At 44.9% G+C, this 144179-nt stretch overlaps 1 protein-coding gene across 2 annotated transcripts; it reads left to right on the top strand.

The window, feature by feature from the left end:
- Nucleotides 1–48292: 48292 nt before the first annotated feature.
- On the top strand, nt 48293–109512 carry SIAH1 (siah E3 ubiquitin protein ligase 1). Of its 2 annotated transcripts, none has more exons than XM_069217844.1 (2): nt 48293–48573; nt 107705–109512. In XM_069217844.1, exon 2 carries the CDS (start codon nt 107707–107709, stop codon nt 108553–108555), a length of 849 nt encoding a protein of 282 aa, XP_069073945.1. In that variant the 5' UTR covers nt 48293–48573; nt 107705–107706; the 3' UTR covers nt 108556–109512. The 2 variants fall into 2 exon arrangements, with proteins under 2 accessions (XP_069073945.1, XP_069073944.1); XM_069217843.1 differs by lacking the exon at nt 48293–48573 and adding an exon at nt 62988–63580.
- The last annotated feature ends 34667 nt before the right edge of the window (nt 109513–144179 follow it).

The raw sequence follows: 144179 nt of genomic DNA, 5'->3' as shown, positions 1-144179 counted from the left end.
ATGGGCAGGCAACTGCATGCCTGTACGAGTAGGAAGTTTAAGGTTTATTAACAAATTAAATTATTTACAGGTTTAATAGTTGTAGTTAAACTGTATGGGAGGTTGAAAGTCTCAAGGGAGGAATTCTAACACAGAAAGCGGGTAGAGCTTTGCAGGTTAGATTGTGGTGGGAGGGACATTTGTAGGGGTAAGGGGTAGGTTAATGTAGGTAATTTGCTTGTATAGTGAGGTTTAGTTTAGTAAGGCTTAAGACCAGGGCTATTCTATGTGATGTGCACCTGTTTCAATAAAGCGGCATTTTTCACACAAATAAGGTGTCAGTGGTCTGTGCTGCTCCCCTATTCCCCAATATTGCTTTAGCTTAGAGAATTATTAACAGCCGGATCCGCGACCATGCTAACAGGGTTGAAGGAAAAGCAGAACACATTTGGTTCCCAGCACAAACTGTAAACAATGTAAATACATGAAAGTAAAATAAGCGAAAATATGAATTATTAACGACTAATATCTGAAGTTCTCAAGAAATAGAGGCAATGCTTAACTTGACTGCAAGCAGCAATTAAAATAACCACTTGCAAACAAGTATGGTATTGATTGCCCCTTTCTCATTAATAGACTGCATTTGGTTCAGTATTGGCCAGTTATTCTCCCTGTAGTTTTGTATTTTCTCTTGACTGTTGCTAATTAATAAAGCATGAAAATAAATCATAATATGAACATCCAGTCTTGGCATAAAAGTTATCTTGTAAACTTCTTGCTCCAACAGTGTCAACTCTAGCAAGTGGTACAGTGGTAGTCAGATATAGTGTGGCACAGTAATCACACCCCAAAAACCCAATATCTCGCCAAGTCCTAACTTTTAAAAGGCCCTTATCTGGAGGAATGATTTATCAAGCAAAGCCCCTAAAAAGTACTCCATGTCTCATCATCGTCTTTACTCATCCAACAATCATCTTCTGATTTGTCCAAACCTATAAACTGTCACTCATGTACTTCGCAGAGACACTTTGCACCCGTGTCCTGCTAAGTAGTACTGAAATGTTGGCCACTCTATGGCGGTCATTCCAACCTCAGCGGTAAAAGGCACTTACAGCCGTGCAGAAGACCGCCATAACACCGCCGCGGCTGCGGTAAACCGCCACGGTCATTCTGACCCACAACAGGCAAACCGCCAAAATACAGACATCCACAAAAGTCCGCCACACCAAAGGGCAGCGAGAAACTGGCGATGACCAGACCTCCACCGTCACGCCAACAGAAATACGCCCACACTATCACGACACACGAATCCACGCGGCGGTCTTTCAACCGCGGTATTCCATTGGCGGTACACACCGCCGCGCTCAAAATACACACACTCTTACTAAACACAGCCACATTGGACAATTCAAATTACACACACCTGATACACATACAAACAACACTCCCACACACCCAACACAATATAAAACACACACCCACATCACCCACAAACCCCCACTCCTAGAGATTCGTGAACACGCACAGAGAAAAGAGACCCGAGCACCCAGACGCGCAATTCACTGTCACCCAGCAATATTACCACGCACTTCAAACGACACACCAATACACATCACCACACTTAGCACCACACAATCCACCCCACACATCAACCACACCACCCCATGACACCGCAAAGACACCCCAGGTTTTCTGAGGCTGAACTCAGGGTCATGGTGGAGGAAATTGAAGGGGTAGAGCCACAGCTCTTCGGGACACAGGTGCAGCACACCACCATTGCCAGGAAGATGGAGCAGAATAGTGGACAGGGTCAACGCTGTGGGACAGCACCCAAGAAATCGGGATGACATCAGGAAGCGGTGGAACGACCTACGGGGGAAGGTGCGTTCCATGGTATCCAGGCACAACATCCCGGTGCAGCGGACTGGCGGCGGACCCCCACCTCCTCCCCCAGAATTTACAACATGGGAGGAGCAGGTCTTGGCGATCCTGCATCCTGAGGGCCTCGCAGGAGTAGGCGGAGGAATGGACTCTGGTAAGTCAAATCTTAACTACTTCATCCCCCCCACCCCACCAGCATGCCAACTCATACCCCCACCCCCATCACACCTACTCCTTGCAAATGTCTCACCCTCACAACCCACCCATCCCAACACCAAGCCCTGCATGCGACCACAAAGCATGGACACCCATCACCTAAGCATGCCCACTGTACATACCCATCCCCCCCCCAAACCACCGTCACAAAAGCCCCCACACAGGAATGCAAGCACAGGGGTACACGGGCACCCACCCATTGCACGCTATGGCACACACAGAAGCAACAATCATACCTTTATACCCCTGCAGGACCCGAATGCCACGTCACAGCGCAGGAGGGGCCACAAATGTCCACCCCACCCCCAGAAGAGGCCCACGGTGATGACAGCAGCTCTGTCTCCCTGGATCTAGATGACCAGCCCGGCCCATCGGGGACCTCTGGAAAGTCGGTTCCCCTCAGACAGCCACAGGCCACAGCAGACCTTCCCCCCTCTGGAAACACCAGCACAGCACCCACACAGCGGGCCCATCCCTCTGTCCCCAGGACACGTCAATCAGCGGTGTGTCCACCACTACAGGGAACCCAGGATAACCCACCACCCCAACAACAACAGGGACCTGGGGGCAGTGGTAGTGGGCACACGGTCCAGGGGACAGAGACCCAGGGAAACAGGGGAACTGGGAGGGCTGTTGTGCGACAGGGGGGGGACAGGCCCAGGGAACCCACTCTCCACGAGGCCCTCTCCTCCATCATGGGAGCATGCCACCACTCCCAGGAGACGATGGCCACGGTCCTGGCCAGGTTTCAGGAGATCCAGCTTCTGCAGGAGCAACAGTATATGGGGTTCAGGGAAGAACTAAGAAACATCAGTTCCGCCATGGGCACCATCGTAGTGGCTCTGAATCAGGTAGTCACCACATTGCGGGACACTGTTGCACCACAAAGGGCCCCTGACACTAGCATGGACCAAGAACTGCCTACCACCTCCGCCGGCGCTAGTGGACAGGAGGCCCCGACACAAGACCAACAGGCCACCAGAACCCCACCCCCTGCAGAAGGAGAACCACCCCACAAGCGGGCCCTGAGATCCAGGAAGAAGACAGAGTAAGATGCCAAGACCCCAGCCAGGAAAGGATACCTCCCTGATTGTCATCCCACTGTCCCACATTGACACCCTGTCCAACCTTACACTGCCCCTGCTCCACTTTCCACAGGCATCTGGACAATGCACCTGTGATACTGATAGTCTGGACTCTGCCATGGACAATCCTCCACCATCACACCTCAACGATTTGCAACCACCCACCAATTTAGAGCACTGTAATAAACACACTTATTGCATAAAACAATCTGGAGTCTGGCTGTGATTTTGTACAAATGTATTAGACATTACCGTGCCAAATGGCTTATTCACATTGTGATGCCAACATACCACTGTCACACAGCTGTAGTCCATGGGGAAATAAAGCAGATGTCACGCAGTGGGGCCCACATCTCTGAAATCGGAAGGGAAAGTCACAACTCAGTTACCATACACTGGGGGAAAAGGTCAGACAGTAGAGAGGTAGTAGGGGTTAAGTATATGTAATATGCCAGTGTGGATTCTTACCTGTGTGTCATTGGAAATACTGCTGTATTACTGTGTTCCTGTTCTCTATGTCGTCCTCTTCGCCTTCCTCCTCTTCACTCTCCACAGGCTCCACAGCTGCTACAACACCACCATCTGGACCATCCTCCTTCAGAAAAGGCACCTGCCGTCGCAAAGCCAGTTTGTGAAGCATACAGCAGGCCACGATGATCTGGCACACCTTCTTTGGTGAGTACATTAGGGATCCACCAGTCATATGCAGGCACCTAAACCTGGCCTTCAGGAGGCCGAAGGTCCGCTCGATCACCCTCCTAGTACGGCCATGGGCCTCATTGTACCGTTCCTCTGCTCTTGTCCTGGGATTCCTCACTGGGGTCAGTAGCCATGACAGGTTGGGGTAACCAGAGTCACCAATTAGCAACACACGGTGCCTCTGGAGTTGACCCATCACGTAAGGGATGCTGCTATTCCGCATGATGTACGCGTCATGCACTGAGCCAGGGAACTTGGCATTAACATGGGAGATGTACTGGCCAGCCAAACAGACCATCTGGACATTCATGGAATGATAACTCTTCCTGTTCCTGTACACCTGTTCACTCCTGCTGGGGGGGACCAAAGCAACATGTGTCCCATCAATGGCACCAATGATGTTGGGTATATGTCCAAGGGCATAGAAATCACCCTTCACTGTAGCCAAATCCCCCACCTCAGGGAAGACGATGTAGCCCTGCATGTGTTTGAGCAGGGCAGACAACACTCTGGACAACACCTTGGAAAACATGGGCTGGGACATCCCTGATGATATGGCCACTGTTGTTTGAAATGACCCACTTGCTAGGAAATGGAGTACTGACAGCACCTGCACTAGAGGGGGGATCCCTGTGGGTTGGCGGATTGGTGACATCAGCTGGGCACACAGTTCCTGTATAGTTGCTCGGTCAAGCCTGTATGTCAGTATGACATGTCTTTCCTCCATTGTCGACAGGTCCACCAGCGGTCTGTACACGGGAAGATTCCTCCATCTCCTCGCATGTCCCAGCAGACGGTGCCTATGAAGGACAACAGCGAGCACAGAGTCAATCAACCCACAGGTACGTAACCACAGCTTGCACATAACACGATTCCCAATGCATTGAATGGCTTGTATGAGTGTCGATGCAAGGCCTAGGTATGTGTGACGCAGTAGAAATTAAGGCATGTGGGCCCTTGAAATGGCGGCTGCCTGACCTGTGAAGTGCGACAATGGGATGTGAGGTCAATGCGCTGGCGTGGCACACTGTGGCGGTAGGCGGTCGAAGACCGCGGCGCAAATCAGCATTGGTTAACATTGAACCCTATGGGTCTCAGGAGCCAGTGACGATGTGCGCCGGCGGTCGCGGTACACACCACCACGGTACGCACCGCCTCGGGCGTGACCGCCATTTTCTATCTGCTTAATCACTCGATACCTGATCTTCGACAGGAGAGGACCTACACTGCAAGTGCTGCTGTGACCACGGTCTGGAAGAGACAATGGCTCATGCGACTGGGGAAAGGGCCCCTGCCTTCACTGCTCAGGAGTTGGAGAAACTCGTGGATGGGGTCCTTCCCCAGTATGCGCTACTCTACGGTCCTCCAGACCAACAGGTAAGTACACTGGGACCATGCTTTGTGGCCAATGCCTGTGTTGAGTGGGGTGGATGAAAGATGGTGGGGAGGGGAGCGATTGAGGCATGCATCAAATGACAGATGAGAGCATGTGCCACATGGCAAGGGTGGGGATGGGGGGGCCACTCACATTGAGCATGCAGAAGGTGATGATTATTCTTCTCTCCCTGTACATGTCACATAGGTCAGCGCCCACCAGAAAATCGATATTTGGCGTGCCATCGCCAAGGACGTCCGGACCCTGGGGGTCCACCAGAGACGGGGCACCCACTGCCGGAAGAGATGGGAGGACATCCGACGCTGGAGCAGGAAGACGGCGGAGGCTCAGCTGGGGATGGCCTCCCAACGTGGGAGGAGTCCCAGTCGTACTTTGACCCCCCTGATGTCCCAGATCCTGGCGGTGGCCTACCCCGATTTGGATGGGCGCGTGAGGACATCACAGCAGGCACAAGGGGGTGAGTACACTCAAATCCTGGTGACTTTGCGCTCAATGGAGGTGACTGGGTGGGGGAGGAGGGCTGTGGGTATCCCTAGGCCAGGGCGATATCTGTAGGCTAGGCCCCTCCGTAAGGCATGGCCCTGTGCCCCCACCCCCCACCTCTGTAGGGTGCCAAGTAGAGCTATTCATTGCCCTGTGTCATGTATGTGAGAGAGGTCGCCCATAGGCTTGTAGGCCATGTCCCACGAATTGCGTAGTCGACCCCAAGTGCGCGGCGTAGTGCAGGGGGCTTCTGTGTCTGTCCTGTCCGCCAACGGTGTCGCCAATGCATGCACTCAACATTTCTTTATTTGTCCCCACCCCCTTTTTTTTTGTCTTCCTGTTCATTTGTGCATTAGCATCATCAGGCGGAGGAGAAGTGGCATCGGAGCACGAGGGAGCTGCATCTCACATGGCCATGGCGGGCCATGCAACTGAATCGGAATTCACCAGTGAGACGGAGGGCGAGGGGAGCTCCACAGCGGGGACTCGTGCGGATGTCAGTGACAGCGACTCGTCCTCTGAAGGGAGCTCCCTTGTGGTGGCGGCAACATCTGTGCCCCCCGCAACAACAGGTACAGCCGCCACCCAGCGCACCAGCACCGCCCTCCCAGCAGCCCCTCAGCGTTTGCCCCGTGCCCGCTCACCCAGGAAGGTGGGCATCTCCTTTGCCCCAGGCACCTCAGGCCCTGCCTCTGTCACCCCTGCTGCCCTCAGTGAGGAGGTCATTGACATCCTGAGGACGCTCATTGTTGGGCAGTCTACCCTTTTGAATGCCATCCAGGGTGTAGAAAGGGAGGTGCACCAGAGTAATGCATACCTAGAGGGCATTCATTCGGGTCAGGCTGCCCATCAGCGATCGTTCAACACTCTGGCCTCAGCACTGATGGCAGCAATTGTCCCTGTCTCTAGCCTCCCCCCTCCAACTTCCTCCACCCATACCCTATCCCCTGTACCTCTGCCTATCCCAGACACACCATCAGACCAGCCTGCGCACACCTCAACACCCAAGGGAAGCTCATCCAGACATAAGCACCACACATCACACAAGCATTCACACAAGCAACATCCACATACAGACATACCAACACCCACTGCCTCCACTGTGTCCCCTCCTCTTCATCTCCCTCCTCCCTCCCTGTCATGTCTCCACTCACACCTGCATGCACAACATCTTCAGCCACTATGTCCATCACCAGCACACCCACCAGCACCCTCGCACACGTGCAGTCACCACCCCCACGACCATTTACACGCCCCCTGTGTCCTCTCCCACTGTGTCTGTGACCCCCTCTTCCAAGCTACACAAACGCAGGCAGCCACCCACCCAACAGCCATCCACCTCACGACAGCCTCCAGCCCAAGCACCTGCACCCAAAGACACCAGACTGAAGACTCCTACAACCACAACCTCTTCCTCCACTCCCATACCCACTACACCTACCCGTCCCTCTGTTCCTAAATTGCTTTTCCTTTCCAAACTTGACCACTTTCCCCCACCCCGTCCATCTCATAGGACTCCAGTCAGCACCTCAGCCACCACAAAAGCGGGACCTGGAATGACAGTGTGCCATGGACTGTGGAGTCCCCCACCCTCAAGGGCAGCCAGTTCAGAAAGGAGCCAAGGCACGGCCAGCCCACCCCCGGTAAAACATCCGAAGATTGTCAGTGGCCGGCGCGAGAGGCCAAAGACACCAGGGACCAAAATCCCGACCATGGCTCCGGCAGGAAGTGCGGTGCCACCTGGCACACCGCCGAAGGTGGGGAAGGGCCACAGGTGAACAGGGAAGGCTGGGAAGGGCAGCACGCCCAACAAGTCCGCCAGCAGCCCAGCTGAACAGGAGGGCCCCGCCTGCCCCATCCCAGGTGGGCAGGAGGACACCCACAGGCCCGGTACTGCAGCCCAGGAGGGCCCCGCCAGCCACACGACAGATGGGCAGGAAGGCACCGCCAGCCACAGGTCAGGTGGCGAATGACCTCCGTGCCATGGCCGGATCCGGATCAAGCACCGCTGAACAGGGCCCTTCATCTCAAGCACCGCTGAACAGGGCACCGCCGTCTCATGCACCGCTGAACAGGGCACCGCCGTCTCAAGCACCGCTGAACAGGGCACCGCCGTCTCAAGCACCGCTGAACAGGGCCCTTCATCTCAAGCACCGCTGAACAGGGCACCGCTGTCTCAAGCACCGCTGAACAGGGCCCTTCATCTCAAGCACCGCTGAACAGGGCACCGCCGTCTCAAGCACCGCTGAACAGGGCCCTTCATCTCAAGCACCACTGAACAGGGCACCGCCGTCTCATGCACCGCTGAACAGGGCACTGCCGTCTCATGCACCGTTGAACAGGGCACCGCCGTCTCAAGCACCGCTGGCCCATTGGCAGAAGGGGCAGGCCCGCAACTGTGTCGGGCAGGGCTGCACGAAGCACTCTGGGCACTAGTCCCCCTCCAGTACCAGTGGAGACTGTTATTGACTTGAGAGTGTGGCTTTGCACTCCCCAGGATGTAACAGTGGGCAACCCACCCACTGTAGAGACTTGAGAGACTGTGGCTTTGCACTCCCCAGGATGGAACAGTGGGCAAGCCACCCACTGTAGAGACTTGAGAGACTGTGGCGTTGCACTCCCCAGGATGGAACAGTGGCCATGGAGGCCCCTCGTGGATCTGGCGTCGTGGACTCATCTGGCTGAGGTGCCCCCCTTTCCCTTCCCCCTGAGGTGCCTGTAGTTTTGCTATCTGATGCCCCTGCAGTGTTCTCTCCATTGGAGTCAGGTATCCTGTGTGGGCTTTGCCCATGTGATTTGGGCCCAGTGGTCCACGGACAATGCCTGATACAAATATCGGACTGGACAATTTATGTATATAAAAGTTTTTGATGTGTGATATATTTTAAAGCCAGTCATACAGTATATTCCAATGTTTATAGTCATTTCCTTTTGTCTTTGCATTCTTCCGGTGGGTTTCGGGGGGTAACTGTGATGTGTTGCTATGCATTGATGAGTGTGTTGTAGTGGGTGAGGGTGGGTGTGTCGCATATGTGTGTCCCCGTGATTTTTTGCCTCCCCCCTCCCCTGTGTCGTAGGTGCAGTACTCACCGTTGTCTTCTGCGCCAGCGTTCGTGCTCCTGGTAGAGGAGCAGGAAGACAATCGCTGGGAGGATGTGGAGTTTGGGTTCCATGCTGTCCAGATTCCTCGTGGGGTGTATGGAGGTGAGCGTTTTCCGTTTGAAATGGCTGTTTCCGCCGTGTTTTTATCGGCGGGGCTACCGCCCCGGAAAAGGTGGCGGATTGGTGGGTTGTGATAGGGTGGGAGGTACATTGTCTCCCGCCTGTCTGTTGGCGGTGACCGCTGCGCTGTTTGTTTGTCCCGCCGTGGCGGGCAGTGTGTTGAAGTGGCGGTCTCTGTTGGCGGTTTCCGCCAGGGTCGGAATTCCATTTTTTTTACCGCCAGCCTGTTAGCGGTTTTGCCGCCGCTTTAACACCGACCGCCAGGGTTGGAATGACCCCCTATATTTTTCAAACATATCATTATCACCAGCCTTTTCCTCCAAAAACCTTTACAGTGCACTATTTCCTTCAGGAGAGCTTCACCCACTTGTCTGTTCTCACTCGACATTTCTCCGTAAAATGCTGATTGTATTTGTAGCACTGCGTCATCATCACCTTCATCTTCATCTTAAAATGTTGACAGCTATGTCTTCTGTGTCTAGGAAACACTTTGCTATACGTCAGGCTATACATCTGGTAAAATCCACAGTATAGGAAAAAAACTAAAATAAAATAAAAATGCAGACAAAAGGTAACATTAAAATCAGTATTTAAAAATACAATGCCTTCAATACCCTTGCAAGTAATCTTCAAGGTGTCCCTTAGCACTTTCCCCAGATTCTCCTCCCCTACCATCGGCCCCATCGGCCACTACTTGATCAGCTTGTTACGTTCTTTACCTATGTCACAACTTCAGTGCACTGTAATGTGAAATGTAAAATGTTAATAATGCTTTAATGGCACAGAAGTCAGCACTAAGAAACTATATATTGACATTTAAAAGCTCAACTAATATAGGTACACTAACATGTATTATAAAAGTGTACACATTTTAATTGAGGTGGACATTGTTACCTGATAAAATGCTAACCTGATCTCATAATATTTAAATATATTAACCAGTAGAATTAATTATTATGAGTAGAAATTAATATGATTTATGTTGATTTATGATTTATTAGTTTAACGTTATGTGTGCAAAAAAATAAATGCATGTCTCTGTCATATATAATGTAATGCATTAACAAAGTTTGCAAATAATATTGAAATATCTTTGCTTATTTTATGAGATATTATTAATTATCAATTAATAAGTTTGCATATTGTATGTGTTTTATTAATAACAATATTAATGCATTTAATTTCTTGTGTTAGTATAACTAGGCCTGAAGTTTTCATTTTGCAGTAACATTAAATATCTTTTCCCCCGCTGACATGAATTGTTCCACTAGGTTGTTTCATCTGAATAGTAAAGAGTCCTATTGTATTATGTGTAAGTTTTTCCCCCATTGATCTTGAACATGGTACATTGAGAGCTGGAGAATTAGAATTAAAACAGATCCTATTGGTTAATCATCCGGTCTGATGAGAACTATTGGAACTGTTGTGAGCCATGGGAAGATGTTTGAATGCATCAATTAATGTACAGATTTGCTAGTTATTGTTGGTGTCACACAGAAGAAGTGGTGACTTAACCCAGACCTGGAATCTTTATCGTTGTTGCAAATTCATCTTGTAATTTAATTTTCATTGGCTATTGCACTTTTTGTGCAAAGTGGACTCACCAACCAAACTGTTCAAAGTAATTTTAAGTAGGGAATGGACTTTTAAGTTAGAGAGCAGAGCCCCTTTTTATCCTGAACCGTTAACTTGCCCCCTTGGACTTTCTCTTTTTTCCTATGTGCAGCCCGTGTTCTGCACTTCCGCCATTTGTGCATCTAATGGACTTTGCAGAAGATTCACTGTTTTGTTGATGAACCTGAATTGTATGCTGATCCCAGTAAAGGTAAATTCAATTGTAATATTGATTGTCCCCCTTGCCCCTTTATTGAGTTAGTATGTTAATACCTGCCTATTTATTTAATTATATTAATCTAGTTCAAGATAGATAATTGTTCTAAAAATATTTTTTTCTTTTTCTTTTTGCCCGCATGTGGTAGTCCATCCCCACACATGCTTATTCTAATTCATTGTAGTTGGAGGTTGCCCTACATTTAGTCCCTCTTATTTGATATATTTATGTGTAAAATGTATTTGACTAATGTCCTCAACAAATGATTTTAAATCTGTTTCTGCTGCACAAATTGTTTATTTGTTAGTATGTGTAATTGTTCTGGAATGCCTAATAGTGTTGATGTTGAGCATATTAAATTTATTTCGGAAATTTGGTCAGCCTAGGGTTTTCATTTATTTGTATAACCTGATCTTGCACACACTTTACATTACTTTGGCTCTGTGTGTTGTAATAAAGCTTTGGAACTTTTCACCGATTGGAGTTTTGTTTCCGTGGCCACATTGGTCATGGTATTTAAATCGGTTGTGGTAGTGGTTGAGATTGGAATGATTGTGTATGGTTGACCACACTCTTCACTGGGTCTAAAGATCCCCTCGACCTCGGAGTGAAGTGTTTTCAAATCCTGATCAAGAGGAGAAAACGCATTAGCAAAAAGTGGTAGCAGGGGACGGTTATGTTCCTTGGGAGGCATAACCATGATTTGCTCCATTTTACAAATGATAATTGTGTTGTTGGATTGATGATTTGTTATGTTTCAAAATTCTGCCCACATTGTGGGTTGTTTTATGGTCAGTTGAGAGGTTAATGAAGTTCCAGTGTTGTGTTACAAATGTTACTGTATATGTATAAGTAGGGTTTTGTGCTGCGGTGCTTTTGCTAGAATTGCGGTGAAGTGTGATGTTGTGAGGTGGTTGTGGAGTCATCATACTCAAAGTGATTGTGGTGCTTTGTGCTAAAAAAATGTCTGCGGTTGTTGATGACAGGTCTGTTGCAGCCTAAGACCTTGGGTTAACACCCAAGTGTATGAAGACACTTGGTTAATTTATTGTCTGCAGTGAGGTATTGGTCATCAGGTACCATTGACGATACCAGTAGTTTTCCTTGAGTGAGTGTGAGTTGTTGGTTGGTTTTAGGTGAATCCTGAGTGCGTGTGGAGGATCCGTACCAACCACTGTGATATTTGCTTGTTCAGTTTCACTTGTGTAAGTGCTAAATCCACAGTTGGATATGCAAGCTGTACAGCTTTTGCACTGTTTCAGTCCGACCCGTTGTGAGCAGACAGTTTTTTTTTTTTTAGTGCTCGCCATGTTTTGCAATTAGTGTACACATGAGTTGTGTTACAGCCAGTTGCTAAACAATTTGCAGCTGCTGAGTGGAGAGAGAGCGGCGTCATTTGGTCCGCGCTGGGATTGGTCAGTTATTGAGAAAGCTGCGCGCGTATTGGTGGAGAGTATTGCGTTGTCTTTGGTTGAGGACAGCTTGAGAAAAGGATTGTGGGATTGAAATGATGTCCTAGTTTCTTTAGAATTTGTATTTGTGGATTTAAATTGTGTAAAAATGAAAATTTTCAAAGGTTTAAGAAGTGCGCTGAGAGAAGATGTGTTTATTCCAGTTAGGGAGGGTAAGCCAACACTGCCCAAGGAAACACCAACATACGAGCTGATAGAAGCAAGGGGAGTTTTGGAATGCATTTGGATTAAACAGTGGTATAAAATTACAGAGAAGGAGGGTTCATTAGCTTTCCTATGTAATAGAACTTCTAATTTGAGGAGAATATTGTGCAAACTAAAGCCTCCTCTGACACCCGTCCAATTTGAAGCACTTGCCATTTGGGAACTAGTTGCAAGCCAAAAAGAAACACTGAAGATGAGTTTAGAAATCACATTTTAATGAATCAAAACCTCATATGATAGAACCTATGCAGAATTTTAATCAGAGACAGACAATGCCCATGTATTCTCCAGTATCGACAACCTCAAATATTGCCCCTAATCAATTGGGACAGAGTTACAGTACGGTACTAACAGGTCAAAGTGCAGGGATGATGATTCTGCAAAATCAGACAAATCTTACAGGACCAGAAGCATTGACAGACCCCGTAACCATAGGTCCAGTTGTCCCACTGTACGCTCAAGCCTTCAGACCCCAAATCCCGTCTGCAGCAGTTTCACTAGATTCAACTAATTCAGAGATGGAAAGGTTAGCTACATCCGTTCCAGCTATGACATGCATGCGAATTGCTGATCCCAATCAGATATTAGATCAAACAGGTCCAATAATAGATGTGAGATGTCCTCTATGAACTCCAGTTACACACATGTCCTCGCCATAACAGATTATGAGGGTCCCATCTAATACCCTGCAGAAGAAAACACAAGGAAACATTTGTTTGTAGGGATTTTCAGCACAGCAATTGACTGAGTGGTTAGACATTCTGAGTGGAGCACCAGGTACGATAAACAATAGTGGCAGAACAGACACCAGAGAGAAATAGTACAGTAAATGTGCTCAGATTAAAATTTGAATTAAATTAATTAATTGAGGGAACACTTGAGCTAGAAAGATTGAATACATACAATGAAGAAGAATTGCACTTCATGTGCCAGGATGTCAGAAATCGTGCAGGATTGACTTATGAAAAACCAGAAGAATTGGCTGAGAAATATGAAGTGGAATTAGACAAATCAAAACCCTTAAGGAAAAATTACACACTAGAATTCAGTTCCATAGACATTGCAGACATGAAGTCACCCATCATGAGAATGAATGTTAAAGAATTAATTTTGAGCATTCAAACATGAGGAGTATTAGACAAATGGGAAGTTAGATGGGCAAAGAGAAGACATCAGAAGTCAGCAAAGCAGAATTTGCCTCTGGTTGGTGAAAATCAAGCTGATAAGAGTGTAAAAATGGTCCTGATGAGAGCGATACCAGGTGCATATTATGTCCATGTCCCTTGGAGCAGAAGTGACATACTGTCATTCACAAATGATTACCGGAGATTGAGAGAGAAAACAGTAAAGTTGTACAAGCAGACAGAAAGGTTCAGGATACTTTTAAAATGCATGTATGAAGATTTTAACACCTTATTTGACATTGTGGTCCCAGTCGATCTGTGGGTTGAGTGCAAGCGGAGTGTTGATTGGCCAGCTTGTGAACCACTGAGAGATCCCGTCAGAGGTGCACCATCTGAAGAGGGGATGAAAGGGTACTATAAAGTAATTGAGTTGCTGAAAAACAGTGTTTCCCCAAATTATGTTGATTCGCAAAGGATTGACAGGACAGCACAGGAAACAAAGGAGTCTATACATGCTTATTATGACAGACTGTTGCCAGCATTCAAACAGCATAGCGGTTCTGAGGTGAATGAGCAGCAAGACATGAGTCATTTTGTGTTCAGACTCCTGCAAGGATTGAAGCCTAAAATAGGCAGCATGATCCAGAGGCATTTGATTTGTTGGCAGAATAAACCAATTGATGATTTGCTGCAGTATGCTAGGTATTGTAGTGATCAAATTGAATTGAAGCAGAAAAAAGTTGAAGGAGAAAGTGATGCAAATTAAGTCTGACCAGGCGAGAACACAGATAAGCAAGGGATGGTGAACACTATTGGGATGCAAGGTATACAACAGCAGGGTAACAACGTGTCTCAGTTTAGAGGGAGAGAACACGATGTTCGGATAGATCAGACTGGTTATTCAGTTGGTGTACAGTCAATGAAGAAGCTGAGCCCATGTCATGCTTGTAGTAGTTTTGGGCATTGGAAATGGGAGTGTCTGTACAGTAATGTGAACTATTTGGTGCAGAATGGTGGTGTTGCTCAAACTGTGGACAACAGTTAAGTTCCTACTGGATTACAAAATGCCATTGCAAAGAACGATTACGTGTGGCCGTTACTACTAAATTTGACTATGAACTGTTACCTTTTTGGACTTGATTGAATGGAAACACAAAATTACATCAAGGATGACTCTCTTCTTATACAATTACATTTCAAAATTGAGTAAACTCTTTTTGGTTGAATTAATACTCAGAGATATAACCTTATTGAACATTATATCCATGACAACATACGTTTACTGTACATATACATGTGTTTGAGTGCTGTGGTCTTCGAATATATTTTCATATGTTGTGTATGTGTTGTTACGCATACACGGTTGTCTTTAGGCAGTAGGACATCAACGACCACTTAGCATCACTATACTTGTCTTTGGATAATTATCAGACACAAATGGGAAGTGCTTTTAGGTTTCCATTACTGCCTTTATCTTGGATTACAACAGATGCAGGTCCTGCAACAAATGCAGGTTCCCCAACAAGTTCAAGTTCCTCAGCAAAAGCAGATTCCTTAAGCCCCGATGCAACATCAACAAGTGATGGTTCCTCAGCAAAACATGAATCAGAGAGCAAATGCAAATGTGAATCAGTTAATCACACAATACCCATTAAATGATATCAGCGATGAAGATGTTTCAGTAATATACAACAGTGACAGTCCAGATGAGGAAGAATGTATACTGGCTACATCCGTAGAGGCAGATCAGTGTGGTCCCTATGTAAATGCCAGCATTATGGGACATAGGGGGGCATTATGACCCGGGCGGTCACTAGACCGCAAGGGTCACGGTGGCAGTCGGACCGCCGCGGTCATGTCGGTCTGACTGCCACATTATGACCGTGGCAGAGCAGTCACGGTTAGACCGCCAACATCGCCATGCTGCCGCCAGTCTGCAGCCTGGAGTTCCCAGTGGTTGTAATCTGCCAGGGCAGCATTGGCCTGGGAATTACAAGTCCCCATCCACCAGCCTGTTTACACAGCCATTGAAAGGCTGGCGGAATGGGGGACTCGGGGGGCCCCATGTACAACCCCATTGGGCATTCCACTACCTGAATTATGGGCAGTGGAATGCGCGAAGGGTGCTGCTGCACCCGCTGCACTGCCACATTGCAGTCAGCTCCATTAGGAGCCGGCTGAAATGTTAAGGCCCTGTTCCCCGCTGGGCCGGAGGGGAAGTCAAAATAGGGCCCAAAATATGGCCTGTTGGCGGGAAGACATTGGTGGGCAGCCTCTGCCTCCCGCCAATGTCATAATACGGGCCATAATGTTTCATTCCTGGTTAACACTGGAGCAGCGCGCTCCGCTGTCAGAACCACAGAAGTGCCACACGTGCCTTTGTCAGGAAGGAAAGTACAGGTGGTAGGAGTTGAAAACCAGCATTTAACAAACCCAGTTACAGAGCATATTCCTGTTAAAAGTGGGTCATTTGAGGTTTTGCACCAATATGTGGTTTGTGATTCAAGTCCTGTGAGTTTGTTAGGACTTGACCTATTGTGCAAATTAAATTGTTCCATTAGTTGTAGTCACAATGAAATAGCATTTCAGACAAATAGTGATGATGAGATGTCCAGCAAAATTGATGAAATGTATCCTCTCATTTCATTATTCCCAGTGATGACGGTTAGTGATTTGCCCTAAGAGTTGCATAGAACAGTAATGGTGAAGGTTTGAGATTTTTCAGGAAGATATTGGACTCATTAGAGGAGTTGAGCCAGTTACAATGAAGCCCAATTCAGTGTTTCCCAAGATCTCCCAGTACAACATGGCCCCAGGAGTAGTTAAAGGAATTACTCCTGTGATTGAAAATTTGGTTGAGCAATGAGGCCTGAAGGAAGTCATGAGAAGCCCATGTAAGTCTCCTATTATGGAACTGTGGAAGCGCAATAGAAGAATTGTTGTTCTCTGTTGTCCTGTGGTACCGAATCCTGCTGTGATTTTGTTTCAGATCCCTTGTGAAGCAGAATGGTTCTCTATTATTGACTTGTGTCAAACATTCTTTTCAGCTCCGCTCCATGGAGAGAGCCAGTTCTTATTTTCACTTAAATTCGGAAGCTGTGTATGTTCCTAGTGTCCTATTCCTCAAGAGTATACAGAGTTACCATCCATTTTCAATCTGATCTTAAAAAAGAATTTGGAGTCCCTGCACATGCCCTTTCATGCAGTCGTAGTCCAGTACATTACTGAGTTGATGGTCGCATCAAACACACATGAAGCCTGTAGGTGAGATACTATTGCCCTGTTGAACCACTTAGGTGAGCATGGGCATACAGTTTCCCCTGCAAAACTACAGCGTTGTTAGAGAGAAGTGAAATATTTGGGTCATCACATAGAGAAGGGAGCAAGGACGGTCTCCCAAGAGAGAACTACAGAAGTCATGCAAATGAATCCACCTGTAACACAGAGAGATGTTAGAATGTTCCTGGGAATGGTCGGCTCCTGCCGCCAGTGGATCCTGAGTTTTTCAATGGTTTCCAAGCCATTGCAAAGATTGATACACAAGGAGGTGTCTGATCCGGTACCATTTGATGACACATGCCTGAAAGCCTTCTCTGAGCTGAGAGAAAGCTTGTGCTGAACCCCAGCTCTGGGAATGCCTGATGACAATAAATGTTTTTTGTTGTTTTGTCATGAACATGATGGTTGAGCACTTTTTGTTTTGATGCAGTTACATAGAGGTGTCAACATAACAGTGACTTATTTTTCTGCCACTGGATCCAGTTGCTGCTGCTTTGCCTGGCTGTTTAAAAGCTATGGCTGCCACGGGTGTCAGCATTGGACAGTGCAAAAGCCTTGTCATGGGCCACCCCCTGAACATCTACGTGCCTCACTCTGTTGAGGTCCCTTTGACCCAAACTAAAACCCAATATTTATCCAATGTTCATTTGACCCGTTATGAGTTAGCTATTCTTGGCTCACCAAATGTCAATATCAAAAGATGTACCACCCCAAGGGCCAGATGTAGAAAGATTCCAAATTGCGATTTGCAATTTGCGAGTCCCTGCGACTCGCAAATTGCAAGTCGCAATTTGGAATGCCGAAAGGTGTCTCAGACACCTTCTGCAACTCGCTATGGGGTCGCAAAGACCCACCTCATAAATATTTATGAGGTGGGTCGCAGTTTGCGACCCCATAGCGAGTCTAGGCACTCACGGGGATGGTGGCCTGCTGGAGACAGCAGACCACCATCTCCGTGACTGCTTTTAAATAAAGCAGTTTTTTTTTTTCTCTTTGCAGCCCGTTTTCCTTAAAGGAAAACGAGCTGCAAATAGAAAAAAATACCGAAACCTTTTGTTTCGGTTTTTTTCAGAGTAGACAGTGGTCCATAGGACCACTGCCTGCTCTGAAAAAATAATTTTGTGAGCATTCACAAAGGGACATTCATGGGGACCCCTTCCCCTTTGCGAATGAGTTACCATCCACTTCAAGTGGATGGTAACTGCGAGTTGATTTGCGACCGCTTTCGCGGTCACAAATCAACTTAAATCTCCGTGCGAGTCGCAAATAGGAAGGGAACACCCCTTCCTATTTGTGAGTCGGAAACACATTTTGCGAGTCGGTTCCGACTCGCAAAATGTGTTTCTGCATCGCTTGAGGGCTTTTGCACCTCGCAAACGGCGTTTTTCGCCGTTTGCGAGGTGCAAAAGCCTACCTACATCTGGCCCTAAATCCTGCAACGCTTTTTCCTGTGCATGTTGACAATGTTAATGATGAAGATGAAGTGGAACATGATTGTCTCGATTTGACTGAACTATGCACCAAACCTAGACCTGATATTCAAGATACCCCATTACACGAAAATGACTATGGTATGTTCGTTGATGGCTCCTGTTTGAGAGATAATGAAGGAACTCTGAGAGCTGGTTATGCAGTTTGCACCATCTCAGGAGTGATAGAAGTTTAATGGCTTAAAGGAGTAATTTCAGCCCAAGTAGCCACATTAGTGGCTCTTACTAGATCATGCTTTGTTTCTGAACAGCTCAAAGTGACCATTTTCACTGATAGTCGGTACGGGTTTGGTGCAGTTCACGACTTCGGGCAGTTGTGGTACCAGAGAGGCTTTATGACCTCTTCAGGATCACCAATCAGAAATGGTAAAATAATCTATCAGTTATTGAAAGCATCACAGTAACCAGTAAAAACTGCAGTTGTGAAATGTGCAGCACATCAAAAATCGAATGATTATATCTTGTTGGACAATTCCTATGCTGATCAAGTGGCCAATACTGTGCTCTCCATTGCACGTCCTTTAATGAGAAATGGAGTGATGGACTTAGCACCAATTAAACAAACCAAAGTTTCTTGACGACACCAATTTACCCCGGTGAAGAGGTTAAGAGATTACAGGAAGAAGTTATTGAGGAAGACTGCAGAGGTTGGAGTAGAGCAGGTTGTGTTCAGAGAGATGAGGATAATGTTTGGGTTTCAAATGAAGAAAAAAGCAGTGTTGCCAAACAGTTTCTTGCCTTCAATGGTGAGGTATTGCTAGCGAAGGTGTTTTAATAAAAATTAATAGGTGTTTATGTATTATGAATAATGGATTTGTGTAGAAAACATAATAATAACGTAGAAAAATAATGCACGCATTGGAAAACGTGATCACGATGAGTGGCCGCCAATGTTCGCGAAGTGTACTTACTAATAGTTTATTAATATGAAATGTTGAGCACGTTTGACAAATGTAGTAATATGTCACATTAAGGGTTATGCATTACGTATTAGCTTTATTGATTGTAGGCCTTAAGTTAGCGAAGGTCTTGGCCTAGTAGCCCGGCCTCATGTCAAGCTGTATTTCTTAACGTTTAATAAATGGCTGTCCTAGGGAGTTAAATTGTGATTTTCCATTGTAGTTTAAATGTGCTCGTAGCTGGAAAGTATTCTCATGAGAACCGACTGCTAGAAGATGCTGTTCTTGCTAAATGTATCATTGGCCCAAATTACAACCCTGGCGGTCAGTGTTAAAGTGGCGGTAATACCGCCAACAGGCCGGCGGTTAAAAAAATGGGATCATGACCATGGCGGAAACCACCAACACAGACAGCCACTTTAACACTCCGACCGCCACAGCGGTAGCAACAAACACCATGGTGGTAACCGCAACAGACAGGCGGAAGACAATGTACCGCCCACACTATTACAAGGCACCAATCCACCAGCTTTTCTGGGGCAGTACCAATGCCATCAAAAGCACGGCGGAAACTGAACAACGAAGGGGAACCACTCACCTCTCGACATTCCACAAAGAACCAGGACGCCATGGAGCCCGAACTGCAGATCTTACCCATGTTGGTGTATCTACTAATACACCACGAAGTAGAAAGAAGACGGCGGCGACAATGGTGAGTACTGCACCTAGCACACAGGGGAAGGGGGGAAGAGAGTGACACACACGCAGCACGCAACACCCCCACCCTCACCCACAACAACATACACACACACATATCTAACAACATCACAGATACACCCCGTCACCCCCTGGAAGAATGCAAGGACAAAACAAAATGAGTTTAACTAGTGTTATATTGGAACAATCAGATAGATCAAGGGAAAAGCAAAATATCTGTATACACAAATATTTACATCAAGTACACAACTCCGTACACTGTCCCTTGTAAATGTCCGTGGACCAGTGGTCCCAAAAAGCATGGGCGGACCCCACACATGACGCCTGCCTCAAAACGGAGAGAACACTGCAGGGGCATCAGGTCAGAAAAAAAACAGGCACCTCAGGGGGAAGGGGGGGCACCTTAGGCGGATAATGGTACGACGCCACTGCTCCTTGGGGGGGGTTCCATGCCCACTGCTTGGTCCTAGGGAGTGAAAAGCCACAGTCTCTCAAGTGGGTGGTTTGCCCACTGCTTGGTCCAGGGGAGTGCAAAGCCACAGTCTCTCAAGTGGGTGGTTTGCCCACTGCTTGGTCCTGGGGAGTGCAAAGCCACAGTCTCTCAATTGGGTAGGTTGCCCACGTGCTCTGGAGGGGGCTTTGTGCCCAGTGGGCTTCATCCTGCCAAGGATTGCATGAGTGAATGCATTTCTTCACTGGTTCTGGAGGGGGCTTTGTGCCCAGTGTGCTTCATCCTGCCAAAGATTGGGGGGGTGGATGCATTTCTCCACTGGTTCTGGAGGGGCTTTGTGCCCAGTGTGCTTCATCCTGCCAAGGATTGGGGGAGTGGATGCATTTCTCCACTAGTTCTGGAGGGTGCTTTGTGCCCAGTGATTCTTCACCTGGGGTGTTGCAGTTGACATCCTCTCACCTGGGTGTCTTAGCCACGCGATGTACCTGGAACAGGTAGCATGATACTCTATGGAGGCAGAGCCACACTCCATCCTGCGGCGACTTAGGCTGGCAATTGCTGGTTCGTGTCAGTGCTGGAGGTGGTGCCTCAAGTGGCGTGTCCAGGGTCCAGGACGACACCTGCAGACTCTGATGGCTGCCCACTGGGGATGGGGGTGACGTCCGACAGAGTGGTATCGGCTGTGCACGTGGCGGTGCTGATGGTGGTGCAGGTGGCTGCAGCGGAGATGCTGCCAGTACTGGCCGTGGTGCAAGTGTCTGTTGTGGTGGAGAGAGACGCCATACCGTCTCCGGAAGCCTCAGATGGCTGATCCTTGGGGAGGATGCTGCAGCCTGACATTGTGGCAGCGGCAGTGCAGGTGGCGGTGCAGGTGGCAGTCGGGGCGGCGGTGGTGACTGTGGTGCAGGTGGCTACCATCCTTGAGGATATGGTGGTCATCAGCCCCTCACCAGGAGACATTGTGCCTGAGCCCTTTGGCTTGTGGCCCTTCCCCACCTTGGCAGTCGCTGCAGGGACCTTGGCACTGTCCTCTATGTGTTTGGGCGAGTCCTTGCTGGGTGGGTGGTGTGACTCTCTCCTGCTGGAAGCCGGCCCGTTTTTGCCCTTTGCAGGTGGCGGAATAGGGTGGTCCTTCATATCGGTCGGTGGCACACTGGCAGCTCTGACAGGTGCCCCCTTCGTATCGGACTTGCAGGGACCATAGCGGATGCAGATTTGATGGCTGAGGTGCTGGGCTGGGATCTAGACATCCCGACCCTGGGGGAAGGACGGCGGGGAGGTGTAGGGAAGAGGTTAATGTTAGCTAGGAAACCTTTTTTAGACACACTGGGACGGGAAGATGGAGGGAATGTGGGAGTGGAGGAAGAGGTAGTGATTGTAGGAGGTGTACGTCTGCTGAGTTTGGGTGAAGGTGCATGGGCTGGAGGCTGTTCTGAGGTGGATGGCTGTTGAGTGGGTGTGTGCCTGCGTTGCTGTAGTTTGGGAGGAGGGCTCACAGACACACTGGGAGAGGACACAGGGGACGTGTGAATGGTAGTGGGGGTGGTGATTGCACGTGAGCGGTGTGTTGTGATGGGCATGCTGGTGATAGAGGCAGTGGCTGATGATGTAGTGCATGCAGGTGTGAGTGGAGACGAGACTGGGAGGGAGGTGGAGGATGGGGAGGAGGGGGACAGAGTGGAGGAAGTGGATGTTGGTATGTGTGCATAGGTATGGTGCTTGTGTGAGTGACTGTGGGATGTGTGGTGCTTATGTTTTCCTGAGCCACTTTTGTGTGTTGATGTGTGTGCATGCTGGTCTGATGGTGTGCTTGGGATAGGCTGAGGTAGAGGGGATTGGGTCTGGGTAGTGGAAGTTGGAGGGGGGAGGCTGGACACAGGGGCAATGGCTGTCATCAGTCCTGAGGCCAGAGCCTGAAATGCTCTCTGTTGGGCCGCCACACCAGAAGGAACGCCCTCCAGGTATGCATTTGTTTGTTGCAAATGCCTCTCGACACCCTGGATGGCATTCAGAATGGTTGACTGCCCAACAGTGAGGGATCTCAGGAGGTCAATAGGCTGACTGGGGCAGGGCCTGAGGTGCTTGGGGCGAAGGAGATGCCCACCCTCCTGGGTGAGCGGGCATGGGAAACTCGCTGAGGGGCTGCTGGGAGGGCGGTGCTGGTAGGGGGGTGGCTGCTGTACCTGTTGTTGGGGTGGGCACAGAGGTGTCCACCACCGCCAGGGAGCTTCCATCAGAGGAGGAGTTGCTGTCACTGGTATCCCCTCCTGTCCCAGTCGTGGAGCTCCCCTTGCCCTCGGTTCCAGTGGTGCCTTCACCCTCTGTGGATTCACCCTCCTGGGCCATGTGGGATGCAGCGCCCTCCGTCGCCGGTGCCTCTGCTCCTCCGCCAGATTATGCTAATGCACACAAGGACTGGGTGACAAAACAAGAAGGGGGGGGGGAGACAGACAACACACATGGTCAATGCCAGCAACACCACAACCGTTGGCGGACACAACACACAGGGAGCAGCCCTATTCACTAGGCCATGCACTACCAGTTAGTAGGAAAGTCACCAGCCCATGGGGTACAATGCCTAACACAATTTTCTGCACACCTGAAACCCACAGGAGCCTGCCCAGTAGTAGATGCCCACTAACACTATTGGGGTTGGAGTGCTTCAGAGCCTGCCCAACAAGGGACCTACACTGCCATGTTCGCCCTGGCCTAGAGGCACCCACAGCCCACATCCCCCACCCAAATACTTCCTAAACTGCGCAGAGTCAGCTTTATGACACTGTACTCACCCCCTTGTGGCTGCTGTGATGCCCTCAAGCGCCCATCCAACTCCGGATAGGCCACTGCCAGGATGCGGAACATCAGGGGGGTCATGGTGCGACGGGCACACCTTCCACGTTGGGAGGCCAGCCCCAGCTGGGCCTCCACCGTCTTCTTGCTCCAGCGGCGCAGGTCCTCCCATCTCTTGCGGCAGTGGGTGCTCCGTCTATTATAGACCCCCAGGGTCCGCACTTCCTTGGCGATGGCACGCCAAATACCCTTCTTCTGGTGGGCGCTGACCTAGAGGAAGGGTACAGGAGGAAAGGAAATTACTCACCCATCAGGACCGCCAGACTCATTGCCCACCAGTTCCCAACCATGCCCTGGCGCAAATACACTGACCATCTTCACATGCAGCCCTCAGCCCCCCAACATGTATCTCCCATCCACACTACTCCAAACCGGCATTGCCCATGCATCATGCTCACAGTGAACTCACCTGTTTGTCTGGAGGACCGTAGAGTAGCATGTACTGGGGGAGGACCCTGTAGCAGGGCAATCCCGGCTACAGACACGGGAAATGACGTATCGGCCGAAGCCGATGCGTCAGTTCCGCGTCTTCCCGTTGCCGGGGAGACGCGGCCGGAGCACGACCGGCAGGACGGCGTTGCCCGGGAAACGACGTGTGTTTCCCGGGTTAAGGAGGCTCCAAAAAGAGACGCGGGGAAGAGGAAGGGAGAGAGAGACGCGGTGAAGGAAAGGCGAGCGGAGGAAAAAGGCAACACAGAGAGACCAAGGGAAGAGCAGCGCGAGGAGGAGAAGAACACCAGGAAAGAAGCAGACGAGGAACTGGCTGACAGAGAGAGAAGAGAAGAGCTCCTGAACCTGGAAACAGGACACCAGCAGGAGGAACACTACCAAGCCAGCCACGACCCTGGAGGGTCGTGGCTTAACAAGGTACGGTCCTTTTGGGACAGGAAGAAGGGAAATTGAGGAGAAGGGACTGGGGAGGGGTCATAAAGGAGGGTTGGAAAGGGAGGTAGAAGGAAGGGCACTATAAGTAACTCACCGGGGTCACTTATACCTACACTAATAATAGAAGTGTGCACACTAGACCCTTCACCACTCCCCTCTGGCACCAACCCCCTCCTTTTGTGTGTACAACCCCCCCCCAGTCCAAAAGTAAGAATATAGAAAAAAGACTATTACTGAAACCAATACTTACCTTGGCGTTCTCCCTTCTATTTCCGGCACCATCCTGGACTCCGACGAGCGAGTAAGGCCGCTGAGTTATCTGTAAAATAAGAAGCAAGAATATACCATCACGAACCTGGGAAACGATACAAAGGAAGAGCAAGTGACTGAGGAAGACGATAAAACTTGTGACTTTGTGCATACTACTCCAACCCGCCCCCCTATCATAAGAAAAATAAACCACTTACCATCACCTAAAATACGCCTCAGTGGTCTTCATACTGTTCGACCTGCGACAGTGGTGTCAGAAGTGGGATTTAAACCTGTATAGCCCCCTCGCAGTAATCGAACAGTATAACCATGAGTGACCAACCCTCATTGGAGGATATGATAAAGCAACTGGCCGAGGGCCAACGTCATCTCCAACTGGTGTGGGAGGCCCACCAGCGAGAGGCCAAGGAGGACAGGGAAGCATTGCAGTCGGCTTTGAAAAGTCAGGCAACCATCCTCGCGAATAATCAACTAGTACATGAGACAGCCATGAAAAAATTGACTGAGACCATTGCTAGTAGTAAAGTACATCCCAATGTCCCAAGTTCCGTGTTACAGAAATATCAAGACGGAGAAGACCCCGAAGCTTTTTTCACTAATTTTGAGAGAGTGGCGTCCTCCGCCCAATGGCCTGAGGATAGATGGGGTCAGTATGTCGCCCCCTTACTTACAGGGATCTTACAAGCAGCATACCAAGCAGCAAACCCGGGTGGAACCACGCCATATCAAGAGATAAAGACTAGTATTTTGGAACGCGTGGGACATGACACGGAATACTATCGGGTTAAGTTTAGAAAAATCAAATGGGGACCGAATGAAGACCCCCGAACCTTTTATTATCGGGTAAAGGACTTGGCCTTAAAATGGTTGGGGTCTTCCGGAAATAGTAGGGAGGAAGTGATCCAAACAATCGTCCTTGAACAATATTTAGAATCCCTGCCTACCTCCACTAAACACTGGATCCGTCAACATCCAAAGGTGACGACTGACATGGCAATTGATTTAGCGTGTGCTTATCATCGCTCCACTGATGTAAGAAATATGTCCACCCGACCCAGCCTAAAACCAGGACCTCCCACTCCTAAACTTGCATTAAAAACCTTTCCGGAGGAACCAGTACCTCACCGAGTTCCTAACCCTCCCTCGGTAGCAGGACCCCAATGTTACAGCTGTGGGGAATGGGGCCACATTGCCCGAATGTGCCCCAGAAAGCAGGATAGTAGTGAGCCAATGGAAATTGGAGTGACTAGGCGACGGGTACTGTGTACCGGAAAAGGTAACCAAAAATTTAAACAGCTTCTGACAGTCAACGGGAAACCCATATGGGCCCTTGTTGACTCAGGGTGTAGTCAGTCGGTGGTGAGAAAAGATATAGTCCCCATAGAAGATGAAAGAAAAGAACAATGGGTGAATATATGTTGCATACATGGAGATAAAGAACAATACCCTTTATGTAACGTCACAGTCGAATGGGGAAAACACCGGGATATCTTGGCGATGGGTATAATGCCCAATCTGATTGAGGAGTGTATCATTGGAACTGATTATGAACATTTCCAAGAAATACTAGATTATGTTCGACAACCCAAACTAACACAGGATTGGTGGAGAGAAGCTCCTTTCTCCAATAGCAGTATAGAAAGCCCCACAATCCGGAGGAAATTATCACGCAAAGAGAAACGAATAGAAAAATTGACTTACTTGGGGAAGGAGAGGGCAGGATCAGACACAGGCATTATTGCAGAAACACATGAAGGCCCTGTCAGTTTTCCCCATCAGCAAAGAATAGATCCTTCTCTCGCTCACGCTTGGAAGTCGGCCAGAGAAGAAGAAACCGAAGAGGTAGGTCCCTACTTCCTCATTAAGAAAAACCTCTTATATCGGATAACCACTACCAGTACCGGAGAACATAAACAGCAATTAGTGGTACCCGATCATTATCGAAATCAGGTCCTAACGATGGCACATTGTCAACCCGGGGGAGGCCATTATGGGAGGGAAAAAACAGAAGAATACCTTCTTAGACGGTTCTATTGGCCGGGAGTATTTGCTCACATACGTAAATTTTGTTCCCAATGTCCCAGATGCCAACTCACTGAACCCGGCAGACCTAAGAAAGCTCCTCTGATACCCCTACCCATTATCGCCATTCCCTTCAGCAGGATAGGAATGGATCTAATTGGGCCTGTAATACCATCCACAAAAGGTTATACGTATATCCTAGTCCTGGTTGACTATGCCACCCGATACCCCGAGGCCGTTCCCTTAAAAAGTATGACGACCAAGACAGTGGCCCAGGCCATGATTAACGTTTTTTCCCGAGTAGGGTTCCCGCATGAGATACTCACTGACCAGGGGACTCCTTTTATGTCCACTCTTATGAAGCAAATATGTAAAACCCTAGGTATTTCCCAAATCCGTACCTCGGTATATCATCCTCAGACGGATGGATTAGTGGAAAGATATAACCAAACAATAAAAACTTTACTAAAAAAAGTGATGGAAGAGTCAGGGAGAGACTGGGATCAAAAACTGCCCTTAGTGTTATATGCTATTCGAACACATGAACAGTCCTCTACAGGACACAGCCCCTTTGAGTTGGTGCTTGGAAGACAGCCAAGATTTCTTCTTGACATGGCCATCGAAACATGGGAGGAAGAGGCCGAAGAAGGGGGAAGACCCCTTCTAGAGTATGCCCACAATTTAAGGTCGCAGCTACAAAATCTATGGGACACGGTCAAAGTAAATATGGAACAAGCTCAAACCACCCAAAAACGATATTATGACCGCGGAAGCAAGTTACGGGTATTACAACCAGGGGATCAGGTCTTAATTATGCGTCCGACCTCAGAACAAAAACTAATTGCCAAATGGCAGGGCCCATATAAGATAATAAGAGCCGTATCTCCAGTTACCTACCTGGTTGAGTTATCAAGCACTCCCCAGAAATCACAGATTTATAATATAAATCGTCTAAAAAAATGGGAAGACCCAGACCCCTCGAACACTGCCAGCGTGTTGGCAGGAGTTCTATGTCCCAATAATAAGTCAAGTATTGAGTTCTGTCCAACCGAACACAGTAACGGGGACGATCTACCCCCAGTAAATGAAATCTTAACAAAAGCAGAAAAAGAACAGGTATACAGAGTACTAGAACATTTCCGGGATTTCTTTTCAGCGTTACCAGGTAGAACCACCTTGATAACTCATAAAATAAGAACCATACCAGGGAAAATTGTGAGGTTACGGCCATATCGTATTCCTGAAGCAAGGAAACAGATTATGGAGGCTGAAATACAGAAAATGTTAAGCCAAGGGGTGATTGAACCTTCAAATAGTCCCTGGTGTTCCCCGGTGGTTTTAGTACCAAAACCCGATGGTACTATTAGATTCTGTATTGATTTCAGGAAGCTTAACGAGAACTCCCTGTTTGACACATATCCTATGCCCAGAGTTGACGACGTATTAGAGAAACTAGGAAAAGTCAAATATATGACTACCTTAGATTTAACAAAAGGGTATTGGCAGATTCCCTTAGACATAGAAGATAAAGAAAAAACAGCATTCGCCACCCAGTCCGGTCTGTATCAGTTCACGGTACTACCCTTTGGTTTACATGGAGCACCAGCTACATTCCAGAGGTTAATGGATAAACTCTTAAATCCCTTCCAGTCTTTTGCAGCGGCCTACCTAGACGATGTAGTAATTTTCAGTGAAACCTGGGGTGATCATCTAAAACATTTACAGCAAGTTTTCCACACCCTTGTCACCGCAGGGTTAACTGCCAATCCAAAGAAATGCGTCATAGGAACTCCCGACATATCATACTTGGGATACAAAATTAGTCAAGGGAACCTGAAACCCCAAACAAAAAAAGTAGAGGCCATACTAAATGCCCCTAAACCAACAACCAAGAAAGAGTTACGATCCTTCTTAGGGTTAGTAGGGTATTATAGAAGATTTATACCTGAGTATTCTACCATAGCTGCCCCTCTCACGGACCTTCTGTCTAAATCCCATCCTAATAGACTAGCACCCTTTTCGGCCCAACAGACGTCCAGCTTTGAACAACTAAAATCCTTCCTAACCAAAGATCCGATACTCCGTTGCCCAGATTTCTCGAAACCTTTCCATCTCTATACTGATGCCTCAGATGTGGGTTTAGGGGGAGTATTGGCCCAACCCGACGGGGACGGTAGAGACCACCCGGTAGTATACGTCAGCAGGAAGCTGTTTCCCCGGGGGCAACACTATCCGACCATTGAAAAAGAATGTCTGGCCATAAAATGGGCCGTGGATACGTTACAATATTACCTTCTAGGCCGCCCCTTCATACTTTTTACAGATCATGCTCCCCTCACATGGTTATCTGCCCACAAGGATACCAATTCTCAGATATTGCGATGGTTCCTTGAACTGCAACCATTTTCCTTTCAGGTCCGTCACATCCCGGGTCGCCAACAGGCCCCAGCTGACTATTTATCTTGCTTCCCTGACGCTGCTACGGTCCTAGAACAGGACCTTTCCTGGGGAGGGGAGTGTAGCCGGGCAATCCCGGCTACAGACACGGGAAATGACGTATCGGCCGAAGCCGATGCGTCAGTTCCGCGTCTTCCCGTTGCCGGGGAGACGCGGCCGGAGCACGACCGGCAGGACGGCGTTGCCCGGGAAACGACGTGTGTTTCCCGGGTTAAGGAGGCTCCAAAAAGAGACGCGGGGAAGAGGAAGGGAGAGAGAGACGCGGTGAAGGAAAGGCGAGCGGAGGAAAAAGGCAACACAGAGAGACCAAGGGAAGAGCAGCGCGAGGAGGAGAAGAACACCAGGAAAGAAGCAGACGAGGAACTGGCTGACAGAGAGAGAAGAGAAGAGCTCCTGAACCTGGAAACAGGACACCAGCAGGAGGAACACTACCAAGCCAGCCACGACCCTGGAGGGTCGTGGCTTAACAAGGTACGGTCCTTTTGGGACAGGAAGAAGGGAAATTGGGGAGAAGGGACTGGGGAGGGGTCATAAAGGAGGGTTGGAAAGGGAGGTAGAAGGAAGGGCACTATAAGTAACTCACCGGGGTCACTTATACCTACACTAGTAAAAGAAGTGTGCACACTAGACCCTTCACCACTCCCCTCTGGCACCAACCCCCTCCTTTTGTGTGTACAACCCCCCCCCCAGTCCAAAAGTAAGAGTATAGGAAAAAGACTATTACTGAAACCAATACTTACCTTGGCGTTCTCCCTTCTATTTCCGGCACCATCCTGGACTCCGACGAGCGAGTAAGGCCGCTGGGTTATCTGTAAAATAAGAAGCAAGAATATACCATCACGAACCTGGGAAACGATACAAAGGAAGAGCAAGTGACTGAGGAAGACGATAAAACTTGTGACTTTGTGCATACTACTCCAACCCGCCCCCCTATCATAAGAAAAATAAACCACTTACCATCACCTAAAATACGCCTCAGTGGTCTTCATACTGTTCGACCTGCGACAGACCCCATCCACCAGTTTGTCCAACTCCTCTGCGGTGGGGGCAGGGGCCCTTCCCCAGAGACTCGAGCCAATGTCGCTTCCAGACACAGGTCACAGCAGCACTTGCAGTGTGGGTCCTCTCCTGTTGAAGGTCAGGTATCAAGTGAGTGAACAGATAGAAAATGGCGGTCACATCCGCAGCAGTGCGTACCCTCACCGCCGGCGTACATCTCCATTGGCTCCTAGAACCCATAGGGCCCAATAATAACCAATGCTTAATTACACGGTGGTCTTCGACCACCTGCCGCGACGCAGCACAACGCCAGCGCAGTTACCTAATTTCCCCTTGTCCCTCCTCACAAATCAGGTAGCGGCCATTGTAGGGGGGAACATGCCATGACACCTAACTGCATCACAGCACATTTTGGCACATATACGGACTAACTACGTCACACATGGATTTACTAACATTACTGCAGACACACGTGTGCAACATATGTGGTAAATGACCCTCTGCTCACCGTTCTCCATAGGCCACAACCGCTGGGGCAGATGATGAGATGGCGGCATCCTCCGGTGTACAGACCCCTGGTGGACCTGTCGACAATAGAAGACAGACACATCATAATCACCTACAGACTTGATTGTGCCACAATCCAAGACCTGTGTGCCCAATTGGAGCCAGACCTGATGTCATCTAACCGCCATCCCACAGGAATACCCCTTCTAGTGCAGGTCATGTCAGTGCTCCATTTCCTGGCAAGTGGCTCCTTTCAAACAACAGTGGCCATGGCATCAGGTATGTCTCAGCCAATGTTTTCTAACATGTAGACCAGAGTGTTGTCTGCCCTGCTGAAACACATGCGCAGCTACATCGTGTTTCCCCAGGTGGAGGATTTGCTCAAAGTGAAGGCTGACTTTTCTTCCCTGGGACATATCCCCAACATCATTGGTGCCATTGATGGTACACATGTGGCATTTGTCCCCCCCTCGCAGAAATGAACAAGTGTACAGAAATGGAAAAAGCTACCATTCGATGAATGTGCAGATGGTGTGTTTGGTGGACCAGTAAATCTCTCATGTGAATGTCAAATATCCTGGCTCTGTGCATGACACCTACATTTTGAGGAATAGCAGTATCCCTTATGTGATGGGCCAACTCCAGAGGCACCGGGTGTGGCTAATAGGTGAGGCCAACGTCCCCACACAGTATGAGTAGGTGTCTGGGTATGGGGTTGTCCCTAAGGGTTAGTGTGTGTCTAGCAGGTATCCCTTGACATTTGCAGGTGACTCTGGTTACCCCAACCTCTCATGGCTACTGACCCAAGTGAGGAATGCCAGGACAAGGGCAGAGGACCACTACAATGAGGCACATGGGTGAACTAGGCATATTATTGAGAGGACGTTCGGCCTCCTGAAGGCCAGATTCCGGTGCCTCCATCTAACAGGTGGCTCCCTATACTACTCACCGAAGAAGGTGTGCCAGATAAATGTGGCATGCTGCATGTTGCACAACCTGGCATTGCGACGCCAGGTGCCTTTTCTGCAGGAGGATGAGCCTGGTGATGGTCTTGTGGCAGCGGTGGTGCCTAGGGACAGTGAGGAAGAGGAGGCAGAGGAAGAAGATATTGACAACCGAACGAACACCATCATGCAGTACTTCCAGTGACACACAGGTAAGATATTGTAACTCCTCCTCACATTTCAGAATACTATTGGACAATGTATATGTCAGCCTCTCAACCTCTGTCTATGGACACTGACTGTTCACTTTGGATTTCCATTTTACAGATCTGGGTACCCCATTCTGCCTTCTGCTAAATGTACTGCTGCCCAACAACTGTCATACATTGGTATGAGTAAATTAACATTTACATTGCTATTTGTTACTGGTGTTGTCATTATACATTTGTGAAAGATCAGACTGACTCTAGATTGGTGTGTGCTTAATGGGTGTTTATTTAGGGGCTAATAAGTATTGGGGTATGTGCAAGGGGCTGGGGTGATGGTGGAGGAAGGTCCATAGTAGAGTCCAGTCTCTTGGTATCACAGGTGCATTCTCCAATGGGGTATATGAAGGGGAGTAATGGCAGTCCAATTTAGACAGGACATAATGGGACAGAAGGGTGACAATCAGGAGAGTCTTATTTCCTGGCGGGGTCTTGGCTAAGTTCTCTGTCTTCTGCCTGGATCGCAGGGACCGTTTGCGGGGTAGTTCTCCTTCTACACTACAGCGGGTGGGGTGCTGGTGGCCTGTTGGTCCTGTGGCGGGGCCTCCTGTCCACTAGCGCCGGCGGAGGTAAACGGCTGTTCCTCGATTTGGCTAGTGTCAGGGGCCCTTTGTTGTGCCACTGCCTCCCTCATGGTCTTGCCTATGTCAGCCAGCACCCCTGCTATGGTGACCAGGATGGTGTATATGTTGGTGAGGTCCTCCCTGATCCCCATGTATTGTCCCTCCTGCAGCCGCTGGGTCTCCTGAAACTTGGCCAGTACCGTGCCCATGGTCTCCTGGAATGGTGGTATGCTCCCATGATGTTGGTCAATGCCTTGTGGAGGGTCGGTTCCCTGGGCCTGTCCTATCCCTGTCGCACAGCAGTCCTCCCAGCTTCCCTGTTGTCCTGTGCCTTTGTCCCCTGAATCGTGTACCCACTGCCACTGACCCCAGGTCCCTGATCATCCTGGGTTAGTGGGGTTGCCTGGGGTCCCTGTAGTGATGGACACACTGCTGATTGACATGTCCTGGGGACAGAGGGATGGGCCCGCTGGGTGGGTGCTGTGGTGGTGTTTATTGAGGGGGGAGGTTCTGTGGTGGTTTGGGACTGTAGCAGGGGAACCGACTGTCCAGAGGTCCCTGATGGGCCAGGCTGGTCATCGTGATCCAGGCGTGCAGAGCTGCTGTCATCACTGTGGGCCTCTTCTGTGGGGGGACTGGATATGGCTGGCACCTCCTGTCCGGTGACGTTGGGTAGGGGTCCTGTTGGGATGTAAATGCATTGTTATTGTATCTGTGTGTGCCATCTTGTGCAATGGGTGTGTTTCCCTGTATTAATGTGCTTGCACTATCGCCTTGGCCCATGTGTGAGTAGGGATTTTGTGACCTGGGTGAGCCTCTCTATTGGACATGCTTGGGTGATGGGTGTCCATGCATGTCTGTGATGGTTGTCCATGCATTGTTGTTGCATGGAGGGCTTGGTTGTAGGAGTGGTGGGTTGTGATTGTGGGGTGTGTGGAAGGTGGTGGAGTCATGGTAGTGAGGGTGAGGGTGGGAGTATGTGATGGCATGCAGGTAGGGTGGGGGGATTTAGTAGTAAAGATTTGACTTACCAGAGTCCAGTCCCCCTGCTACTCCTGCGAGGCCCTCAGGATGCATGATCACCAAGACTTGCTCCTCCCAAGTTGTTAGTTGTGGGGGAGGAAGCGGGGGTCCACCGCCAGTCCTCTGTACGGCTACCTGGTGTCTTGATACCACGGAACGTACCTTCCCCCGTAGGTCATTCCACCTCTTCCTGATGTCATCCCTTGTTCTTGGATGCTGTCCCACTGCGTTGACCCTGTCCACAATTCTCCGCCATAGCTCCATATTCCTGGAAATGGAGGTCTGCTGCACCTGTGATCCGAATAGCTCTGGCTCTACCCGAATGATTTCCTCCACCATGACCCTGAGCTCCTCCTCAGAAAACCTGGGGTGTCTTTGAGGTGCCATGATGTGGTGTGAGTGATGTGTGAAGTGATGTGTGGGGTGATGTGTTGGGGTGTGTGGTGTGAGGTGCGTGGATGGTGTATGTGTGATGGTGTTCTGTGCCTCTGGATGATGGTGTGGTCTTTGCTTTTCTCTCTCTCTGCTTCTTCAAAATTGTTGCACGTAAGGGGTTGTGGGTAATGTGGGTATGTGTTTTATAGTGGTGTGAGTGTGTGGGTGTGGTGTGTGTATGTGTGTCAGGTGTGTGTATTTTGAATTGTCCAATGTGGTTGTGTTTTGTAAGTGTGTGTGTATTTTGAGCGCAGCGGTGTGTACCGCCAATGGTTTACCGCAGTTGAAAGACCGCCACGTTGATTCATGGGTCATGATACTGTGGGCGTATTCCTGTTGGCATGACGGTGTGGGTTTTGCTATCGCCAGTTTATCACTGACCTTTGGTGTGGCGGGCCTGTGTGTGTGTCTGTATAGTGGCGGATTTCTCAGTGTGGCTCATAATACCCGTAGCAGATTTCTGCCGCGGTCACGGTATGTTGGTGGCCATTGGCACAGCGGTAAGCGGGATTTACCACCGTGGTTGTAATGAGGGCCATTATGTGTGTAATGTGTGTAAGACTGACTTTCTCAGGAGGAGAACAATGGAGACACTGACTGGAGTAGAAGCTGCAATAATATTGTTACCTGATGAGCCGGATGATGAGGACATTGCAGGAGAAACAAATCAGCAAGATGTGAACGGAGTAATGGTAGAATTCATAGATTTAAAGTTTTTGTTTTATTGGACAAAGTGTGAACATGCGATCCCTTGACCAATAGGGACTTGGGAAGTACTTTTAGGGAACTTAACTTAACAAGACTGCACTGAGAAGAAAAAGAGCATTCCTTACAGTCATTGCGCTTTTGCCTTACGCCATTTCTCTCTATTCTTCTTGAGGGTTTACCTCTATTCTTTCGAGTTGCTTAATGACTTTGCGTTTTCTGAACTTTGATGCTCAATCCTGATGCCTTGCTGATTGACTGATGTTCTGATGACAAAGACTATCTTATGTTGCCGACCCAATTGAGGAGAGGTATTATTGTACCCATGTGAATGTCATGCATATTTGCTTTTTCTTTCTAGGTACCAACCGCACTGTTTTGATAGAGCCATAGTTAGATGTTTTCCAAATTTGTGTTACTAAATTGTTCTGCATGAAGCCCAACATACAGATGCTAAACTGGTGTTAGTTAAGGTTTCCTTACTCTGCTAATAGGGAATAATGTTTGATGAATTTCTCTGCTGAATCTAAATGTATGTGATATCGGTTGCGCAGTTGTTCTTGTTATTAATTTGCACTGTAACCTTAGAATGTGTAATAGTTCAAACTTTGATTAGAGTGCGGTTCTTCCGCAAACATTCAGTGTTGTTTCTGTACGTGTATCATTTGATTTGAAGATAAATTTACATGACGTTAGCATTGTTATTATAGGGAAATAAATATTCAAACTTTACTAAAAGGTGTGGTTATTCATGACTGAAACGTCATGGTGTGTGACAATTACTGACTCCAATTGATTACTAATGTCATTGATTATTATTGATTATTGATGTTAGTGATTAATTATTGATCTGCATGTACCAGAGTAATGGTGGGATCATTCTAATTGCGAGTCCAAAGGTTCATCGACCTATTTGCGTCCCCTTGCAAGTTTAGTTATTAAGGGCAGACTCGCTAGCAGTATAACCATGGTCAGGTACACCTTGGCAGGGACGCTATGATCAGGACATTCAAAAAGACATGGAACAACCGCAGATTCAGACTAGTTGCAGAAGCAGTGTGTCACAGATGTAAAACATGTCAGCAGATGAATGTTGGGAAATGCACTGAGGTTAACCTGAGCCACAAACAAAGATCAAGAGGCCCCTTCAATAGAATGCAATTAGATTTCATTGAGATGCCTGCATGCAATGGACTGAAGTATGTATTAGTGATAGTGCGTGTCTTTTCACATTGGATAGATACAAAACAAGATCAATTGTATGAGGATAAGCGATTGCATCATCTTGATGACTCAAAGTGAGATTTGTCATCTAATGTATACTACAGATTACTGTATGAATACGTTTAAAATATGGATGTGCATGATTGTTATGTGTGTACACAGATTCCTTTATCTGTATGGAAAGAAATTACATACCATAGTCTGCCTTTGACTTATGGCATTAGTTGTAGTTTGTTATTAACACATTTATATAATCAAGAGGATATTCAGTATTTTTATTCTAATTTGGATCTTGCCTTTTTGATTGTGTTTATTAACCGCAATTTGTGTAGCATTGCTAAAGCTAAGAATATTGTGTGGATGGTTCTTGGAACCAACATTAACCGTTGGCACTGCTGATGCACACAAGAATAACTTAACCTGCATCCTCATACAAGTGAAGAAAGATTTCATTAATCAAGTAGATGATAGGAGAAAGGCAATTAAAACCAAAATAGAAAAGGTAACAGTTTTACAGGATTGACAGAAAGATGCTACACATCTTGTATTTGGTGATACATAAGGACGCTTAGTTTTAGACTGGCAACATGTAGGGAAGCTGTGTATATATAGGCTTCAATCAAAGATTGATAATAAGTTTGTAGGAACTACTGAATGCAGGCATATATTTTTATTTAACTGTGTCTGGACCTTTATGTTAAATGGACAGGATCCTACAGTACCAGGTGTTTATTTCATTTGTTTGAAAAATGCCTATTATGCCTATTGAAAAATGCCTATTACAAACTGCTGAAATGCCTATATTGAATAGGCCGATCTGCCCCCGGGGGGCAGAAGCCATTAGACACCAGGGATTGTTTTTTTTTGTTTGTTTTTTTTCATTTGTTTTATAAGGGTGGCAATAATTTTATTAGGCCTTTTCTGCCCTCCCCCCGGGGGCAGATCAGCCTATATTAATTAGGCCGATCTGCCCCTAGGAGGGGCAGACGCCGCTAGACACCAGGGATGTATTTTTTAGGTCAGTTTCACACAAGGGGAGAGACCCCCCTAGACAAGGGTCGCTGCCCTGGGGGGCAACTTTATTTTAGGCCATTTCTGCCCTCCTTGGGGGCTGATCGGATTATTTAAATTGGGCCTATCTGCCTCCCAAGGGGGACAGAAACCACTAGGCACCAAGGATTTTTTGTTGTTGTTGTTCTTTTACAGATGGGAGCGACCCCTTAGGCAAGGGTCGTTCCCCTGGGGGGCAAATTTATTTTATGCCATTACTGCCCACCTTAGGGGCAGATCGGCCTATTTTAATTAGGCCAATCTGCCCCCAAGGGGGGCAGAAACCACTATACACCAGGGATTTTTTCTTTTGCACCAATTTCATGCAAGGTTGAGCGACCCCTTAGGCAAGGGTCACTCCCCTGGGGGGCAAATTTATTTTAGGGCATTTCTGTCCCCCTTGGGGGCAGATCAGCCTATTTTTGTAAGGCTCATCTGCCCCCCAGGGGGGCAATAACCCACCAGACACCAGGGAAGATTTTGTTTTAAAACAGAGGGTGGGGATATGGCCATAACCCCCCCCCCCAATAAATGGGGACAAAGTTGTTCTGCCCTCTTGAGGAGCGGGAGCAAGCTACGCGCACTGCGTGTAGTCTTTCTTTTGTTTTTTTATCCTTGTGGCTTTGTGCGCTGTTCCACAAGCCGATCTCTTCAGTTTTATTCTTCTGAGAGATCGGCTCATGTTTCTGTTCGCGCTACACAAGAGGCCCGTTTTGTGTCTACTCCCTTTGCTCCCTGATGCCCAGTTGGTAATCTAAACAACTTGGATTGTAACATATAAGAGGTTTTGCCTAGAGTGCTAGACAGGCTGCTCCCTCCACTCTTTATTGGGCTTTTTTCTGCCTGTAAGGGGATTTTTTTGCACTACCACTTTTCATATTATTATGTAATAATATTATTATATACAATTTTTCTTGAATCACTTCAACACTGTGGGTCAATGGAGTGAACATGAATCAGGGTACTACCCTGAAGAGATTGGTAACCAGCTTGAGGTTAACCTCGTGGAAGCCCTTGATACTAGGGTTCAACAATCTGTTAATGATGCTCTAGTGAGAGCTTTGGGGCCTTTTTCGGGGCAACATTTTGATTATGCCTGCTCCCAGGGCTGGCTTTAAGGGCAGAACCACAATCTGAAGAGGCTAAATCAAAGTCCAAGTCAAAATCAAAACATTTAGAGGGAGCTGATGCGGCTTTTGGAGACGTACATGCTGACGTTTTTGAAAAACTGTGTAAAAAACGGGCTATTGAACATAACTATAGTTCAAAAAAGGATTATGCCTTTTCACCATCATCTTCGGATAAAGACTCCTCTTCTGATGATTGCGATGACTCGGATGCTCCAGGTCCCAGTAAGAAGCCTAAGAAACAGGCGTCTCCCCTTCGGGTTCAGGATTTCGATTCTACTGAGATTGTGCACCCCAGAGCTTCCAATTGGGGCCCGTCCCCAGAAGTTGCACAATATGTCCTATCCAATATTAGATGGACTTTTGATAAGAAGGTACGGTCACGCCTTCGTGGGAAATGCCCTAGACCGGATTTAGACGGTGAAGTATCCGACACTACTGAAATTGACCCTACCATGGTCACCTTCAAGAAAACATTTGCGAAGGATTCAAAGAAGGGTTTGGATAGGTCTTGGCGTCTCTGTCAAGATAAACTTCTTGACTTGTCTGGCCCATTGACTAAGATTCTTGATATGGCCTTCCTCGCCAAAGAGTCAGAAACTCCAGTGGATACTGATGTGCTGATTGGTTGGGCCCAGAGAACCAATTGTCAACTGGGCAATACTAATTGTGCAATTTCTTCAGAATGCAGGAAATCTATTCTCATGCTAATTGATCCTAAACTAACTGATTTAGCCTTTTCTGAGACAGGTCCTTCAGCAGATGGTCTTCTTTTTGGATCCTCTTTTATTAAAGAGCTGGCCAAGTTTTGTTCTACCTTTTCCTCACTTGACAAGGCGCAAGTGTCCCTTAAAAAGGTGTTTAAACAAGGCCTTTTTGTCAGGGCCGGTCGTTATGGAGGACGTATGCCTAGCCGAGGAGCTTTTGCAAGTCCTCAGAACTACTATCCGAGAGGGAGAGGAGGTTGGTATGGAGATCAATCTGACTCTACCTTCAACCCCAGGTTTTTACGTTGACCTCGTAAGGGAGAACAAGGAGCAATCCAAGAAGCTGGTTACTCAGGTGAGCATTATACCTTGCTCTCATGTGCTTCTTGGGGGCAGAGTGGGATTGTTTCTAGAAAATTGGAAAAAGATTTCTGGGGATCCTTGGATTCTTCAGACAGTTTTGGGTTTTCATCTAGAGTTTTTCGGTACTCCGAAGCAACTAACCCTGCTGCTGCAAATGTCTTGTTCCCTCGCAGATCAGACCTTTATAGACTTAGAAGTTCAAGCCTTGTTAGACAAAGGGGCAGTAGGTTGTTTATCTCCTCACCCATCCGGGTTTCTCAGTCCCATTTTTGTGGTAGACAAAAAAGGCAGGGGTCAACTCTTGGATCTTGTACAGACATGTCAAAATGGAAGGGATTCACATGTTAAGGGATATTCTATTGGAAGGAGACTGGATGGTCCGCCTGGACCTAAAAGATTCTGGCCTTTCAATTCCCATCTTTCCCCCACACAGGAGATTTCTACAATTCCTTTGGAAAGACCACTGCCTAGAATTCAATCCACTTCTGTTTGGCCTTTCGTCAGCCCCCTGGTGCTTCACGAAACTGTTAAGACAGTGATGGAATGGCTGAGGACCAAGGGAGTTCGGTTGATCATATACCTGGATGACATCTTACTGATGGCTTAGGATCTTCAATCCCTTCTGACTCATTTAGACTGGACCATCTGCCTTTTACAGGATTTGGGTTTCCTTATCAATGTGTAGAAGTCGTTATTGAAACCGTCTCAGGTGATAGAATTTCTGGGGTTCAAGATAGACTCAGTCCGCTCTCAACTAATTCTTCCTTCTCAAAAGATTTGCAATATCAAGAGGGAACTGAGGTCTGCATTAACCAGTCCGACTGTATCTTTGGGGAACATTGCCAGAATAGTGGGTCTTCTGGCCTCATCTATTCAGGCAATCTTTCCAACCCCCCCTTCACTATTGTGCTCTGCAGAGACTCAAAATCAGACATCTGCAACAGGGTCTGAGTTATTCAGAACTGATTCCTTTAACCGACGAAGTGAAGTCGGAGATTCATTGGTGGCTCCAGCACATAGAAGCATGGAACGGCAGAGCCATTTTCGGTTCTTACCCAGAGGTGGTGATCGAATCAGATGCCAGTCGTTGGGGATGGGGAGCCCGTTGCGGCTCCTTAGTGACTGGAGGACGGTGGTCGAATTTGGAACAGACTCTTCATATCAATTGTCTGGAGCTTCTAGCGGGCTCTTTTGCCATAAAGAGTCTTTCTCCTCAGAAGACGGACAGCTGCATATAGTTGAGGAGGAACAATAGTGCAGCAGTGAGGTATGTCAACAAGTTGGGGGGGACGAAATCCAGGATCCTGGCAGAGATTGCCAAGGATTTCTGGCATTACTGTCTAAATCATCATCTGATTGTCCTCTCATAATATCTCCCGGGAGCTCAGAACACAATAGCGGATCGGAATTCCAGGTTTCTGACGGATTCCAGTGACTGGAGACTGGATCCAATGATTTTCTTTCAGATAATCAGAGAGTGGGGCCCTTGCGGAGTGGATATTTTTGCATCTTGCCTCAACTCTCAGAAAACAAAATTATTTCGCTGGTGTCCGGATCCTCGGCCCTGGCGACAGATGCCTTTCTTCAGGATTGGACTCCGTTTCACGGGTATGCTTTTCCTCCTTTACGGATGATTTCCGGGGTCCTGTCTCAGGTCCGGAGACAGAAAGCAGAGATTATATTGGTGACTCCATTTTGGAGAGCTCAACCTTGGTTTCCAATTGCTCTGCAGTTAGTTTGTGCTCCCCTGCTTCTCATTCCTCCTCGTCAGGACCTTCTATTGTGTCCGGAGGGCCTTCAACATCCACTGATCATATCACAGAAACTGACATTGATGGTTTCAGGTTGAGATGGAATTCCCAGGCCTTTCGCAACAAGCTGCAGATTTCATCAAGCAGGCTTGGGCCTCAGGCACTCATAAAAGATATTCATCAGCATGGCGCAGATGGAATAGTTGGTGTGATGGAAGGGGTATTAATCACGTGGGGTCAGACGATGAGCTGATTGTAAATTTTCTAGAAGAACTGTCAGGTTCAGGTTTGGCTTATAGAACTATTAATAATTTCAGATCAGGCATCTCAGCTGGCCATGTTCATATTGAAGGTAAGCCTGTAGGTGAACACCCTCTGAACTGTAAATTATTGAAGGGTATCCGTTTATCAAATCCTACTCAAACTAGATATTCTTTTTTGTGGGATGTGGACATTATATTGAGGTTTTTAGACTCTTGGCCTGCCAATAGGTATCGTTCTCGTAAACAGATGTCAGCAAAATTGGCTATGTTTTTATGTCTGATTTCCTGTAAGAGGGTATTGGATGTCAAGGCTTTGGATTTGGCTGGTAGGGTGTATTTCCCTGAAGGTGTTACTTTTACTATTACCAGAAGGACAAAAACGAATTGCAGGTCACTAACTTATCCAATGTATCTACAGATGAATTTAGGCAGGATGCTAATGGTCAGTTACTAATTTCCTTACAAAAACCTTTTAAACCAGTTACATCAGCCACTTTATCAAGATGGATGAGATGGTTAATAAATGAAGCAGGTATAGATACCAATCAATATGGAGCTCATTCTGCTACAGGGGATATGGCTTACAAGACGTATGCATTAGGTTCTCGTTTGGAGGACCATTATGAAGGCAGCTGACTGGTCTTCTGAATCTACTTTTCGTAAATGTTATCATAAACCCATGGTAGATGTTGCTACTGTGGTATTTGAACAGCTTTAAATGAGCATAATCGAAGCCTCAGGTCCTGAAATAAAATTAAAAAAATTCTAGCTTACGTGTCAAGAGTTTTCAGTTATATTAAGGACATGGAGGAGAGGATTATCTCTCCCTTAAAAATGTTTATGTCATTTATTCAAATATATTTATATTACATTAATCGCATATTTGTATTATATTTTTGCCCTCCCTTGTTATCTATTAGATGGTTCACAGCAATACTGATTATTTTTTAAATATATTACCTTCCATTGTTTTATATTTCCAGGGTCTGATCAGAAGACTACCTGAATTTCTTTGTTTTCCGTGTTGATGAAGACATCATTATGCGGATTATTTTCCTTGGAAGTTTCTGCAAGATATGGCTCCTGTTGAGCTCAGTTGGTGTTTCCAGATCTGGTTTTGAGGTTCGATGGAACAATGCTTATGTAAGAAGTTTCGGAAGTTTGAGGATTCTATTTCAGGACCGGAGGCTTCGTATTATGCTTCTCTTTCTATGCTTTATTTCTACAGCAGCCAATCAAAAGAGAGTATCAAAACAAAAACATATCCCAACATTCAAGATAATACGTCATAATCATAGAAACTGTCCATATATATAACCCAACGAGGATAATGAACTTCCTCTTTCTTTGTTGCTGCCGCAGCCAGTTAAGTGCTTTTCCCGTATATATATTTAATTAGCGATATTTACTTAACGCATATAACGCGCGTTCGGCGGTCATTGGCACCTGCGTGTGGAGTGGGAGCGGGAGCTTTTCTATGAGGCATTGTCCGAAGATTAAATCGGTCCTTGGGACCCGAGTACCGGACGCATTTCACCCGCGCGCGCACTCGTTCCGACTCATTTCCTCCCATTACTTTTCATTTCAAGGTTTTGGCGGTTTGCCAAGCGGTGCTCCCTGATGCCCTGGGACCATCTGGACAGCCCAGGGTTGAAATAATTTGCATAGGCTCTGCCTAGAGTGCTGCAGGCTGCTCCCTCCACGTTTTATATTTATATTGGTGCCTTATAGCCTGCTGGGGTTTCGCACTCCCCCTGATTGTAGTCTTGGACTACCCCTGATTACAGTTACCCATACTGTCTATTAATATGGCTCACTCATTTTCATATGAGGAGGAGGAATATTTTGGCGACGACGCCCCTTCTTTGGAAGAAAATTTGGTGGGTGCCCTAGACAATAGCGTTCAGCTATCTGTGAATAAGGCTCTGGCTAAAGCCTTGGGACCCCTTAAGCAGCACTTTGAGAGCTTTGCTCGCCAGAAGGGATGGTTTCCTCCCATCCCCCCGCCAAAGATCTTCCCTCTACCTCCAAGGGCAAATATAAACCAAAGAAATGGGCTCATTCAGAACTTTTTGATAAAGTAACCGCCTCCATCCAGAACGAACATGGTTATAGCTCTGCCAATCTACAGGAAGCCCAGGATTCAGACCAGTCTTCTTATCAATCCTCTTCAGACTCAGAATCTGACTCTGCTTGGAGCGGGTTCCCGGGCCCTAGTAAGCGCAAGAGGTCTGACAAGGCTAAGAACCCTGCCTCCAAGACTCCTCGAGTTCTCAACTTTAATCCTCAAGACATTGTCCACCCTCGATCCTCCAGCTGGACCCCTCCCCCTGAGGTAGCGCTTTACATGCAAGAGCTCATTAGAGCTAGCTTCGACAAGGAAGTAAGGGCACGACTACGAGCGGAATGCCCTAGACCGGATCTGGAGGATAAGGTCACTGACACACCTGACATTGACCCCACGATGGTTACGTTCATGAAAAAGTGGTCAAAGGACCCCAAGAATGGCCTAGACCGAGCATGGAGATCGTGTCAAGACAAACTTCTTGACCTCGCGAGCCCGCTGGCAAAGATTTTGGAACTAGCATGCATTTCTAAAGAATCGAACACCCCCTTTGACCCTGATATTCTCGTGGGTTGGGCCCAACGATCCATTTGCCTCCTGGGTAATGCTAACGTTGCGATCTCGGCGGAAAGAAGACGCTCTATCTTGATGCGCATTGATCCCCAGCTCAATGAACTGGCATCCTCTGAAGCAGTTCAGGTAGCCCAAGGTCTCCTCTTTGGTGCTCCTTTCATTAAGGATTTATCTAAATTTGCAGCTACCTTTAAATCCATGGACAAGGCTCAGGTATCTCTCAAAAAAGGTTTTTAGAGAGACTCTTTTTCGGAGGGCCGGACGCATGCGGGTCGCTCGTCAGGCCGCTCCTACTATCAAGGCCCCAGATGCGATTCCTTCGCCCATGGCTGGGGGTACTACAGAGACCAACAAGCGGACACCACCTTCTACCCCTCACGCCCCGTGAAGGGAGAACCCGCTTCCGCAAGAACTTCTATAAGGGACAGCAAGGATCCTCCCAAGATACCTTCACTTCAGGTGAGACTCATTCCTTTCTCAGATGTAATTCTGGGTCGCAGGGTCCAAACATGTCTGTTGGAATGGAAGAAAATAACCAAGGACCCTTGGGTGTTAGAGACCATCCAGGGTCTCAAGCTGGAGTTTTATCATTCCCCTGTTCAACGTTTTTTCCACCCTCCTCCCCATTTTTCCCGTCTCGACCAAGAGGTAATAAATTCAGAGATTCTTTCCCTTCTCAAAAAAGGAGCTATTTGCCTTTCAGATCCCGACCCAAGAGGGTTCATCAGCCCCATCTTTCTGGGCGGCAGTTCAAGACTGGTTCTAAATCTCAAGGACTTCAATGCCTGGATAATTTACAGGCATTTCAAAATGGAGGGAATCCACCTCCTAAGAGACATCCTGCAAGAAGGAGATTGGATGGTTCGTCTGGATTTAAAAGGCGCATACCTAAGCATTCCAATTTTTCCTCCCCATTGACGTTTCCTTCAGTTTTTCTGGATGAACCAATGCTTCGAGTTTTAGGTTCTCCCCTTTGGCCTTTCATCCGCTCCTTGGTGCTTTACCAAGGTGATGAGACCAGTAGTGGAATCCCTGCGCGGCAGGGGAGTTCGCCTAATTGTCTATCTCGACGATTTGATAATTATGGCCCAGGATCTGATTGTCCTGCAAGATCACTTGTCTTGGACAATCAACCTTCTTCAGAATCTGGGTTTCCTGATCAACCAACCCAAATCTTGCCTCATTCCCTCCCAACAGATGGAGTTCTTGGGATTTCAAATAGACTCTGTAAAAACCCTTTTGATTCTTCCGCCCCAGAAGATTTGCAATATAAAGAAAGAGTTGAGGCTTCTTCTATCCAAACAGAGTGTGTCCTTGAGGAGCTTAGCCAGGATGGTAGGTCTTTTATCCTCCTCGATTCAGGCCATTTTCCCGGCTCCCCTTCACTACAGGGCCCTGCAGCGTCTCAAGATTTCTCACCTTCAGAAGGGCCTTTCTTATTCAGACAAGGTTCCTCTGTCAGCAGAAGCTCAATCAGAGATATTGTGGTGGCTGAACCACATGGAAGCCTGGAATGGCCGGGCAATATTCGGCTCCTCGCCGGATGTGATTCTGGAGTCGGACACCAGCAGATGGGGCTGGGGAGCTCGTTGCGGTTCTCTGACCACTGGAGGTCATTGGTCGCAGGAGGAACTTCACCTCCACAACAACTGCCTGGAACTACTTGCCGGTTCCTTTGCAATACGAAGTCAGTCACCCCAGAAGTCAGATTGTTGCATTCTTTTGAGAATGGACAACATATCTGCGGTCAGGTATGTGAACAAACTGGGTGGTACGAGATCTCAGATTCTTGCTCAGATTGCCAAAGAGTTTTGGCAATTCTGTCTTCAGCACCGCATCTCAGGGATTGCGGGAAACCTTCCGGGAGTGAACAACACTGTGGCAGACTGGAACTCCAGATTCCTGCGGGACGGCAGCGAATGGAGACTCCTCCCAGAGGTGTTTCTTCATCTCCACCAGTTGTGGGGTCCGTTTTCCATCGACCTCAGTCCTCGAGACTGAACCGTCATCTTCCGTTATTTTTTAGTTGGAGACCAGATCTGGAAGCAGCGGCCACGGATGCCTTCCTCCAGGACTGGTCTCTCCATCAGGGATATGCGTTTCCTCCCTTCAGCATGATCCCTCGAATCTTGTCTCAGGTTCGCCGACAGAGAGTGGTAATGTCCCTTGTGACTCCCCTTTGGAGAGCTCAGGCCTGGTTTCCTCTAGCTCTGGAGTTGTTGTGTGATTTTCCCCTTCTGATTCCTCTTCAGTACAATCTGTTGCTGGACCCTCTCTGGAATCCTCACTCTCTGATTATGTCGGGCCAGTTACAGCTGGTAGCGTGGAAAATTTCAGGAGACAATGGGTTATGTCAGGCATTTCTGAACAAGCTTCAATCTTCATCCATCAGGTATGGTCATCTAACACACATAAACGTTATGCCTCCGCCTGGAAGCGATGGGTTAATTGGTGTGTGGAACGAGATTCCGATCCCTTTAAGGCGGATGTCAATCTTGTAGTTAATTTTCTAGCTTCCCTGGCAGCTTCAGGTTTAGCTTACAGATCTGTTAATAATTATAGATCTTCCATTTCGGCTGGCTATATTCCAGTGTCAGGTAAACTGATTGGTGAACACTTTGTAGTTGGCAAATTGATGAGAGGCATTTGTCTTGCTAAACCTCCTCTGCCTCGTTACTCGTCTCTTTGGGATGTTAACATTGTTCTGTTGTTTGTTTCTTCTTGGCCTGACAATAGATGTTTGTAATGTAAACAACTTTTGGCCAAGCTTGCATTACTTCTGTGTCTACTTTTGTGTAAAAGAGTTTCTGATGTTAGAGCTCTGAATCTAGCTGGAAGGATGTTCACTCCGTCTGGAGTCTCCTTTGCTATTTTCAGACATACTAAGACCGGTACCTCCTCAGTTTCCTATCCTGCGCTCCCTCATAATCCCAAACTTTGAGTAGTTCAGTGCTTGAAAGCTTATGAGGCGTCTACAGAAGAGCTCAGGAGAGACCCTGAGGCCAACTTTTGATTGCTCTTCAAAAGCCTTTTAACCCTGTCTCGTCGACTACTTTAGCGAGATGGATTAGATGGATTCTGGCGGAAGCTGGTATTGACGTTTCCATCTTTGGAGCTCATTCTGTTCGCTGGGCTATGGCTTCGAAATCTTTCTCCTTGGGAGTTAGGTTAGAAGACATTATGAGAGCAGCAGACTGGTCTGCTGAGTCAACTTTTAAGACCTTCTATTACAAACCCATTGTAGATATAGCATCAGTGGTGGTAAGTCAGCTTTGAACTAGCATAGTACGAAGCCTCTGGTTCTGAAAGAGAATAAAACAAATTCTAGCTAACGCGTCAAGAATTTTCAATTCTATTAAGGACACAGAGGCGAGGATTATCCCACCCGGATTACAGGAATAACTGTAATTTAAGAGTTGAGTATTTTAATATTTATATTTATATTCCTGTTTTTCTTGCATTCCTTCCCATTGCATATGTTGACTATGATATTGATGGCTATGATATTTCCGTAGTCTATGACTGGTTATGTTTCTTTTTTCCAGGTTTTGACCAGAAACAATGAGATGTTGGACACTCGCTGGATTAACGAGTCGTTTTCTCCTGGATTCTTGGTTTTGTTAACAGCATGGTCTGTGGATTTCATTTGGGATCCTTCCTTTATTGCCTTTTCCTATTGACTTTTGGTTCAGCATTTGCAAAGAAAGAGGAAGTTCATTATTCTCGTTGGGTTATATTTATGGACATTGTCTATGGTTATGATGTATTATCTTGAATGTTGGGATATGTTTTTGTTTTGATACTCTCTTTTGATTGGCTGCTGGAGAAATAAAGCATAGAAAGAGAAGCATAACCCTCGCCTCCGTGTCCTTAATAGAATTGAAAATTCTTGACGCGTTAGCTAGAAATAAATGTATTATCTGACTTTGACAAAGAAAGAGGAAGTGACATCTGGGATCATAATATTTATAGACAGAGATCGTGGTTGGTGATTGGGGCATGTGATAAATTTCTAAAACATCATGGGATGTGTAGTTTTTTGTTTAACTGTTATTTGATTGGCTGCTATTTTTGGACAGTAAAGAGATAGCATATTCCTCACCTCCGCCTCCCTAGCCTTAATAGAATTGAAAATTCTTGAAGCATAAGCTAGAAAATGTTTTAGTTGTTTTCTTCTTTCAGAATTCTTAGACTTGAAGTTCTGATTTTATGCTGTTAAATAAGACTACAAATCCCAGAATTCTAAGAAAAACCAGGGCTCGTCTAAACACAGTTATGTGGTTTGATGGACCTTACCTGGGGGCGGAATAACCAATTGATTGTAGTCCGGAACTAATATTTCCCAAGCCTAAAATGGCCGACACTTTATATATGATCGTCCGCTGCCACGGCTGGATGGCGGAGTCACGAGTTACATTGACAGGCGGGCGGGCGGGACAGGTGGTCTGTGCGGAAAGGTGCTGAATACCTAGTACTTTGTGATACTGGAGAGCACCCAAAAGCCAGGCTGCAGTGAAATGTCTGATGTTGCCCGGTGTAATAAGATGTCCTTCCCTATTGATGTATGTACATAGCTCACGAACATGAAATCAAAATAAACCTTCATAAATGTAATGGTGTACTGCTTGCGGCCATGTTAGCATCAGGCAAAAGACTTACAGACGATTATCATAGATGTTTACTTTAGACCCTAGGCGAGAAGTCAGGATCGTCTGACTCCGCCCTTACTGGCCGGAACCTATCAAACTCCAGTGACGTTAGAGGTTTCCCAAGGATCCTTGTCCGCACGCGGCATCGCCTATAATACGTACACTGACGTACGTGTGATGTTCTACGTTTTATGCGTCCAAGCGGTCATCGCGTTATCTGTTTCCTCCCCCGTTCTTGAGAGGCGCGCTCTCTCCCTCACAACAGCCGTTGCGCGACCCCGCGTCCCCTGAACAGCAACGTGCGCGCGCGCGGCCTGTGCGGATGAGAAAACAAGAGCAGCCCTGATACCGGCGGGGGGAGGAGGAGGCGGGGTGCAGTCTTCTGAGACCCCGTTAGACCGAGAGAACGCTACCGACAGGCCTAGTCGGGGGACTAATACTGGACAGGTGAGAGGGCAGTGGGTGTGGTGTTCGCAGACTGAAGTGCAGACAGAGAGCGTATTCTTTTCTTTCTTTGTTCTGATCTCAGTCCTTTCAATGGACCCTTTTTATATTGGAGTACAAAATGCTCTGTTTTGGCCATAGCTCTCTTTCTCACTATCTTCAGACCTCTTTGTTGTACCGATCCACGCGACATTAAGGGCTGGGTTTGGAAGGTGTAAAAGGGAGGCTACATATACACAGCCTTTCCGGAAAGCGGATCAGTAGTATTCGCGAGAGTGATGTACCTTCCCAGACCTTTTTGCACAAGGGGCGCTGTAAGGGCGACTCCTGTCTAAGAGGAGCAAAAATGGCTTTAGGCCTGGCTTAGGTAGGGGAGACAACAAGTTGAGCTCAGGCCTCTGCGTCATCCTGCAGGCCGGGAACTACACAACAGATAGCGAATTTGAAACCCCATGTGGGTGCTAGCGTGTTTTGCGGAGGACACTGCAGAACCCGGGATATGCTTCCTGCGGTAGCCAGTCTCTGATCCAGGGTGGGGGAGGGGAGCACACAAAACAGATGCCAGTGGGGGATGGAAGCACATCAGGCAGGAGGTACACACCAAGTCACACCATTTTCCCAGAGTGTTCCTGAAGACGTGGATATACAGTGCACCTTGGAGACCTCACCCCTAGATGGCCCTGGCAGTGGAATTATATACAGGAGAATCAAGGCTTTTTTACAGTGGATATTACATACTAACGTTGAACCCATTAACCTGAAAATGGTGCATTGTGGCGATGCCGCCCGCTCTCCTTGCTCGTTGACCTCTGTTTTAACAGCTTGAGATTGACGTGTTAGCATCTCTCCAACGCATTATTTTACGGTAGTCGTTTTATTTTTTAGGGTATTTAAGCAGACTGCACAGTTGTGTGCAAGGAGTATGCCTCGTGCACTAAGAGTTACTGCGCGGGAGTCAACTACATGAACTACCATGCGCCAAGCATTATACCTTTTACGTTTGACAGCTTTGACCCCCTATCGAAAAATTACATTGCGCTGTTTAAGTATAAAGTGTTAAGCTGTCCACATTAATGTACACAACATTACTGTTTTGTCCACTCTCACATGGCACGATTTCAATAACACATTATCGTTTCAGTTCGTATTTTTGTCTTGAACGAAATTATTGTTGTGCACTGTCGCACAGTAACCTACTTATTTTCTATATGCTTTTTAGTGATATGCTTATTTTGTCTATGCTGGAATGAGATGCTTTTGCCCGTCTGTGATGGCTACTAATGCTTTCCCAATGATCACCATTGGCCATGCTTACGTGGGGAGGACTTGCTGGTGTTTGCATATTGAATGGCAAATGGGTGCACTGTTTAATATTATCTATAACTTTTGCCGTCTTGCCTCTTTAGTAAGATTGTCAGGTTGCTTTCTGAAACAAAGAATCGTCTGCTGTGTGGTCACTCAGAACCCCGAGACAATTATTCGGCCTAAAATTACTTCAACTTTATCCCTTATGACCTTGTGTTAAGAGTTGGCTCAAGCAAGTGCAGTAAGTTTTCATTCACCAAAGTTGCTAATCTACAAGTAGCACTTAATTCCCCCTCCCCAAAAAATACCTGTCATTAGAAACAAAATTAGTGTAAGCCACTTCCCAGATTATCCTTTCCAGTACAGTGTCACTTGCGAGTTTGAGTGCGGGTGAGTGGTGCTTATCAATGGGAATATTTTCCTCTGCTAAGGAGATACCTAGTGAAGATGGCGAAGCAAGATGAATTGTATTGTAATAGTACTTATATAGCGCTTACTTGCCCTGACGAGGCGTCAACGTTTTTTTTTTTTTGATGAGTACCACGCTACTACAGAACCCTACCAGAATTAGTGATGGATTAGTATAGGGAAATATGAGTACAGTTTTAGTATTATTAGGAGTTAATTTGAGCCACAGATATAAGAGTTTGTTAGTTAGATTGACTGTAGGGGTGGAGGAGGTAAGAATCCAGAAGTGTTAATTGGGAGAATATGGTAATTGGATTTAGGCTTTAGGATGGAGGAGGGAAGAGTCTGTGGAAGGGGTTAAGGGAGATCATAGTAGCAGGGTGAGATACATGAGGGAGAATGTAATAGGGTTGTTTGGGAGATCATGGTGGTAAAGTGAAGTTTGGTGAGTTAGATGTGGAAGCAGGGGGAAGAGCTTAGGCAGAGTTATTTTGGAGATGAAAGTAGTAGAATGTTTTTGGGATGAGTCCGAGTGGGAATGGCGGATAGAGTGATAGAGACATAACATGGTGATGGGTACATAAGTGTGATTATAAGATGATATCAGGTATTCATAAGTATCTAGTATAACAACTTTTCTAGGAGTTATGCAATGACCTATGAGCATGTTAAGCATAGAATAACATCTATATATATATATTTAAACCATGAGTAAATATACTTAAACAGGTTTAAAGAGTGTGTGTAGTGTATTGTTTTTACATAGTAACGATACATATTTTCTAAAGAACTATATATAACTAGAATATACACATAATCAGAAAAAATTGTCAACATAGGCATGTGCAGTCCATAGTTGTTTGAATATGGTGGTTATGAACGAAAGAGCCAACTCTTGAGTAGTTTTCTGATGACAGTTATCTGTGGCTCTTATAATTGGGGGTGGGGTGATGAATTCCATAGTTTGGCTGCTTGAACGGAGAAGAATGTACCACCTATAGTCTTTTTCTTGTATGGTGGTGTTCTAAGGCGGAGTGCCAGTCTTGAGCGGAGGTTTCTTTGAATGTATTTGGTTATTTTGTTTCTGATAAAAAGCGGTCCTGTTCCATGTATAGTTTTGTGGATGATACAAAGCAGCTTGAAAGTGCATCTTCTGGCAACGGTTAACCAGTGAAGTGCGCTCAGGGCAGGGCAGATGTAGGCTTGTGGCTTTACATGTAATAGTAGCCTGGCTGCGGAGTCCCTGAATACGTTGTAGTTCTTTCATAATAGATGGAGATGATCCATGGTAGAGGCCATTGGCATAATCCAGTTTGGATAGTACAAGCAAGATAGTAGCTTGCACCTTCTGTTGAAATCCGAGGTGGGGGAAGATGCGTCGTAGTCTCTTCAAGGTGATGAAGCTTGTTTGTGCTAATTTGTCCAGTTGGGCATTCATAGCTAACTTGGAGTCCATGGTGATTCCAAGGTTTTTTACTTCCTTGGATAATTGAGGAGGTGGTCCGAGATCGTGGGGGCAGGCCAGGTGCACAGTGGGTCATAACTTTCCCAGTCCCCACATATGAGTTTCTGTTCTGGAGGCATTTAGTTTGAGATGGCTCCAGGTCATCCACTGATCAATGGCTCTGAGGCAACTGAAGATTTGAGTTTTCAATGTTTTGGAGCATTCTAATTAAAGTAGTATTTGTGTGTCATCTGCATAGTTGTAGCATGTGAGATGAAACTAATTGATCAGTTCTGGTGAAGATATCATGTAGATGTTGAAAAGCAAAGGTGAGATGATTGATCCTTGGGGGACCCCTGCTTTTGTGAGGTAGGGTTTGGACGAGAAGGGGGGAGAATATATGATATTACATCTTTTGAAGATAGGATGTAATCCAGTCGAGCAGTCCCTTCTATGCCGGCTTCGTGGACTCTTTGAATTAGGGTGTCATGGTCAACCGTATCAAAGGCAGCCGAGAGGTCCAAGAGAAGTAGTGCAGCAACTCCTTTGCAGTCGACTGTGTTTTTAAGATCATCTCAGATTGCTACGAGTGCTGATTCAGTGCCTCTTCCTGGGTGGAATCCAGTTTGGAAGTCTGAAAGTATAGAATTGTCGTCAATGAAATGTGACGTCTGGGCGAATGCTGCCCTTTCTATCAGTTTGCCCAGGAAAGGTCCATTTGTGATTGGTCTGTAGTTGTTGGGGTCCTGCGGGTCTAGGTTTGTTTTCTTTAATAACAGTCGTACGTATGCCCTTTTCAGGTCCACAGGAAAAGTTCCTGTAGTTAGAGTTGTTGATGATTCTTCTTACAGGTGTGGCAGCAGAAGTAGATAAAAGAATGTTCTTGAAGATTTGTGGTGGACAAGGGTCAGAAGGGCAATCGGAAGGCCTGCTTGTTTTGACCAAATACATAAATTCACCTTGGCATATTTGTTTGAAGTACTGTAGAGGCTGGGTTGGTTTATTCTTAGAGGGTATTTTAGGGAAGGGGTTGGTGCTGATGGTTTTCTTCTGTTTTAAATAGGAGTCCAATGTGTCTGCCCTGGTTGTGTAATGAGTTGCCAGTTTGTTTGTGAAATCTTGAGTGGTGGGATGACTTCCTTCTATGCATGTAGGTTTTCGAAATTCATTGAGGATTTTATAAAATTCCTTGGTGTATTTAGCATTTTGAATTCTGTCTGAGTAGTACCTTTTAGCTTTTTTGATTGATTTTGTATATTCTGTTAAGTTTGTGTAGCTGCAGTTTGTCTTGACTGTTTGTCTTGAGCCAGGTCCACTGCAACTTTCTGATTTGTTGCTTAATCTTTTTAAGTTCTGTGTTTCTCCAAGGTGTTGGTTTTCTTTTGTTGATTGTGTACAATCTGATGTAGGTTCAATGTGACTAGGCCAGTGGTGATAGCTTTTGGATGGGGCGTATTGGGTTTGTCAAACCGAATGCGTAGGTTGGAGTATAGTCTAATCAGGGTTGAGACTGTATCTAGAAAAGCATCTGGGAATGTTGAGTTGTTAGGTGGAGGTCTGTAAAGGAGAAGAAAATTACAGGAGGAAGTTGGAGTAGGGTGGCATCTGGTGAGGAGGGCTTCCCAACCTTGTATGGGAATGTCAGTTTTACTGAGATTTATTGGCTGTTTGAATATAATAGCTAGTCCACCTCCTCTCTTGACTATATGGTTTTGTGTGATGGTTTGATAGCCCAGAGGAAGGGCTTTGTGCAACACTGGGGCCATGTCATCTCCCAACCATGATTCTGTCATGAATAGAAAGTCAGGTTGTGTCTGTGAGCAGGTCGTAGATGTGGTGCTTGTTTTTTGAGTGATCGAGCATTTATGAGCTGCCAGTTTAGAAAAAGTGTGTTAGTGGCAGTGTTGTTTTGTTTAGGAGAAGGGTAAGCGGTATAATTTGAGCTTGAAGCAGGTGTATTGTTAGTTGTGATAACTATGTGAGGCTCACAATAGTCTTGTTTGTCAATATAGTATTCCTCTTCCACCAGGTTTAGGAGGCATTTTGTTGGGTCTGTGTGTGTGGGTGGTGGACTTGGTGGCTGAGTGAGACATGAAAAGTACTGTTTTTTTGTAGGGTAGCCTTATTGTGTAATATACAAAGGGATGCAAGGCTGTTAGGAGTGGCATGTTGTTTATTTTGTTTGCGTCTGTTTAGTGTGGATGGAGTATGGGTTAGGGGTGGTGGAGGAGCATGTGGATCACGATGTAAGGCTGTAACTTGTGCAATGGAGGAGAGACGAGTGGAAAAAGTCGCTGGGTTGGGGTGCTTGTGGTAGGTGTGTGAGAAGAGTGAGAATGTAGGGGTAAAGATAGGACGGGACTTGTATTCTTTGTGTAGTCACGAGGGTGGGAGTGGGTGTGACGATAAGTATAATGAAAGATGGTGTTGATTTGATGTGTGTGTGGTCTATTGTTTTTGTGGAAAAGTGAGAGGGGATATTGATGTAGTTTTCAGTGAGGGATTTGAATGTGAGTTAGTGCTGGTGATTGGAATCAGTATTACAGGGGGTGTTGTGTTTTGGAGATTAATGTATGAGGTGTGTAAGAGGGGATGGATGTGCGTCAGGGGGGTTTAGTTGTGATGACTGGAAGAGGTAATATGTGGTGGAGTGTGAGGATTGTATAGTTGTGTGTAATTGGTGAAGAGAGGGGAATGGTGTTTGTAGATGGTGTGTTAGATGGCTGGGTTCGGACATTGTTATGAGGAAAGGTGGTCTGTGTGGAGCAAACAGAGGATAGTGTTGTTGGTTTGTATGGCCAGGGAGTATGTATCTGGATGGCTGAAAGTAATGCATAGTGTTGTGTGGGTGATTTCAGGTTGTGTTAGTGGGAGTGGACAGAGTAATGTTTGCTGTGAGAAAGCAGGTGTTTGACTGTTGTGGAGGATGTGTGTATGTGTTGTATAATGAGTATTGTGTCGGATGATGGGACTTTGCAATCTGTCTGCGGTCAGTTTGTGATGCATGAGTTGGATGTCTGCAGATAATGTGTTTGCATGTTGATGGATGTGTAGGGAGTAAAATAATTTCTGGTCAATTGAGAATTGGGCAGCATTTCTGGCCCTAGGCCCTCGGCCCTACCAGTCCCTAGCAGGCCCAAACAGGCAACTGCCCTTGTCCTCTCAGCCCGGGCTGAGATGCCCTGAGTCCTAGCCTTAAATAGCCCTATTGGCCAATAAAAACCTAGTCCTAACCAATCAGATTTGTAACCCTATTTCAAACAACCAATGGGAGACCCAGCCCTAATCATCATTCATACCCCTAATCCTGGCAACCAATCACAACCCCAGCCCTAGAACCAGGAACCAATCCGAATCTCAGCCCTGTCCACCAATCACAACCCCAGCCCTGGTCCCTATACCAAGAGAAAGACCAGCCCCCAACAACTTATTACAACAACATATGCAACAACCAATAGGAACTTTTATATAAGGGGCAAGTACACTGAAGTCCAGTCCCTGTGGGCCGGGAGAAGGCAGCTGCTACTCTAGTCAGAATCTCCTTGGATCCAGACAGGCTGAATCCACACTTCCAAGCTAGCAGTCTACTTTCCAGGTAAAGGAGAGATTGTTTAAAAACAAACACTGGAATACATCTTGTCACGCACTCTGAAATGTTGCTTTTTAAAGCAACAAAACAGGGGAAGCAGACAGTTTCTAAACACAACTTAAATCACACAAACCGATTGAGCAGACTCCTAAACACACTCTGCAAGATGTATGTAGCCTTTTTACTTAGAAAAGGGAGGGGGTGGTTTATGCAGTCTTGTTAACTGTGGCTGAAATCTTTTGACATTCAGTGCTTCTTCTGAGGCAGAATGGCCCCACAGTCTGTTATTCTACTAGTACCTCCCACAAGTTTTGGTGTAAGGCCAGTTTAAGTTTACAGCATTAAAGGGTGCCATACAGATCTTTTGTGTCCGAGACAGAATATTTACCAGGGTGTGGTGGATGTAAGATGATAGCTGGTTTGAGGTCTGTACTTTCCTCTCGAGTGTGTGGTTCAAGTACTGGTCGTTGGCTCTTTGACACGATAGGTAGCCAATTTGATGAGTCTGACTGTACAGTATTTGACCTTGAACAAAGCACCACTTGTTGTTCAGTGGCCATGTTGCCTATAATGAGGTTTTGATAATGAACCACACCACTGCTATGATCAAGCAACAGGTATTGTAGAGGTGGCCTCCTTAATATTGTACTCAGTAGTGATGCTGTGGCATTGTTGACAGAAGGCGGCATTCAGTTTGGTAACTCACTTGGCTTGATCTTTTCCGACATGTGGAACATTTATCTAGATATGGGCTACAGGGTTAAGATTTTGGAAGTCAAAATCGGACATTTTGAAGCCATGGAAGGGTGTCTACATTTTGACATCAACCAAAAGGCACAGAATGACAGCTCGTCAAGGGGAAACGAGGCACAAAGGGAATAAATTCAATGTAATTATTTGTTTTTAAGCCCCTACCATGTGTGTTCATTAAATGGCATTCTGATTTAAGAGCTGCTAACTAGTCTTGTCTTGAAACGCATAAATCTTGCCTCCTTCTGTTTTCTGTCCACCCATTCAGAAAATTGGGATGTGGCCTAAATCTGATGAAATCTGCTATAGCCACTTGTAAAAAAAATTGGTACTGCCCAGGTAAATGTGACGCCCCGTCCCCATTTTATGGTCCCAAAACATTTTAAGCATGTTGCAGTACAGAGAAACGGATCTCTTTGCAGCTCACTTGGTGTTTCAGATCAATACACTGCCTGTTGAGTCTTTGTATATTTGGAATTTTAAGTACCGAGCACTGAATAATGTTTGTTCTTCTGTCTGCGGTTACACCATAAGGTAGTGAATCAAAACTTTTTTCTAGCTTACGCATCAAGAATTTTCAATTCTATTAAGGACGTGGAGGCGAGTATTATGCTTTCTCTTTCTCTGTCAACACACAGCAGCCAATAAAAAAACAGAACTACATTTCCCAATATCATACAGCCTCGTTTTGACCCCCAGTCAGGGCCCACCATCTGGTATATATATCTTTCACACTATAATCCTTCCTCTTCCTTTGCTGCTTCACGCAGAGCTAAATACTTTCATTTTCAACTGTAATTTGCATGGTGTATTTTGTGTACTTTACACTTGTGGCGCGGCTTGTCTGCCTTCAGGCACTTTGTTTTTTGTGACCTGCTGCTTGTAATCGCGGGGATCCTGATGTTTTTATCAGTGTTAATCTTGCTGTTTACGAGTGTGTTGGTGAGGTGTGCCTGGGGCAGCCGCGCTGAATGGAGTTTTGTCCTCTCTCCGTTTTTGTTCTCGCACGTGAACTCGTTTTCAGGTACAGTGCGAGCGTGTTGTCAACAACGAAGAAGCAGGTCATTTAGAGCTTGTGCGCCCCTGTGTTACGCTTGCACAGTACCATGGCACAGCTAGGGAGGGGGGCTGAAGCTTGAGTAGCGGTTCAAACTTGGGATGAAGCTTAAGTAGCATGTAATGTGGTACTTGCAAGCTAACCCCTGCTCTGCACAGTCGAAGGTCATTCACAGAAGGAGGGGGCTTGGCAGTCCTGGCACAGTTGGGGACAGGGACAAGCCCTGTGACCAGTTCCCCACCCGCCCACCTTTAGCCGTGCGCTGCAGGGGAGTTGACAGAATATGACCTAAGAACTTATTACAGTGTGTCACTTTAGCCTCCCCCTTTTTTTTTCATTTTTTTTTTCATTGAGTGTCTATTATGTTTGTATAGGTTCTGTTTTCTAGTCTGTTCCAGAGATGCTATGACTTCTAGCTATTTACATTCACGTAGTCCCTCTTGCCCATCTGAAAATGAGTAGTGCAACTTTCTGTCCAGATATTGGGATCTGCTTTAGAAGACCCAGAACATTATTTCAGAGCAATTATTTACATTTTTTCTTAGCTCAGAAGAGGTTTAAAACCTCAACCTTTATAACCACTAGCTCCTCTGTTAAGTCTGCCAACCTACTCCTCATTACAGCTCTGTGCCAGGATCTCCTCAGCCAGCCTATCAAGACAAACTATCCATAGGAAATGTTTGGGCTTGGGTGCTATCTTTCAGAGCCTAAAATCTAACATTTGGGCAATGGATGATCATCCCTGACTACACAACAATGTTTGGTAATACAGCAAAGGGTATTACTGTCAATAAACTTCATCTAAACAGATATCACAGAAAATTGGAGGCCATTCTATAGACAAAGCCAAAATGACTAATGCCAACATAACTCATACAGCCAAACAATATCCCAGACTGCTACATTGTAGTATCCAGCAGTGTAAAGAGGTTCTTCTAGCATAATGTAACTCTTAAGATGTCTAGACCACGCAGCATGTGACCCTTGATGGTTCTCTTACTCACTATGGCTTGAATAATCCCTACATAAGCCTATAGAAGCAATTGAGTTCTGTAGTGCAACCCAGAAAGTCATCTGGCCATGACTCCTGATCTGAAAGAAAGCACACGCATGCAGAGCGAAGTAGATAGTACAATTCTATTCGTGAGTTGTGGCAGCACTTTGTTAAAAAAGAGGGCTTTCCCTGGATTGTTTTAACTGCTTCACAGGAAAACGATCAATGTGTGGTCCAGTCCAGTACTTGGGTAACCACACACAGGCTTTGTTTCTACACCTACAGTTAATGCGTAGTATTTTAATTACCCGCTCCATGTCATCAGCTCTCCTGAAGGATGGACTATTTGTGTTGGGTTCACTTACGTGAAGACAGTGATGGCTTGGTGGAGTATGATAAAGTTACATTTACTGTACCCACTGTAGAGGCTTCCATTTCCGAATTTTTCACAGCTATTCTATTAATTAATATGACAATATTTAAATGTCTACACTTCAGCATTGCAGTTAACTTCTTTCACTGTTTTAAAAATGCATTCAAATACATGATGCCAAACCTACTATTCTGGTCAGGCCTTACTGAGTGTAAAGTATACTCAATGTGAGTATTACAAGCGAGGGTGGGGGTTTTTGAAGAGTATTTGGAGTACCTTTCCTTTTGATGCATACTCCCAGCTTAGATATAAATGACTAAACATGTTGGTGATGGGTGGCCCGTTACTGAGCGGCTTACAGCTGCTCATTTTTTTTTTTTTTTTTTTAAGCGTGAAACAAAGCCCAGTTATTAGCATAATGCTTATTTTGGCAAGAGCCTACTCAAACTACCCCCCACAAGATCACTTGACCAGACTAACTCGCACAAAAAGCAATATGCAACAAACGGGGCCAGTCCAACTTTGCAAAAGGCCTTCAACTACACAGCAACACAACACCTGTTGTCGCATTTTTAGTAACTTTGAACTATTTGAGCTACATGCACATTTTTTTTTTTTTTTGTTAAAGTGTGCAGATTATGCAGCAGAAGATGGATTATCTGGCAAATGCAGCAAATCTAAAATTATGAAAATAACCAGTGGTCCTGTTATCACTAGAAAACGGTCGGTTGGATCATAGTTAAACTCGTAAATTACCCTGGTTAACCTATCTAATGAGCAGGTGGCAGTATCTTCTCCCTCTGATCTGCTGGGCATGCTTTAGATGGTATTCATTCTTGCATGCAATAGGAGTCTCATTCTCTCAAAACACCCTACCTCTTGCCAAGTTTGAATGAGGTTACCCTGCTGGAAAAGGTGCAAAGGTTCAGCCCTGAGCCTTGTCGTTTCCGGCACTAGAGCCATGAGAATTAGCGAGCATATCCAGTGCCACGGGAATCTTCAAAATTGCTATAAAAATGACATTCATATCTGATTAAAATTGATAAATACTGAGTTATTCATGTGTATACTAACACTGTATTATATAGGAGTAGTTGAACGTGAAACGGGCAATATTTGTTTTCTTAAACAGAAAGTGGACATTGTACTCAGTAGCTAATTGCTTCATGTTTGTCACCTCCACCCTCCAGACCCAGCCATTTAATGAGCTGACCAAGCGGGCTCACAAGTGAGATAGCTGGCCAGACACATGGAGGGTCCCTTCTAAAGTTGCAGGCTGTAGTCTTTGGCAGCAGGAGAGGTTGCATCAGAAGATCTGAACAGCTGGGTAGCTGCAAAAGGACTTCTGTACATACTATCAGGAGCATGGTAAGCTGTTGAGGCCTTTGTGGTATTAGCAGCAGATGTAGAATCTGTGAGGCTGTTGGGAACAGATGCAGGTGTAGTTTGGTTGGCATGCCCAGTCTCCTTTGGTTCAGTAGTTCCCTTCCAGTGTACATGCCAGTTATTTTTTCTCACAGTGCCATCGAACCTTTCCACTCTCCTGGAGAATTCAGTGTGGTAAGCACAATTGAAGTGCAGTTTCATTCCTAAAGCCTTGTATAGTGACTGAACTACAGATTACACAGCTAACTTCACTTCTTACAAGAATGTAAACATCTTCAGCTCTCTTGGGAGCCAAGATGTGGGAGAGAATTGACATAATAGGCCCTTCTTTAAGCACAGTTAGGATGTGCAAAAAAACATTGTTGCAGCAGTTAACTTATTATAATGTATTCACATAATTGTTTTGAGGTCTTGAAGTTGAAAAACATTGCAATGTTGACTTTTGAGTGCTCAGTCGGCCTTTAAGTTGTTTAGTTACTGGTGTGATTTGGACAATGGTCCTATTGCCGGTTATACCTTCAGCTAAGCATTAGCTGTTGGATAGAATGTCTCTTGGTGTTTTTTTTTCTCTTCTGATTCTGTTATATGCTTATTCAGAGAGGGGCTTTTGATGGACTTGTATTACTGTGGGACTTCTAACTCCTGCATCAGCAAAACATAACAAATTGTTATCCCTCCACAACCACTCCCAATTGCAAAGAGGTTCTTGTGGTGAAGTAGTGATACAGTGTGCATGGTATTGTGTGTTTTTTTTTTTTTTTTTGTCAAACATGTTGATGCACACTACAGCCAAGACTCCATCTTTTTTCTGTTCACTGAACTTGTTAATGAATTCTTTCATTAGGGTACTATAGTGAATCAGGTTATGTATACATAAAGAATCCAAGTTACTTATTTTTTACCCAATTTCTTCATCGTTAGTGTTCCCTTTTGTATACATGTGGGCCAGGATAATTTGTCTTTGTGTCCTATCCTTTCACACTCTGACCTTCAAAAGATAAAATGCCTCAGTCCCTGCTGGTCATGATGGACAAGGGCAGCTTCCATAGCTCTTGAATAGAACTGCTTTAAGGAATGTGTAAAATGGGCAACAGCCCTCACCTCCCACGGGCCCCCAGTAAAGTGATAACTGTGACAATAAGAGCCTCACTTGGCTGCCTGGCTTGCACGGCCTTCCCAACGTTACTCTTGTGCTTGTGTAGTTGATGGCAATTAAGTTGAATAAAAATCTCTTCACTTCAAATCTACCTCGCCCCTCTTGCTTTGTCTGTGTTCCGGTCACAGCATCTCTCTGTACATATCCTGTCCTATCTACCTACTTTTTCGATGTCTACCTGGCTCCCTTCAGTCCACCTCTCTCAAGGCTTAATCTCTTTCACTGTGCCTATTTTTATATCTTGTTTTTACTTTTAACTTGTGCATGCCTCACTACTTTCTGCTTCTCACTGCGGATTAATCTCCTCTTAACTCCATTTACTCTCTCTCTCAAACTGCTCTTTACCTAACCTCGCATCTCTGCCAGACCACTCACTCTATAACTCGCCTTTCTGTCTGATTCTCTCGACTTCACCCCTCTAAGCAAATAGATTGTGACCTCATGTCTCAGCGTCTCCTTTATTCCCGTTTTCTGTACCTCATCTGTTACTATCCTACTCATTTCACCTTTCTCATTATCTTTTTCTTTACCTTCTTTTAAAAAAAAAAATTATAATAATAATGTACACTTATTTCAATGTACCATCTCTACCTCACAACTGCTCTCTGTATGGCCTTCCCTTTCTTTTACCTCTTTTCTCTCTGCCCCTTGTATTTCTACCATTCACCTGTCTTTATAATTATCTCTGCCTCACTAATCTTGAAATGACCTGTCAGCTTTTGCCTCTTGTTTTGCCTGTTTTTTAGGGCGCTGCTTTTCCGACCTGTTGGGATGTATCTGGCCTTTTAGCAACGCCCACCTCACGCCCATCACTAACACTCGTTCGCGGGCTTGTCCTTTTTAAAAATAAAAAAAATCCTTTCACATTGGTAAATGGTTTACGTTTGTCCCTCCATGGGGAGGCTTTGTTGCTGCCTTGACCATCGCCCCTCTTGCATGGCTAATTGCACTTTTGCTGATAAGTTTGACTGCAAGCAAACTTATTTTTCTGTCTCTTCGCGCTGATGCTCATGGCGGCCGTGGCGCTGTTAATAGGCTTGCTTATGTGAAACTGTTCTACTTTTCATTTTCAATTTATGTGGCAAGAAAAGTTTGGTTAGGAGTTTACAATGCTTATTACATTTTTTTTTTTTGTTTTTATTTTTTTTGTTTTTTCCCAAACTGTTTTCCTTTCTTTTCAAAATACTTCTCACAAGTATACCATTTCCCCTCACTCTTCTCTACCTTATTTATAACACTCTTCTCCTTCTCTACATTTCCTTCTCCCTACTTAGGTAGGATTTTATTGGAATGGTAAATAACTACCTGTGCACCTTTCTCTATCGAGCTCGTCTACTTTCCATCTGTCTTCCCTCATGGCTCGATCCCCTTTTCCTCTTTATCTTTCTTCCTACTGTTTCCGTCCTCTGCACCTCCCTTGTTCTTCTACTTTTATATTATTCTGTTTACCACTCTGTTGAATATGAAAAAGAAAAGTACAGGGACCTCTGTCTGATAGTCAGAGGTCACTGTTTTGCTTGGAGTCCCAAAAGTCCTAAAATGGCACTTAAGTGACTGAGGTGATGGTTTCAGTGTGGGGAAAAAAAAATACCTTTTTGCTGATTTGGCATAAGTGGGTTTGTTAAAGGAATAGACAACCGGTTCAGTTCTACAGTCTTGTTTTCTAGTATACGTTCAGGTTTTTTTTTAATTTGGATTTGTGTATGAAAATGTGTTCTTAGATCGTGTAAGTATTGTATTGCAAGTAACTTTTTTTTTTTTTTAGTTGACAATCGTGTGACACCGTTTTGTTCCAATAATAAATAAATGGAAAAATCCTTTAATTGAAAGGAGACGACGAATCTAAATCCACACTATTGCAAGTTCCTTCCGTTAGGTGGAGCTGTGCGAGTTTGTCGTCTGTAAGGGAGTTGGCCCGCCTGGTGGAGCCCGCGGGGAGGAAAACAACTTGTGGCTGCTCGTATCGCTTCGTGACATTAAACGTTCAGTGGGACGGGCTGACGTTCATTTACTACCACTGGCACTTGGAGCGCACACAAAAATGGTTTTTACTGTTCTGGACTCGTATCCTGGCACAGGGCTGTGTGCTATGCATTTCGCGAGTTTTTGCCACTGGGGAATTGCGTGCATTTGGAAGCTATCGAAACGAATGTAACCATGTTAACATCGGTTGAAGGGCAATTTGCAGTTGAAGTCGTGGAACTCTCATCTGGGTTAAGCCTGTTTTGGTAACCAGTTTACACTTTCCCTTTATACGTCCGTTGCTGGGGGAGTATCTTTCCCACGCGGTTGGTTTGTCTTGGAGACTCGCAACGGAGATACATTTTCTGGTGTTTTTTTTTTTTTTTCTTTTTTTTTTTTTCTCCAACTACTACGCAATTTCAATAGTTTTCCGAGTGGAACTTCAGTTATGGATTCAGTTTCTTTCGAAATACGAAATGCCCGGTTTAAGCACTCATGACGGGAAAATCTACTCTAGGCGTTTTGTACTCGTGGAAGAGAATCCTTTTCACTTGTTTATCAGGAAGTAAGAAACGAAAAAGGAAAGGTAACCTTTCTTTTAACCTCTATTTATAGCACTGCTTTAGTCTGCCTTCCAGGCCCAAGTTTTTTTTTTTTTTTTTTGTCGAAAGGTGACGTATTTTCATATTAGTTATGACTGGTATGTTATTAAATGAAGTTGCATGATCTAGCATTTTATTATGAAGTTGAGTTGGTGCCTTTCTTATTCATTTTGCTATGTTTTGGGTCGTACTTTCTTCACGGTTAAACGTTACTTCAGCTTAACTAAAACAAGCTTTTGTAACCGAACACCCTCCTCTCTACTCGGACATGCCAATTCATCACTACTGATGATGTGGGTTGTTACGAGAGGAAGGGGAAGGGCTATGTCAGTTAATCTGGGAAATGCGGTGGGTGATCACGGGTTCTTTTTTTCCCCATAATCAGTAGAGTTGAATTGTGTTGCTCGTTTCGGTAAACGTTTCACTTCAGTCAGAGCCTACATGTTGTATTTAATTGGTGAAACCCCCTTTGCTCAAATGTCACAAAGAACATACGAGGCAAACCCACTAGTTGTTATCATTTCAGTTTGTACGTTAACCAAAACACGTTTTAAAGTTGTACACGAGTTACCAGATCTAGCGTTTGCGGAATAAATCGCATTCCAGATCAGTGTTTGGCGTTGCAGTGTGGAAGATTGCGCAGTTTCTCTACCTTTATGTTATTTTTTCAGTAAATGGAACGTTTTTAAATGTTTTGCCTTTTTCATGAGCCCAAGAGTCACAAGAACTTTCTATAATACTCTCCGTACCTTGCGGGTTTGTCTCCTAAGTTGGTTCCTATTTTACATTTATTTGTATGTGCAACACGGGGTGTTTTTCCCAGTAAGCATTCCATTTGTAAGTTATGAATCGTCAATTTAAAGAATGCATTTGTGGACTTAATTTCTATATTTTTTATGCGGATTTGCACAATACAACTTAAAGTAGGGGGTAAGTGTCCGTTAACAGAATGTGCGATGCACAGATGACTTGTTGGACATCAAGCCTAAACTCCTTAAACCCACCCAGCACAACCATTAAGAAGGCTAAAAACAAAGATGTTTGTTTTGTGTATGTGTCTTTAATTAGATACAGATACGCTTCTTACTCCTGACAAAGCACCAGAGTGCTTTTGGTGGATGTGTAGCATGATACACCGTATGTTGTCCTAGGATAGAACAGTGTGGGTTAGTAATGTGGCCATTTTGTAGCGTGTTGGTGCCATGCATGATGAGACTTGTGTTTTTCTTGTAATTTATCTGTGCATCTTCATTCAACATGTAGTGTAACCAAAGTGAAAGGGATGGAAAGCACTTGGATTTAACAATTTTAATGCTGATTGATTTTAAGGGCCAATTACAAAGACTCAAAACGGAAGGATTTACTCATATCATCGACCACAGTACTTTTTACAAAGCCGCACAAATGTACTTTTGCTTGCCACAACATTATCACGTTAAAAGGGGTGGGGCATGGATCCAACTAGAAAGGTGCCATAGGTTAGTTAAAAAAAAAAAATGCTATGGGATAGGTGGTTTCTGGGACGGAAGTCTATCTCCTTTAAAATGCCTCTGGAATATGTGGAGCCTGATTTGATTGTTACGGGGGTTAGTGAATTCAGTTGCAACATAAGCATTTCCCAGCCCTAATATATTTTCTTGGTGTTTTCCACCCACCTGCAATGTGACACAATGTGTCTACTGGGTGCAGTTACTTGGACATCCTGTTACTTACACATCTTGTGGGTACCAGTACTAAGGTTTTCAGCTTTACACCACTTCATCCTCATGTTTTGTAGAGCTCTGCAGACCTGGTACGTCGTCCTCCTTGTGTTGTGGGGTGTGTGTGTGTGTGTGTGTTTTTTTTTTTTTTTCTCCTCCCCCCCCCAGCCCCCCTTACTTTCTACTCCTATTCCTGAAGCTAGTGTAGATTGGTATACAACCCTCTGCAATCGAACTATGTGCGTGATTAACATTTGCAGCAACCTACTTGCATCATATTTGATGGAGATTGGGAGCCACTTGATAAATTTCACGGATCATTTGGGGGAGGGGGGGTCAAAGGTAAAGGTGTCATTGTCCTAGGAGACGTTCAGTCTGTGGTTTCTGACGATGTTGGCAAAGAGGGTCATGTAGGCGTTTAAGAGGTGAGGCTGAAGGATGAGCCTTGAGGGGCACCACAAATGTTCTTGGGCTTCAGTGTGAAAGAAGTTGGGAGGACTCGGAGTTCTACTTGAGAGGAAGGATGCGATCTATTTGAGGTCATCGTCTTGGATGCTGATCTGGTGCAGACTCTTGATCAGGGTGTGGTGGTAGACAGTGTTGAATGCTGCTGAGAGGTCGAGGAGGATAAAGACAGCTGAGTCTCCTTAATCGAAGAGGGATCTGATGTCTGTGGTGGTAATCGGAGTGGTTTCAACACTGTGGTTGGAGAACAATCCGGATTGGGTTGTGTCCAGCAGATTGTTGTTTTCTAGGTATTCAGTGAGTTGCTGGTTGATGGCTTTCTTGTGGACTTTGACAGGAAAGTGTAGCGGAGAGATTGGTCTGTAATTTTTTAGCTCGTTGTCAGCTGAAGTTTTCAGGGTGTCGTCTCTGCTGGTTACTGTTTGCAAGTTTTGAATTGATAGTTTGGCTTCTAAAGGAGCACAGAATTCAGTTTTAAACAGTAGGTTTTATACTTGGATTGTCTGTGTGCTTCTTAAACCCCGCCCCCTTTTTTTTTTTTTTTGCGCCATTCCTACTAGCTGAATTACTTATCAGTGAGGCATTCGGGTACCCCAGCCATCCTTACTCTACAAACTGCTAAATTAAAAACTCGACTGCAATCTCCCATATAGGTGACATTTAACCCTCTTCCCCCCCCCTTTAAAAAAAAAAACAAAAAAACATTTCCTTCCAGTTTTGCTGCCTGCCTATACAGTGGTAGCCAGGGCAGACGTCTCATAATGGCAGCACAGAATATGCCATTCTTGTTATCTATTATGTCTTTTGTATTTTATATTTCATATATGTTGCTACAGGAGTTACATGGGACTGACACAACTTACTTTTTTTTTTGTGTGTGTTTTTTTTTGCAGTGCAATGCTTTCTCTTAAAGGAAGGCACTATTCATCTTGAATTAGTTTTAAATTGGGCATTGTCACAGCAGTAATTTACCCACTTTGTTGTGTTTTTTTTTTTTTTTTTTAACTGTTGGATTAAATTAATCTTCTCTTTAATAGTGCTCTCGCCCTAATGAAACCTAAGTTTATTAGAACTGTCTGTCCTTTGCAACAGCCTATTTTCTCAAAATTCTCAGTATCTTCAGTGAAAAATGTCAACTTATTTGTGCTAATTGACGAAGTACAGGTAGTGGCACTATGTATCCTGCACACAGGTGGGGCAGGCCTGTCATCCTTGGATGCAATGCAATGCAAAGTAAAGAATTGGAGGAGGGTATAACTGCTCTGGAAATCGAAAATGCTATCAGTGTTTTACTAACTGGGAAGGCCGCCTGGGAAGATGCTATCCCGTTGTAATTCTAGAAAACATTTTTACAAACTTAACTACTATTATTTTTTATTTATTTATTTATTTTCTGGCTTGGTTGCGGCCATCAACGGGATCTGAGGGTACTGTCTTCATGGAGCCTCACTAATATAGTCATGTTTTTTAAGAAAGAGTCTGCCAGAAGACCGGGTATTTTAGCAGATTGCACTCATTAACTCCAATGCCAAGATCTTTGCTAAGGTTCTTGCCGCTCGCTTAGCACCCTTAATCCACATTTTAGTCTCGCCACAACAACACAGCTTTGTCCCTGGCCGTAGCATAACGAGGCACACTAAGGCAGCAGTGGCCATTTTCAAATTGGGCAGGAATACCAGAAACCTGCTTAGTATGATTTTCTTAGATGCCAACCTTCCTCTTCATTCAGTATTTCTTAGGGTACTCCACAGGGATGCCTGCCCTCTCCTCTGCTTTTTTCACTTTATATTGAAGCTTACCTACAGCATGTTTGTAGAAATAGCTTGATCACCTGCAATACTCAACTGTTTTGAGCTGAAAAGCAGTACATATGTGATGCCGTTGTAACTATCCCAAGGATCCTCTGGTGGCAGTGGTACAGATCGCAATGCAAGCAGAAAGATTTGGAATAGTCTCCGGTTATAAACTTAATCTGTCTAAAGCACAGGCTATCTCCAATTTTTTAGGCCAGTCAATAACTGGATCAGTTAGTTCTGCTATGGATCTCTGGGTCAAGCTCTGTGCTAATGTGGAACATATCGGCCCATGAATTATAAATCTCTTCTAAAATCAGTAATAGCGAAGGCACGGTATTGGAGCCGCCTCCAAATTAGCATTTTAGGACGAATTTCCAGATGAATATTTTGCCTAAATTCCTTTAATCTCTTTCGGGCTATTCCTCTGCGGCTTCCCAAGCACTTTTTTTTTTCTTCACATTCTCAAAGGGGATATTGGTAGTTTTATCTGGGGCTATCAAAACGCTAGACGGGCTACTGGCTTTTCTCCCACCTAATCAAGACTGCTTTTATCTCCCTGATTTTAAATTTGTAGTTTTGGTCCGCCACTCGCTCTAAAAATATTCTTACCAATCATGAGCCTGACGGTGATGCCGACTGGTATCAGTTGACTTTAGGGCATGAGTACTGATTCGCTTTGACTTGCTGTATTGACGCAAACTATTTTAAAAGGGTATGATTCAAGATTATTGGGGACGTATTGTGGATTTGGTTGATGTGAAATCAGTGCCCGGTTTTCCTTTCTCGCAATTCATTCACTTACACCAATTTAAGGCAATCCTACGTTTCTGTCTATTTTCCAGGCAGGAGTGTTTCTAAAATGGGTGAAGTGGGGCATCTCAACTGCTGGTCAGTTTTTTTTATTTTTATTTTTTTTCTCTCTCTCGGTGGGGTATGTTCTTTTTCGATATTGCAAATATTGTGTGGTGATCTTCAGCATTTTATATATATATATATCATTTTAAAATACAAGTTTATTTCGTCACTTCCAATCCAGTCATTATGGTTCGGAGGAGAGATTGAAACATCTTGGCATATCTCTACACACTAGACTGCTGACTTTCGATCAGGGTCCTGTATCGGATTATGAGCACTGATAGAAAAGATGATAGGTCAGTTTTAGCTACTAAGTGAGGTACTAGGCTCGGACAGGTTATCTCAGCTGATAACATTTCAGCAGCTTTTGATGTTATTAATTGTTCTGTATGTTCAGTTAGTCTCAAATTGCAAAAGTGTTGCACACTGCATGTTATATTACACCCCAGACAAGACTTGAAAATGTAGTGCAAGTCATCTGAATTACAAGATGTATTGTCCCAAGTACGACCAGTATGCAGGTAATATTACTCACATGTTTGAATGCTGTGCACTTCAAGCATTCTAGTCTAGTGTTGTGCAGCTGCTGTCTCTTTATTTGCAGTGTGCTGTTCCTTGGTCTGTCAAGGATGTTATATTGGGTCATAAGCATGATACTAACCCAAGATTAATCTCAGTGGTTTTGATTGCGATTATCACAGCCCGCCTATGTATTGCAAGAGTGTGGTTTCAGCATACTCCTGCTACAGTTTCTGAATGGTGGCTACTGTTTTCAGAATTTTGAGCTTGAGGCTGTTTATGCTGGAGGCCTCCAGGCTTGAGGGTGGCTCATTAGGGTCTGAGATTATTTTGAGAAGAATCTGTTCTAGACACTGCTTTTTTCTTTTTCTTGGTTACATCTGTGATGCTGTGCGCTGTTTATTACATTACTGTGTTTGGTCTTTTAATTGCAAGAACTCTAATAAAAACTGAAATAAAAAATTAGAAGCCTGCTAGCAAGGCAAGCTACCATAGATTCTGATGGAATTTGTAAGGCTCATCTTTCAAAAACAATGTTATTTATAGAACAGACAAATTATACTCAGAATTTTGAAGCCACTGACACAAGTCATTGGTAACAATGCATCTTCATTCTGTTCAAAATGTTATGGTGTTGCTTGGTGTTCACAACTAAAATGGTAATTAAACAGTGAGCTATGACTAAGTTTTGCTTTGCATGTTGGCTATTTATTCACATGTATGAGTAAGATATTTGAGAGCTTGTAGAAAATGCTTGTTTAAAAAAAAAACAAAAAATTAATTAGCTTTCACATAAATTATAATTTCTGATGGATACAACTACCTGTGGATTCCTCACCTAATGAATACTCCCACTGTGCCAGCATCAACGGAAATCTTCTTACTAGCTTCTGCACGTCGACGAGGACGTCACATTTGCCCACGCGACGCTGTGTGACGTCATACAGGCAATAAGAGGTCCTCGCCGACGTCAGTTCCCTTTTTTTCGTGCCATTCGAAACGGTTATCTTCGAGGGAGCTACGGTTGCTTTCGAAGTTACAGTGTGTTTTTCTGCTGCGTGCTATTTCTCTGAGGTTACTATGGGGGTTATTCTAACTTTGGAGGAGTGTTAATCCGTCCCAAAAGTGACGGTAAAGTGACGGATATACCAACAGCCGTATTACGAGTTCCATAGGATATAATGGACTCGTAATACGGCTGGTGGTAAATCCGTCACTTTTGGGACGGATTAACACCTCCTCCAAAGTTAGAATAACCCCCTATGTCTCAGAGGGAGTCTGGTTTCAAGCCCTGTCGAGAGTGTGGAGGCAAGATGTCCGTTACTGACCCACATTCGGACTGCTTATGGTGCTTGAGTTCCGACCACGACGTCGCCACATGTGATTCATGTCAACACATGAATCCGAAAGCCCTGAAGGAGCGTGAGGCTAAACTATTTATGGCAAAGTCGAAGAGAAAGGAGAAGAGACATCATAGAAAGTCCTCCTCGCCGAAGTCTCATCGACGCCATCGAGACTCCCGGCACCGTCGGGACTCACAACGCCATTCGAGCAAGGGGTCTCGATCGAGGTCGGCTCAGCGTCGGAAGACTTGGGAGGTCAGTCCCACAGTCACTCCACATCCTTTGACGCCGTTGCCTTCTACGGCTTCGCCGACTTCACCTGGGCAGACGTCTTCAGTGTTTGAGGTGTCACAGCCTCAGGTGTTCTCACCGACATCGAGGTCGCCTTCAATCCAGGCACCCCAGTATCCGGCTTTCCCGGCCCCTGGAGCCGATAATACTGCATTTTTAAATGCGATGTATACCATCTTCCAGCAGATGGCTCCAGGCAGTGCTCCGACTGGTCCTTCGGGGCTGTTGGCTTTAAGCCTGGGTGCTCCAGCGCCGCTACGGCCAGCACCCTTCATGCCCTTTCTCCCCTTGGGGAATGTGGGCTCGGCGCCGGTGTCGGCTCCGGTGGCTCCAGAGGTTTCGGCTCCATCGACTTCGGGGTTTCGACCAGTGACCCCGTCAGGACCATCTGAGACTCCGAGATGCACCTCTCTTCGACCGGCTCCTGGCTCGGCGTCTAAGCTTCCTGTGGCTCCTGACATGGCGTCGGATGGATCCGGCGATCGGCGTCGTTCGTCGACTTCGGCAGATGCCATGTCGACGCCGCATATTGAGGAGAGGTTACATTCTAGGAGACGTGCTCTCCGTCTCTTTGAGGAACAGGAATATCAACGGGTCCTGGAGGACGGTGAAATTGAGGATTCTGGCGAAGGTCTGCATGGACTAGATACTGCTAGTGGCCTTGATACTTCCCCTGAGTGGGACTTGTCATCTCCAGGGGAGTATACTGAGGAGGCAGCCACTTTTCATGCTGTAGTGAGGAAGGCGGCTAACTTCCTCGAACTGCCTTTGCCGGTGGCTGAGGCAAAACAAAATTTACTAACTGAAGTCTTACATCCGGCCTCTACTGCGGCAGAGCCTCTTTTACCATTCAACGAGGCTTTGCTTGACCCGGTATTTGAGGTTTGGAAGAAGCTGGTATCTTCCTCGGCTGTTAATAGGTCTGTGGCCAGGAGGTATCGGGCTGCACCATCTGACCCTGGATTTCTGTCCAGACACCCTACGCCAGAGAGCTTGGTGGTCCAGGCTTCCTGTTCTGCTAGATCTGCGCCTGGGTCTTTTCCAACAGTGCCGGGGGACAGAGACTCCAAAAAGTTGGACTCACAGTCCAAGAAAGTATTTTCATCCTGCAGCATGGCGCTGAAGTCCACCAACGCTACATGTATCTTGGGGAGGTACATCTATGCTCTTATGGATGAGGTAACCTCATCGCATACAGAGCTTCCCCAAGGACTCTTGAATATTGTGTCGGATGCCCAGGCTGCTGCAACCCAGGTTATCCAATCTGGGTTGGATACAACTGACTCAGTGGCTAGAGCAATGGGCACGGCGGTGGTTGCGAGGAGACAGGCTTGGCTTTGCAACTCAGGGTTCTCTTCGGATGTGCAGTCGACCCTGTTGGACCTCCCGTTTGATGGGGACAAACTTTTCGGCGCCAAAGCGGATTCGGTCTTGGAGAGGTTTAAAGAGAGCAAAGCCATTGCCAAGTTATTAGGGCTGCAAGCCGCTTCTTCTGCCTCCTCCAGGTTTTTTAGGAGGTTTCGAGGATTTGGTCGTGGCTCAGTCTCCTCTTCCTTTCGGGGGAGATTCCAACAACCTACCTCCTCTCTCACTTTTAGATCATTTAGAGGGAGGGGTAGGGTCCGTACCAGAGGAGCCTCTCAGCAGCACTCTGCTTCCCCTGCTGCACCCCTCCAGAGGAAGAGGCAGCCTTAGGCTTCCATCAATTCCCACTCACTCCTCTCCTGTAGGGGGACGGTTACTGCATTTTCTTCACAAGTGGGTGGTCATCACATCAGACACCTGGGTTACCAGCATTGTGGGGAAAAGGCTACACCCTTCCCTTTTGGGAGTTTCCGCCCCCCATCCCGCCCCGCCCGTCTTATTGTTCAAAAGAACACCTCCTGTTGTTAGAACAGGAGGTTCAAGCCCTCCTTTCAAAGGGCGTGGTGGAGTTGGTTCCAGAGCAGGAAAAGGGTCAAGGTTGTTATTCCAGGTACTTCCGGATTCCCAAAAAGGATGGTCGGTTGAGACCAATCCTGGACCTGAGGATTTTGAATTGGTTCCTCAAACAGGAAAAGTTCAAGATGCTGACCCTGGCTCAGGTGCTTTTGGCGTTGAACAAGGGAGACTGGATGGTGTCTGTCGACTTGCAGGATGCTTATTTTCATATCCCGATTCTCAAGTCGCACAGGAAGTATCTCCGGTTTGTGGTGAGGTCGCAGCACTATCAGTTTGCGGTCCTCCCGTTTGGTCTTACTTCAGCACCTTGAGTCTTCACGAAGGTGATGTCGGTGATTGCGGCAGAGCTCAGAAGGAAGGGGATAGCGGTATTTCCTTATCTAGACGACTGGTTGATCAAAACCGGGTCTCCGGAGCTCGTGTTGCATCACCTGCAGTCGACAACCCAGCTGTTGTTCTCCCTGGGTTTTTCGGTGAACCTACCCAAATCTCACCTAGAGCCCTCTCAGCGCCTCCTGTTCACAGGGGCAGTACTGGATACAACATTGAACCGAGCCTTTCCTCCGCCTCAGCGGATTCAAGACATTCAGGCGTTGGCTCCAATGTTTCAAAGTGGAGCGATCATTCCAGTCCTCAAGGTCCTTTGTCTGCTCGGTCTGTTTGCCTCCTGCATACTGTTGGTCACGCATACTCACTGGCACATGAGGGCTCTTCAGTGGTGCCTCCGAAAGCAGTGGTCTCAACACAAAGGAGATCTCGAAGGTTCTGTCAAGATCTCCCGAGATGCTGCCACGGATTTGAAGTGGTGGATTGCGGACGACACACTTTCCCGGGAAAGGCCGTTCACGCAGCCTCCACCAGTGACCACGGTCATAACGGATGCTTCCACTCTAGGGTGGGGAGCTCATCTGGGGGACCTGGAGATCAAAGGGCTTTGGTCTCCAGAGGAACAGATTTTTCATATCAATCTGTTGGAGTTGCGGGCTGTACGTCTGGCTATCAAGGCCTTCCTCCCATCCCTTCGCGGTCAGTCGGTTCAGGTCCTGACGGACAATACTACCGCGATGTGGTATATAAACAAACAGGGAGGAGTAGGGTTGTACCTTCTCTGCAGAGAAGCTCTTCGACTATGGTCCTGGGCAAAGGACCATCAGATTTGCTTGGTAGCAAATCATCTGGCCGGAGTCTTGAATGTATGTGCGGACGGTCTCAGTCGCCGTTTCTCGGCCGACCACGAGTGGCGTCTCCAGCCAGATCAAGTTCGTCTGATCTTCCACATGTGGGGGTTTCCTCGGATAGATCTGTTTGCCACACTTTTGCGAAGCATTATTGCTTGGACTCTGAGGTCAGAAGGGACGGCCATTTTGCACGGTCAGTGCTGCAGGATTTCTTGGTTTGACCATTCAGGCACCCACCACCGGGCGTGGTACTGCTTTGGGACTCATTATGTGAGGAATCCACAGGTAGTTGTATCCATCAGAAGAACGAGTTACTTACCTTCTAAATACAAATATAGATATAGATATATACACATGCACATATATACATGATCTATACAATTCCTCAAAACCAAGAGGAGCACACTCAAGAATGACTTGGTTAGACCAAACAGGCAACGGGGAGGCGGGTGGGACCGTGAGGAATCCACAGGTAGCTAATGTATCCACCAGAAAAGTTGTTACCGAAGGTAAGTAACTCGTTCTTCTGTGACAAACCCCTCATGCTGTACTGCAATATCCTGTAGATAATGCTTCCAGTTTCACAACTTTTATTCCATCAAGACTGCATTCTGGTATCCCACACTTCTGTCATGAATACAGGGTGTTTGAGCTCAAGTTGTTCTTTGGAACACTTTGGTGAAGGGCGAAGCTGCAGTAGAACACAGAGGAATCAACTGACTGGTTGCTGCTGTTGGAAGTACATTTTACTCAGAAATCAGACTTTATATTTTATTTTATTCCCCCTCAGATGAGTGAGGAACATAGTGTTATAGAAAATGTGCTTCCTTAAAGCTTCTGGAGCATCTTCCATTACCTCTTTGAGAAAATGAAAAACTTTCTCTCAGACATAGTTCATCAAATCTTAGCAACGTTCAGCATTTTTACACAAGGTAAAATCACTTTAGAACACAACGCAATTATTATGGTATCACACACAAAAATTAATATTGTGACTAAAATCGTTCGTCTTTTGTTTCTTTTATGACCCTCAAACAGGCTTTCAGTACATTGCATTTTTAGTGAGGATAATGTCCTACACCACACGTCTCAGACATCCAATAGAGGACACCCCTCTCCTGAAACCCCCTGGTAGTAAGGGTGTGCTCACATTGCCTACATCTTTTCTTTAACCCCTTAGCTGCTCGGCCTCCCCCCCCCCCCCCCCCTTTTTTTGGCGATTTGGGGTAGTTCACACTTAGGCCTTCATAACTTTTTGTCCACATAAGCTATCCATGCCTAATTGTGCATCCTGTTTTTTTTTTTTTCCAACATCCTAGAGATCCTAAAGGTACCCAGAGGTCCTGGGTTCCCCTGGAGGAGGCCAAGAAATTTAGCCAAAATAGAGCTAAAATTTTGTTTTTTCTTCAGAAAAATGGGGGCGGGGGGGACTGCTGAAGACAGCATGTGAAAATAGCATCAACAAAGAGTTTGCGGTGCTAAAATCACGATCTTCCCAGCTTTCAGGAACAGGCAGACTTGAATCAGAAAACCAGTTTTCAACACAATTTTAGCATTTTACTGGGTCATACCCCATTTCTACTATTTTTTTATTTTTTTTTATTTTTTATTATTATTTTTTTTTTGTGTGTGTGCTTTCAGCCTCATTCCAGTTAGTGACAGAAATGGGTGTGAAACCAATGCTGGATCCCAGACAGCTAAACACTTTTGAAAAGGAGACCAAATTCTGAATTCAGCAAGGGGTCATTTGTGTTGGTCCTTCAAGGTTTTACTACAAAAAGTAACAGCTAAAATAAAAATAAATTGAGGTGAAAAAGAGCCATTTCCGGACACATTTTCTTCTATAACTTTTTACAGCTATGGCAGATTTTTTTAAAGCAGTATACATTTATGTCTGCTGGACTCTTCTGGTTGATGGGATATATGGGGCTTGTAGGTTCATCTATAACCCTAGGTACCCAGAGCCAATAAATGAGCTGCACCTTGCAATGGGTTTTCTTTGTAAACCGGGTATACAGCAGTTCATTTGGTGAAGTATAAAGAGTGAGAAATAGGTATTGTTAGAAATTGGGTTTTTGGTTGGCATTCAGGTTACCCTCTGTCCAAGCAAGAACCCTTACTCTAGTCAGGGTAAGTCACACACAATCCAAATTGTCCTGTGCCCACCCTCTGGTAGCTTGGCACGAGCAGTCAGGCTTAACTTAGAAGGCAGTGTGTAAAGTATCTGTGCAATAAATCATACAATAACACCACAAAAATACCTCACACAGTGTCCAGAAAAATATAGAATATTTATCTGGATATTTGTAGATCAACACAATAAAAGATGCAATAAGAATTTGTAGAAGTATCACTGAAAAGTGATATAAAGTGTCTTAAGTCTTTAAAAAGCAAACAGTCTCTTTTCAAGCACAAAGTACCTGGTTTGGAGTGGAAAATCTCCGCAGAGGAGGAGATGCGTGGAACAAGGGTGTGTGCGTTGGTTTCGCCCCTTCACACACACGGACTTGAGTCGTTATTTTTCACTCGGGGAAGACGTGCGTCGTTTTCTGGCACGCGAGCCGACTCCTATGGTTCGCGGGATTACCAGATGTCCCAGGGTCTGTGCGTGGATTCCTCAGCTTGTTATCCGGCTGCGCATCGTTCCGGGAGGCTGCGTGTGGAATTTTCTTTCTCATGGCAGGCGTCACGTCGATTTCCTCTCTGGAAGCCGGGCGGGGTTGTCCATGCGAGGACGTGCGTCTAAGTTCCGGTCGCCCCATAGGCGTTGTGTCAGCGTGCAGCAATTTTCTCACCGCAGAGCAAGCTGTGCGTCGAATTTTTCGGCGCACAACGAGTCCAGTTGAAAAAGAGAAGTCTTTTTGGTCCTGAGACTTCAGGGAACAGGAGGCAAGCTCTATCCAAGCCCTTGAAGAGCACTTTGGCAGCCAGACAAGAGTTCAGCAAGGCAGCAGGCCAACAGCAAGGCAGCAGTCCTTTGTAGAAAGCAGACAGGTGAGTCCTTTGAGCAGCCAGGCAGTTCTTCTTGGCAGGATGCAGGTTCTGGTTCAGGTTCCTTCTCCAGCAATTGTCTGAGGTGGTAGGGCAGAGGCCCTGTTTTATACCCAAATGTGCCTTTGAAGTGGGGGAGACTTCAAAGAGTGGTTTAGAAGTGCACCAGGTCCCCTTTCAGTTCAATCCTGTCTGGCAGGGTCCCAGTTGTGGGTGCGGCAGACCTTTGTGTCAGAGCAGGCCCTCCACCCTCCCAGCCCAGGAAGCCCCATTCAAAATGTAGATGTATGCAAGTGAAGCTGAGTGCCCTGTGTTTGGGGTGTGTCTAAGTGAATGCACAAGGAGCTGTCAACTAAACCTAGCCAGACGTGGATTGTAAGGCACAGAAAGATTTAAGTGCAGAGAAATGCTCACTTTCTAAAAGTGGCATTTCTAAAATAGTAATATTAAATCCAACTTCACCAGTCAGCAGGATTTTGTATTACCATTCTGGCCATACTAAATATGACCTCCCTACTCCCTTCAGATCAGCAGCTGCCACTTCAACAATGTATGAGGGCAGCCCCAATGTTAGCCTATGAAGGGAGCAGGCCTCACAGTAGTGTAAAAACGAATTTAGGAGTTTTACACTACCAGGACATATAAACTACACAGGTACATGTCCTGCCTTTTACCCACACAGCACCCTGCTCTAGGGGTTACCTAGGGCACACATTAGAGGTGACTTGTGTGTAGAAAAAGGGGAGCTTTAGGCTTGGCAAGTACTTTTAAATGCCAAGTCGAAATGGCAGTGAAACTGCACACACAGGCCTTGCCATGGCAGGCCTGGGACAAGGTAAAGGGGCTATTTGAGTGGGTGGCACAACCAGTGCTGCAGGCCCACTAGTAGCATTTAATCTACAGGCCCTAGGCACATACAGTGCACATTACTAGGGACTTATAAGTATATTAATTAGCCCAATTGGGTATGATCCAAAGTTACCATGTTTAATGGGAGAGAGCATATGCACTTCAGCACTGGTTAGCAGTGGTAAAGTGCGCAGAGTCTAAAAGCCAACAAAACAGAGTCCAAAAAGTGGAGGGAGGCAGGCAAAAAGTTAGGGGTGACCACCCCAAGGCATGTCCGGTCTAACAGGTATCAAGGAAAACTTTGTATTTCCAAAATGGGCGTAAGGTGTTAAGAGGCAGTGGTTATTTGCTCATCTCTGAATTCTGGGGTCCCCATACTACCATGGGAATTACAGGGCATTTTTCAAATAACTTATTTTTTACACACTCTCTTACATTTGGATGGAAAAAATGTAGAGAAAGACAAGGGGCATTAACATGTCTTCTGCTATTCTGTGTTCTACGCCCCCCCCCACCCCACCCCACCCAAAAGACTCCAGATTTTAAAAATGGTACCTCACTTGTGTAGGTAGGCCTACTGCCCGCGGCCGGAAATGCAACATGGATACAACACATTTTTACATTGAAATCTGATGTGTTTTTTGTAAAGTGCCTAACTGTGGCCCTTGTCCTCTAGCTCAGTCGGCACCTTTGGAAACCTACCAAACCTGTGCATTTTTTAAAACTGGATTCTGTTCCCCAGAATCCTTTGCAAACCTCAAAATTTGTCAAATAAAACACTTTACCCTCACATTTTGGTGCTGCAAATTTCTGGAGTTTGAGGAGCCACAAACTTCCTTCCACCTAGCATTCTCCCGATTAAAAAAATAAATGGTACCTCACTTGTGTAGGTAGGCCTAGTGATCGTGTCAGGAATAGATCACACAACGGTCAATGTTGGTCCTTATAGGAGGGCGACTGACCCTGGGGTGATCCATTCCTGATACAGGCACACAAGTGGGGTAGTGTTTTTATCAGAACATTTGGGGAAACACTGGGTGGTAGGATTTTTGTGGATCCCAGCATATTCCTTAATTTGTGTGACAAATGCAAGAAAAAATAGTTTTTATTCAACATTTCAGCTTTGCAGGGTATTCTAGGTAAGGAAAACTTTGGGGACTCAACAGAAGTCAAACCTCTGTGGACTCCCCCGGATGTCTAGTTTCTAGAAATGTCTGGGGTTGGTAGGTTTCCCTACATGGCCACCGGTCCCAGGACCAAAAACGCAGGTGCTTGCCTTACAAAACCAGGTTGTTTTGTGATAGATAATTTTGATGTCTCCACTGTACGATTTGGGCGGTGGAATTTGGGGCTGAACTAAATTGGGGAGCTCCCAAGAGAGCACTGCACCTGCTCCCTGGGTTAGGCTAACCCGCTGATGTCACGCTGCACAGACTGTACTTGCCAAGGGACAGCAGGACTGTCTTCATCACCTCCCTCATCACTGGAAGAGGAGTTGTCAAAAAGAACCCCTCCGACTGAAAAATCACTCCCAGAGTCTGGGCAGCTGTCCTATCCCTCAGATGCTGTCTCAGTCTCTGATCCCACGTCAGAGCAATCCTCCCTAACCCAAGTCAGGGCTTCAGCAGCAGACATCCAACAAGATGCCATCTCAGCTGCTGGCTAAACTGTCGCTCTGTCTACCTAGGCTAGTGTTTTAGTCACAAAATTGTTGGTGGGTGGGTGTGTGATACCAGCAACAGTAGAGGTCACCTTACCTTCACTTCTTCCCTCAATCAGCATGTTCTCTCAAGACACTCCAAAAAAACTAACAAAAACGAAGCACTATTACTTCACCTTGTCACATACCAATCGTCGCAGTCTTTAGCACTTTTAGTGCCCAGTCCAACACTCAACAAAAGTGCCTTTCATCTCTCCATAGCCCCCCTCACACATAGATTTCACTTGTATTATAGCGCTGGTAATGGCTGGCTTTGCTAATCATCTCAGCTGTTCACATATAAATCAGTTTTGATCCTTGCAGTAGGCATATAAACCTTCTGTGCTACTTTATGCCACTAGAAAAAGGAGGATCCCTTCCTAGCAGAAATATAATCACAAGAGTTACTTGACTTTTTTTTGTTGCTGCCTAAAAGCATCAGTTGAACTATGTGTATTGCCTTCAAGTTGCAACTGCAAGAGACCTGGTGGGGGAAAAAAATATATATATGTAATGGCTGATGCAACGCATCAGAGGATTTGTTAACCCCCTCCCTGCACCAGGGAGGTATTGCAGGCGTTGGCCAGTGGCAGATGCCCGCACTGAAGCGGTTAAAATAATTTTCAGAACGTGGGGCGCTTGTTCCAGACCGCTGTAATGGCTGCCACAGCATTGGTCAATCCTGATTGACTAACCACAACATGAACTATCAGAGCGTGTCTGGACACTAGGCCAGATATCACTCACTTTTTCTGGCGATGAACACTTTAATCCTTAGGCCAAGCTCCTTAAACTACTGAATGGATTTACACCAGCTAACAAAAAGCATGCGTTGACAATAATGTTCTAACTTTGTTCCAGGTTTGGTGTAATTCTGGCCCACTGCCTTTTTTTATGCTGGTTCCTTTTTGCTCCCCCCTTTTCTTCCTCCCCAGTTTCAGCAGATGGTTTTGAATGACACCAAAGCTATTTAAAAAAAAAAAAAAAACATTCCGTACCTGTGGAGTCTCAACCATAACTAATCTGGTGCCAGAGGTATCTTTTCTATTTCTGATGGATACAACTACCTGTGGATTCCTCACCTCATGAATACTCCCATGGCGCCAGCATTCGACGGAAATCTTCTTACTAGTCTCTGCACGTCGACGAGGACGTCACTGTCTCGCACGCGACGCCGTCTGACGTCATACAGGCAATAAGAGGTCCTCGACGACGTGCGGACGTCAGTTCCCTTTTTTCCGTGCATTCGAAACGGTTATCTTCGAGGGAGCAACTGTTACTCTTGCGGTTACAGTGTATATCTTGCTGCGTACTCTTTCTCTGTGGAAATAATGTCGCAGAGAAAGTCTGGATTTAAGCCTTGTCGTGAGTGTGGAGGCAAGATGTCGGTGACGGATCCTCATTCCGATTGCCTTTGGTGTTTGAGCTCCGACCCCGACGTCTCGACTTGTGATTCATGTCAGCACATGAATCCGAAGGCCCTTAAAGAACGTGAGGCGAAGCTGTTTATGGCCAAGTCAAAGGAGAAGCATCACAAGAAGTCTTCTCCAAGACATCGGCGTCATCGAGACTCCCGGCGCCGTAGAGAATCTCGGCGTCATTCAAGGGAGGCTCGTTCCAGGTCTCCGGATCGGCGCCGAAAGACATGGGAGGTCAGCCCCACGGTGACGCCGCATCCTTCGACGCCGTTGCCCTCTCCGGCGTCGGTGATTGAGGTATTGGAGCCTCAAGTGTTTTCTCTGGCGCAGACGCCGAGGCCGGCGTCGGGGTCGCCTCCGAGACAGGCACCCCAGTATCCGGCTTTTCCCACCCCTGGAGCCGATAGTTCCGCATTCTTGAATGCGATGTATGCCATCTTCCAATAGATGGCTCCAGGGGGTGCTCCGGCTGGGCCTTTGGCCTTTTCTTTGGGTGATCCTGCGCCTCTTCGGCCGGCACCCTTTATGCCCTCTCTCCCGTTTGGGAACGTGGGCTCGGCGCCAGTGTCGGCGCCGGTGGCCGCTCCGGTGGCTTCGGAGGGATTGGCCCCAGGGATTTCCATCCCGTCGACGTCGAGATTTCGGCCTGTGACTCCGGTGGGTCCATCTGTTTCAGCTGCTCTTCAGTCGGCGCCGAAGTTACCCGTGGCGCCGGATGCGGCGTCGGTGGCTTCGGAAGATCGGCGCCGATCTCCGACTTCGGCGGAGGCATTGTCGACTCCGCGGATTGAGCAACGACTGCATTCAAGGAGGCGTGCTCTCCGGGTACTAGAAGAGCAGGAGTACCAACGAGCCCTAGAGGAAGGAGAGCTAGAGGACTCGGGTGATGGGCTGCGTGGACTGGAGTCGGCCAGTGGGCTGGACACTTCCCCTGAGTGGGACCTTTCGTCCCCGGGGGAATATACTGAGGAAGCTGCTTCCTTTCATACAGTGGTACGGAAGGCAGCTAGTTTTTTGGACCTGCCTTTGCCGGTGGTGGAGGCGAAACAAAACCTTTTGACGGAGGTGTTGCATCCGGCCTCAGCCGCGGCGGAGCCTCTGTTACCTTTTAATGACGCTCTGCTGGATCCGGTTTTAGAGGTGTGGAAGAGGCCGGCATCTTCCCCAGCAGTTCACAGAGCCGTGGCCAGGAGGTATCGGACGGCTCCAACTGATCCTGGTTTCCTATCTAGGCACCCTACGCCGGAGAGCTTGGTAGTGCAGGCCTCCTGTTCGTCCAAGTCAGCGCCTGGTTCTTTCCCGACGGTGCCTGGGGACAGAGACTCAAAAAAGCTAGAGGCGCAGTCGAAGAAGATTTTTTCGTCCTGCAGTCTGGCGTTAAAAGCCACTAATGCGACCTGTATCCTGGGGAGGTATATTCATGCTCTGATGGATGACATCTCCTCTTCGTTTACAGAGCTTCCCCAGGGTCTTTTGGATCTTGTCTCTGATGCCCAGGCTGCTGCGACCCAAATTATCCAGACGGGACTGGATACCACCGACTCGGTAGCCAGAGCAATGGGCACAACTGTGGTGGAAAGGAGACAGGCCTGGCTCCGTAACTCGGGCTTTTCGGCAGATGTACAGTCCACATTGTTGGATCTCCCGTTTGATGGGGACAAACTGTTTGGGGCTAAGGCTGATTCGGCCTTGGAACGTTTTAAGGAGAGCAGGGCCACGGCTAAGTCGTTGGGACTCCAAGCTCCTTCTTCCACGGCCTCTTCCAGATTCTTCAGGAGGTTTCGTGGATTTGGCCGTGGCTCTTCCTCCTCTTCCTTTCGGGGAAGATATCAGCAACCTGCCTCTTCCCATCCCTATAGATCTTTTAGGGGGAGGGGTAGGGTCCGCACCAGGGGAGCCTCTCAGCAGCACTCTGCCTCTTCCTCATCCTCTGGCGGGGTGCAGCAGGGGAAGCAGCCTTAGGCTTCCACCATTTCCCACTCACTCCTCTCCTGTAGGGGGAAGATTACAGCATTTTCTCACCAAATGGGAGACTGTTACGTCGGACACTTGGGTTCTCAGTGTTGTGGGAAAAGGCTACACCCTTCCCTTTCGGGAGTTTCCGCCCCTCATCCCGCCCCGCCCTTCGTATTGTTCACAAGAACACCTCCTGTTGCTAGAACAGGAGGTAGAAGTCCTCCTTTTAAAGGGCGCGGTGGAGTTGGTCCCGGAGCAGGAAAGGGGTCAAGGAGTTTACTCAAGGTATTTCCTGATTCCCAAGAAGGATGGTCGTTTGAGACCAATTCTGGACCTGAGGATCTTGAATTGGTTCCTCAAGCAGGAAAAGTTCAAGATGCTGACCCTAGCACAGGTGCTTTTGGCGTTGAACATGGAAGACTGGATGGTGTCTGTCGACTTGCAGGATGCTTACTTTCATATCCCGATACTCAAGTCACACAGGAAGTATCTCCGGTTTGTGGTGGGATCGCAACACTATCAGTTTGCGGTCCTCCCGTTTGGTCTTACTTCAGCACCTCGAGTCTTCACGAAGGTGATGTCGGTGGTTGCGGCAGAGCTCAGAAGGAAGGGGATAGCAGTATTCCCTTACTTGGACGATTGGTTGATCAAAGCCAAGTCCCCGGAGCTTGTGTTGCGTCATCTGCAGTCAACAACCCAGTTGTTGTTCGACCTGGGCTTTTCGGTGAACGAGCCCAAATCTCACCTAGAGCCCTCTCAGCGCCTCCTGTTCATAGGGGCAGTACTGGATTCAACATTGGGTCGGGCCTTTCCTCCGCCTCAGCGGATTCAAGATATTCAGGATTTGGTTCCAATGTTTCGAAATGGAGCGGTAGTTCCAGTCCTCAAGGTCCTTCGTCTGCTCGGTCTTTTTGCCTCCTGCATTCTGTTGGTCACGCATGCTCGCTGGCACATGAGGGCTCTTCAGTGGTGCCTCCGAAGGCAGTGGTCTCAACACAGAGGGGATCTAGAGGGTACTGTCAAGATCTCCAGAGATGCTGCTGTGGATTTGAAGTGGTGGATTGCAAGCAACAATCTTTCACAAGGAAAGCCGTTCCAGCAGTCGCCACCAGTGGCCACAGTCATAACGGATGCTTCCACTCTAGGGTGGGGAGCTCATCTGGGGGATCTGGAGATCAAAGGTCTTTGGTCTCCAGAGGAACAGATTTTTCACATCAATCTGTTAGAATTACGGGCTGTACGTCTGGCTCTCAAGGCCTTCCTCCCTTCCCTTCGTGGTCAGTCGGTACAGGTCCTAATGGACAATACTACGACGATGTGGTACATAAACAAGCAGGGAGGAGTGGGGTCGTACCTTCTCTGCAGAGAAGCTCTTCGACTATGGTCCTGGGCAAAGGACCATCGGATTTGCTTGATAGCAAACCATCTGGCCGGAGTCTTGAACGTGCGTGCGGACAGTCTCAGTCGCCACTTCTCGGCAGACCACGAGTGGCGTCTCCATCCAGATCAAGTCCGTTTAATCTTCCAGAAGTGGGGGTTTCCTCGGGTAGATCTGTTCGCCACTCGAGAGAACGCGCATTGTCCGTTGTTCTGCAGCCTTCAGTATCCGATGCAGGAAGCGTTGGGGGACGCGTTTCAAATGACCTGGTGCGGCCAGTTGCTTTACGCGTTTCCTCCCATACCCTTGATTCCTCGAGTATTGAGGAAGATTCGCCAAGACCGGGCTCTAGTAATCTTAATAGCTCCGGATTGGCCAAGGAGGGTGTGGTACTCCGACCTTCTCCAACTCTCAACGTGCCCGCCGCTCCGTCTCCCTTTCAGGGCAGACCTCCTCTCACAGTCGCAGGGGCAGGTTCTACACCCCAACCTCCAGAGTCTGCACCTACATGCCTGGAGATTGAACGGGGCAACCTGAGTTCCTTCTCTCTCCCGCCTGAGGTAGTGGATGTTATATTAGCGGCCAGGCGACACTCCACTAAATCTATCTACGCTAATAGGTGGTCTAAATTTGTTGCGTGGTGTGGAGAGAGGCAGATTGATCCTTTACATGCTCATCTATCGGACGTTTTGTCTTTTGCTCTATCTCTGGCGCAGAAAGGTTGTGCAGTGGCTACCATTAAAGGTTATTTATCGGCCTTGTCAGCCTTCATATGTCTTCCAGACCAACCATCTTTATTTAAATCCCCTATTGTTATCAGATTCTTGAAAGGTCTTCTAAATCAATATCCTCCAAAGCCATTCGTTATGCCGCAATGGGATTTGTCCTTAGTCCTGACTTTCCTTATGGGGTCCCCTTTTGAACCTATGCATTCTTGCCCCTTGAGGTATTTGGTTTTAAAAACAGTCTTCCTGATAGCTATAACATCAGCAAGGAGAGTGAGTGAGTTGCAGGCCTTATCAGTAAAACCCCCTTATACAACTTTTTATGGGGATAAGGTGGTGTTGAGGACCAAGGCTGCTTTCCTCCCGAAGGTTGTTTCACCCTTCCATTTGGCTCAGGCAATTACTTTGTCCACGTTCTATCCTCCGCCTCATCCTTCCAAAGAGGAAGAAAGACTGCACCGTCTGGACCCAAAGAGAGCGTTGAGCTTCTTTATCGATAGAACAAAGGATTTCAGGCTGGAGGATCAGCTGTTTATTGGATACGTGGGCAAGAGGAGAGGAAAGGCAGTCCACAAGAGAACACTATCCAGGTGGGTTGTTCTTTGCATTAAAATATGTTACTCTTTGGCAAAGAAGGATCCTCCTGAGGGCATTAGAGCTCATTCCACCAGAGCTAAGTCGGCCACTTCGGCCTTAGCCAGAGGTGTTCCTGTGGTCGACATCTGCAAGGCCGCAACTTGGTCGTCCCTTCACACTTTTGCAAAACATTACTGTTTGGATTCTGAGGTTAGAAGGGACGGCCATTTTGCACGGTCAGTGCTGCAGGATTTCTTGGGTTGACCATTTAGGCACCCACCGCCGGGCGTGGTACTGCTTTGGGACTCTATTCATGAGGTGAGGAATCCACAGGTAGTTGTATCCATCAGAAGAACGAGTTACTTACCTTCGGTAACGACTTTTCTGGTGGATACATTAGCTACCTGTGGATTCCTCACGGTCCCACCCGCCTCCCCGTTGCCTTTATGGTCTTGCCAAGTAATCCTTGAGTGCGCTCCTCTTGGTCTTTGAGGGTGAAATAGATGTATATATATAATATATTTATGTGTATATATCTTTATGTATATACTTGGTGTGTGTATATATTTTAAAAGAGAGAGTTTTATATTTATATATATATATATATATATATATATATATATATATATATGTGTGTGTACATAAAAAGATTTACAGTTATTCATACAATGTGGTGTATTTTTACAATATAATGGATGTTGCTTTGTTCTTTCATTGCATTGCCTGGTTGTTCTCATGCACGTAAAAAATGATTGGTACTGACGTCCGCACGTCGTCGAGGACCTCTTATTGCCTGTATGACGTCAGACGGCGTCGCGTGCGAGACAGTGACGTCCTCGTCGACGTGCAGAGACTAGTAAGAAGATTTCCGTCGAATGCTGGCGCCATGGGAGTATTCATGAGGTGAGGAATCCACAGGTAGCTAATGTATCCACCAGAAAAGTCGTTACCGAAGGTAAGTAACTCGTTCATCTTGCACAACATCCATACAAACCATGACCTCACCCATGATGTGACACTCTATTACAAAGGTCCTACCTCTTCGAAATGAGATTACGTATTTTATTGTCTTCATTCTGTGAATGAGGCACCTAATGAATGTAATATTTATAAGCTTGAGTATGTTTCATGTGCTTTTGTTTTGGTTATTGGTATTAATAACGTGAGTTCAGAAGTATTGCATCTGGAGTGCACATTATGGTTTGCGTGGCTGTTGTGCGGTTAAAGTTTGCAGAGCAAACAACAACTAGTGTATTTCAGTGGTTTTTAGGCTTTGATTTATAAGCATAACTGCATTCTAATTTACATTTTTTTAATGGTAAATTGTACTTGTATAGGTTAACTAACCCTGAGGTTTTGAAACGCTTTGTGGCAAGTAGATTAGGGTTTTTGTGTTTGGGTTCTTTTTGCTTTCTTTCTTTCTTTGTGCATTACTTGTTAGGTTTGTGCTTTTGATCCTCTTGGTGTTATAAATATTATGTGAAATACACATTGCAACTCTTTGAGATTTCTAGCTTCTTCCTAACTCCTACAAGACATGCAAGCTCGGTACCAGTTCTCTGACCAGCAATTCATGTTTTCAAAAGAGAACCAGAATGATAGAACCAGTTTAATCATGGCAAAATCAGGAGGATGTGTGATAATCTGAAACTGTTCACGTGAGGACATAGATAAAGAATATCTGGAAGACTGTCATGTTTCCGGAAGCATTGTTATACATATGTCATTGTAGATAGTGAGAGGACCAGTTCAGATGTCCAAATGTATTGAGGACGACTGAGTAAACACACCTGTATCATCGCTCTCAAAGTGCTTCAACCATGTACTAGATTTTATTCATGATGATTGGTCAGGATATCTCTGCCTTACTCGACAAAGTGTTTCAATGATGGATTCGGAGCATGTACTGTCACTTCTGAGTTCTCTCATTAGGAGTGAGAAGGTGGGGGTAGTATAAGTCTGACTACTTCAGCTGTGTTGCTAGGAAAATAGGATTAGTAATTAAACTATTTTCAGGAGAAGTGGGTTCTAACGCAGAGCGATATTTGTACATCTGTAGCTATGCCATCTGTAAATATAAGGACAAAGTCCCACTGACAGCTCTATCTACTTGACATAAATGAGGCTAATTTGCATATCTGAGCTTACTGTTTTTTTGTTTTTGTTTTTTGTTTTTGTGTATTTAAAAAAAAAAAAAAAATTGCGATGCTTTTTTTAACCAGATACGTTTAAGCATGTTTTATCAACTGAAATTTAACTCCAGGGGTCGACTTGATAACACCTGGTGAGCATCATCATCTACAAAAAACTTGTAACAAACCTATAATTGAGACCACTGTGCAAACAAGTATTTTAGCTGGGTAAATCAACTGGGCCACTCAAATAAGGCTCGTGTGGATTTGTGTAGAGAGGAAGTAAAGAACACATCTGTAGCTAGCACACCCTAAGTATACTGAGAATAACAGATTTCCTGGCCTTCTTCCTAGGATTCCTAGAAAATAGCTTTGTTTCAGCAACAGTTGATCTGCTGATAACACCAGTCTCTGAGGAAAATGTGATCTTAAGAATTACAGCAACTAGAAGAAAGTTGTTTTTAACAGTACATTTGGTGGCTCTGGGTACATGAGACAGCAATTTTCAGTGAATAAAGGTGTGTTTTTTTTTTTTTTTTTTTTTTTTTTTTTTTTTTTTTATATACATTTTCACTTTTCTAAAATATAGATTAACTTGGTTTTCTAACTGTAACTTCACTTTAACTGCTGTGGGCTGAGGCCAGTTCCTGTCTTTGAGCTCAGCACAGTAGGTTGACCGCTCAGAGTCCTACTACCAACAGCTGCCCCCTTTGTATACTTTATATACTACCTTTTGAGGGCAAGCAGGGTCGGACCACCTTATTTTATTTCTAAGAGGGCATGACTTGAGAGACTTCTGGTACCTTGTTGGACCACTGGAAGGCTTGCAAATGCAGGCTTTGATCCACAACTGCAGGGGGGTGCTTTGGGGAGGGAAGGGTAGTGGGATTGATGGGAAGCAGCCCTTGATGCAGGGTATATGAACCGCAAAACCCAGCTGTGGGTACACAAACCTTGCATCTGAGTCAGGAGCTACCTTTTTCATTGAAACCCGGTGGTCCTTTGGGCCGAGCTCAAACAGTGGTTACCAGCATATGGCCTCTTAACTTTCATTTCCAGTATTCATGGACTGAGCCTGACGTATTGTAATGGCAGCCACACTAGATTTTTTGAAGTTGCAGCCAGCCAGTTGGTGAGCCTTTGACAGTGACCCACATCTGGGACCTCAAAACTGAAATGAATGATTTCTGATTGGAGGGTGGGCAGGGTATGTATTGCAGTCGTCCTCCTAAAATTACATTTGGTAGTTTTTCAAATTTGTGCCCATTTACTGTCTAGATTCATCTAACACTTTTATTTTTATTTTTAAATAAACCTTTTTAAGCCCTCCAGCTGATTCCCCAACCTACTGAACGTATTCACCCCAAGATGTGCAAAGGCACTCCTTTGATTACTTTTCTGACACCTTTAGCATAATTCTGTTCAGCATAATGTTCTGTAGCAGAAAATAAACGTTCCTACGGGGTCTTTCCTTTGAGACTATCTTTTTTTTTTTTATACCCGTGCATTTTGACAGGATTAAGCAATCTGCCAACTCCTCTAAAGAGGGTTGTCGCAAAGTGAACTAATTTCTGAACTATGATGCTCTCGAGAGGGGTCTTACCTTCTCCAATGAGGGATGTGAAGCCTTGGCAAATCACTTTCTAGGTAAGGCAAGGGATATCTATGAGGCCCTCTCAGAATTGGCGGAGAAGGCTAGGTGGGAGCAACAGGCTTTGAGTTGTGGATAGCAATGACGCTTTCCAATTTTCCATCTATGAATTAAGAGGAAATGAGGGTTGTAGCAAACTCTTATTAGAGAAGTGCAGTGACTTACAGGAATGGAAACTGGGTCATCCCTCCGCTTTTTATAAAAAAAAAAAAATGTAAAAAAAAAATCCAACCTTGATCTCGAGTTGATGGGGAACTTAAGACGTGTCTCGCTCTTGCCTGGTGTTAGCAAGATTGCAAAGAAAATAATCAATCAGCATATTTCACATTTATTTGAAAAATAATATTCTTCACCCTACCTAGATATGTTTTTGGGTAGGATTCATTACAGAAACTGTCCTCCTAAAAGCCACTGAATATCTGAGAATGACTTTGGACCACGGTGGGTCAGTATCTCTGATTCTCCTAAATCTTAGCGCTGCCTTCGATACAGTCTCCTACTCTAATCTTTTAGAGACTGGAAGAGGTAGACATCACAGGGAGGGCATGCAGAAGGATTGCTTCGTTCCTGGAAAATCGCCATTTCCATGTTAGTGAAGGACCTTTCCTCTCTTCCAGCTGAAGTGTTGAGTCCCACAGGACTCATCCCCAAGCCCCTCACTGTTTATGATCCCTCTTTAGCAGAGGCCATTAGTTCCTTTGGCTTCAAGATTAAATCTTATGCAGACGATACTCAGCTGGTAGTCGCGCTGACATCGGATGTAGTGTCTACTTCAATGTGTTTAAAAAGTTGCCTAGAGAGGTATCTGAGTGGAGGAAAGTGTTGTCCAAAGTTGAACGGAGAGAAAACTGAAGTATTGGTACTAGGGAAGAATTTGCTATTCTGAGACCAGATTCCTTGGCCACAGTTATTAGGGAAATTATAGTCCCTAAACACAGGAGTAAAAAGTATTCGGATGGTGATAACCTGCTGTCCATGGTCTTACAAGTGGAAAAAGGTGTCAGGGAGCTGCTTTGGCCTTTTGAGGGCATTGAAAAAGGTATTAAGATGGCCCCCAATGGAACCACATAGGGTTGTAATTCAAGGATTGTTCCTTGCACGTTTGGATTATGGTCATGACCTCTATTTAGGCAGCTGGAAGGTGGTGATAAGGCTTCAAATTGTCCAAAATGCTGCAGCGCGGGTACTGTTAGGCATCCTGAGACCGCAGTCAGCAGGGGAAGCGCTCAACAAGCTTCAGTGGCTTCCCACAGAAGGCAGAGTAAAATTTAAAGCACTGTGTACTACAGGAGGCTAAATAAGACTGGGCCATCCATTTTGCAGGGCATGGCTACCCTCTACTGTGCCAACAGGGATCTGAGATCAAATAATAGGGACCTCTTGGTGATCCCTAAAATTTAGTGAGATGGGAGTGGAAGGCATTCATACACCTATCTTGCACCTAGGCTCTGGAACTCTTTGCCTATAAGTCTCAGATGGGAGGCTAATTTCATGTGTTTTAGATAAAACCTAAAATCAATTCTTTTCTCGTAACCTTCTGTGTAGGGTGTTGCATATTAATCACTCCTCTTTTTCCAATGGTGCTGGGAAACCTGAAGTTTGGGTAACTGTGCGTTCTATAAACCTAGAGAATAGAAGGGAGTTAAAACAAAGGCCAAGGGTAAAGCACACAGGCGAGCAACATGGTGCACTGGTTTAAGAAGCTCATGGTTGAGCAACATGGGCCTTGGGGAAAGAGGAACTCCAGGGAGACAGCTGGAAAATGCAGGCACTTACTTGGATTGGTAAAGCGAAAAGAATAGTCCCCTAAACATGAGCTGTGGAAGGATAGGAGTAAAGAGGAACGATCCGGAGGAGGGCTAAATAGAAGATTGGCAATAAAGCCAACTAGTTGTAAGCAATTGATATGCATGAGCCAACACATTAATAGGAAGAGCCAAGCTAAGGGTCTTTCTTGACTCCAAGACAGTGCACGAGCTGAGCCTGAAAAATCAACATTTAAGTTGAGTAAAAAAGACACTTCAAAAACATTTCTTTAACATGCAAACATTTTGCCTTAGTACATCAGATTGAGAGACCTTTATTAAGGCAAATAAAACATTCCTGCTTACCACATTACATACCCCACCCACGACAAAGACTATTAAATCTACCCTGTATATGGCATAGATTCTTTTTAAAACAAAAAAGAGGGACAGGGAAGATTTATAGATCAGCATGTGTTCACTCGCAAACCATACATCTAGCAGTCACAAAGAAACACCTGGCTCCGGAGAGAGGAAAAACCTAACTGATCAGGAGTGTCTCTTCTGAATATGGATGAATTGCCTCACCCACCAAAGGTGGAATGCTTCCTCAATGGGGATTCTCCTTGTACTGTGAACACTAATCACGGTGCAGGCTACAACTCCCTCATTCAGAAGGAGGAGCTATTTGGATGTTTTGAGAGAGTTGATGGAAACCCTATGTTGAAACAAAGGGCAGTGAGTTATGCTGAACATGTGATGGGTGATAAAGTGAGTAAAACTGACTCCAGTAAATGCGTGCAACTTTTTGTTCCTGCATGTCGGGTTTAAAAAAGCAAAACAGACACTGCAGGCGTGGGTTACTTAACCCTGCTTCTGTGTCACTCAATATAGGGCAACCTGTTTCTGCCAACTAGACCCTCACCAGAGGTCTTCGGCATTTGCCAGGACCTCTATTGCTTGTGCTCATCAAGTGTGCTCATAAAGAAAAATACAAAACCAACCAGTGGTCCACAGTGAGTTTCAGTGACTGATTCACTGTAGATCGACCTGTAGGGGACTACAAAAACCGGTACGTTTTATAATAAAAGTTCATCTATCCAATGCTGTGACCAGCTAACCAAATTTAAGGTGATTGTGTAACCCCGTTGAAACCCCCCCCATGAAGTGTGGGCAGGATTAAACGTGGCGTTCACACAGACTACACCAAAATTCAAACAGAGACCCAGAAAAAAAACGTTAACAAATGGAATCATTAGGATGTCAGAGCATAGTGAGGATGATAAAGCATCTGCTGGAAGATGGTTGACCAGAAATATCAATCAATTACAATTTGTTTGAACTTCATAATTCTCCCAGCTGAACCCTGAGCAAAAACTTCCCAAGAACTATTCAGTGATGGAGAAATCCTTTGCCATGGTAAATACGAATCCTCAAAATGAATATTTTGGCTAGGGCGCACTGCCGAACTACATTATTTGGAATAAACAGGGTAGATTCCACCCCCCCTTTATTTTCCGTTTTTTCAAATATGCTATTGGAAAGGGATTTGGCCAGGCGCTGCTGAGCCAATGCAGAGACACTAACCTAGTTCCCTTAAGACCAGAGGCTCTGAGCTCCTCCGGTTGCTGTGCTTTTCTGAGAACTCTGCGTTGGAGTTCTGCTTGAGTAGACACGCCACCGAGGTGTCAAGTATGTGACAATGCAGCAACTTGGAGCAGAAAGCAGCCGAGGAGCAAACCCCGATGCCGCCGGCCTGTTAAGGGTCTACCCTGCTGCTCAAAGCTACCCTAGCCGGTCTCCCAGAGCAGGTTATAAGGGACTGAAGAGCACCATTCAGAGGTCATTGCTGTTAGGGTGCCAGCACGTGCCTGTAGACTAAATGTCTGCATTATAGACATCTCGTCATAACAAAGTTACTGTAGAACCAGGAAGACCCAACTTAAAATTCTGGCTTTGCAGCTTGTTCCAGTATAGCTCCATGTATTTTTCTTTGTACCTTGCTGTCTTACTTATTCGAAAAAAAGTTAACTACCTGTCTTCTCATCAGTATTGTGTTGTATAATGGTAGATTTGCACTGTTATGAACAATTTTTAAGTCATTCTTTACTGAAATTGTCTCCACTGTAAGGTCGGTGAAACTGATTTACCTCCGTTCAAATCTGGATCCTCGTTTGCATTGAAACATGATTTCTATTGCACACTTTCTCAGCTGACTCTGGCACAGTGTGTGTGTGTAGCTGTGGGGGGTGGATTGGTTGTGAAAGCGTGCTACACAGGCATTGTAGATTCATCTGCAAACCACTCTCCATACACCCCTTCGGACTACTCAAGCTGCCCATGTATGTTGATATCACAAAGATGGACCAGACCTGTGCTGCCCTGATCTTTGCTCTTAAAGAGACTCCTGGCCTGTCCGAGCCCGGAAACGGTAACCTAGTAGGGAAAAAAAAAATACTTCTGACAACATTAATGATTACCTCGTCGGCTGCTTGAAACAAGATTTGTCAGCTCCTAACACAAAACTGGAGGAAATTTCATGACTACATTACATTGCAAAGGTAACTATCACAAGAGCTTTATGTATGTTCAGATGTAAAGGCTTTAATTTCGGGTACACAAAGAATTCAAATGTACCCTGTTTGATACAGTGGGGTAGCGTCCCAAGTGCGGTCAAGGAATTCCCTCTCTCCTAAACCCTGGTTAGGAAGTAAAAGATGTACTAGTTGTGTGAACTTGGCCCATCACAGCCCTGTGTCCTGGTGCCACTGCACGCACCTACAGACTAAACAAAGTGAAGGACAAAAAAAGTCTGTCATTCACATGTTAGTAAGATGGTTTTGCTGTATGTGAATCTGTAGCAAATTTGTCCATTGCAAATGTTACTTGTAAGTGGTTCAGCTTGTCTTCGAAAGTTAATAAATGTTGAAGTATATGCATGGCGTGGAGGGTGGCGTAGATGCTTATGGTAATGAGTATTTAAGTTTTAAAAAATAAATAAATTAAAAAAAGTAGAACTTCTATGAAAAATAAAGTAATGTTCATTGGGTGAAAATGTCAGTATTTGATAGGCTTCTAGCTACAGATTCCTTACCTTTGAATTATCCTTGGGCATCAGACTGGATGTGGAAGGTTTTCGTGAGCAGTACTCCTATGTGCCGGTGGGTGACGTCATTGTCTGCATTATCCACACTGGTTATGTCGTGGGTCCTTTACAGGCGTCACCCAGGTGTGCTGACATTAGTTCTTTCGGGCCAGCTAATCGCTGATTGGAAGAGCTACACCACAGTTAATTTTGACTGTCCAGGCCATGCCTCTGAAGGCTTTGAGGAAGTGGTCCCAGAAGCCAAGCACTCTACTCTGCAAGTAGAGATCACTATCGAGAGGCAGGTCCAAAGTCTTCCTAGTCTCACTCCAAGTCCTTTCGGGTAAGTTGAGGAACAAGAATAAAAATCCAAGAATTCAAAGTGATTTTCTTCTCCTCTTCTGTCTACCAACAAGGCGAGGGAGCAGCGGCTCTCTGGGTCTCCTCTGCAGAACCTGCGCTGACTCTGCTTCTCTAAGAGTTTCCCGGATCAACACCTGCCCAAATCTCAAGAGTTCAATGAGACCATGCACCTCATTTTAGGGCAGCCCGACCCGCTTCAGTGCCTTTGGAGGCTTGCAGTCACAGGGAGGTTGGGGGAGGCTGTGATCTGCTTCAGGTTCTGTGCTGGCAAATTCAGCCTTTACGGGGCTCCGAGGGATCCAGTCCTGGATCTGGACTGGTGCCGGTCTTACCACCTTGATCTTCCTGACTCCAATGATCCTGGAGCTGTCCGTGCCTTGGGGCAGCACCATCGTCCTCACCGACAGAGCTGGATAGGCGTCGCACGATCCAGACTCTGTCAGGTGCTTTGTCTCCTCGTTCAGATCCTGAGCATGTTTCCTATGGGCTAGGCTTTGAGGGTGAATAGGAGGGGGGTCACCTGACCCTTTAGAGTACTAGCACCATAAAGAAATGGACTGACGTGAAAACTTGGGTAAGGCACAGCAGATTGTAAACTTCTCAAGATACTGGCATGCTTTCTCTCTTCCCCCTCACCCCCCGACCCCCACCATGGTTATGGAGGAGGAAGCTTCATATGATATGGTGGTGAGGAGGGCGTCTGAGGTCCTGGACCTTTAACTGCCCTTGATGGCTGTCGAGACTAACCTCTTGACAGAGGTGCTGCAACTGGGCGCTTCTGATGGATACACCTACCTGTGGATTCCTCACCTAAGGAATTCTCCTCTCGCGCCAGCTTCGACGGAAATTTCTTCTAGCTCTGCACGTCGACGATGACGTCACAATAGCCTGATTCCACGCGATGCCGTATGACATCATCCAGGCAATAAGAAGCCCTCTTCGACGTGCAGGCGTCCGTTCCCTTTTTTCCGTGCCTTTGAATAATGGTTTTTCTTTGAGGCTAACAGGGAGCTACAGTTGCGCATCTGTAGTTACAATGTCGCAGCCAAGAAAATCTGGTTTTAAGCCTTGTAACCAGTGTGGGGGTCGGATGTCGGTCACTGACCCCCATGAAAATTGTATCTGGTGCCTTAGTTCCGACCATGAGGTCAAGTCATGCTGTTCCTGCCAGCGCATGAACCCTAAGGCGCTTAAGGAAAGAGAGGCTAAATTGTTCCTGGCCCGGTCCAAGAAGAGGAAGGAAAAGCGGCATCGGAGAGAGTCCTCTTCGAAATCTTTGAGGTCTCATCGTCGTCATGGAGACTCTCGGAGCCGATCGAGTAGAGGTCCGTCCAGGTCCAGATCTGCATCTCCATCAGCTCTGTGCCGTCTGACGTGGGAGATTAGCCCGACCGTCACTCCTCCGCCTCCTACGACTCCAACTTCACCTTTGTCGGTGTTTGAAGTCGTGCCTCTTCAAGAACCGGCAGCTTCTCAAGAGCAGGAGTTGCCTGGCCCATCATCGGCTTCTATGCCGGCGCCGACACCGCAAACATACCCAGCTTTCCTGGCCAGGTACGGAGCCTGCGTCATTTTTAAATGCCATGTTCAATATCTTTTCCTCCATGGCGCCTGGTGGAGGGCATGCGGGTCTGTCGGGCCCTTTAGCTTTTAATTTGGGTGTCTGGCTCCTTACAAGTTGACACCCTTCATGCCATTTTTGCTGCCTGGAGCCACTGCGGCGCCAATGCCCTTGGCGTTACCAAGGAGACCAGTGACGCCTACAATGTCTGCGACTCTGGCGCTAGTGGATTCTCCACGGATCCAGTCTACTGTCAAGGTGCCTGTGGCGCCGGAGTGTCCGGCGTCGGATGTATCCGAAGAACGGCGCCGGCGAAGATCTTTGGCGTCGGCCGACGCCTTAACGCAGGTTTCTAATCCAGACTCCGGTCCAGACGTCTAGTTTTGCGCCTCCTGGAGGAATATAGCAGGCAACATCTGGAGGAAGGCGAAATCTTGGAGCCTTCGGGTGATTTTTCAGGGTCTGGACACTGCAGGCGGTATTGATACTTCCCCTGAATGGGATTTGGCTTCCCCCTGGGGAGTATACCAAAGAGGCTGCATCTTTTCATGCAGTAATAAGGAAGGCTGCAGACGTTTTAGATCTTCCTCTTCCGGCTGCTGAGGTGAAAAGGAACCTTGTGACGGAAGTGCTGCATCCGGCCTCGGTGGTGGCGGAGCCTCTCTTGCCCTTCAATGAGGCTCTCCTGGACCCCATCAAGGACATTTGGAGGAAACCTGTGACTTCTACAGGCTAACAGGGCGGTAGCAAGGCGCTATCGTGCGGCTCCAGGTGACCCGGACTTCCTCTCCAAACATCCAACTCTGGAGAGTTTGGTTGTTCAGGCTTCGTGCTCTTCCCGGTCATCCCCTGGTTCTTTCCCCGGGACCCCTGCGAACAGGAAGTCGAAGAAAATGGACCACGCTGCAAAGAAGGCCTTTTCGTCATGCAGTATGGCCTTGAAGTCGACCAATGCAACCTGCATTTTGGGACGTTATATTCATGCCCTTATGGAGGAAGCAAAAGGTCATCCAAACTTGCCCCAAGAGGTGTTCCATTTGCTAGCGGACGCTCGGGCGGCGGCGACCCAGGTGATCCAGTCTGGGTTGGACACCTCTGATTCTGTGGCAAGGGCTATAGGCACATCAATAGTATTGAGGCATCAGGATTGGCTGCGCTTATCAGACTTTTCTACGGATGTGCAGCCGACTCTCCTGGATCTGCCTTTTGATGGAGAAAAACTCTTTGGGACAAAGGCAGATTCTGCTATTGAACGTGTCAGAGCAGAGCCACAGCGAGGTTGTTAGGACTTCAGGCAGCTACTTCCTCTTCCTTTAGGTCATATAGGAAGTTTAGGGTTTTTGGACGTGGCTCCTCCTTTCGTGGCAGATTCCAGGCACCACAACAATCTGCAAGCTCCCTGCCTTACAGATCACCTGGAGAACCTGGAGGTCAAATGCCTTTGGTCTCCAGTGGAACAGAGATTTCACATCAATCTGTTGGAATTGCGGGAAGTACGTCTGGCTGTCAAGGCCTTCCTCCCTTCCATTCATGGTCAGTCAGTCCAGATTCTGACTGACAACACTACAGCGATGTGGTATATAAACAAGCAGGGAGGAGTGGGGTTGTACCTTCTTTGCAGAGAAGTTCTTCGACTCTGGTCCTGGCTTCAGGACCACAAGATTTGCTTGGTAGCAAACCATTTGGCCGGGGTTCTGAACGTACGTGCAGATGTTCAGTCAACGCAGCTCGGTCGACCACGAGTGGCGTCTTCATCCGGATCTGGTTCTTAACATCTTCCAGATGTGGGGGTGTCCGCAGATAGATCTGTTTGCTACTCAGGAGAACGCCCAGTGCCCGTTATTTTGCAGCCTTCAGTATCCAGTGCAAGGAGCTTTGGGGGAGGTTTTTCAGATGTCCTGGAAGGGTCAGTTGCTTTACGCGTTTCCTCCCATACCCCTGATTCCTTGAGTTCTGAGGAAGATCTGCCAAGACCGGGCCCAGGTCATCTTGATAGCCCCGGATTGGCCAAGAAGGGTGTGGTACACAGACCTTCTCCAACTCTCTGTGCCCACCGCTCCATCTCCCTTACAGGGTGGATCTCCTCTCGCAGTCGCTGGGGCAGATTCTACACCCCCACCTCCCAGAGTCTGCACCTTCATGCCTGGAGATTGAACAGGGCAATCTGAGTGCTTTTTCTCTCCCACCGGAAGTGGTGGATGTTATTTTATCGACCAGGCGACACTCCATCAAAACTATCTATGCAAGTCGATCGGCTAAATTTGTACGTTGGTGTGGAGAGAACCGAATTGATCCCTTAAAGGCTCCCTTGTCTGATATATATTATCATTTGCTCTTTCCTTGGCACAGAAGGGTTGTGCAGTTGCCACAGTTAAGGGCTATTTATCAGCACTGTCCGCTTTTCTGTGCCTTCCTGATCAACCTTCCTTGTTTAAATCTCCAATTGTTTTGAGGTTTGTTAAGGGACTCACTAATAAGTTTCTGCCCTCACCATTTGTTATGCCTCAGTAGACTTTAAGTTAGTATTAGCATTTCTAATGGGATCGCCATTTGAACCAATGCATTCTTGTGCTTTGCGTTTGCTGGTTCTTAAGACTGTATTCCTGGTAGCATAACATCGGCCAGAAGAGTCGGTGAGCTTCATGCTCTTAGTGTAGAGTCTCCATACCTTTCCTTCTTTAGAGACAAAGTGGTGTTAAGTACCAAGGCGGCTTTCCTCCCGAAGGTTGTTACACCCTTTCACTTGGGGCACTCTATTACTCTCTTCCTTTTACCCTCTGCCTCATCCATCCAAGGAGGGAGAGAGGCTCCACCGACTGGATTCACAAAGAGCATTGAGCTTCTGTGTCGACATGACGAGGGAGTTCAGGCAAGATGATCAGCTCTTCGTTGGATACGTGGGGAAGAGGAAAGGCAGAGCAGTCCACAAGAGAACGCTATCCAGGTGGGTCATTCTCTGTATTAAGCTTTGTTATTCCTTAGCTAAGAAAGAACCACCTGTAGGGCTTCGTGCCCATTCCCCCAGAGCTAAGGCTGCCTCCTTCGGCTTTGGCTAGGGGTGTTCCTGTGGTTGACATCTGCAGGGCGGCAACTTGGGCATCCCTCCATACTTTTGACAAACATTATTGTTTGGATTCTGAGGTTAGGAGGGATGGCCGTTTTGCTCGCTTGGTGCTGCAGGATTTCTTGGTTTGACCATTCGGGCACCCACCTCCGGAGGTAGTACTGCTTTGGGACTCTGTTCTTTAGGTGAGGAATCCACAGGCGGGTGTATCCATCAGAAGAATAAGTTACTTACCTTCGGTAATGCTTTTTCTGGTGGATACATTAACTACCTGTGGATTCCTCACGGTCCCACCCGCCTCCCCGTTGCCTGAATGGTTGTTCCGCGAAATCCTTGGGTGAGCGGCAGTTGTCTTGTGTGTGTGTGTGTGTGTGTGTGTGTGTGTGTGTGTGTGTGTGTGTGTATATATATATATACTTTATGTATATGGTTATAGCATGTATATATGTATTTCTTTCTCTGGTCTTGATAATTCAAGTTCTCACTATTGATTTTGACTGGCATATTTAATTTCTTGTTATTTTTAGTGTAATAAATGTTGTGTTTTCACTTCTTTGGATGTGATTATGTTCTCTTCAAGGTCAAATTTTCACCTGTTCGCCTCTAAGGCACACAAAAAATGGTGATGACTGACGTCTGCACGACGGCTTCTTATTGCCTGGATGACGGCATTGCGTGGAGTCGGGCTATTGTGATGTTGACGTGCAGAGCTATTAGAAATTTCTGCCGAAGCTGGCGCGAGGGGAGAATTCTTTAGGTGAGGAATCAACAGGTAGTTAATGTATCCACCCGAAAAAGCATTACCGAAGGTAAGTAACTTATTCTTCCTCCTCGGAACCCCTGCTTCCATTCAGTGATGCCCTCACTGACGTCCTACTGGGTACCTGGTCCGAACCTAGCACAGGGCTCCTTTCAACAGGACGATTGCCTACTGCCATCTCCCTGCGGTCCTAAGTTTCTTAACACAACACCCCGCCCCTGAAACCTTGGTGGACTAAGCCTCGTATGGCACGTTCCCTTCCGCTCCCCCATATAGGGAATCCAAAATGACTCACATGGGAAGATGTTTCTTCCACCAGCCTTGCATTGCGGTCCATGAACTCACCATTACTTTTGGGCTGTTGTTCCTGTGGGATACAGTTGGGCAAGTGCTGCCACAGGTCCTGAAGGAGGCCCGGACTCTACTCCCAGGCTGTTGCCAATGGGAGAGTCATAGCAAAGTGCACAATATAGGCAGAGCAGTTTCTTTGACACTGACCCTGAGGTTCCACGCCTGGTTGAGGATGTCTGGCTTTTTAGGGGATGTCCAAGTTTCTTTGATGGACATGCCTTGTGATGGCAACTCTCTTCAGAGACGGGCCATACTTGGTGCTAGAGTGCGTCAAGGATTCTCTGGCTACAGCCAGGTCCTTTGTCCTCGCGGAGGCCCCTTGTTCTCTCCCTAACCCCTGTCTGCTTTTTGCCCCTTTCCAACCATGCCCATTCCCAGTCAGCCTCTGTTCCTCACTTGCTACCTAGCTTCTGCGTGGCTGATGATATGGGACTCACGACCTTGTGGGTCAGGTGGCCAGCGGAGGTGTGGTCAGTCTGTGCCATCCTCCCAACCCCCAAAAAACAGCCTCTCAGCCTACCTAGTCTGACTAGCTTCCGCCATGGTCCAGTTGGTGTATGGATTCGACATCACCTGCTCTGCTGGCAATCCATTACTTCAGACACGTAAATTTTTCAGAGTTTGAAGGGACTACTCCTTCCCCTTCAAGACTACCCTTCCATCCATGCAACCATTGTACGATCAGATGACAGAGGATCATTTGTCCCTCCCGTGTGAGGAAGTTGCGGCTGTCTTGGCCCAGGGAGCAGCGGTGGGGTGGTAGGATTTGTCATAGTTCGACTCATTTCTAAGCAAGACTGCTGATTCAGGAATGACAGCACTTTTGTAAGAGACTAAGCCACTCAAGTCTCAACTGTCTGCCCAACCGTCCCGGCTCACAAGCAGCACCTCATCAAAAACCCAGACCGTAAAACCTGATTTCAGGCAGCCTTATGCATGGACTCGAGATTGCGACATCTCAGGAAAGTCGTGGTGGAACAGAAGTTATCCTTTTTTTCACGTTAGCAACAAGTCTCAGTCACACACGGGCAATGAAGGAGATGCAGGAGGGTTTTCAATATTGTCTGCAATAAAATGCATGAGCTGCAATGATTAGGATACTATATAGTAAAAGCATAATTATGAAGATGAGAGTTGTGAATATAAAGACTCAAGATTCCTTCTCTTCCCGCCCCCCCCCCCCCCCCCCCACTCCCCCAGCAAAGAGAACCTAATGAGAGATAGGTATGATAAAACTAATCTGCCAGTACCATGTCCATGAGAAACACACACCCCCTCCCTCAACCCTCATTACCTTGGAATGAGGTCTCTTGGTCAGACACTGTGGTGACACAAAGGCTGAGTTCTGCAGAAAGGTGGTTTGCAATGTAGATGGCATCTGGGAGGAATCCCTCTAATGACCTTGTCTGTGTGAGATGTATTTATACAGATCATGGAGGACCCCTGACGCAGATATGTTCCAAAACAACTGCTAAGGAGCCAGACTTATAGCAGCAATTAAATAGCCAATGCCCCAACAAGTGTACACAATGTGCCTGTCACACGTAAGTACATCACTGATCATGTCGCCTTCACAGAGTGGCACTGATAATGCAAATCAGAGCATTTCTATAACTATAAACAAAGGCGGCCGTCTTAAAAAATAATAAAATAAATGGACTAAAACAGCTAAGTTAAGAATGTTAAAAGTCACTAGGTAAAGGGGCACAGGCATGCAAGCCATAGGGCTAAGCTAAACTCCTGTGTCCCAATAAAAACTAAATTGGATTCACCACAGGGTGAGATCCCTGTGCTAGAAGTAGGCTGTGGCCACTATTCACTCTACTTTCTGGTATCCAAAAAGGATAAGGGTCTTCGCCATATTCTAGACCTTCGGTCCCTGAATTTCTTCCTCAAGAAGGAAAAATTAAAGATGCCCACCATTGGTTCATGTTCTTCATGCCCTGGAGGATAACTTTGGAGTTTTCAGAAAGCTTACTTTCATATCCCAGTCCTGCCTACCCATAGATGTTACTTGTGGTTCATGGCAGGCCACAAGCACTTTCAGTTCACTGGGCACCCCTTTGGCCTCTCCAGCGCCCCCTCTGGTGATCACCAAGGTGATGGTGGTTATAGCTCATGTGTGGGGATCATGGGTTTCAGCCTTTTCCTATTTCAATGATTGGTTGTTTAACGTGGGCTCCCCGAGGCTGTAGTCTTCCCACCTCCAGTCTGTGGCATACCTGCGTTTGCTGGGGTTTATTATAAATGTGCTAAAGTTGCTCCTGACTCTCTCAGATGCTCCCTCTCATCAGCGCTGTTCTGGGCACACTGCAATTTCGGGTATTTTCTCCCAAGCGGTGAGTCCAGGATATTCACGTTAATATACCAATGTTTCATCCCCTGTCCTGGATTTCGGTGTGAAGACAGATTGCTGGGCCTCATGGCTTCCTGCTGGTGAAACATGCAAAATGGTGTGTAATCTACATTGTGTTTGCATAGCGTTTACTACCCCTGATGAGGCGCCAAAGTACTTTACATTAAGTAGCAAGCTACGCAGAGCTTAGCTAATGGTCAGTCCATTTGTTATTGCAGTTAATCTTGCATGCTCAGCCAATGCATTCAATCCAATTATTGTGGTAATTGTTGACATAGAAGTGATTATCGGAGGTTGGCTACATGAGGCCCAATTAATATTGTTGTTTCCAAAGAGTTTTAAGGCAGATGGGCTTGAGATTTTTAGAGTAACATGTCTGCAGATGAGGGAGACTGAAGCTAGAAAAAAAAAAAAGCAGAGGTCATTTATTAAAAAATAAAGTGGTGGATGGTCAGTTTTTCATGCAGTATTTTAAGGATTCTAACAGATTGAGAATTTTTGCATGCAATTTGTGGATGTAAACCTGTTGAAATAAATTGTTTCCTTCAAAGACACTTCTCACAGTAAAAAAGGAAGCGCAGTGTGACAAAAAAAGAACCTTCTGTATATTTACCTGCTAGACCACATTTAGAGCTATAAAGTATTGGAGTTCATGCATATTATATGCACCATAAACAATATACTATAAAAGTGTGTAAACATCCACCAACTTAAAAATATAGCAAGGCAATTTATATAGATACATTGCAGAAACAGTACATCAAATGCCAGGTTTGTCACCCATTCAATGTCTGGTTTGGTTCGCACTACCCCCTTCCTCTGCCTGAACCTGAAGAGCACCCCCACAGAACAGATCATATCTAGCACAATGGAAGTGTCCGGTGTCACCTTCTCCTTCTAGGATCCGCCTTGCCTCATAGTAGTATGCGGGCTCTGCAATGGGACCTGAAGTTCCATTGGGCTCCAGATCTCGGAGCGAACTGCACAAGATTTGCAGTGGTGGTTAAACTGGAATTTGGTCAGAGGAAGGTCCCTCTCCCTTCCTCCAACCAGATCTGACAGTAGTGACAGATGCAGCTCTCCTGGGATGGGGCAGCCATCTGGGAAAGGTGGAGATCCGAGGCAACTGGTCTCCGGCGGAAATGGGACTCAACATCAACCTGTTAGAACTCTGTACGATCCGGCTGGCATCAGAAGACTTTCTTCCCTCTGTCAAGGGAAAGATGGTGCAGGTGTTCACAGACAACACCACCACCACGTGGTACTACAAAAAGCAGGCCGGGTGGGGGACGTGGACACTTTGTCAAGAGGTTCTGTGCCTCTGACCATGGTTGGAACAGCAGGGCATATCCCTGGTGGTTAAGCATCTGGTGAGCTTTGAGCACCAGAGCGGACGAACTCTGCAGACAATGTCTAGCAGGTCACGAATGGTGTTTCCATCCAGTGGTTGCACAGGTTCTCTAAATAGTGTGGAGAGCCTTGGTTAGATATGTTTGCCTCTGCCAAGGGCGCACAACATCAGCAGTTTTGCACGTTGTAGTTTCCAAAGCGCAATTGCTCAGCAGCACTTTTCATCTTGAGTGGAGTTCAGTCCTCCTGTACACCTTTCCACCCATACCACTCCTGCACAGAGTTGTCAAGAACAGGAGTGACTGGGCACAAAGGATCTTGTATCCCAATCTGCTGAGCTTGTCCATTAAATCTTCTATCAGACTGTCCCTCGGGGAATAACTTTTCGCAGTAGCAGGAGAGAGTTCTGTACCCTAACCTGTCCACTCTCCGCCTTATTGCGTGGAGATTGAGCGCCAGCAGTTGACCGCCTTTGACCTTTCTCCCCAAGTTTGTAACGTCACCTTACCTAACAGGTGTCCCTCCACCAAAATAGTATACGCCTGTTGGGAGAAATTTGTGGCATGGTGCACAGCCAAGTTGGACACTGAAACTCCCCCCCTGTCCTGCCCTATGAGGTCCTGTTTATCTGTTCCCTTTCCCAACAGGACTGAATATTTGTCAGCTAAATCTGCTTTTTTTTTTTTTAGGTTGCCTGATCCACCATAGGTTCCTCAAAAGTATTACACATGTTCTTCCTCCATCCCCATTGATTATGCCCCAAAGGGATCTGAATTTATTTTTTGACCTTTCTGATGTGTGCTCCTTTTGAGCCTATCCACTATTGCCCTCTCAGGCTTCTCACGTTGAAAACTCCTTTCCTTGTGGCAATTGCACCTGCTCGCAGGGTGCTGGTTTCATTTTCTTTGTTCTTATTTGTGTCTTCCATGGAGCGTGGGCCAAGAATTGAGTAATGTGTGTGTTTTTTTTTTTTTTTTTTTTTTTTTTTTTGTGTCTTTCCTCTGCCTGCGCTCAGATTGAGACACTTGTCTACTATAGCCATAGGCCTGTTGAATGTTTAAAAACTCCAGGACGATACTGCAGCATCTTATTTAATTTTGAAAATGATTTTCTTTCTCAAGGTCAAACTTAAACTTTGTATTAAAGCAGTTAATGTAGCTGTATGTTTTTCTCAGATGTACCTCTTCTCCATGCTAACACTAACCACCGAAGGCAGTTTGTGCCATACCATACAATGACAGCTCATACTATATTAAACAGTAACATACCATACATTTGACAGACCAGACCATACCTACTATACAGTGACAGGCCACATCGTACCGTGCAATGGCTATTTATACTATACAACAAAGGCCAAACCATACTATACAATGACAAACCATACCTTACAATATCATACAATGATGGACTGAAACATACCGTATTATACTACACATGCCATAAAATGACTGGCCATAACATAAAATACCATACCATGCTATAATACTATACAGTAACATACTGTACTACACAATGGCAGACCATACTGTACTATAAAACAGGCTACACGATACTGTACAATAACAAGCCAAAGCATAGCATACCTTATTATACAGTGACAAGCCATAGCATACAATAAAAAGACCTACCGTATTAAACCAGCCATACCATATGAAAGGCATATCGTTTGTGCTGTACAATGCCATGCCATAGTATTCATCATAACTTATACAAGATCTACTGACTTTTTTTTTTTTTTTGTGAGATCTTTTAGCTTTGCAATGGTTGTTTATCGCACTTTGAAGTAAATGTCTTTTTCAAGCTACCAGTAATTTGTAAAGAAATTGGTTAGGCATTGTTTAATTTAGTTGGATATATTAGGAACAAAACTATGGCAATTGCGAGGTTCAGTGGATTTAGGCGATTATGTGGCTTTAGCGTTACTTCCAAATCGTGGCTTCACTGCATTTGACACATAATTGCAGGTTTCACCAAAAACGTTTCTCTGAAGTGGATAAAAATAATGCTGAAAAATAATGTGCTGCATAATTTGCATTTTTCCCGCATAATTTAATCTGGCCACATCATTTTATCACAATCACATCTTGACTTGCAAATCACCTGCGCTTTTTTTTTTGTTTTTTTGTTTTATTTTTTTCCTCTCCCTTGTATTTTCCAGGCGTCTGTCCCCAGAATGTTAGGCACCTTTTGAGGGTTGACCCCACGTGACTTTGGCCCTTGGAATACATTTTTACATAGTGAGAAAGTCGTAATTGGTCATGGATTGCAGGTTTTCAAGTTTGCGAAGCATTTTCAAAGCCCTCTTCCATGCTATCACATTTGTCAAATTCAAAATGTGACTGGAGTAAGTCACGAGTCACGAAATTAAATGTACATCAATCGCGTAGGTATACAAAAATGGTTTACACTTTTTTTTTCTTCTTTTTTTTTCTTTTTTAACTGCTTATCTCAGTAATGTTTCACTTTAATGTTAAATTTGGTGCTAATCTCTGCAGTGATTTTTGGCTGTAGAAACAAGCAAAATGTCTTGTGGGAACAACTGTGGGAAAGGCCACCCTTGGCACACCAATAGTTTCTCATATTTGTTGGAAGTCTACCCAGGGTGTCCGATTTATAGGGGCATTTAAAAAAATCGTTTGAAAGTGCAGCTGCATAATAACTACAGTGACTACAACAGTGTCTGTCAAATTCCTCGTAACCACAGGTTGTTGTCTGTGGTAACTTATTTGAGGGGCAAAAATGCTTGTATCTCAGATTTCGTTCTAGAATCACTTGACAGAAGAAAACTAGGGCCAAACACACAGCAGCATCCATATTATCGTCCCATTGCACAGAATTAACCCCTTTAGGTCCAGATCCATTTTCATATCCCTGTTCATAACTGCTGCGCAAAAACAAATCAGCATGTCCTAAACCATACATAACGATTGACAGTTTGCTTTTTTTTCTGCATTGTTAGGGGAGGGTCATCTTGAGTCAGTCACTCGAGGCTTTACCTCTTCCCACACTCAACTATGGTATTAAATAGGATATACTCTGTATATTATGTACATAAACTGGGAAACTAAATATTGCACAGTAACGTTAATCGAAAGTATACTAATAGACATACTCACATTACATGCGCTTCACAGATGACAACTACACTCCTGATATCTAACTATCGATTTTCTTATTACAAAAAGTTACTGCACATGAAACCATGCTTAAAATATTAATTCAGATTCAGTGTTCTATACTATTGATCACCATTGTTAAGAGAGGGGAATTATGACTCACTCAAAGCTTCATCTCTTGTGAACATAAGAATTAACTAACTGCAAAATATGGGTGCGGACTTTATAAATATATGTGATAAACTTTTTAATGTATAATGGTTGCGGCAAGTTCCCTTCAGTGTTTAAAATGTATTTTTTTTTAATAAAGCCGTTGTCAGCATGTGCATCCATTACTTAAACTCCAGTCTTGGTTCTGGATCCTCAAGTGAGCTTCATACCTGCTTTTTGGATTATTGTGCATGTAGCTGTTCTGGATACTCATTAAATGTGACTTTTTGTGAACGCCAGAATTTTAGCACGGTAAGTATCTCAATAGATGGAACAATTCCAACCATTTATAATTTTGATCTGTATGATGGCTTGTTTTGCATGATTTAAGCTATTAAGTGTTATATAGAGATTCGGATTGTTTAAACTATGCAGTCTTTGCAGAATGTTAACTCTAGCACGGATAAACTTTGTTCAGAGCCAAAAATGGCAAGAAAGTGCAAATATAACCTCTTGTCTCTATTGCACACCTATAAATATTTTGCTTTTTAAAATGTTCAAGTGAAGGCATAGAATGTTTTGTACATCTTGGTGAACTAGGTTTGTGGGGGTTCCCCCCCCCCTACCTTTCTCCCTGCAATTCTCATAGCGCCAGTAAAATCTGTTGTGCCTGTAACTTGCGTCTCTTGCCATTATACCTTGTATAAATTAAGTACATATTGTTTTTAATTTCTTTCCCAGAAATGAGCCGTCAGACTGCTACTGCACTTCCCACAGGTACTTCAAAGTGTACACCATCTCAAAGGGTTCCAGCTCTTACTGGCACAACAGCATCCAACAATGACTTGGCCAGTCTCTTCGAGTGCCCTGTGTGTTTTGACTATGTCTTGCCTCCAATTCTTCAGTGTCAGAGTGGCCATTTGGTTTGTAGCAACTGTCGACCGAAACTTACTTGTTGTCCAACTTGCCGTGGCCCTTTGGGATCAATTCGTAATTTGGCTATGGAAAAAGTTGCCAATTCTGTGTTATTTCCATGTAAATATGCCTCTTCTGGATGTGAGGTGACCTTGCCCCATACAGAGAAAGCTGATCATGAAGAGCTCTGCGAGTTCAGGCCTTACTCGTGTCCTTGCCCTGGTGCATCCTGCAAGTGGCAAGGTTCATTGGATGCTGTAATGCCACATTTAATGCATCAACATAAGTCTATAACAACATTGCAAGGAGAAGATATTGTTTTTCTTGCTACAGACATTAATCTTCCTGGTGCAGTCGACTGGGTTATGATGCAGTCTTGTTTTGGCTTTCATTTCATGTTGGTCTTGGAGAAACAGGAGAAATATGATGGACATCAGCAATTCTTTGCCATTGTTCAGCTCATAGGAACACGCAAACAAGCTGAAAATTTTGCTTATCGATTGGAACTTAATGGTCATAGGCGGCGATTGACTTGGGAAGCAACTCCTCGATCAATTCATGAAGGAATTGCAACAGCCATTATGAATAGTGACTGTCTAGTTTTTGATACAAGCATTGCACAGCTTTTTGCAGAAAATGGCAACTTGGGAATCAACGTGACAATATCCATGTGCTGAAATGGCAGACCTTTATGTTTTTCAGGCCAGTGTTTAACTGCTTTCAAATAAGGCAACAGACACATTGTTAACCGTTACTGATATTTATTGCCAGATGCAAACTATTTTACTAGATCTTTGGCGTATGAAGGGTAATAAAGGTAAGACGGTTAAAGTACAGGAACCAGTTGCATGTAGTAACACTAATATATTTAAATCAACAGTAAACCACTGAAATATATATATTGCTCTAAATATATATATAAATATATGTACCCTGAGATGGGCATCTTTTGTATTAAAAAGAAGCCTGAATCTTAAAATGATGTAAAATAGTTCTGCAATGTGTTTGTAGATTGTACAGTGTAAAGGATGCTGTTTTGTGTATTTTTTATTTTTATTTTTCACCCTTGACAAGCCATTATGAGTGGTCTCTACCCATTTGCTTTTTCTTCTTTTGTAATTCACTACATAGTATTTGCTGCTGTTTTGTGTACAATTTGTGTATTTCTAAGTTTTTCATCAGTAAATTTGACCTGTCTGTAATGCAGGTTTTTCAAACAAGGATTTGTTCTTCGTACCTCGTAATCAACTATATCTTGTGATGTCTAATCTTGTTTTCATTTGATACCTTTGAGTCTCATTTTTCTAAATTCAGTTATTTTTGTGATAGTTTGAGCATCTAGGGGAGCTAAATTGCCACAACAAAACTAAATTGATGTTACACGCTTTTTTTTTTTTTGTCATCTGTTGCCCGCAAACACAACTTGAAGCAATTGTGCAGAAATGTTGAAAAAATATGTTCTGGCACGTTTACAAAGAGGTTTAGTGAGATTTAAATTATAGCTTTGTTCCTCTATCAATTGCTTTGCAGTACAAGTTGTTGCTTTCCACATTTCTTGAATCAAAAATCAAGTCTCAAAATTGAGATGTTATACATCTTTTATATTTGTCATTAAAGTAATACCTGTTAAACTACCTCTTAGCTTTGAGTTATTTACAACAAAGTAGTTTGTACAATATTCATTTATATAGTCAATCCTAGTGAGTTTTCATTACCCTAACCTAAACTGTTTAAAGCAACACTATGCTGATTGAAAACAAAGCAACAGTTCTGATTTACTACTTTGGTTGAAATTGCCACCTGTTTTGTTAGCACAATGTATATTGAGTTTGCCTTAATATAACTAATAGTGCAGTTCTAATTGTCATTTTAAATGTTTCATTTTTTTTCACCGTGGATCTAAGTGTGAGGAAGCGTGTGTGTGTGTGTGTGTGTGTGTGTGTGTGTGTATATATATATATATGTGTGTGTGTGTATGTGTATATATATATATATATATATATATATATATATATTTCTTATTTGAAAGCCTAGTATGGATGGAGTTTTATTTCACCTAGGCTTTATCTACATCTTCTTGTTTCCCCCAATATATTTTCCTAAACCCTCTGCAGGCACAAGTAACAAGCTTTTAATTACAACTGTTCTTGGTCTGTCAGGTCAGCAATTAGTTTACCATTTTCTATGATTAACTCAATAGATTTTCATGAATGTTGAATTGATTTACTTTTCTACTTTACGTTGTATTGGCTGGTGTACAAGGAACCAAAGGTTTGTACAGGGATTGATCTTAAGCTGTAAAATAAAATAAAGCTAGTTTTACATATTTAATTAAAAATGAAGTACATTCTTACTGTATTGTTACTAAACAGCCAGCTGCCAGTGGTTACTATTATTCATTTTTATTAAAAACAAAACTTTCTAACCAGCTTGAAGTAAGTTTGAGTCTTCTAGAAACTTCATATTATCTTTTAAAAGTACCACTATTCTGCAGATCCCTTCCTGCTGTTCTATCTAGTCTTAATAGGTTTCCCCATAAGTATTGTTCCATTTGAAAGAATTTGAGAGATTCAGGACTTGCAGTCCACTGCGCCTCCAGTCATTAGAGTTGATCAGTTACTTTTTAGCTACTGATGTTTCTGGGAGTATTTTTTACTATCCATTCCAGGACAAGTCTACTGTCAAAATGAGTAATTGCACAATATGAACTCCAGTGTTGTAATTCATGTGTAGCTTAATGTAGCCATTAATGATGCAATGTCTGCCCAGTGATTGCGTACATTCTGATATCACACACTAAATCCTGGAATGTGCCTGTCAAATTAAAGCCTGTATCTAATCTAGGCTAATCAATTTTTTGCAGTTTGCGAGAGATTGCGTGGTACTTTTGTATAATTAACAATGTGTTTGGCAGATTGCAAATGGAGAGGATACATCAAATGCACATTCTTACACTTTGTTTTTAATTACATGTGTGCCATAGGTTTTAAGATAATCGTCATTCAATGATTTTTTTGAGACATAATTTAATTGTTATCTGCAAACCGATTAAGCATTTTCCATGGAATTTCTGCATAGGAGAATTAAGAACTTAAACACACACCTTGTCACAATTGGTGCTTCCTTATGCATTTGCGGCATTCTGCATCTTGCATGCTGAGAGCAGAGGGATGCAGACATAGGGAGCAACATGAAGGAAATGGACTTCATATTAATCCCTGTCATAGTTATCTTAAGCTTAAAGGCCTACCACATCAAAATGTACACTTAGCCAGGTTGATTTATTCTGAATATGAAAAACAAACTAATGGGTGTAAAGGTATCTGGAATGCTGGAACTATATCGAATGCTTCCTTTAACATAGCCAGATGAAAAGATAGGCCCTGTGCATGCTCAGGATGTATACCAGTTGCCCAGTGAACACCAAATTATAACATTTGCTTTGCCATTAATAACTTTCAATGAGCTGTCTTTCTTGTCTTTCTGCCTATGGTCCACCCCCAGTGTATTTAAAAAAAAAAAAAAAAAAAAAGCATGGTAGTGGTAGCAATGTATCCCAAGAAGTATGAATATAGCCGTATAGCTGGCTCTACCGGCCGTTAAAGGCCCAAGCCGAGGATCTTTAACAAGTTAATGGCTGGTGTATTACGACAATAGAGGGCAGAATGTTCTAATACATAATGCAAAGGTTTCACAGAGTCCATGGGGTTGAAATCCCCTTGGGGGCCTTGAGGCCCTTGTCGACAGCTGCTGCTGTAAGACAAACATTGGAATTTTGAAGCTGCAGGCTTTTACCAGCCATTAGATGCTTTGAGCACTCCATAGTTTTCAATGGAGCTCCCAACATTCCAGTGGTCTAAAGTGTTTCTTCATACCTTGAGCTAATGCTTTATGTAAACTACAAAAAATGTAATTGGAACAATAATCTCTGAGCACTACTGGATTTTAGTAAAGAAGAATGCGTAATTTGGAAAAGTGTCTGGAGGACCAAAGGAGTTTGCTCTTAGAGTATTGGAATGACAAATTGACTGCTTCTGTAACAAACTGTCATAGCTTGATAAAAAGAAAACCTATCTGACAGAATAGTCAAGGATGTTTTGGCTAAGTTGAGGAGCACTCGTCGGAAACCAAGCCCAAGGCAGACTATCTCACAAGGAAGCTTCTTACCCTATCGGTATGCTTAAACTCAGGAAAATTGGTTTGTTTCTGTTACCATCATTGGTCAGCAAATTCCCAGAGACTGTAAGTTGTTTGTGTGTAAACTCCTGACTGTGTTACCTAAACAAAAATGGATGAATGCGATTGAGAGTACTCTGTGGAGACTCAAACTATAGCATTAGCTGGTAATCTGATAAATCTGCCAGGGTCTCAAAACAAACATGCAGTTTGCAGCAGATCTATTATAGAAGATTATGACTGGGCCATCAGACTAAATTCTGAATAAAAAAATAAAATAAAAAAAAAAACCTTCAATTTGTGGGCCATTCCCAACTGGACCCATTTGCAGATGAGAATGCAAAATGTTGAGACCGTCCATCTGGAAATCATGCATAAGGATGTCTCAAGGTCCACAGTCTGCTAGTCAAGAACTTAATAGGACACATTTACATCAATCTTTCATTCCAAAAGTGATCATCTTGCTAACACCAGCTGAGTGTCAGCAGCAGTGGCATTTTTCATAACTACTTCACCTAAATGAGCTGTGCGGACTGCTGTGTATACTACTATGCAATGAAATACACTGTTCCAAAAAGAAAAAGGTAGACAGGGTGAGTACTAAGGAGTCCTAATTATTAGGAGCAAGAGCCCTCACACACCCGATGGGTGTCATGCTTCATCATCGGACTTGCTCCTCGTCAGACCTGCGCTGCAATGTCTGACGGGGCACCCCCCCCCCCCCCCACCCCACCCCACCCCACCCCAGGGGGGCTCTTTGCTGGAGATATTTTCTCGATGATGCCACAAACCCCAAGAGTGGGTAAGGAAAACAAGAGGAGAGGACAACAGAAAAAGTAAAACTAGCTCAAAACCCTAACTGAATACTGTGTTTATTTGTCTGTATAGGGTGATGGCCAAGATTAAAAATATAAGGGAGTGAAATAGAGATAATGCTCAACCACTCTATCAATTTATTAAGGAAAAGAGGAGGCCAGGAACTGCCAGAGCTTCCTCAAAATGAGTTCGACATTTTTCGCGTCTCTATATGGTCCAAAAGGATCCTATGACTCTTCTTCAGGACCTAATGTATCTTAAACTTCTCCTACTATAAACTAAATTGACTCCTGCAATCTGTAACTGTCAGGAAAAAAAAAGGTTAACAGTCACTTACACGAGACCAATCTGACCCGAACTTGCTGATCCTATTAGTCACCCTGAGGATGTATAAAAATAGTTAACAACATGTAGCTTATTTTCTAAATAATCATTGTCAAGATAAATACAAAACGTTGTCACTAAAACGAGAAACATGTGCCAAACTGTGCACCACAAAGTGATGGTGTTGAAGGTGGTAAACCCATGCAAAGTGAACAAAGATGGGCTTACCCTCCCAAATCGGGACCGGGCTTCATGGGACCACACATGCCATTAGCCAGGCTTGCAAAAATTCTAATCGTCAAGAAGACAAAAAAGAAACAAAACACACACATCTGTTACAGTACAGATTGAAACTTAATCCATATAGTGTGCTTAACTGGTACAATAATTGTATGCAAAAATTGAACTGGGAACACATGTTTGACCCACCTGTGTAGTATTACTAAAGATGGTCTTTATTAAAAGAAACAAAAGACCAGTAAGAGTATGGGGTTACTGTGTCTGATTATATATACATTAGAAAAGAACTTCAGTTCAGCACACAACTTCTAAGTAGACAGGCAGTAAAAGTGGCATGTTTGTAATACGGACGATCTGCCAAGAGCAAACTGAAATGTGTCAAAAACAGGTAGGGAATTCTCCGATTAATTAGCCAGACCAGGAAATGCACACAAAGGAGAAAACTGGCTTGGCGTCCGAACCCTCGATGCTGGCCCTTCCCTTCAAGTAATCTCACACCCTGAGATAACGTGCTGTAATGCCACCTACCAAGCTGGGGGGGCCTCTCACATCGTTTCCCACACATTAATAATAAAAATGATACAGCGGACGTACGTCCGGGGCACTCACTTTTCCAGTCCTGGTTGGGTGCAGGTATCCTACCCCTGGCCGCACTCCCGAATGATCAAGGGAGCCGCAAGCCAGGGGGTAGAAGTAGTCCTTAGCCCGGAAGCTCGAGCGTAATACTGACGCTCTCGTTGCCAAGCAACGTGGCTTGGCGCGTACCGGAAAACCATCGAGCGAGATGGTAGAAATAAAAAAAGGGGGGGGGGGGGCAGCAGTACTGGCTCGTATTTGCCTGAACCTGAAGACAGCAGCCATGACAGAACGTATGGTGTAACATCAAAGGCTTCCATGCAAATCAGCAAAAGTGTTACTCTAAATACTCTGTAGAAACGCTAGTTCATTTGAAAAGCAGCATGGTTTGTGTAATAAAGGTCCGGTACAAAAACAAAAAGCAGTGGATGTCTAAGATCCAACATACTGTTATATTAAAATTATAATAGAACACAGTGATTGTAAATAATGTGTGTAAGGGGTGTAGGCTCGAGTTGTATCACGGCCATACTCAAGAGGCAGATGAATTACAACATCTGTATAGCGGACAGTATAGGTTAATATTCCTGCAATACAATGGTGCTTTAATGCGAAAAATGTATCCAAGGAATATCATCATTTAGTCCTTGGAGATGTGTATTAAGTTTATATACCCAACGTTGCTCTAATTCAAAGAGAAATCTCGTCCCCTTCTGAGCGCAAGTCTGCAGTACGACCCACCACATGTCTTCCGGACTATGGTTTGCTTCTATGTAGTGAACACTTAATTTTAGTTGTGGTTTGACCGCAACAAATGTTACTACGATGTTCATTGATTCTCAACTTTACTGCTCTAGTAGTTATTCCTACATAACGTAGATTACAAGGGCAGGTGATCAAGTACACACAGTTACGGGTGTTGCAATTGGCATGTTTCAACAGTCACCATTTCCCTATTGGTTCTAATTCAAGGGAATCTACGCGTTTAGTGAGTGAACATACATTGCAGTTACCACATGGGAAATGACCAATAACTGGTGGGAGATCCCAGAGGGACCTTTGTCTGGTGGAAGCAATACGGGACAAGTATGGACCAACATGTCCTTGGTATTGGTGGTCCTTTTAAAGGCGAACAACGGTTTAGGAATATTCTCTCCTCCGCTACAGAGGATATCCCATCTCTTGTTGATTACTTTTTTGATAGTATTGGACAGTGGCGTAAATGTAGAAATACACGTCAGTTTGATTTCTGAAGGTCTAGGGGTCATCTGAAGTAACGAGTCCCTATCACTATACTTTGCTTGTTTATAAGCAGTATTTACCACTCTGTTGGGATAGTGCCAATCACATAGTTTACTTTGCAAATCTGAAGCTTACGTGTTAAATGCAGGCACATTACTGCAATTGCGATGTAGGCGAAGGAACTGGCTGTAAGGCAAATTATCTCTGAGTGCTTTAGGATGATGGCTGTCATACAACAACAGACTATTGCGATCTGTAGTATTTTGATATGTGCATGTCCTCAGTTTGCCACCATCAATGCTAATCACCAAATCCAGGAATGGAATCTTGGTGGTAGAAACTGAAGAGGTGAATTCCAAAAAAGGATCCAAACCGTTGACCCATGTTGTAAAAACGTCTACCTCGGTGATAGGACCCTGCCAGACAACCAAAATGTCGTCTATATACCAACGCCATAATTTGGTATTATCAAAGAAAGGATTGGAATCTGGCAATATAAAACGTTTTTCAAAGTCTTACATGTATAGGCAAGCCAGACTGGGGGCAAAATTGCTGCCCATCGACGTACCTCGTATCTGGTGAAAGAGGAGGTCGTCGAATTGAAGAAAAAAAATCTGTCCTGGCTAAGCTCGCACAATACATTATAAAGTGGACTGGGGTCGCTGAATCCAGACTAGCAGATAGGAGGGCTGTCTCAACTACCCTTAATGTAGCTTCTTGCGGAATGTTAGTATATAATGCTTCAACATCTAAGGTGATAAGAGCATGAACGTCAACTGTGGAATTAATAGACTCGATTAGGTTAAGGACATCTTTAGTATCCCTCGGGTAAGTAGTTGACTGCTGCACAAGAGGTTGTAAAAAAATAACAAAATGTTGAAAGGGGTTTGAGAATCGATCCTATCCTGGAAACTATAGGGCGACCTGGAGGAGAGGTCTTGCCTTTATGAATCTTAGGGAGACAGTAGAAGTAAGGAGTGCAAGGATTCACAGTGTCCAAAAAATTCTGCTTCTCTCTGTGATATCCATGAATTTCCGTAGGCCTCCTCTATCATTCCTCGTATCTTTTTTTATTCTGTCTGTGGGATCATGATCAATCTGAGCATAATAAGTAATCACCAAGGAGGCATAGGCACTCCTGTCTATAGTCCTCTGAATTAATTACGACTATAGCACCACCTTTATCTGCTGGTTTGATGATGATACTGGTATCGGCTGCCATTCCTTTAAGAGCATTGCTCTCCGCTTTAGGTATATTGGCAAAACTTTGTTTCGGTCGTAATTTGGTTATATCAGTGGTGACTGCTTTTTCAAATGCCAAGACCTCGCAGGGCATCAAGGATGAAGGTGGCATGAATTTGGATGGTTTCTTAAGACCTGAATCTGAAGGCAAGTTATCAATAGGTTTATCTTTGAAGAAAACCTGCAGTATGATCTTTCTAAAGAATTTGGAAAGTTAACACTGGAGACAGAAAAAATCTTCTTTCGGAGTAGGTACAAAGCCCAAACCTATGTTAAGAACCTTAGTCTCATCAGGGGAAAGTGGTCTAGAAGACAAGTTGACCACTAAGTCTTTGTTTGCTGGACTTTGCCCTGGCTCAGAGTGACCATCTGAGGTTCCTCCTGAGCCCAATGAACTCTCCTGCCTCTTCCTCTCCTTCTGCCTCTTCCTCTGCCCCTGGCGTGGCCTAAAAAAGGCATGTCTGGTAACATGGGATGGGGTTGGTAGAAGGGGAAGGGTTGTTGCCATGCTAGAGGCTGACCCGGGTGAAATTGGGGAAAATTGAAATACGGTTGTGATCTCTCATCATCCGTACTCCACCCATCAGATGAGGAACTTTGACTGTACTTGCGGGGCTTCCTAATTGAAGTAGAAGAATCATCTGACGAAACAGATTGAGCATCAGCAGTATAGTCTTCCTTGATGTAAGGATAGACCTTCTCTCTGTTAAATTTGCTAATATCTTTCTGTAGTTTGGTGATTTTTGTTTTTTTGTTTTTTGTTGAGTCAGAAATTCTTTTGTCTTGTTGAAGTCAGAGTTAATTTCCGCCAACTGGCTTTTAAATCTCCAAGATGGAGACTGTGGTCTTCAGTATATTTTCCATGAAGGTAATCTGTATGGCCATGGATTCTGCTAGTCGTCTGGATGTGTTGATGATAAGGACAAGCCAGTCACGAGTGCATTTCCAGGTGATCTGGGCCCAGTCTTTCCTAAAGACCAAGTCTTGTAGGAAGATCCTAGGCATGTTGGACACAAGTAGTCCATTAGGGGCTATGTTTGCTCAAAGATATTCTGTCATAATGGTCCCATGTAAAACTGTTTTAACCAGATCTCGTTTTAGTGAAGACCGTTTGTCCCATTCTTCCTTTGTGGGACCCGAAGGTCCTGCACAGTCATTAACCAGAATGGATGGAGTCTGTAAAATTGCAGACGCGATATCATCATCAAAACTAAGCCCCTGGAAACTATCCATCTCGGGGGTCTCGAAAGAACAATATATATAATCCCACAGCTATGCTGCTGTACTGAATACTTAAAGAAAGAAAGGGAATTCGGAGGATTAATGGTCCAGTGTATGCCCTCCTGTGAATACTACTATGCAATGAAATATACTGTTCCAAATAGAAAAAGGAAGACAGGGTGAGTACTAAGGAGTCCTAATTATTAGGAGCAAGAGCCCTCACACACCCAATTGGGTGTCATGCTTCATCATAGGACGTGCTCCTCGTCAGACCGGCGCTGCAATGTCTGACGGGCACCCCCCCCCCCCCCCTGTAGGGGGGCTCTTTGGCGGGGATCTTTTCTCGATGATGCCACAAACCCCAAGAGTGGGTAGGGAAAACAAGAGGAGAGGACAACGGAAAAAGTAAAATTAGCTCAAAACCCTAACTGAATACTATGTTTATTTGTCTGTATAGGGTGATGGCAAAGATTAAAAATATAAGGGAGTGAAATAGAGATAATGCTCAACCATTCTATCAATTTATTAAGGAAAAGAGGAGGCCAGGAACTGCCAGACCTTCCTCAAAATGAGGTCGACAGGTTTCGCGTGTCTAGGGTCCAAAAGGATCCTATGACGCTTCTTCAGGACCTAATGTATCCTAAACTTCTCCTACTATAAACTAAATTGACTCCTGCAATCTGTAACTGTCAGGAAAAAAAAAAGGTTACCAGTCACTTACACAAGTCCAATCTGACCTGATCTTGCTGATCCCATTAGTCACCCTGAGGATGTATAAAAACAGTTAACAACGTGTAGCTTATTTTCTAAATAATCATTGTCAAGATAAATACAAACTGTCGTCATTAAAACAAGAAACACGGGCCAAACTGTGCACCACAAAGTGATGGTGTTGAAGGTGGTAAACCCATGCAAAGTGAACAAAGATGGGCTTACCCTCCCAAATCGGGACCGGGCCTAATGGGACCACACAGGCCATTAGCCAGGCTTGCAAAAACTCTAATCATCAAGAAGACAAAAAAGCGAGACTGAACCTCTTGACCATAATTCAGGCCAAGATCTAGCACCACAGCTTGAGATTGATGAACTTGGCAGCCTTTCTACTAAATTAAGCGAGGTTCATTCTAACCCTACTTTGGAGGGTATTTCTAGGTCTCAACACATGCTGATACCAAGCAACAGTACTACCTCTTGTGTTTTTTTTGTTTTTGTTTTTTTTAATAGTAATAAACATCTACGTGGCTATTACAGCATTCAATAAGGCAACACGTTTCATTCTTCAGAACCCTAGTAAGTAAGGTAAAGCCTCTTTGGAAAATATAATTATTAGTTGCCAGTGTTTTAAAAAAATATATATATATATCATAAATATATAGCTAGAAATGGCGCAAGCTAAACTTCATTAGTCCTCCATTCAATGTTGTGAATAATATATACTCTTTTGCAGCTGTCATGGAAAGTAGTATTCCCAGTTATAACTTAATCTGCTCATGGATTAAGAGGAATGTAGGATTTATGCTGCAATTATTATTTCACTATTTTTCATAAGGGTAGAGTGGGACTTAAACCCAACCCTCTTTCTTATTTTTTTTCTCCTTCCTGAAACCAACTTTCCCAGCTCGGAACACTACATGTTGAAGTACCAGGAAGTTATTTAAAACTAAAAATAGATGATCAAACATTACATTGTTTATTATGGTTCCATATATGTTCCCCGGTAAAGTTATGCCAAGTTATGGTTCAAATGTGCAACTCCTCTTCTCCTGTGTTCTGGACTCCATTCGGTGCAGTTCTTCGGTTATTTTACTGTTCTCTGGGGTATTGTTTTCGATCGTGCTTTTCCACTTTAGCGATCTGTCAAATTTTATCTGTTGGGGCTGCTTCGAACAACTGCCCCCCTGGAGTGCCACCTGTTTTAGACCTTCCTTCCCACATGTCACCAGTTCCATTGAGGATGCATTTCTTAGGGAATGACCACCCTCCAGATTTTCCCCCAGGTTGTCGCTTAAAATATCGGCACACCAATCAACATCTCATGTGCAACCTCTGCCTTTCACCTGTCCATAGAAGAGATAGACTGTGACACCTGCAAATAGTTCCTTTCCAAGAAGACACTTCAATACTGAAGGGTTCAACACCTCAGTGTTACAAAAGGCCTCGGATGACACTCCCCATCTTTGGTGAAGAACATGCGCAGGAAGAGGGACAGGGGAAGAGAAGGCTTTCTCTATCGAAGATGGCTGCGACATAAAGATGAAATTCGAAATGAAGGAGATACCATCCACCCAGCTCATGAGTACTGTGGCCCCTGCTCTAACACCTAAGCCCTCCAAAAGAATTGGGGCTCCCTCGCTTCTACAATCTTAGGTCGCTGGACTATTAACTGCCTTCTGGCCATGGTTGCATCTGTAAGATAGTCTCAGCCACACTGCCCTCCTCATTATTATTAGGAATGTTTTCAACACCTTCCACACACAGGGATACCCAGTTTATGCCTATGATACCTGTTATACTGAGTACAATTTTTATGGAGCCTGTCCAAGCTAGGTCAGCACCCCTTGGATGGACAAAAAATATAAATCTGTGTGTTACTGACCCTTGTTCATCTGGAGTCAAGTACCACCTTACTCCGTTTATGCAACGACTCCATGTAAGAGGACAAACACCCTAAATCCCATTCTCCCCCCACCCCCATCCAAAAAAAAAACATACCACACACATGTTGTGGGGGCAGAATACAGTTATTTCGCCCTGACTGGAATACCATCACCACAGGCAAATGGGTACTAGCCATTACCCAACATGGCTATTGTCTGGAGCTCATTACCACACCTCCCACTCGCGGGTTATCACAAGAATAATGAAACACCTCAAGCAAGACATCAGAGCCCTTCTTCTCAAAGAGGCAGTAGAACCTGGTCCTCCTCAAGATACAGGAGTATGCTTCTTGATCCCCCATAAAAGGTCGGGTCTCTAATACTGTTTTGCTTTATTTTCGACTAAGCCAAGATATACACACTAAAGTCCAAGATTCTCTGGAATGCACCTCTTAATCTGAAGAAGACATTTATTATAGCTTTTTGCAAGGTTTGTGAAGGAAGGTTTGCATAGTAAAAAGTGTACTTTCAAAATGTGCAACAACAACATAAGAATCTTCAATCTATAAACAGCAAATATATACATGCAAGGATACAAACACTTATATTGATATATATTCATATGCAATGCAAAGCAAATAATTAATAAAAATTCATCACCCTAGGGCCTGTCAGATGCTTCATCTTTCTCATGCCAGCAAGAAGATGACCCTGTTCAGCGGTGAGAAAAAGATCCTCACCCTCACGGGAAAAATGTCAGGCATTTGACGTCCAATCCTGAACGAGGTCTGGAAATTCATCGCTACTGAGCAGGGCTACCTTTTTATAGTTTATACAGCCATGGAAAGAGCCTTCTGGAGTCTATAACCAGGGACCACTAAAGTGACAATAGGCAGCTAAGCCAGGTGCAAAGCGGTGTGACACGACATCAGTGGTCAATACCCAAATAACATTACAAATACCAATTTAAGACCTCTAAACAAGTGCTTCCTTATGGTCACCCTTCAGGATGCCCTTCTGCAACGGGAACTTTATGGCAACAGTAAAAGTAAGATGCCTATTTTCACATACCAGTACACCCTGCTCCCTGCAAATACCTAAGATTTGTCATAGCTGGTAAACATTATCAATTCAAAGTGCTTACATTTGGGGGTGTCTGCTGCACCTTGAGTATTTACAAAATGCCTGGTAGTGGTCGCAGCACATCTGCAAAGACACAATTTCTACCTATTTCCCTACCTGGAAAGTTGGCTCATCAAAGCCAACACTCACAAACAGTGCCAACAACACATTCAGTTGACAGTGGAACTACTTCAGACTAGGGTTTAGTTTGAATGTACCAAAGTCTCACCTTCAACTTCTACAAGTGCAACATTTCTTCGGAGCAGTCTTAAACACAGTTAGGATTAGCCTTGCCCCCAACCACACCCTAGGTGGGCACATTGTCCACAACTATCATACTTGTCTAGGACCACATTGAAGTAGGCTCTTAACCACAACATTCACCTGCTGACCGAATGCCTTCCAGGACCAGGCAACAACTTAGCAGACCTGGTCAGCAGGATGCAGCAACAAGTCCACGAATCAAAATTCCACCCTCAAGTCCTTCTTCCATACTTTCAAAAGTGGGGGTTCCAGGGCTGATACATTATGGACAAGTTGTTCAGGGATATTTGTCTGTGTTGTTCCACCTATCATCTCTCATTCAATATCTTGTTCGAAAGCTCAGGTAAATTTCTCTCACCATGATCTTTGTAGCTCCCACCTGGGCATGTCAGCCCTGGTTCACAACACTGCGAGATGTCTCAGTACTGCCTCACAAGAAGCTCCCCAACAGGCCAGACCTTCTCACTCAGAATTGAGGATAAATCCGACCCAGACCCCAAAATGCTCAGCCTAGCAATTTGGCTCCTGATGTCAGTTTGGCTACCTTGGCTTACCACCAGAATGTAGGGTAATTCTGAAGGAATCATGCAGACCCACCACAAGAGCCTGTTATGTAACAAAATGTAGGTGTTTTGTTTGCTACTGTCAAGCCAAACAAATTGAACCTATGAAAGCCACAATGCAAGACATTGTCTGCAACCTGCTTCATTTGTAAAAGGAAAATTTTGCTTGCACTTCTATACAGTTACACCTTGCTGCAGTGGCTGCCTATCTCCATGTTCAAAATTCAAGGCATTAAGGCTTTTATGGAGGGACTCAAACAAGTTATTCCGCCTCTGGTTTCTTCAGCACCCTCCTGGAACCTTAGCATTGTTCTCAGTAGACTCATGGGTCCCCCATTTGAGCCTGTTCACTCATGCCCACTTCAATTTCTTTTGTGGAAAGTGTTATTCTTAGTTGCCATTACCAAGGGAACATGAAATGCATAATGCATTCACTCTGTTCTGCAAATATTTTGGTATGCTTTATATATATATATATATATATTCATTCTATGGCATGTGTATCTGCAGATTCACATGCTATGCATAGTCTGCCATCTAGTGTTGGGCTTGGAGTGTTACAAGTTGTTTCTCTTCTAAGAAGTGTTTTTGAGTCACAGGATCGAGTGACTCCTCTTCGGCTCCACTGCGCATGGGCATCGACTCCATGTTAGATTGTTTTGTTTCCGCCATCGGGTTCGGACGTGTTTCTTTTTTCGCTCCGATAGTTCGAGTCAGAAAAGTTTAAAACTCTCTAATTCTCGTTGGTATTGTTTAGATTGCGTACCATCTTCTATCGACTCTTCAGTACCGTCGGGTCAAACATCTTTATTTGCCCTTTGGGGCACCCTTGCCCAACTCTGGCCTGGTTGGGCCGATTGCGTGGAAGCCTCACGGACCGGACCCCATTCCGCTTTAGTCCTTGGTGCCACGCAAAATTTCCCTACACAGACCAACATCTTGTCTAATCTCTGCCTTTCCCCAGACCATCGGGAAGAAAATTGCGAGGTCTGCAGATCCTTCCCTTCCAAGAAGATGCTCAGAAGAGCACGGATACTCTAGATGGCATCCAAAAGCACCGAACGTCTCGACGTCGAAGAGGAGGAGATCATGCAAACAGCTGTCTCCGTTCAAGGATCCGACTCTGAGCAGGAGTCCGAGGAGGACAGACCGGTCACGGTGCCCGTGAGTACGCCTGCCCCTGTCCCAGCTAAGCCCAAACATAAGGCTCTGGGAACACCACTGCTGGAAGGCCATGGCTTGACCCGTAAAAAGATCTTCGGTGACCAACCCACAACTTCGGCACCGAAAAAGGCCACGCCACCCAACCCTTCGAACTCGAGCCAAGGCTCTGTCTCAGAGCCCACCAAGCAGCGGTCCTTCGAGTCCAAATCTCGAAAATCGTTTTCAGAGCCGAGGCCATCATCCACCCCAAGCCTTTCGATACCGAAAAAAACTGCTTCTGAACTGAAAAGGCCAATTTATACGGAGGAACATGGACTTTCGCAAGCACTCAAAGCCATAAAATGACTGAGGAACACTCACAAATGGAGGCAATAGATGAAAGGCAAGCCAGGATTCACATCCACAAAGACACTGGCAGAATTACAACAGCACCTCCTATAAAGCCTAAGAGGAAATTAGCCTTTCAAGAAGAATTGGACACTGCTCAGCCACCAGCTAAAGTGCCAAGAACCAAGGAGAAACCTCCACCTCCTCAATTTTCTCCTCCTCAGTCTCCTCCTCCCTCTCGTCATTTGTTTCTCTCCTCCTACTAGTCCCACACCTGTGCAATCTCCTGTACATTAATTTGACTCACAGCACGACAATGTGGATCCATGGGATCTTTATGATCCAGATCCCATTCCAGATAACAACCCAGACTGCTATCCCTCTAAGCCATCACCACCAGAGGATAGTACAGGCCACACCCAGGCCATAGCTAGGGCGGCATCCTATCACAATGTCGCCATGCACACTGAGCCGTCAGAGGATTACTTCCTTTTTAATACTCTCCTCCACACATACCACCTATCAGTCGCTTTCCATGCTCCCAGGCATGTTAAAGCATGCAGACCAAATATTCAAGGAGCCCGTTAAGACTAGAATATTTACTCCTAGGGTGGAGAAAAAATACAAGCCACCTCCCTCTGATTCTGCTTTTATCACACAACAATTGTCTCCGGATTCTGTAGTGGTAAGTGCAGCCAGAAAAAGAACAAACTCGCAGTCATCAGGGGATGCACCCCCACCAGGCAAGGAGAGCAGGAAGTTTGATGCTGCGGGAAAAATGGTGGCATCTCAGGCAGCCAACCAGTGGAGGATAGCCAACTCCCAGGCATTGTTGGTTAGATATGATAGAGCCCACTGGGATGAGATGAAAGCCATAATACAACATCTCCCCAAAGAACAACAGAAAAGGGCGCAACAAATAGTTGAGAAAGGGCAAGCTATCACAAACCATCAGATAAGGTCAACCCTAGACTCTGTAGACAAAGCAGCTAGAACAATCAACACTGCTGTCACCATAAAAAGACACGCAAGGTTCCACAACAATTGGCTACCCATCACAACAGACAACTGGGTATTATCAATTATCCGCAATGGCTATTGCATAGAATTGGCACAAACTCCACCAAATATTCACCAAAACCACACAACCTCTCCACACAACATATCACCCTGTTGCAAGAGGAAGTAAAATCTCTATTACTCAAACAAGCAATAGAGCCAGTGCCACAAAATCAACTAGGAACAGGAGTTTATTCACCGTATATCCTCATTCCCAAAAAGGACGAAACCTTAAGGCCAATATTCGATCTCAGAACCCTCAATCTTTACATCCTGTCAGAACCCTTTCACATGGTAACACTACAGGATGTTGTCCCACTACTTCAACATCTCGATTTCATGGCAACATTAGACCTCAAAGATGCGTATTTTCACATACCCATCAATCCAGCGCACAGAAAATATCTCAGGTTTGTGATTCAAGGAAAGCATTATCAGTTCAAAGTGTTACCGTTCGGAATAACAACTGCTCCCAGAGTATTCACAAAATGCCTGGCGGTAGTTGCAGCCTACCTAAGAAGGCAACACATTCATGTCTTCCCATATCTCGACGATTGGCTAATAAAATCCAACAGTCATACACAATGTCAAAACCATATGCATTATGTAATACAAACCCTACACAACCTTGGGTTTTCCATAAACTACCAAAAAATCACACCTACAACCTGCGCAAATTCAACAGTATTTAGGAGCCACAATAAATATGCAAACAGTGCTTGCAAGCCCAAGTCCACAAAGAATACAAGCATTTTGCAATATATTGCCACAAATACAGCCAGCCCAACGGCACACTGTCAAATTCGTCATGAAACTGTTGGACATGATGGCATCCTGTATCACCATTGTCCCTAAACATACTGTCTTTACAACAGTGCCTTGCACAGCAATGGTCACAGACACAGGGTCAACTTCACGATCTAGTGTTGATAGACCTCCAAACATGCATATCACTTCAGTGGTGGAATTCCACAATCCTAAACAAAGGGTGGCCACTTCAAGACCCAGTGCCTCAGACCATACTTACAACAGATTCATCAATGATTGGCTGGGGGGCGCACCTCAACAATCAAAACATTCAAGGACAATGGGACGCCAAGCACAAACAGTTACACATAAATTACCTAGAATTGCTTGCCGTATTCCCAGCACTCAAAGCTTTTCAGCCTCTTCTCACTCACAAAAACACCCTTATCAAAACAGACAACATGACAACAATGTATTACCTAAACAAACAATATGAGCATCAAGGCACACTTCTGGAACCCAATACTATAGTCCTTGCTGTAATAAACTGCTGATCCATCCTTAGACTTCTACTATTGTCAGTGTTAAACAAAAGTCCAGTTAGTTCATCATAAGAAACACAAGTGTAAAATTAGAGAAATGAAGTTTATTACTAATTCAGAAACTAAAGCGAACACCAATATCAACTTATTTGATTGAACCAGTTTCCAAGATGTGTATTGAGCTGAATTTTGGGGGCAATTTACTAATTTTTTCACAATGCGGTAGGGAAAGCACAGCAACACATCTGCTAATATAGGCTGCTGGTGCTCAAGCAAAAAAATAAAAAAATAAATAACCTTGAATAAGGCACAGCCTCGCACTGTGGTGCTGAAGTGAGTGTGCATTGTCTACTATAGGATTTGTACTGGAAACATAACCCTACCAATAAAATATGCTATGCATAGCCACATTTCAGAAAGATCCCCTACATTGAGTGCATCAAGTGTGTGTTTTTTTTTGTCTGAGAAATAAACATTTCCCTATAACTTCTGCTTCAAGGGATGTTAGTTTTTGATACAAAGGCTAATCGGGTTATTTTATTAAAATAAGGTTAGAGTAAAAAATTTTTTACAAAAATTGAAACCTTATGCAAATCTAGCAAAGTAATCCCTCCTTGATACAGTGGTTTGTGTACCGTGAAAACGCTACCTTTCCATCGCAAAGTACCTTTTGCCTTCAAAATTAAATACCAGTGTGGCTCTTACTGATATTTTGCAAAGCTGCAAAGTCTTACTGAATCTGGCCCTTTGAATGTAACAGCTGGTGTTTCAATCATCTGAAGTAAATCCAGTTTTGGAGGAAGTATTTAGCTCTCCAACCTAGACAAATCAGAAAATTATTTAATCTTCCATTTGATAACCTGCTGGTGAAATGTTTGGTAAATTACGTTGATCTGCTCGTCTATGAATTTTGAGGGTATTAAATGGGCAACAAGAAATGTGTGGATCCCTTCAGTGATTATATTCAGGATCACATGTTTAATTACGTTTTGTATGCATTGAAAGTACTTAGTAGGGGTTTCTTCAAATGACTGCTGGTTTTCATGATAAAGATTTACATTGACGGTCTCAATCTAATTTGCCCCTTGTTTGGCCACTGTATCTTTAAGTAGTTACTTACAAATGGAACAACAATCTGCGTTAATATAAGTGGCGATCAAAGCGTATTTTCTCTAAATTGCCTAAATCCTCTTTCAAGAAGTCTTGAGTCCAGAGGAACCGAGAATGCTAACCCATCCTGGTTACCAGCCTTCCTAACCTCTAATGCGACACAAGGCACAGCAATCTGTTTAATTATAATTTGTGAATAGCTTCATGGAATATCACAGGATGGGAAAAAAGCTCTGAACTGAAAGACTGTTCTTATTGCAAAAAAAAAAACAAATTCTTAATCTCTGTGTACAGGGACTGAGGCCTATGAGCTTGATCATTGGTTATGACTATATTGGAATAGAAAAACCCACAGAGGCCACCCCTATTGTGGCATTTTACAAATTATTAAATACCATCTATTCTTGGTTATTATAAGATGATAACAACTGAGGGTTTATTTGCATGCATTGAGTATAACTAATTTCTGTGGGTGTTATTTAATACTAAAATATCTTGCCAATGGAGAAATATGAAGATGTTGCTATAGCCTGTATTATTCCAAAAAGTATTTTTGGCTTCAATAAAAAAAAAAAATAGGGGGTGGGGGTGGGGGAGGGTGTTTAATGCCTCTACTAAATGAGCCAAGTTGTGTAATTTGAATGGGAGAGTTGATGGTAACAAGGGATAATTGGATTAACTGATAATACATTTTTTGCCTCTGTTTATTTAATTTGAGATTTTAAACAGATGTTTGAGGATAGTGATCACTATTTTGATTATTTGATAAATTATCATACTCCCTGACTCTCCAAAATGTTTCCTTACTAGCTGAGACACTGCAGCCATTATTACTGGTCTTTACACAATATTCTATTAGAGAGAATATACTTTTAACTGAGTTGACAAATTCTAATGAATCAAAAGAAAGTTGGGACCAAAAGAGGGAGAAAAACAACCTGATCCTAATAGGATTGTCACCAATTTTGAATTTTCCCTCTGAAAGAGCAAATAAAGACAAACTTTTTGCAAAATCTTAGAAAGACAGGTGTTTGACGAGATTTTGCATTTTCCTAGAGAATATGCTATTGACAATTCATAAAGGGTTTGTCAACTCATAGTGACGGCAATAGGTCATAAAAAATCCAAATCAACTGTAGCTGAAACTGATGCTGAATGCTACTGAGACTACACGTCCCAGGATACTCTGTACCTGACTACTGGCAGCGGGGCCAGAGGTGACTTGCGCTACAAAGCGCAGAAGCGCTTCCTGCTGCTGGGGGATGCTGCTGTTTGCTACCAGCACTATGCATCCCAAGAGACTCTTTACCTGGCTGAAGGCGGGACCAGAGGTGACTTGATCCAAAGCGCATAAGGGCTTCATGCTGCTGTTTGCTACCTGGACTTCATGTCCCAGGAGACTCCTTACCTGGCTTCCGGAGGCGGGGCCACAGGTGACTTGTGCTACAAAGCATAAAAGGGCTTCCTGTTGGGTGATGCTGCTGTTTTCTACCAGGGCTATGTGTCCCAAGAGACTCCCTACCTGATTACCAGCTGCTGGAGGAGGGGCCAAAGACGGCGGGTGCTACAAAGTGCAGAAGGGCTTCCCGCTGCTGGGGAACACTGCTGTTTGCTACCGGGGCTGTATCACAAGAGACTCCCTTATTGAGTACTGGCTGCTGGAGGCAGGGCCAGAGGTGACTTGTACTACAAAGTGGAGAAGGGCTTCCCGCTGTGCAAGTTGCGCAGGTGTTGAATGTTTGATGCAGGCAATTACCTTACCTGTATCAAACATTCAACCCCTATACCTGTGCAACTTGATAAATTCTGGTCATCAACATTGAACAAGATGAATTTGGAGATGTTAACTTGCCAAAACATTGTTGATGTTTCAGTAAACACTGAATTTCCGAATTATAGCAAGTAGAATAACTCAATGAGGAGTTGGTGCCTGCAGAGAGAGTTTCAAAAGGTACAGGTCATATTGTTAAAGAACTTAGCAGGAAATTGTAGAAAGCTGACCTTCGTGTTGTGCCACATATTGAGTAAGGCTTTTCAAAAAGGTCCCAGTTGAGTCATTGTACTGTCAAATGGCCCAGATGTTATTACTGTGCTACTTGAATTTGGTACAATGTTCATAAGTGAAGGACTGTCAGAGTTATGGATACATTATGTAAAAGGTAGGAAAAGACACAATTCTGCTTTATATTCTGTACAACAAACTTGACTCAGATATCCCCGGGATTTTTATCAAGGTCCATATTCTTACAGGTGACGACACTATGAGCAAAATTGGAACGCAGCTTTAACTTCTGAACCCGTGAAGTTTCTAAAAGGATTTGCTGAGACATAAGAAGAATGTGACTTTAAAGTCTTAGAAAAATACCTTGTGTGTGGAAAATTAGTTCTTACTGTCTCATCTGACAATCTTTGGTACAGTGCGTTCAAGAGACCAGTCCCACTAAGTGACCTTCAACTGACGTCATATTCTGTGAGTGGACACACTAAGGGCCAGATGTACAAAGCCGTTTGCATGGTGCAAACTGCGAAAATCGCAGTTTGCGCCATGCAAACGACCTAACGGGATGCTCATTCACAAATTGCGAGTCGATACCGACTTTCAATTTGTGAATGCGACTCGCAAATAGGAAGGGTGTTCCCTTCCTATTTGCGACTCGCATCGCAATTCAGAATTGCTTTGTGACCGAAAATGGTGGAAGGGTTGCTCTGAGGAGTTATAGGTCTCATAGTTCCTCACATATTACCTCATCACTGTAACACATCCATCATTTAAAAAAAAAAAGTTGTCCAGATACATTCAGCCCCGATCATCAATGTCTACCCAAGCTAAATTACTTCTCTAATGACACAAAAATACAAATCAAAAATGAATCTCTGGACACATTTTTTTACTGAGTTATATCAGGGGCGGGGATTAATGGGCAAAAGGTAGCCCAGACCCGCCCTTCTCACTAGAATAAGGGTCACTCTCCAATGTATCCTGGAGATTAAAAAAACACAAAGTATGGCTCAGTCGCAGATGGGCCCGGTCTTCACCCATGTAGACATTTGTCTGATTCTTTCACATTCTTGCAAGATGCACACTGACTTTGATAACTAGAACAGTCTAAACAATCTCTCAGAAGTTTTGCATGGATGAAATCTTGACCATTCGCAATTGTGACTTATAGTCCACAACTAATAGCAGGTTTCAGTGAGGACACCTTTTCGATTGAAATTCTTCAGGTGAAAGTTTTTTTTTTCCGCTCTTGTATAAGTTTGTGCTTCACTGGTTTGGTTGCAGCATCTCTATCAAATAATGTTTCTGATGGATACACCTGCCTGTGGATTCCTCACCTAAAGAATTTTCCCCCCACGCGCCAGCTTCGACGGAAATTTGTCTTCTAGCTCTGCTTGTCGGCGTCACAATTGCCCGACTCCACGCGACGCGTATGACGTCATCCAGGCAATAAGAAGCCCTCGTCGAAGTGCAGGCTTTAGTTCCCTTTTTTCCGTGCCTTTGAGTAACGGTTTTTCTTCGAGGCTACCAGGGAGCTACAGTTTCACTTCGGTGTAACTATGTCTCAGCCGAGAAAATCTGGTTTTAAACCTTGTAACCGGTGTGGGGGACTTTTTGGGCCTTTCTCTTTCTGCTGTGGAGGTGAAGACAAACCTCCTAACCGAAGTGCTGCATCCGGCGGTGGCGGAGCCTCTCTTGACTTTCAGTGAGGCTCTTTTGGACTCCATTAAGGACATCCGGAAAAAGCCAGTGACTTCGGCAGCCGTCAAAAGGGCGGTAGCGAGACGCTATCGTGTGGCCCCAGGTGATCTGGACTTTCTCACCAAGCATCCAACTCCGGAGAGTTTAATTGTTCAGGCATCGTGCTCCTCCCGTTCAGCTCCTGGTTCGTTCGCCGGGGCCCCTGCAGACCGGGAGTCTAAGAAAATGGACCAGGCAGCCAAAAATACCTTTTCTTCTTGCATCATGGCATTAAAGTCTACCAATGCGACATGCATTTTGGGGCGTTATATTCATGCCCTATGGATAAGGCTAAGGGTCACCATGGTTTAACACAGGAGGTATTGAACCTATTGTCGGACGCTCAGGTGGCGGCGACCCAGGTGATTCAATCTGGGCTAGACACCTCGGATTCAGTGGCAAGAGCTATGGGCACATCCATAGCGACGAGGCGGCAGGCCTGGCTGCGTTCATCAGGTTTCTCCCCGGATGTACAGACTACTCTCCTGGACTTGCCATTTGACAGAGATAAACTTTTTGGGGCAAAAGCTGATTCTGCTCTTAAACATTTTAAAAAGAGTAGAGCCACAACGAGGTTGTTAAGATTTCAGGCAGCCACTTCCTCTCCTTTTAGGTCTTTTAGGAAATTTAGAGGTTTTGGTCGTGGCGCCTGCTTTCGTGGCAGGCTCCATGCGGCAGGACAACAACCTGCAGGAACCCTAACTTACAGATCCTTCAGGGGCAGGGGTAGAGTACGAACTAGAGGAGCCACCCAGCAGCACTCTGCCTCTTCCTCTTCCTCAGGAGGGGTGCAGCAGGGAAAGCAGGCTTAGTCCTCCACCCCTCCCTGCTCACATGTCTCTGGTAGGGGGGAGACTTGCCCACTTTCTTCCCATGTGGGAGTCCATAACATCAGACTCCTGGGTCATCAGCATCGTGAAGAAGGGATATGCTCTTCCCTTTCGGGAATTTCCTCCTCCCTTCCCTCCCCGTCCCTCCTTCTGTTCGAGTGACCATCTTCTGTTATTGCAACAGGAGGTGATGTCCCTTTTGTCGAAAGGTGCAGTGGAGTTGGTTCCAGAGCAGGAGAGGGGTCAGGGCTGCTATTCAAGGTACTTCCTGATCCCCAAAAAGGATGGTCGGTTACGACCAATCTTGGACCTGAGAATTTTGAATTGGTTCCTCAAGCAGGAAAAGTTCAAGATGCTGACCCTGTCACAGGTTCTTTTGGCATTGACCGAGGGAAATTGGATGGTGTCTGTCGATTTGCAGGATGCGTACTTCCATATTCCGATCCTCAGGTCGCACGGGAAGTATCTCCGGTTTGTGTTGGGGTCGCAGCACTATCAGTTTGCGGTCCTTCCGTTTGGTCTTACTTCGGCTCCTCGAGTCTTCACAAAGGTGATGGTGGTGGTTGCAGCAGAGCTCAGAAGAAAGGGGATAGCGGTATTTCCTTATCTGGATGATTGGTTGATCAAAGCCAAGTATCCGGAGCTCTGGCGGCGTCACCTGCAGTTGACAACTCAGTTGTTGTTCGACCTGGGATTCTCAGTGAATGTGCCCAAATTTCACCTGGAGCCCTCTCAACATCTCCTGTTCATAGGGGCAGTACTTGACACAACATTGAATCAGGCCTTTCCTCCGCCCCTGCGGGTTCAGGACATTCAGGCGTTGATTCCAATGTTTCGAAATGGAGCGGTTGTTCCGGTCCTCAAGGTCCTGCGTCTGCTCAGTCTGTTCGCTTCTTGCATTCTGCTGGTCACTCATGCACGCTGGCACATGAGGGTTCTTCAGTGGTGCGCCCACAGGCAGTGGTTTCAACACAAAGGAGATCTTGAGGATTCGATCAGGATCTCCAGAGACACTGCAGCGGATCTCCAATGGTGGGCTGCAGTCGGCAACCTGTCGCAAGGAAGGCCGTTCTCGCTGCCTTCGCCAGTGGCCACAGTTGTGACAGATGCTTCCACTCTAGGGTGGGGAGCTCATCTGGGGGACATGGAGATCAAAGGCCTTTGGTCTCCAGTGGAACAGAGGTTTCACATCAATCTGTTGGAATTGCGGGCGATACGTCTGGCTCTCAAGGCCTTCCTCCCTTCCCTTCGCGGTCAGTCAGTTCAGGTCCTGATGGACAACACTACCGCAATGTAGTATATAAACAAGCAGGGAGGATTGGGGTCGTATCTTCTCTGCAGAGAAGCTCTTCGACTCTGGTCCTGGCTTCAGGACCATGAGATTTGCTTGGTAGCAAATCATTTGGCCGGAGTTTTGAACGTGCATGGAGAAGTTCTCAGTCGGCGCATCTCGACGATCACGAGTGGCATCTTCATCCAGATCTGGTTCTTTACATCTTCCAGATGTGAGGATACCCGCAGATAGATCTGTTTGCCACTCAGGAGAACACGCACTGCCTGTTGTTTTGCAGCCTCCAGTATCCGGTGCAAGGAGCTTTGGGGGACGCGTTTCAGATGCCCTGGAAGGGTCAGTTGCTTTATGCGTTTCCTCCCATACCCTTGATTCCTCGAGTTCTGAGGAAGATCCGGCAAGATCGGGCCCAAGTCATCTTAATAGCCCCGGGTTGGCCAAGAAGGGTGTGGTACTCAGACCTTCTCCAACTCTCTCTGTGCCTCTGCTCCGTCTCCCTTACAGGGCAGATCTCCTCTCGCAGTTGCAGAGGCAGGATCTACACCCCCACCTCCAGAGCCTGCACCTTCATGCCTGGAGATTGAACGGGGCAATCTGAATTCCTTTTCTCTCCCGCCGGAGGTGGTGGATGTTATTTTATCGGCCAGGCGACACTCCACCAAATCGATCTATGCCAGCAGGTGGGCCAGATTTGTCAGTTGGTGTGAGAGAACCAAATTAATCCCTTGAAGGCTCACTTGTCTGATGTATTGTTATTTGCTCTTTCCTTGGCACAGAAGGCTAGTGCAGTTGCCACAGTTAAGGGCTATTTATCAGCGCTGTTGGCTTTTCTGTGCCTCCCGGACAACCCATCTCTGTTTAAGTCACCTTTGGTATTGAGGTTCATTAAGGTTCTCACTAATAAGTTTCCGCCCACTCCGTTTGTTATGCCGCAGTGGGATTTTATTTTAGTATTGACATTTCTAATGGGATTGCCATTAAAGCCGATGCACTCTTGTTCCTTACGTTTCCTAGTTTTAAAGACTGTGGGGGTTATTACAACTTTGGAGGAGGTGTTAATCCATCCCAAAAGTGACGGTAAAGCGACGGATATACCACCAGCCGTATTACGAGTCCATTATATCCTATGGAACTCGTAATACGGCTGGTGGTATATCCGTCACTTTACCGTCACTTTTGGGACAGATTAACACCTCCTCCAAAGTTGTAATAACCCCCTGTGTTTCTAGTGGCCATAACATTGGCCTGAAGAGTGAGTAAGCTCCAGGGTCTTAGTGTAGAGTCCCCGTATCTTTCCTTTTTTAGAGACAAAGTGGTGTTAAGGACCAAGGTGGCTTTCCTCCCGAAGGTTGTTACACCCTTTCATTTGGGGCAGGCTATTACTCTCTCTTCCTTTTACCCACCGCCTCATCCATCCAAAGAGGAAGAAAGGCTTCACCGGTTGGATCCACGAAGAGCATTGAGCTTCTTTGTCGACAGGACGAGGGAGTTCAGGCAAGATGATCAACTCTTCATTGGATACGTGGGGAAGAGGAAAGGAAGAGCAGTCCGCAAGAGAACGCTGTCCATGTGGGTCATTCTATGTATTAAACTTTGTTATTCCTTAGCAAAGAAAGAACCACCTGTGGGGCTTCGAGCTCATTCCACCAGGGCTGAGGCTGCTTCATCTGCCTTGGCTAGGGGTGTTCCTGTGGTTGACATCTGCAAGGCAGCAACTTGGGCGTCCCTCCATACTTTTGTCAAACATCATTGTTTGGATTCTGAGGTCAGAAGGATGGCCATTTTGCACGCTCAGTGCTGCAGGATTTCTTGGTTTGACCATTCAGGCACCCACCTCCGGAGGTGGTACTGCTTTGGGACTCTATTCTTTAAGTGAGGAATCCACAGGTAGGTGTATCCATCAGAAGAACAAGTTACTTACCTTCGGTAATGCCTTTTCTGGTGGATACATTAGCTTCCTGTGAATTCCTCACGGTCCCACCAGCCTTCCAGTTGCCTGATTGGTCTTACCACAAATTCCTTGGGTGAGCACCGTTTTCTTGTATATTTGTATATAATGATGACATGTATATATGTATTTCTTTCTATATATGGTATTTTTCAAAGGAAACATGTTTGGATTTGAATATATGTATATTTGTTTCCATATGAGGGTGTTGTTTCCATTAGTTTCATTTTAGATTATTGCAATAAATGTTGCTATATAATTTTACTTTATGTAATTAAATTTCTCTGCAAGGTCAATGTTCACCCGTTCGCCTCAAAGGCACGTAAAAAATGTTGATAACTGAAGTCTGCACGTCAACGAGGACTTCTTATTGCCTGGATGACGTCATACGGCGTCGCGTGGAGTTGGACAATTGTGACGTCATCGTTGACGTGCAGAGCTAGAAGAAATATTTCCGTCGAAGCTGGCGCTTGGGGGGAAAATTCTTTAGGTGAGGAATCCACAGGTAGGTAATGTATCCACCAGAAAAGATGTTACCGAAGGTAAGTAACTTGTTCGTTTGTTGGAAGATCATGTGACAGACTGTCCTTGATGAATTCACCCCTTTCTTTTGCTGCATTTATCTCTCTATGTTCCTGCAAAAGTTTTGTTTATTTTTGTAACCTGTTTTGTAGTGGCTCCTTGAATGGAACTCTTACTATGGCAATTAAAGAGTGGAAGTTTAGCTTTAGTGAACATGTCAAACCGCCTTTTCTCTTTCAATACAAATCTCTCCTACTTCAGTTCTGTGTATAGTTTTCATCCATGTTCCAGGATATCTAGTAGACATGTCTTTATATGGTTATACACATATTGTTTGGTCACGAAGGTGTGTAGTGGCACAGGCTCAGTCATTTCAAAAGAGTTTCCTTGTTGCTGCATGAAATGAAGAAGGCTGTCAACATGTTTAATAAAATATTCCCTTCTCTTTTCCACAAGTTTGTGGTGAGGAACAGTTTCACGATGGTCCATCAATTTTTTAATTTTTCATCTCTCTGAAAACATTGCTAATAGAAAGGACTTCAGGGTAAACAAGCTGCCATTGAGCAACATCTTCACTTTTACATATCTGACCATTAATTCCCTTATAGCTTTTCTGTGATCTTTGGATCGTTTGTTCCATTTTCATATCTGGAGCCACTGCATTGAACCTTCCCTCTCTGTCATTCACCACAAAATGTCTTTGGATGAATTTACTGTAGAGGTATGGGTTTACCATCTCTGGTTTCTTCACTGTTTCCAAATTCCAGGACCCATATCTCAGGTAGGTTATGCAATCATACTCGTGAAACACAAGCTGAAAACATATCTGTCCAGTCAGTAAGTGCATCATCTGTGCCACATTTACTGTGAACTTCCTGCACACCACAATGCAATGTTTGTCATGCGGGAAACGCCCATCAATGGATAAAGATTATCAAATTCTACTGGACTCCTCATTAACTGTGTATACTGTTGCATAGTTTCTGACAGGAGATAGTATTGCTGGTAAAAACTCAACCTTCTTCAGTGGGACAGTATTCTGGGAGATCAGAACATGAATTCCAGCCCACAGAGGAACTAGCTTTACTTCATCCTTCAGTCCGCACTGAATAAGCAATATGATAAATTCAGTTAAATCAGCTTTGTGGACTGCAGCATTAGGTAGAAGATCTATGTCCTCAGCCACTTTGAAATTTTCTGGTAGACTGGGACGTGTTGATGGCTTGTAGTGATTTTGCACATGTTCGCAAGGCAGTTGGGTCATACGTTTGCAGCTTCATTTGTTCATGCCTACAGGTGACAGCTTGTTTACTGTTCTGCTGAGTGTTCCAGACAAAGAAGAGCTGTCTTCAAAATCAAACTTATCAAGAACAGCATTTGTAAATCCTTTTTTGTAAAATGACTTAGAAGTGGTGTGCTGTCGGATTGACAAGATTTTACAGCATGATCTGCCAACAAGTTTCTACTCTGTATTATGTAATAACTTGTTGATACACCAATCCTGTTCATTGATGGGATTAGCTCTGTACTTTTTCATTTGTCATAGATTGTGTGGGCAGTCATGTGTAGTGGAGTTTTCTTTTTTCCATAACATTATTCATAAAACATGATTTGGAAAAGAGTTATTTTGCACACCATAAGCCTGTCTTTTCATGGGATTGCCTTCCACTTCTTGGCTTATATTTTAAAAGCCATCATCAGTGTTTTTAGCATCTGTTCCGAACTCAAGAACTTTAGTTTGTAACAGGTTTGCTGATATTAAACAATGAAGTAAAAACAAATTGACAACATCATGCATTCTTGTTGACTTCGACGATATGTGGAGCCTCACAACATTTGTCATCAAGACCAAAATCAAATTCTTTCAGGACATTTCTCAGAAATGGTTCTTGTTGATTTTACTGCATTGTTTGATCTTACTTTGGCTGCCAGAACTTCAGGGGTCAAATCAGCTGAGAACACCATCAGTGGCTTTTTGTTAGACCTACAAAAACTAATTCTGTCGTACATTCTCACCAGAAAAATTGTAATTTCATTATTATGGATCAATATAGTTTCATCGTTGTTGACCATTATTTCTCTGATCTCACGGAGTGTGAACCTGTAGCCCGTACTCAACAGTGGCTTTAATACCATTTGCTTTTTCAGAGTGAAAATGTAACTAAAGGCTGGCGGTTAAGTTGCTGCTTGGAGCTCGTTGTGCATTCATATTTTCAAATGTATGCATGCAGTTTGGGTGGGCATACAAATGTGCTGCAAATACATTGTCCTCGCTGTTTAGATCAGCTATTCTGCTGAAAACTTCATCATGAAAGAAACAAGCGGCAGATAAAAACATGTTAGCCCTTAGAGACTTGCATACTCTACTTTGTTTCTTTGTCAATCCCTTTGGCCCTTGTTGTGGCTAAACCACAGATAACACATTGAAGATCCTCTGCTTTCTGATCAGTTGGAGGCCCATGAGGGGTCGCCATTGATTTTCTTAGTGGATGAGCATGGAGTTTGGTTGTCATCACTTTCTCAGAAGACGGATTATTGTTGTGATTTACTGGTTTCTATTATTTGACAATTATTTTCCAGGCTTTTTTTTCCCATTGTATACGGCTTGTGGTGCTTCGTACAATTATAAAATATTTGATCCTCTTCACCCATCAGTTTCAATCTTTTGAGAACTTTGTCGTGCTGTATTTCTCCAGCATCTCACACTCTCTTCTGTCCAGACACAGTTGTTAGCTTTTCTTCTGGATTAGTTTGGCATATGACACATTTTTCTTTGTTGAAGGAGTCCTCAGATTTTGTTTTTTCAAAGATAGCAACACTCTGTCAGTAGGTAAAAACCCTCACTCGTGTTTACAAATTTGAATCCATGGAAAACCTGAAGCAGAAACAATATTTAAATAAATTACCAATATCATGACTAAAACACATCATTTTAGAGCCACCATTTTGGAAAATGGTGGAAGGGTTCTCTGAGGCGTTTCTTTCTGTCGCTGTAAGACTACTTGACCCCCAGAACCTATGTTTTGACACCAAAATTAAGTATATAGATCTCATGGTTCCTGAAATATTACATCATCACTGCAACACATCTGCCATTTTTTAAAATGTCATCGAGTAAAAGTCAGCCGGGATTGCGAATGTCTACCCAAGCTAAGTTACTTCTCAAATGATACAAAAATCAAAACTGAAAATCTCTGGACAAACACTACAGAGGTATATCAAGGGGTGAGAACTATGTGTGGCTGCTCATTTTTGAGCCCTGAGTTTCTGATCGGTAGCGTCTTCTTTGGGTGCCCCCATCTCCACTTGGGCTCTTATTTTTCCCTTGGGTGGTCTGAGTTTGTATTTGAAATGGAGAAGAGTAAGCAGCAAGGAGCAGATGGGAACATAGAGGGAGCCTCTTAGTGCAACCCTAGACTCCTTTCTGGCCAGAGCTGTAGATGTGGTGTTGAAGGAGATTGTTCTGGCAGAAAGGAGTCTCTCTCTTAAGCTTAGCTAGTGGCAATGAAGTTCTACTCCATGTTCTAATGCCAACCCTATGCTGAATGGGACATCTGGGGAACCTGTCGCTGCTGCAAACTTTCTGGTAGTTGTAAGGACATACCAGCTGCTAATGACATGATTGTGCCAGCACTGCTGTACTCCAAATGTGCTGTTTTACTGTCTCAAACGGCTTTTAGGGGCGATAGACACGTTCGTTAAATGTATGGGTGACCTGGAAGTTAACATTACAAAAACCCACTACATGGTGTGTGGTAAAGCACAGAGGTAACCGGGTCCGGTGATGATTAAAGGACAACAGATTAGTCATGTTCATGAGGGCCCTTATTTTGGCGTGATGTTTGATGACAAAGGAATCTGGCTACCATGTATACCTAAGAGATGCACCTGATTTAATGCTGCAGTGAGCACAGTTTTTGAATTCTCATCCAGGGTGAGCAATAAACCAAATTTGCCCATGCTTGAGGTGTATAAGTTAAAATGTCTTACAATGATAACTTATGGGGCGCCCATTTGGGGATATCGGAAAAGTCCATCACTTAAGCAGGAAGAGTACAGATTTTGTAAGCAGTTGTTGGGAGTTGGGCCTAGCTGTCCATGCTTTGCTTTACATGAGGAATTAGGATACTCTTCTGCTCCTTTGGATTTCTTTTTGGACAAGCACAACTATCAAAAGGGTAATTATTGCTGATTGTCATGTGATTTGGACCTTAAAATTCCATGGTTGAGCTACATTAGAGATATTACTAACAGTTTGGGCTAACCCGAGTTATTCACTTCCCGCAATTACTGAACAAACTGGAGAAGGGCTCGGCTAACAGTGAGTCTTAAAAAAGCTGGTCATGGCTAATCGAGAAGCAAAAGAACTGGTGAAATCATCTGTGCAAGATTTTGCCATGATTAAGACATGCCAAGCTACAGAGCCCTACTTATCTCAGAGCAGCAATGTGTGGGAAAGGAAGCGTGTAACAAGATTTCGATTTGGCACGATTAGGTGCAAACTTTGTTTTCCTTTGGGCCAATTCGATCCGAAAAGTATTCTTGTATGTCCCTGTGATGGTGTCTTGTTTCAGACTTTGCTGCACTTTACTCTATTTTGAAAATTTTATAATCCTTTTAGGAGAAGATTTTTATTGCCAATTTTAAAAGAAGGGTTTTTTTCAGTGTAGACCAGCCTTTTATTTTTTGCGTATGGTAGCAGATGCTCCTGTCAGTTCAGCTGTGGGATTGATTCTCAAAAGTGTAATATGTTGGCGTAACTGTGAATTTTAAATAATCACTTAATGTATCTATCTATGTACCTGTTTTATATAACTCTATCCTGTTGCACACATTTTCCCTTGACATGTGCGATACTCTGAACCATACAGCAGTGCACATGTTCAGAAGAAAATACATTTCAGTTGGTGGTGCGCCTGGAGTCTTGGTGTCAGTTGGAGAGAGGTTTTGTTTTCACGAGACACACAGTGCAAAGCTCATAAGTACAGCCAAGTAACCTTCATTTCCCATTAAGTAATAGGCCTCTCAACAAGGTTTGTAAATGGCAGCAGCCATTTCAGAGTATAACTTCCTCATTGTCTACAGCATTTTTGCTAGTCATTCGACATACCTTGTTCCTGCAGGTAGGACCCATTTAACAGAGTAAAGGAAAACACCGGAAACAGGGAAAGAGTTGTGTGATCATACTTTGCAATTGCTGAATAGAAGTAAGGAATCTATTTGAATTCATGAAGTATTCTTCCATAACTATAGTTTACGGATTATAAATATGATTTCCATTTTTACAGAAGCATTCAGACAGAAAAGCATTTAGATTTTTTTCAGCTATGGATAAAAATTTAAATAAGGGCCAGATGTACGACCATTTCATTTTGTGAGTCTCTAATTGCGATTCATTGGAATCGCAAATAGAGGCTTGCAAAATGAAATGCACAAATGTGTCTCAGACACATTTAGCGATTCCTAGTGGGGTCGCAAATGACCCACCGCATTAATATTTATGAGGTAGGTTGCAATGTATAACCCTATTGGGAATGGCCTGCACCATTCACAGGAATGGTGATCTGCTAGGGACAGCAGATCACCATGTCTGTGACTGCTTTTTAAATAAAGCAGTTTTTTTCTTAAATCAGCACATTTTCCTTACAGAAAAATGGGATGCATTACAAAAAAAAAATGAACAGTTTCCTTTACATTTATTCCAGAGTAAGCAGTGGTCTGTGGGACCACTGCCTGCTCTGAAAAAATGTTGCTGTCCCGATTCACAAAGGGAAAGGGGTCCCCTGGGGGACCCCCTCCTTTGTGAATTGGTTACCACCAACTTGTAGTTGTTGGTAACTGCAATTGTTTTGCGACTGCATTCACTGTCACAAAACAATCATACATGACTGCAACTCACGCCCTTGGCATGTTCCTTCCTAATAGCTATCTGCAGACCTATTTTGTGATTCGTTAAATAGATTACCGAATCGCAAAATAGCATTGGTACATGCCAAAATGCTATTTTCTGGTTGCGAATGGCCTGATTCTGTGAATTGGGCCGTTTGCAAGCAGAAAATCACTACGTACATCTGGCCCATGGTCTTTTTTATTTGAGTGATTTTAACTGCTTTTGGTCCTGACCGCCAGACAAATAGCTATACAGATTAACAGGTAAGGGAGTTAAGATATTACTAATGAGGCTTAAATTGATGTAAATATGCACCAGGTTTATGGAAGTGTGCATGTTTTCAAAGTAGTGTATTCATTGATCATCTATGGCTGTTCTTATCATTGAAACTTGTCAACCATTCAAGCATGAGTGTACATTTATCGGTTAAATAAATTATGGCATTTCCTAGTTTTAAGTTTTTTCATTAATCTGAAAATAAATATGGATATGCAGACAAATTTAGCAAAAGATAAATGGATGTCAAAATAAATAACCTAAAACCAGGAGCCCTAAATATAAGCTCGTTTTTTATTGTACTTTGTGCTTCAAATTTGGGAACAGGAAGAATCCTAATCATTTTAAAGACTTTTATACATGTATATTTTCTTTTAATGTACATATTTGTATTTAGGTAGCCATACAGGCTGGGAAAGTGACTGCTTTTTGTCTAGATGAAATTTATAATTCTAATGTATTCATTACATTGTGTTTAAAACTACATTGAATATATTTTCAGATCATGGAGTGTGTTTTCATAAGTCAGTTAAGGGAGTGTGTTCTCATGAGTTAGAATGTAGTTGTTATGAGAAGCACATTAATTCGAAATGCTCTTTTTCATGGATAATATTTTTTTCAGTTTAAGGAAACCTGAGTTCCATCAAACCTTGAGAAAACAGATTCCGAAAGTATATCAGCTGTGACAAGGTATTAAACGCTGCAGCAAATGTGATAAAACTTTAAATTTCTCTTGCCCATCTATCATACAGTGTATGGCTTGCTATAGATTTGGAGAGGTGTGGAAAAATATATCACTCCTGTTGGACTCAGATTAAAATGGCGGGTCATTCTGTCGTTGCTCATCCCAATTTATCATTCAAACATGAGCAAATGATTCCATTACTACTGTGTCCTAAACGATAGACATAGTAACAACGTTCCAAAGGAAGAGCAGTTCTGTATGGTCTGTGAAATGGTCCTGCAGCCATAATATATTTCTAAAAAGAGATGGGTGTTACATAAAAGACATAAATGCCATTTTAGAGCCACAATATTGAGATCTTAAAAACCCTGATCCTGGGGCCTTATATCCCCACTCATGAGGCATGTTTCTACTCTTTTTCCGCATCCATATACAATTCCTGGTAGTTTTTGTGATTCCTGATGGATTTTTCAGAAAGCCTAGCAGTTTGCATTATTTCTAAATCTGTCTGTTGTATTTCGTATGTGAATCTATTATTTTCCAGATGACCAAACTTTACAAGGCAAAACCTTCTACTCCTGAAAAAACCTAAAGACTTTTTCTAACTTGTCAAGCTAAACATGAAAACTCAATCCTAGGTCAAATGGGAATTCTTCCTCAACAAAATCAACTCACATGAGCGTCTATTCCACTCCCAGCTTCCACTACTTCCTCTTTTTATAGTGAGCTGTTGGTCTGAGTTTGGCTCCATCTATGAAGATGACTTACTCAAGATTGTCAGTCACCCACACCCAGCCTACTAACATATCATCAGTGCTGCAAAACTCATTACAAAAAATTAACTGATTTATGAGAAGTTAGTGCCGCCTTTGTCATTTTTTGAGGTAAAGACGGCCCTAACTTTTCATAAATCAGGCTCTTAGTGCCATCTAATCAGTCCATCCTTGCATGAAGGCATCTTCCGAGATTGCCTAAATCTGGATCAATTCACTCCCCTCTTAAGGAAATCAGAGACCAACCTAGAGCCCCCCCCTTTCTGTCCTCAGTCAAAACCCTCAAAAATACACTGAAATAGCTATTCTCCCACATCACCAAAATCAATCTCTTTGCCCAATATCAAGATAGTTTCTGCAAAGGTGACATCACTGAAATGATCACCTTAAAATACTTGAGATGCACAGCATGCTGGACAAAGGAAGTGCATGTCTGACTTTTCCAGTTTGATAGACTGCATAGGAAAGCTGTAAAACTAGGTGGCCATCTACTTCCTGAAATGTAATCTGGGCAAAGCAGTTTATCTTCCTGCACAAAGACCAGCTCAATTTTAATAATCAAGTGGCTCAAGGAACATGAACCCTGTGGCTTCAACACATTTCTTTCTATGGAAATAAAATCATTAAGAATTTAGATTGACCTTTCACTATGTATAAGATCATACACCAACCACATTGTCAAATCTAACTGATTATCTGCCCTCCTGTGTTTTTTTCTTTTAACCAAAACAAAAAACACAACACTTTTCTTTTACCACCTGACTTTTGTCTAGTCATCTCCATGGTCAATTACAGTAGCACAACTCTCATAAGAGTTGCTAAGTACTCTAGTGCACCCCCTTACCCCTCTTTAAGACCATAGTCGACTCACTGGCCTGTTGAATCTGTGGCACCCACATTCGGTTTCATCAGCCTAGTAATGCAAGACCAACATTGGCTCCCCATCTGTAGTTATATTTGTATTTTGACCACTGACTTCGTGTTGCACCACTTTGCACATGGCTTAGCTATCCAC

Source organism: Pleurodeles waltl, chromosome 12, assembly GCF_031143425.1.
Source record: "Pleurodeles waltl isolate 20211129_DDA chromosome 12, aPleWal1.hap1.20221129, whole genome shotgun sequence".
Classification (NCBI taxonomy): domain Eukaryota; kingdom Metazoa; phylum Chordata; class Amphibia; order Caudata; family Salamandridae; genus Pleurodeles; species Pleurodeles waltl.
This window is presented reverse-complemented; position numbering and strand designations above follow the sequence as displayed.

Excerpts from the sequence above, each read along its gene's own strand:
- SIAH1 (XM_069217843.1), top strand. The coding sequence starts at position 63,490 with ATGACGGGAAAATCTACTCTAGGCGTTTTGTACTCGTGGAAGAGAATC. Across the intron at positions 63,581-107,704 it reads TAAGAAACGAAAAAGGAAAG|AAATGAGCCGTCAGACTGCT; the intron begins GTAACCTTTCTT and ends TTTCTTTCCCAG.